At 46.7% G+C, this 104,410-nt stretch overlaps 3 protein-coding genes and 1 long non-coding RNA gene across 6 annotated transcripts; 2 read left to right on the top strand and 2 right to left on the bottom strand.

Moving 5' to 3' along the window:
• The first annotated feature begins 2,823 nt into the window (after positions 1-2,823).
• Positions 2,824-14,842, top strand: CCDC92B (coiled-coil domain containing 92B). The gene is made up of 4 exons (XM_015881155.2): positions 2,824-2,910; positions 7,744-7,897; positions 10,298-10,345; positions 12,585-14,842. Exons 1-4 carry the CDS (start codon positions 2,866-2,868, stop codon positions 13,229-13,231), a joined length of 894 nt encoding a protein of 297 aa, XP_015736641.1. The 5' UTR covers positions 2,824-2,865; the 3' UTR covers positions 13,232-14,842.
• Positions 14,843-16,180: 1,338 nt separating this feature from the next.
• Positions 16,181-48,676, top strand: CLUH (clustered mitochondria homolog). 2 transcript variants are annotated; one of them, XM_015881152.2, is made up of 26 exons: positions 16,181-16,363; positions 25,707-25,903; positions 27,353-27,524; positions 27,668-27,811; positions 28,004-28,131; positions 28,766-28,920; positions 29,575-29,700; positions 30,731-30,878; positions 31,869-31,961; positions 32,705-33,399; positions 34,465-34,682; positions 35,204-35,308; positions 36,399-36,499; positions 37,608-37,760; positions 38,322-38,384; positions 39,052-39,296; positions 39,975-40,059; positions 40,494-40,647; positions 41,023-41,162; positions 41,274-41,354; positions 41,850-41,975; positions 42,519-42,640; positions 43,637-43,730; positions 44,437-44,571; positions 46,192-46,265; positions 46,798-48,676. In XM_015881152.2, the coding sequence occupies exons 1-26, from the start codon at positions 16,246-16,248 to the stop codon at positions 46,964-46,966; spliced, it is 4,041 nt and encodes a 1,346-aa protein (XP_015736638.1). In that variant the 5' UTR covers positions 16,181-16,245; the 3' UTR covers positions 46,967-48,676. The 2 variants fall into 2 exon arrangements, with proteins under 2 accessions (XP_015736638.1, XP_015736637.1); XM_015881151.1 differs by lacking the exon at positions 16,181-16,363 and adding an exon at positions 22,767-23,499.
• An 865-nt stretch (positions 48,677-49,541) lies between these two features.
• Positions 49,542-79,767, bottom strand: PAFAH1B1 (platelet activating factor acetylhydrolase 1b regulatory subunit 1). 2 transcript variants are annotated; one of them, XM_015881153.2, is made up of 11 exons: positions 79,584-79,767; positions 64,788-64,988; positions 62,733-62,817; positions 60,706-60,780; positions 59,464-59,670; positions 58,156-58,324; positions 56,994-57,096; positions 56,087-56,315; positions 54,631-54,732; positions 53,858-54,014; positions 49,542-53,249 (listed from the first exon to the last, which is right to left on the bottom strand). In XM_015881153.2, exons 2-11 carry the CDS (start codon positions 64,817-64,819, stop codon positions 53,176-53,178), a joined length of 1,233 nt encoding a protein of 410 aa, XP_015736639.1. In that variant the 5' UTR covers positions 64,820-64,988; positions 79,584-79,767; the 3' UTR covers positions 49,542-53,175. The 2 variants fall into 2 exon arrangements, with proteins under 2 accessions (XP_015736639.1, XP_015736640.1); XM_015881154.2 differs by lacking the exon at positions 79,584-79,767 and adding an exon at positions 79,369-79,493.
• A 7,941-nt stretch (positions 79,768-87,708) lies between these two features.
• Positions 87,709-94,180, bottom strand: LOC107322732. The gene is made up of 4 exons (XR_004309325.1): positions 94,090-94,180; positions 93,842-93,981; positions 90,827-90,909; positions 87,709-89,747 (listed from the first exon to the last, which is right to left on the bottom strand). It is a non-coding gene; the product is annotated as an uncharacterized LOC107322732 (long non-coding RNA).
• Between the last annotated feature and the right edge of the window lie 10,230 nt (positions 94,181-104,410).

Raw genomic sequence — 104,410 nt, 5'->3', positions numbered from 1 at the left:
AAGCTTCCAGCCCTCCATTGCTTTAAGAAGCTTAGTTTCTCGAAGCAGCTAGCAGGCACACACACACATCGTCCCAATTCAGCTGTAAAGCAGTATGCGAAGGTAAGTTAAACTCGAGTTTTTAAATGAAATACATTCAAAGTTCGCCCAGTAATTTACCGGTGGCTGAGGGCCGGCACTGCGCCGAGCCGCCGGGGGGCAGTGCAGGCACGGAGCTGCGGAGCCGCGCCCCGGACAACGCCCGCAGAGCCCCGCAGCGCCCGCGGGGAGTGGAGCTGTGCTGCGGGCTGCTCCGGACCGGTCGGATAACAGCCAGAGAGGGCGGGGGGCAGCGGGAGGCCGAGTGCGGCCGCACTCCCGTTGGAAGGCGTCTCGGTTCGCCATGGATGGTGGCACCAACCGCCGCTGTGCGGGTCATAAAGCGCCCGGCCCGCAGGAGCAGGAGACCCAGCGTCGGAGCGAGACACAGCTGGAAGGGGCGCGGGGTGACCGCGGGTGGGTGCTGCTGCACTGGGACTCAGCCGAGGAGACCACCCCGGCACATCCCGGCCTTTACACCAGCTCAGTATAGGAGGGTGAGCACGTGGGAGAGCTCATTAGAATTATTAATAGCGTGCATGCATCGTGCATATATCTCGCTGCCTTCTAAACTCGTTGTTCCTTTTCTGGTTCTTCATTTGACCCATATCATCCCATCTTAGTTGAAGGTGTGGCCTCATTATCGAATTATGACTTCAGAAGTGTATTTGAGCACTTACAGTTGCTCCCAGTTCTGTCTTGCCCTTAGACCTTCATTTCTTCCAGTCATAATGTGAACATACTACACTTAATTTTCGTGGTGCTGTTGCCAACTTCCACAACACACTCATCACATCCCCTCGTTTTGTTGTTTCTTCATTTCACAGAGCCACAGAACCAGAGGGGCTCACAGGAACCTCTGGAGACCCCCCAGCCCAACCTCTCCTGTGGGGTAGTGGCTGCAGGGCAGCTGCTTGGCCACACGCCTGCTGGATGCTGAGCGCTGCTGCTGCCCTCACACGCTGGCACGGCTGTGTCCCGGAGCAATGATCTCATTCAGAGGCAGCTGTCTGTCCCCAAACGCCTGACCTTGATTGTCTGCAGGCTCGTGTTTTATTCATTGGAAAATCAATGAAAACTTTACAGATCTGGTGAAACATGATGCACTCCAAAATCACCCTCCCCCATCCTGCCTGTAATTCACTTCTGCTAAAGCAAACACATGAGTTAGGGAAAGCTGCAGGGAGGCACTGAACAGCCCTGCTCCCACACACAGCACAGGGACGGGGATGGGCAAAGGACAGCCTGGCAGTACTGACCCCGTAGTTACAAATGGGTGAGGGATCACCCAGTGAGACAACGTGTCTCTGAATAAGAAAGCCTAATTCACACAAATAGCCCTCACCTCATAACAACTTGTCCTGTCAGGAAGAAGGCATGTTTTAAGAGAGAACAAGTTTAGAGGAGGGCCACACCAGAGTCTGTGTGAACAGGGGAGCATTAGGAGGCACCGAGGTTCTCAATTGCGCTGTCTGTGGTCTCGAGTACCACTGTCCAAATAATTTATTGCAAATCCATCTCCCTCAAAGCATGGGGTGTTACAGATCCACTGTGCAGAACTGTGCCTGCCCACCTGCAGGCAGGATGCAGGACTGCTTCCCATGGCAGAATCCAATTGCTGTGCACAGAGCAGGCATTCACTCAGGGGCTCAGACATCCAGGAAGGAGACAGGACATGGGATGACGAAATGACACCACAAGCTATATCCAGTGGGCTGCCTGACAACACGCTCACGTGCTGTTTGTGAACAGGGGGGCAATACGCTAAAGCCTCCCCTATGCAGAACAGTGCAGCCTTAAGGTGAGGACGGCAGCCCAGCCCCATGAGCGCCTGCTTGGGAACGCTGCGCTGTGCAGCAGCTTTCAGAGCAGGGAGCAGATCAGCAGCCTGTCAGCTGACGGGAGGACTCTACCATCTCTGTATTCCTACAGAGCCATGTGACATGGAATAGGCCACATTTCAGCTTCCCCTGCGGTAAGAGAGACACAATGAATGCAGTTATCTTTGCAAGTGGAGCCCCAGCTGCTCAGGATGACACAAATGAAAGGGCGTGAAGAATTACCAGCTGTATGAGTAAACCTTTTCACATCATCCCTCTGACCACAGATCCAAGGAAGCTCTTTTTTGACAGGGTTTCCCACCGATTTCCTTACTGAAGCCACTGCCACCCCATATTTGACATCCCCGCACATACCCTGTATTGTATTAACACTAACAAGTCGGGGGGAAGCACGAACACCGCAAGTTTTCCATCAGCTCCTCGGCTCCTGGCCTGCTGAGAAACGGCTCCGTGGAGGGGCTGCGGGGAGCGGGGGGCTGCTGCAGGGCACGCTCGAGCCGGGGGTCCCCGCAGAAAGCGCGGGGCAGAGCGCGGGGCGCCGGGAGGGAGCAGTCAGCACCGCGGACAGCGGCAGCGGGAGCGGAGCGGAGCGCGCAGGGGATGAAGCTCCCGGCGCTGGGGCCGACCCCGACAGGCCTCGCCGCGCCCCGCTGCTGCCGGAGCCGCCTCGTCCCGCGGGTGCCCGGCACGGAGCGGCGCAGCTCGGTTCGGTTCGGCGCCGCGCGGTTCGATTTGGTCCCGGCCCTTCCCGACCGCGGCCCGGCGCGGCGCCCCGGCGGAGCTCCCCAGTTCCGGTCACGTTGCCGCCTGTTTACGGCGCGGCTGCCAGCGGGCGGCGGGGCCGGGCCAGGCCGGGCGAGGCGGGGCCGCCGCAGGCAGCGCGGGCAGCGCGGGAGCCCGGCGCGGCCCCGGCCCCGGCCCCGGCCCGGCCTGGCGTGGCCGCTCCATGACGCCCAGCGGGCGCCCCGCGGGGCCCCGGCGCTCCCCCCAGGTAACGCGGCGCGGTGACGGGGCGGGGGCCGGGCGCTGCCCGCGGGCGGTACGGCTGCAGCCGGGGCTCGGCGAGATCCGCTCCTGCGCGACCCGCAGCCGACGGGAGGGCGGGCGGCGGGCGGCTGAGCGCCGCGGGCACCGAGCGGAGCGGCGGAGCCGGGGAGCCGGGCGGCACCGGGCTGTGGAGCGAGGAGGGAGCGTCCCGGAGAGGGCTGCGGGGGGGAACTCCTCCGCCCGAAGTTGCCCGCTGCCCTCTCCGCGTCCGTTCTAGAAGTTGCGCCCCGAGCGCGGCCGGCCGTCGCGTCGATCCTTCAGAGGGCGATTGCCGTAGAAAAGCGGACCGGAGCGCCGCCGGGGTCAGCCCCCTCCGCGGGGTTAAGGCCGTTGGAGGACTCGAGGGTCCCCAAAGCGCTGCTGCGAAATTCTCCAAGTGCGGAATCGAGCAGCAGGGATCGCTCAGTACAGATCGTGATCACTCCCTGCGCTCATTGAGGGCCGCGTACTGCCCCGAGCTGAGCCCCGTCCGCGGCTCCTTCCCTGCGGGCAGCGGCAGAGCTCGGCCTGACCGCCGCCGTCTGCCACCCAGAGACAGCCCCCAGCTCTGGCTGTCAGAGCGGCAGCGGCGTGCAAGGAATTGCTGGAAAGCACAATAATTTATAATCAACGTTCCTCCTATTGATTTTATCTTTGAATAGATACTGTTAGATAATGAATAGCAAACGGGACTCTGAGTGTAATTCTGCACTGCTCAGATCAAGGAAGGCTCCCGCTGACTTTCCCAAGGCCAGGATTTCACCTCTAGTTTCTATTCCTGGCACCGTCTCTGCCTCTGTGACCTTCTCAAGGCTCCCAGATTCCCTTTGCCATAGATTCCCTACATTTAAAGATGCACTTGCTTCATGACATTGCCACAAAGTTCAATGTGCTCAAATTCTTTGTGATCACAAAGAAGAACAGAATGAATTTCTGGTATGTATCAGTGTTTGTTCCTGACCATGTTTTTATGAGATGCTGAGGGGAACCACAGCAGGGGGAATTATCAACCTGTTCCTGCAAACCTTGATTGTGACATCTTACTCCCAAGGTAACTGGCCAAGTGATGACACAAACAGGGACTGGATCTTGGTTTGACACTTCTTGTGCTGGGATATGCAGACATGCAGTATGTACACATCTGCCTTTGAAATGCACCATCAGGAACCAAGACTGTTTCCTTAGGTCAAAGTTCTGGTATCCCAGGTCACAAAACTGACTTCTGTACAGTTTTGCCTCAGAAGCAAATCTGCAGACAAGATGTCCCTATGATGGAAATCAGACTGAGCAGACCTGCAACTAAATCAGTCATTGCAGTTACTGCAAGAAGTTGCTTCAGTCCTTTTCTTTTGCAAGTTCATTGGAGCCGGAGTGCAAGAGCAATCCAGAAACCTCCCATAACACACTGGGTGCTTAAGTCATTTTTAACACTACATGTCTGGTCCCAAGTGCCCTGCAGAAGGCTCTCTGTGGCTCCAAGGAGTCTGGGAGTCCTGTGCTCAAAGCCTTGTGGGGGCAGCATTCCTGGAAGGTGGTCTGTGATGGAATGAAGTCCTTTGGATATCCAGTGATGTTTGAATGCCAAAGTGAAGCACATCTTGTGTGGCACACACCACCTTGAGGTGCTGCAAAACCCAGGAACTCTTGGCTGTCGAGAGCCCTTTGTGCATCCAGGGACTGTCTGAAAAGCACCACCAGCCCTAACCCCGTGAGCTATGCTGCCCTCCTAGCACAGTCGTTCTTGGTGCAGTCCTAGGCACGAGCAGAGCTGATGCCTGTAGCAGAACATGGCATCAATGCAGGCAGAGCTGCAGGAAGGGAGCAGCTCAGGCTGCAGGTGTCCCCTCTGGGAGGGGCACAAACCACCCTCAGTGGGCTGCTGCCTCCTTCCTGGCCCTGTGTGTGTGTGAGCAGCTACCGGCAACAAGGGCACAGAGCATCCTTCAAACTGAAGGGGATATCACTCACCCTTGGCTTTTATGCCACATGACATCACCTCCCAACACTGCATGCTCTCACTCATCTCCCCAGGGCCACACAGTATGTGGTTCTGTGCAATCTTCCACTGCCACTCATGGTGCCAACCTGGGAGTCCGAAATGCAAAGTCACAGCCACAGTGGTGAGGGAGGGATGGGAGCGGGACCTCTTACAGCCCCTCCACTGTTCAGTGCAGACTGGTGCCATCCCCCAGGGCAGCAGCCCTCACCATGCCCTGACTTGTGCCCTGCTCCAGCATGCGGGAGCTGCTCTGCAGCACCTGCTGGGGGCTGTGAAGCCATTGGCACATGCGTATGGGCACTGCTCACTGGAAGGCACAGCGGCACCAGGAGGTGTCATTAAGCCAGCAGCACATCATCCTTATTAGCTCTCAACATCTCCCAAGTGATTTTGCTTTGTGCAGTGACCAAAGAAACTGCTTCAAACTGAACGCTCAAAATGCTGTTGCAATCTCTGCTTAACTTCAAAAGCAATGATGGGAAAATAATGGCTGCCGAGAATTGGATTCAGAAATTCTTTAGGGTAATGTGTGCAGAAACTCCAGCAAGGCAATAGCTCATTCATTCCCTTCTGATAACATTAGAAGTGCTCAAACAGCTTACAGATGCTGTTGAGACTCCATGACATCATTAACAGTGAGTGGCTCTCACATCATTACCTGTTGCAGAGGTGTCAGGGAATCCATGTGCACATACCCCATTGCGGCCCCACGGCTCCTCTCAGCCATCAGAAGAGCAGCATGCAGGTGGCTGCCAGGAGACCCCTGCCCAAGGTGTGGACAGCTCTGTGGGAGCAGAAATCAGTCCCATGGAATGAGGGGCTCAGGACCCACAGTGGCAAACAAAAAACTTTTGTTTGGGTTTTTATGTTTGTTTGTTGGTTTTTGTTTTTGAACACACAGGTCAACTACACAGATCTTTTGTCTTCCAAACCAGACAAAGCAGACATTAACTCCTTAACTCCCCAAAATCTTTTTCTGTTTGTTTGTTTTTAAATCAACTTATTACTTAACTTGACTTTAAGGAGAAAAAAAATCATTGTTACGAAAAGGATAATTTTCCACTTAAAGGAGGGGAGGGAAAGTTCAGCGGCAGAACTCAAGCCATTTTGACTGAGTTCAGCTCAAGCAGATAGAACAAAGTACTTGAAAATAGCAGCACATTTCCTCCGGGGCTCTGCCCAACCTATTTTCTAACCACCCAGAGATGAAGTCTCACCGCTTCCATAAAGGAGCTGCTCCAAAGCCATTCATGGCTCTCCTACTGCCCCTTCCCATCCCCAGAGCTGGGGGATCACCTGCTGCTGCAGCAAGGTGTGCTCCTGGGCTGCAGGCCCCAGGGAACTCCTGCACTGCCCCAGCTGGCTCTGGGCACTCTTTCCATGCCTCATCCACACTCCCCAGCTGGGGGCTTTGCTGCAGCACTGCAGCAGCAGATGGAGCAGCAGCAGATGGAGCAGCAGCACCTGAATGTCCATCCAGCAAGAGTCACAGAACTCCCACAGGCAGAGACTCCCCCACCGTGCAGCACCCCAGAAGCACAGTGTGCTGTGGAGTTTTGTATCAGGGCTGGAAGGAGGGGGCTAATAACTCTCCCTGTCTGTCACAGTTGTTGTAGCTGTGCAGGATGTGCCAGCAGAGCACCTGAATCCACGTCAGGATGGGTCCAGCAGTGGCCCAGTGCTGGGGCTGCGGTGGGGCAATGGCCACAGCAGGAGTGAGCCCCAAGTGTTGGGCACTGGGACCCGAATGCATCCCCTCCTCTTTGTGAAATGCAGAGTATATGGAGCCCCGATTTCAAGGTTTTCACAAATCTGTAGATGCTTTGGCAAGAATAAAGCTTTGAGCCAGAACTGCTGCCAAAATTGCTTACTTTGGAGTCAAGCTTAAATGGAGTTTGATTTGATATAGGTTGTGGGAATTAGCTTAAGATGTCTTGCATTAAAGGGCTGGGCATGCTGTAAACACAAGCTGAACATTTACTTAGTTCTGAAGTTATGCAGAAAGGAATGGAAAATCAGGAGCAAATGAATGTGGAGTGGCTTCCCAGCAGCAGGACAGTGCATGCTGAGCTGTGGCTTTCCTGGCAAAACTCATCCTGACCTCTGCAATGGATTGCTGTCCGTTCCCTCCTGAGCTTGGTGCATGGCATAGGGACAGGTTCCACATCTGCACAGTGATATTTCCGAGATCTAAGGGTCCTTCAGAGGTTTATTTTCCCTTCCCCGTGCAGATAAGCAGCACACAACACTGTGCAGTGCTGAACTTCGTGCCCTGGGGCCGACCCTCCCAGCGTGAGGCAGCGCTGAGCTTCTGCCATGTAATGCTGATCGGGTTGGACAGACCATATTGCATTTTTCATGCTCTGGATCTTCTGCAGTTGCTGCTTTGCAATGTGGAGATCATCGAGCAGCTGAAATCGCCTCTGTACAGCTCCTAGTGGCGATCCTGCCTCAGGTGTAACCCTGCTCAGTGAAGAAACAGATTTCCTAGGGCCAAATTTAAAACAGAAATGAGCCCATTCAATATGAGGGTTCATATGGTGCATTTTCTGTTTTCACAGTGCTGGAGCTCTCAGCCCGAGCCTGCAACAAGAGGCAATGGGGCCAAGCAGGGGCATGGGGTCCTGGAGCCCTGCAGGGGCATGTGTGGAGCTGCTGCACTGCAGCCACATCCCTGTGGAGCACAGGGAGCAGAGTGGGTGCCCAGCACTCTGTGTCCCATGGGGCATGGGGATGGTGCTACTCCTGTGGTAGCCCACCAGGCTGTGCTCTGACTGTGAGCCCTCTCTTCTCCCTCAGGCGTGGGCTGCAGATTCAGTTGCAATGGAGACCGTGTCCCTGGAGCACCAGATCCAGAGTGTGCAGAGGCACATTGCTTTCCTGAAGAAGGAGCAGATGGAGCTGCTCCATGGCCTGCACCTGGAGATCCTCCGCCTGCAGAAGCACTGCTCAGGTAAGCACTAAGGCACAGGGAGCCCAGTATAGCCCATCCTGCCCTCAGAGACAGACCTATTATTGAAACATAGAGCTGGTTCTCCCACAGAATCACAGAATGACCTGGGTTGGAAGGGACCTCAAGGATCATGAAGCTCCAGCCCCCCTGCATGGCAGGGCCACCAAACTTCCACATTTACTAGATCAGGCTGCCCAGGGCCCCATCCAACCTGGCCTTGAACACCTCCAGAGATGTTCTCCCAGATGCCATTTGCGCAAGGGAAGGAAAATGGCTGAACTCCAATGATGACGGGGTGAGCGGGCATGGGACTGCGCTGAGCTCCCTCTCAGAACTGGAGGAATGTGGGTTCATGGCAGGGGCAGATTCCCCCATCCTCCTGCCCACCCCTGGAATCCACCCCAGTGGCTCCCATCAATAATTCAGCCTGGCCAATTACTCGTTGTCTTCCAGCTCCTCCTCATCTCTGATTCCTGGGAAACAGACATGAAGGCATTTATAAAATTGCCCACCTTCCCCCCAATCTTTTCTGTGCTTTTGCTGTTCCATTTCACTGTTCTAATAGCCCTATCTGCAGCCTCTCCAGATATGAGGGGCCAGGGGACCTTCAGGCATAAATCATGCAGGGAGCTTCTGAGCTGCCCCGGCAGCAATGGCCCTGCCCCACTTGCTGTTTGCAACAAACACTGTGCTCCATCCATGAGGCATGCAGCTCTGCTTCTGCAGGGCATGATGGGTCGAAGCTCCAATGTAGCTCTGGGGTGACTTTGGATGTGTTTGTTTGCAGTGCCAGTGCCTGCTGTGCAGTTTGCATGAGGGAGGTAGATGGTTCAGTCAACAGTTCCCTGCCTGGTCCAGGTGTGTAGCTCACTGCTGCACCTGGATGTGCTGCTGTGACCTTGGGTTTTTGCATCATGACCTTGGTGTCTCGGTGGCCTCACTGCCAGCAGCTCCTGTCCTCGTGCAGCTCTGCTCCACAGCTGTGCATTGATGGAGTGCTGGCAGCTGGGGAGGGACTGCAGCACCCGCTGAGCCCCCTGCTGCACCACCAGCACAGGACAGTGGAACAGCAATCCCACAGCCGCACCATGGGGTCAGGGGAAGCCAACCCCAGAAATGCCCTGCAGTGAAACATCCCCGGTTGGAGGCTTTGTGGGAAGATAAATGCAGTGATGCACAGTGCAGTGTGATTCATCTGCTGGAAGGATCCTTGCATTACAGCAGTGCTGGCTCCCCTCCCACTCCCGTTTTATTTGCAAAGTATAAACACAGCAGAAATAGCAATGATTGTTACAGACTCCTCTGTTTCCCCTTTTACTGGAAGATGAGCTCAGCTGCTGTGGCAATAATTAGCACATTCCCAGCATTAGCAGAGCAGTGAGAGGAGAGCCACGCTGCCCAGAGGGGCTGTGGTGACAGAGTGAGGGCTCCACGTGCTGCTGGGCTTTGGGGGTCTGTGCTATGGGGCCCAGCAACGGCCTCTGCTGGAACAACACAGTGCAGTGAGGGCATCACAGCCACTGCTGTGTCTGGCTGCCAATGGGGACACTGGAGCCTGACCCACCCGTAGGAAGGGGGGCACATATGGGGCCAGCCATGGGAGTGGCAAAGGGAGGGATTCAGAGGCATCGGCACCTCGGCACAGAAGCAGGGACTCCATCCTGAGTGTCGCTGTGAAGGCAGCCACAGCTTTAGGTTTCCTTTGGAATCTCTCTGAGACTCAAAATCCATTATTTTAAGTTCAGTAAGGTAACACAGCTGCCACTGATCTTTGCAGGAGCACTGAAAGCTTTCCAGAAACTGCATTACGTTCTCTGTTACTCTGCATTCTCACCACAGATTTGTTTTCCAAGACAGACAGCAGAGCAGCCTCAGCCAAGAGCTCCATTTCAGGGTGGCAGTGATGGGGATTAGAGTCAACACGGAAGCAGATTAAAAGAAAAATGTAGGGCAGAGATTAACCATTTAAATTCACACTCAGAAGAAAAAAAAGCCTCAGGACAACCAAATGCTGCTGTTGTCCCTCTGCTCCCCCTCTGTTTGCTGGTGTTTTGGTGGTATACGAGAAGCTGTGTGGGGTCTGTGGGGTCTGTGGGGTTGTGGTTGCTGTGCGTCTGCTTGCACCACATGCAAAGGCAGAGATTGCTCTGCGGGCAGTAAATGATGAAATACTTCAGGTGGCAGTCTATGCTTTGGTCTATTTTCAGTCCATTGCTCCGTTCTTTGTCCTGGTTTAAGGTGCCAAAAATGGTTCAACAGAGAAAAAGCTGCAGAGCACTCCCAGCGCCGAGCACTGCTGTGCTGCCCGAGCTGCTGCCTGCATTGCTGCTCTGTGGGCACTCACAGTGGCACTGAAGCAGAGCTGTGCTGTGTCTCACTGCTGTCTGGTTTCTCTTGCAGAGCTGACCCATGACCTTGAGATGAAGGAGCTGGAAGCCCGCCAGCAAGGTGAGACATGTCAGCATGCGGGGGGATGGATGCAGTGCTACAAGGGGAGGGGGGGCTCAGCAAGCCGACTTGTCCCTCAGCCTGAAGGATCGCTGGGGCTCCGCACTCAGATCAGACGGCCCCAACTGCCTGTCCTGATGCCCCAGGGAGGGTTTGCATGTGAAAGCAAGCATCCCTCAATTTGCTTTGCTAATCCCCTTACACACAGGGGCACTGCAGACCCCTGGGGAGTGACTCAAAGCTTTCAGACCCCTGAGCCCTGGGAGAAAGCAAACACAAAGGTTGGTGACCCTATGCTCCCCCCAACCCCTGTGCACTGTCCCGGGCAATCAGAGGATGATTCAGAACCTCTCTCAGTGCCACTATGTAACACTACATCCCATGGAAAAACTCTGTGCTCCAAGAAATGGTGCAGAAAGGTCCCGGCAAGCTCAGCATGGCTGCAGGCTGCAGGAATGAAGATGGCACTGAGCCCTCATCCAGTCCCTACCTTGTGTCTGGGCCCAGCACTGCACAGCTGCTGTGCCCAGTAGAGGATGCTGTGGGAGCAGCTCCTCCTCCTCTCTGGGATGAAGCCAAACCCCGTCCTTTTTCTGTTCCAGCATGATGCCATGGCCACATGCCAAGGGCTCAGCTTCTCTCCCTGCCTGCACACTGTCAGCAGTGCAAGTGCTTGGCAGTGACCATTGCCTGCAGAGCACCACCTGCAGGGCGCTGCACATCAGGCTGCCTGAACAGCTCCAAAAGAGCACAATCCCACTTTCTACATTTATGGAGCAACAACCTAAATTAAGATGCCATCAAATGATCACTCTTCAAACACCACTCATGCAATAATTACCGTGTGCAGCTGCCTCCCTTTAGATCTCATTATAAAGCATTTCTCCTTTGCAGAAAGCACTTAAAAGCCGAAGCTGTAAAGCGGTTGCAACTTGTATCACAATGGGCAGAGCTTTCTGCAGGCTGTGGGATCATGCCTGGACACGCTGTGTGCTGTGCATGGCTGTGCATCCACCCCTCCGGCTGTGCTTGAGCAGCCGCCTTCCACCACATCCCCCTGCCCCACATTGATCACATCTCCACACCTCCTCTGATGGCAGAGTGCAGGGAATGCGATGCAGTGCTGTGTCCCTGGAGGCCCTGCACCAACACCATCTTTCCTTGTAGAGCTGAGAATGCTCTTTATTGAAAGGCAGAAGTCTGAGGCCACAACCCCCTGCACCCAGCCCCTCCTGGGGGCTAGTGGGGGCTCAGGCCAATGTGGGGCACTTGGCCTGGTGCTGAGCTCATGCTCATGTTCCACAGGGGGTATCTGCATGTACAGGATGGTGGGATGGGTAGATGGGAGCTGGTGCCATCCTGCGGGCAGCAGGAGCTGCAGTGGAGCAGCCAATGTGGCCCAGGCAGGGCGGTGCAGAATGTGCAGGAGATACATGCAGGGCTTGTGTGAAATCACCTCATCACCCATCACCAAGTGTTGCTGGGTGACTCAGGAGGGCTGGGATAGGGAGAGTACGGTCCCCGCTCCTGGCTGGGAGTCGTGGGGAAGTGCTGCTTGCTGCAGCACCACTGCTTGAACATGTCCTGCCAGGGCCTGTGCCTGGCAGTGACAGCTGCAGTGCAGAAAGAAGCCAAACAGGTTGGGTGTTAGGTGCAGGGAGGCAGCACAGGGAGCACATTGAGGCAGGCAGCGCCTGTGCAGAAGAGCTCAGGTCCCTCCTGCACACTCAGCAAGGAGAGTAGCAAGGAAAGGAGCTGCAGACGTATGGGCTTCGGTGTCTTCATACATATACACACGTGCATATGTGCCCCCGGAAAAACAGCCACACACGTGTACACATTTATGCTGAGGTGCTCAACTGAGCCTGGCCCAACTGCTCAGTAATCCCAGATTAGCATTTTCTGTTCTCTAATCTGGCTTTTCGGTCTCCTGGCAGAAGGGCAGCAACACCCAATGTGCAGGGCTGACAGTGTTAGTGTTGGCTGACAACGTTACTGCTGGACTGGCGGTGTTAGTGCTGGGCTGGCGGTGTTACTGCTGGGCTGTTCTCTTTTCTCCCAGCCTGAAACCGTCCCCATGCAGAGGGGACTATGGGGTACAGGGAGGATCTGTGTATACTGGGAGGGAACCACGACTCCCAGAAGCACACAGCTGGGACGTGCCAACACCCTCCATGGCCACCTCTATGCTGGGAACCACTCACAGAGCAAAGCCCCCCTCACTTCTGCCTCCCCACAGATGCGCTGGACCGAGAACTAGAAGAGAAGTGCCGGGCAATGGAGGCTCAGCTGCAGGAGAAGGAGAAGGACAACCTGGAGCTGCGCAAGGAGCTGCGGCACAAGGAGACGCTGGTGGCCGCGCTGCGCTCCAGCCTCCGCAGCAAAGAGCGGCACTTCCTGGAGGAGCTGAAGCGGCGCAGCCACCGTGTCACCATCCTGGACACGGAGCTGCAGAAGCAGACGGAAGCGGCCGCCTACCTCTCCCTGCAGCTGCACGCCACCGCCCAGCGCCTGCCGGGCCCCCGCAGCAGCGGGCGGCCGCCCCCCGAGCAGCCCCCGGCCGAGGGCAGGTCGCAGCGCCGCGGCCATCGGGTCCATCAGCGGCGCACACCTGGGGTCGGCACCCGGCACAGGGACCCCGTGCGTGAGGAGCACGACGCCATGCCCGACCCGGCCCTCTTCCTCTATACGGCACAGCCGTCCGCCCCGCAGCGCCCGTCACCGCTGGAGTCCCCCGCTGAGCCCCGGGGCACGGGCACGGCCCCCCGGGCACAACGGCTGCCCCAACCGCGGCCACAGGAGCCTACAGCCAGGGCTCGGCCGGCCAAAGGTGAGCCCGGCAAGCAGCCGGGACCTGGGCCCCACGGAGCCCGCGCCCGAGAGTAGGAATTGAGGCGGGCACGGCTGACCCCGAAGCACCGCGGTGAGCACCAGCCGAGGTTGCTGTCCCCGTCCCCCGGGATGGGAAGGGGGCAGCGGGAGGCGGTGCTCTGCTCACAGCCCGGGACTGAGCCCGCGGGGCTGGGCCATGTAGAGCGTGGTGGGGCAGTGCTGCACGAGGCTTCCAAAGGGCAATAAAGGAAGAGGGCTGGGACAAGGCTGTTGCAGGGGGGCCCCAAACTGTAAGCTGCCCGCCTGCAGCACCCAGCGCTGCTCCCTGCACGTTGCTGGAGCACGGCTGTGACAAACATCACCCGCACAGGGTGGGCTCTGTCCATATGCCAGCACGGTGCTCCTCATTGGCACCTACAGCTGTTTTCTCACCACAGACTGAGTCTCATCAGCAAGGCACTGGCAAAGCGGGGTCTGGTGCACTGCTACCCACGGGGCAGAGCTGGCCACGGTGCAGCCCCATGAGGAGCAGAGGCTGCAGATGATGCTTTGCCCACAACGTTTGAACCATTGGAGCCCACCTGCTTCACTCTCAGTTTGAAGCCCTGGGAAAGCATCACCTTCCCTCCAGACCATCACCTGCTTCCAGCCTGCAGAGTGCCCATGTGGCCAGAGGTCTCTATTTTTGTTTATACAGTTTTGTTTATACTCAGTAGCAGTTCCAGGCCAGCTTTCCAGACAGTAAAATCAAACACCAAAGTACTATCAGCTCTGCAGGAGGTGGGCAGCTTTCGTGCTGCCCTTTGGCTGTGATGGGCACCCAATGTCCAACAACAGTGGTAGCCCCCCCTGTGTCCCCAGTGCTGCCCCAGCAGCATCTGGCTGCACTGCCAGGAGGGCACTGCATGGCAGCGGGTGAGGCACAACCTGGCACCCCACAGGTGAAGTCCCTCCCGGCCTTGGGACAGGGCTGCTTTCCCAGGGCTCTGAGTGCTTCTGCTGAGAACACTTCCCAGTGTTCTTTTAATGTGAGAGAGGGTAAAACATCTCTGTGTGTCCCTATGCTGTGATTTGCACAGCACGTTCCCTGTTGTTCCTGGACAATCCTGATACACAGAGTGTGTTGCATTTTTATTATAAAGTTATTGATAAAATCATGTTGTTTATGACTGACCTGAGCATTAGAAAGGGGAGGGTGTGTAAGTACCCTCCTGTTCTCTGTAAATATCTTCCTAACAATCAGCAGTTTTAGTGCCTAGTATGTAAATGAAGCAACCCTGTGGGAGCTGCAAGACCCCTCCACAGCCATCAGCTGCGCCCTGTGCTTGAGGGGCACATCCCACCTCAGTGCCTCGTGGCTTCTGCCTGCCCCATGGCAGCCTGGATGGGCAGGGGGGCAGCAGGGCCATGAGAGTCTGGGGCCAGCCCTGCACTGGGAAGGGCTGGCCTCACACACTGCACTGCGGTCACTGCTGTTCCTGAATAGGGGGAAGCTCTATAGTACAATATATACGCACTTATATATATATATATGTATACACATAATGCACTTGCTTTGAAGGGAAAACACTGTATGATTGTATTAGAAATGATGTTGAAATAAATTATTTTAATCTTTGTATTTATATAAAATGCTCAGTGAGATCTAAATGATCCATAAACCCAGCAAGGCAGCGCTCCTGTGTTTAACCTGTGGGATGCTGCTGGGTGCGCTGGGCCATGGGTGCATGGAGCATCAGGGAGCCCCAGGCAGCACCTGCAGGGCCCACGTGTGCAGGGGGCCCAGCTGCCCCCAGCCCCTGCTGCAGTGCAGAGCAGTGCAGAGCAGTGCCCCATCACTGGGTTGCTCAGAGCTGCTCTGCGTGAGTCAGAGCGGTTAATGTAGCTGTACATTGTGCTGCAGAGCTCTGTATCTGGACACACACAGACTGTCAGGAGTGTAACTGCTGACACCTACGTGCTCTGTGTGGAACAAGCAATGTGTAACGTTGACACATAAAGCTTAATAATTAGACTGGAAATGGATGCGTAGCAATAACGCTCCATTGTTAAACATAACCTGATATATATAAAACACAGCGTGCTGGCAACTCCCGCATGCAGACCAACAGCCAAGCACTGCTCCTGCAATCACTGCTGCTGTTGTGCACTGTGCACAGCCCGGTGGACTTGGAGCACTGGGGCACTGATCATCCTTCCCCCGTGCTGCAGCTCTCGGTGCTCTCCAAGGAGGGAACACACTGTGTTGCACAGACTCACAACAGGCCTATGGCAGATGCAGCCCCACAGTCTGCACAGTGCACCAGGCAGGCTGCTCGGGGAGCTCTCCTTGACGCCATTCACAGCCCCGGGCTCCAGCTCTGACACGGCTTGAAGCCGATGTGCTCGTGCCAACACCCGGCCCTGTCCTCGTGTCCATTTCCACGCCCGTCCCAGGGACGCAGCCGCGGGCCGGCTGAGCTCTGCGCTCCCGGAAGCCCCACAGCTCAGTCCCAGCCCGGTGCCGCTGCTCCCGGCCCGACTCGTAGCGCGGCGTCCAAAGGACACAAACCGAGGGGAACTGGCTTTTGGCCGCTTGCTTTTCAGTGCCGAGGAAGGGGCCGCCCGCGTCCCGGTCCCGCACGTCCGTCACCCCCCGGTGCCTACACGCCGCGCTCCGGCGGCACCGCAGCCCCCGAGTCCCGCGCGGAGCCGGCCGCGACCTTGCGGGCGTCGGGAAGGTCGGCAGCGGCCTAAAGGGCGGCCCAGCGGCGAGGGCCGCTCCGTGCCGCTCCGTGCGGGCTCTCAGGCCCGCTGAGAAGCAGCAGCGCCGGGCAGAGAGGAGCCGCGCCCCCACCCCGGCCCGTCCGGCCCCACCGCCCCGCACCGCGCTCCGACGAGGCCGCCCCGCCGCAGCCCACCCCGCCCCCGGCCTCGCGCGGCGCGGCCCCTTTAAGGCGTTACGGGCGGCGCGGAGGTTGGTCCCGGGCCGCGCGCCGTAGCGGGGTCGCCGCACCACGTGGGCCGGAGCGGCGCTGTCCTTCGCGGCGCGGCGGGACGGGACACGGCGGGCACGGCGCGGGGCGCCCATGGTCAGCAAAGCGGACGAGATGCCGCCGGCCGCCGTGCCGGCCTCCGCGCAGGGCGGAGAGCAGCAGGAGCCGGGACCGCGCGGCAGGAGGGAGGCGGAGGCCGAGCAGCGGCCCGGTAAAGTGGGGGGGGGGCTGCGGCGGGGCCGGTGGGGGCGGCCGGGACGGATCGCGTGCTGCGGGCCGGGTCGCCGCGCGGTGCCGCCGCCTCGAGGCGCGGGGCGGGCGGAGAAGGAGCCGCGGCCCGGCCCGCGTCGGTGCGGGCGCGGAGGCCCCGGGGTCGTCGCGCGCGGTGTCCGCTCTGTCCGCCGCGCTCCGCTCCGCTCCTGGCCCGGCCGTGACGGTCCGAGCCGGGCAGCCCGGGGGGACGCTGCGAAGGCGGCCCGGGGCGGCGGGGCCTCCTCGTACGGCGCCGCGGGGGCTGCGCTCGGGGCCGGAGGGAGCGGCGGAGTCGGGGGGTGCGGTTGGGCCCCGCTCCGGGCGGGAGACGGAGGCCGGGAGCGGCGGGGGCGGCCGGGCGCGTTCCGTCCCGGCGCGGCGGCACGGGGAGCCCCGGCCCCGTGAAGGTCACCTTCAACGGACGCGGCGCGGCGCGCCCGGGGGGGGTGGGAGGCAGCCGGGAGGGGCCCTCGTTCCCCGGACTCGGTCTGCAGGCAGCGGCGCGGGGGTTCCCGGTGCCGTCCGGGCCGGGCGGGGGACAGCGGGGCCTTCCCGGCCATCCCCGGGCAGAGAATCTCGGTGCGGGCCTGGACCGGAGCGCTGGGGAGGCCGCGCCGTGCCGCGCTGGGAGCCGTGCGCTCCGGGCCGGCCCCGCGCAGCCCCGTTCGTGCCCGAGGTCAGCTGCGGGCCGGGACCCTGCGCACGAAGCCTAGTGCCCGTCCCATAGCGCCGGAGCTGTGCGCTGTGTGCAGCCTCGTGTGGCTGTGCCGCGGTCTGTGTCCCATCCTGCTGCCTTGCCTGGCTGGGGTCTGCCTGGGCCCTGCGGGCTGCCATGAGGTCACTGGGTGCTGGTGACCACAGGGTGACTGCAGAGGGATGCGTTTGTGCCTGTAAGCGATAATCTCGTAGAGGAGTTATCTTGGGCCACAAAGGTGCAGTTCGCCTCGTGTGCTCTTCTAAACTGAGTTCTGCTGGGGCTGGTGTCGCAGTGTGGTGGTGTCTGTAACAGGTGAGAGGCAGCTGAACTGCCCTGAAAACATGAACTGCAAGAATGTGTCACTTCATAGAATGCTCAAAAGCAGATATGTGGGATTTCCTGGGAAGAGCAGGTAGCTCGTGAGAGATCTTGGCTGAATGCTGCATGCTTTGACTCTTTAAGGCCCCAACTGCACATAAATGAGGGGGCAGCTCTGCACCCTGATCGGGACACTGCATCAGGGTTTGGGCACCATTGGTCATCCTGTTTCAGGTAGTACCAGGAGCTGAGTGTCCTGGAGACAGGACAAGGGGAAACGGCCAGAAACTGGAGCATAGGGAGTTCTGCATGAATGTGTGCAAGAAGTTCTTTACAGTGAGGGTGTCGGAGCACTGGAACAGGCTGCACAGGGGGTGGTGGAGTCTCCTTCTCTGGAGATATTCAAGACCCTCATGGACACTGAGCTGCACGACCTGGTGTAGGGAACCTGCTTTGGCAGGGGTTTGGACTCTGTGAGCTTTGGAGGTCCCTTCCAACCCCTACCATTCTGTGATTCTGTGAAGTGCTGCTCTGCAGCTTGGCCTGCTGCTCTGCTCTGCTCTGTAACTCACAAGAAGAAAGGTAAAAGCATGGCACTGCGTGGCTGCTCCTTATAGGTCACATTGGCTGAGCAGGGGACTGCTGCTGCCTCTCTTCCCTGTTTGTATGGTGATGAGGTGACTTTTTGAAGTTTGTCACTCAAAGCAAAGTTCACTGGTGTTTGAGGTTGGCAGGAATTCAAGTCTATGGGGGAGAGCCTCCCCCAACCCCCACGCGCCGTTTATTCAAATGGATGCCAAGCGCAGCTCCTGTTAAAAAGTTACAAGGTATGATCCCTGCTCAGCATGAGCTGGACCCTGGGAGAGGTAAAGCTCTCTCCTGTGTCAGCCAGAGGGCTCTGGGCAGCGCAGGGGTATGCTCCATCCCCATGTGCCCTGCACTGCTCATCAGGGTCCTGGCAGCTGCACTGCACAGAGGGGTGGCTGCTGGGGCTGTGCTGGGTATGGGCTCCTGGCTAACAGGGTATAACCTTCTGTTGTGCTAAGAATCAAGACTGGGGGGTTGTTTTCTTTTGCCTCTAAAGTGTCAAGAGAGTTGTGACTGCCCCCTGCACCTCCAAACAGACAAACATGCTGGTCCGCTTCATCCTCCTGGGAGCAGAAATACACAAACACTTTGGGTTCCTGCAGTGATTTTCAGTAAGAGTAGTTATGGGTTAAATTACCTCTCTTGTTAACTAGCGCAAGATCAAAAGACAGCAATTGTGAGCAGCACTTTTGGACTATTTTTGTTACTGCAGCTGTGAGTGCTTCAGAACAGTCTTGTCTCATGTGCAGGTTAGCAGTGTCTACCTGGCATAGTCTTTGTCAGTGCCTTGCCTGGAGATTGGCTTTTTAAAAGGAAAAAAGGCCCTGTCCCTTTTCTTCCAGTCCACATATGTATTCATTTTCCTTCTCTGCTAAAAGAGCATAGAATGAAGATAGTAATGGAGAACTGCTGTGCAGGTAGTGCTGTTGTCTGTTAGCAGCAAAGTCAGAACGCAGGTTCCTAATCGGGGATCTGCCGTCTCTGTCTGTCTGACCTTGGAGGTTTGCTTGTGGTTTGGAAGGGGTGGAACTGCTGACGGCTGGGTTTTCTAATGTGCGGTTGTAACACTTCAGGGGGAGAACTGGACCATCATGCTGTGAGGCAGAGGAAAGGGCTGTGAAAACAGCAACACCTGTGTGATGGGGATGGGACCTGAGCAAGGGGTAGCATTTGGTGCAGCTCTGCTGGGGGTGGCCCTGAGCTCCTTCTGAGAGCCAGAAGCTTTCAGCTCTCCCCCAGCAGCATTGCTCCAGGGTTTCCCAGCTGGAAAGTGGAAGTAGGTCAGGAATATGCACACAGAGAGCTGCGGGCACATGGCTGCCTTCTGCACAGTAAAAACAACTTAGTGTTGCAGAGAACTGTTTGACTTAGCAGTCTGTAAATGACTGAACTTGGCAGCGTCCCGCTTGCTTCTCTGCATCATGCTGCATTAGTTGTACTAGAAAGTTGTTATTTCTAAAAGCTTTAAAGGTCTGAAGTTCATGCATTTCATTATTTGCATTTGAAGAGTAAAACCAGTCCGTGGGGCAGTGTTTGCACACAGCACTGACGCTGCATTGGCTGTTGGGTGGCGGTGGCTTTTGGGCAGGTAGTGGTGCTTTGGAGGCACATCTGCTTTTTGTTTGTTGGTTTGTTTTAACATTTCTGACTCCAAAACGAGAGGTTACCTGGTGTTTTTATGATATATCAGCTTAAATGCACTTTTAGAGGTGATGAACCTTCATCTTGAGTGGGGAAATTGATCCACACTGCAGGAATGAACACCAGAGCAGTCTGAGGGAAAAGGCCAGCGTGGGGCTATTCCTTGTGTCTAAGTAACATTAAAGTAAGGGCATGTTTTAAAAACAGCACTGTTTTTACTTTGTATTTCTCTTTGCTTCAGCTGTAACCTTGCTGTTTCTCTTGGTGTCGATCTTTGCCCTTTGTCTCCAGTCTAGTCTTTGCTCCCAGCCTGTGTTGGTTGAATTGCTGCAGTGATCTGAAGCAATCACCTCACTCCTTTCAGAACAACGTTTCTGAAGTTTTGGCCAGACAAAAAGCTTATTGAGTGGGCTTAAATTTGTTTCAGAGAACCAGTGGGGCAGTACAGGGTGCAAAGCATGCTGTATTCTGGTGGCTTGAAGTGCTGTAGCTGTGAGACCTGTGAATGCCTTGGGGCTGTGAAGCAGTTATTGGTAGAAACACAAAATGCCACAGAGCTTGGAGTCAGTCTGAAGTGTGGCTTAGATTCTGTAGGTCTGTGTGGCCAGGTTTTTATTTGGATGCTCATGCTGAGTGGTTGCCCCTCTTGCTCCCCATGGGCTCTCAGGACAAGCTGTGGCCTTGCCATGCTCCCCATGTCGGGCAAATGTGGTGTGGGGCTGCTGAGATCTAAGGGCAGTGCTTAGAGCTCTTCCCGCAGGTGGGTTAAAGCCGATTGAAGTTTAATGACAGCCAGAGAGCAGCTCTAACCCTTCACTGTGGGCTCTTACAGAAAGCAGTGCTTGTTGTGCTGGGGAAGCACTGCAGGTCTCTGGGAAGCTGTGGCTTCCTCTAGGGGCTGAGGGTGGCTGTGCTGTGTGTTCTGCTACCAAAACATTTCCACTGGGGCTATCTGTGATCCTAGAGGCTATTCATTTAGTCAATTTATTTGGATTCAGTAAGCTATTAATTTTGATTAATTTGTTATTAGGCTAAAACTAAATTTGCATTTGCTAGACCAGCAGGAGCTTTCTCGTGCTAAAGCCATCGTGCAGTGCTCTCACTCTCATTTTGGTTGCAGCAAATCCTCCTGGTGCTCCTGGAGCAGACCTCTTGCCATAAGGAGCTTTGGCCCCTCCTGGGTGAGGCCCATGAAGGAAGCCCCTCTGGGGCCATTACTGCACAGCCCTGCATGGTGCTCCTGCAGTGTCAGCTTGTGGTTGGGTCAGTTCTGCACAGAGCAGGAGGGCGGGAGTGGGAGAGGTGCACATAATCCTATTTGAATATGGGTGGCTTAGTTGTTCTGCAGTGTGCTTTCTGAGCACAAGGAACACTGGCAGTCTTATTTCTACATCATTAAATCCCATTGCATCACTAATACGGGATGGAGTCGTATTGCTTTTCCTTAATGTCTTTTATCTCTGTGGATCTTCCATGTGAGCTATTGCACAGCATCAGCCACTCGTTGGATGTGGCCTCCTCCTCAGAACCAGCGCGTCTTCAGCTGATGGGTGTGAAAGCTGCTCATCATACTGTGTTTACGTGGATATTATGGGGTGAAGTAAGCTCTGCTGAAATGTAATGATGCATTGTCATTAAAGTTAGTGATTTTATTAATTGCAACAAATTGCAGTTCAGGTGATCTGCTTTGAAATGTAACGCTGCACTGAGCTTCTGCCTGTGGCAGCTCAGACCTGCGGGCACCCTGACTGTCCCTGGCCAGGAGAGAGTTGGCACTGTATGTGCATTGAACTCTTTCAAAAATATCGGGAGTACTTTGGGTTGTAGATGCAGATGTAACCTGAGACCTGATGCCAGCTCCCGAGGTCACAGACTTCATGTTGCCGCGATTTCAAGGTTAGCTTCTCTCATGCTGTGGAGTTGTTTGAGGAGAGCAGCTCTTCTTGGAGGAGGACATCGGCCGTAGCTGAGGCTGCCCTGTTGGCTGGGAGGGTAACTCTGAGGGCTTGAAAGGATTTGAGTGGGAAAGATTTTTCCTGATTCCTTTTTCTGTTCTTAAAACAGAGGAAGAGAGGCCAGACAGGGGTTTAATGTGAGAGCCCCGCTCTGCTCTCAGCCAGCCATTGCTCTTCTCAGCATGTTGGTGCTGGAGCACGAGGCACTGCAGGCAGCCTCGGCCTTCCTGGGGCTCTCTGCTGGGGGTCTCCTCCTGGGAGCCAGGGGTTACATGAGCTCTGCACATCTGGTTCCATTCTGGCTTTGGGACCGTGATCGTTGCTGAGGACAGAGCTGTGCTGCTCAGCAGGGGGGGGTGTGGTGTCCCTCCAGAGGGGCCATGTGTGCACAGGTTGCCCCAGCACTCACTGCTTACACAGGGCTCAAGCTCTGTAATCCCAGCGTTGGTTGCTGGGATTTACAGAAGCAGCAGAGAGGAGTGGATGGAGGAGGCCACCAGTGTGTTTGTGTGGCTGGTTTGATATGGCAGAGCAGTGTGAGAGGACAGAAAATGTGTCTGGGAAAACTTGGCTGCTGCTGCCCAGCCCCTTTGTGCTGCCTGCTCAGTATGGGCGGCCGGCCCCAGCCGAGGACCCTGCAGCCATCCTCCTCCTGTAACTCAATGCGTCTCCCTGCCAACAAGTTTGGCACAGCCGGAGCACCCGTCCCATGCTGCATCAGTACAGTGCTTGATACAGCTCTGGTCTATTTATATCGAGCTCACGGAGCGGGGTGATCGGTGGCATCTGCACTTGGAGCACATCCGAAGATCTTGGGGAGACGCAGACACGTACATCCATCTTGTGTGAGCAGAGCCACAGCCCTTGGAGCTGCGGAGCTGCTCTGTGCCTCGTGTGGGACCAGGGCCACGTGTGGTGGGTGAAGGTCGCTGCAGACCTAGAGCAGGGGCAGCAAGGAGGACATGAGTGTGGGGTGCTGCTGGCCCCCCCGCCCTGTGTGAGGATCTTCTTAGGAGTCAGAGTGACCGTGTGGGACAGATCCGGACTGGGGAGGTGAGCTGTGCCGTGTGCCTGCTGGGAACTTCAGTACATGTGTGCAGACGAGACTTGCAGACAGAGCTTGCTGTTCTGACCGGTGCTGTGTGAGCTGGGCTGCTGGAACCATGGGGAACAGCATGGTGGTGAACTGCTGCAGGCGCGTCACTGACCTGCTCCTGCCGGCGCGTGGCTGCAGTCCGCCCGATGAGCGCACACCCCTCTTGCTGGAGGCCCCAGTGAGCGGAGCCAACTCTGTGGATGCACATGGAGCTTTGTGGGGCTCCGTGCCATTCCCCGATGTCATCCCCAGCGCAGCAGCAGGAGGAGGCCTGCAGGAACACATTGGATGTGCCCAGGCCCTGCCCAAGGCCGAGGGCGAAATTGCAGTGGCCGCAGCCTGCAGTAACAGCTGCTTTGGAGCTGGCGGTGCTGCCCCGCTGCCTGCCGTCCTTCCCACCGACCTTGAGGAAGGGCCGCTGGAGCTGCTGGGCTGTGCTGTGCTGCCTGCGGCCTGCCAGGGCCACGTGAAACATGAGGACTGTGGTGTGGCATGCAGTGCGGGGCCTGGGGCAGCCGGTGGGGTTCTGACTTGCAGCCTGCAGCCAGCAGGCCCCGGGCCGGGTGCAGCCTTGCTGTTGGGCAATGAATCACAGCACGCTGCCTCTTCAGAGAGCCCCGGCACAGCCCGGTCAGCGAGGACAGGAAAGGCCCTGCACGGCCACAGCGTGGCTGCACCACCTGCACTTGGCTGGGAGAAGGCCTCTGGGAGGGGGGCTGAGTGCTCCAGGAACTCTAGCCCTGCAGTGCAACTATCCAAGCAGCAGAAGAGGAGGAAGAAGAGGAAGCTCCTTCTGCTAGGTGCTCAGCATGGGGCCCTGCTGTGCTTTGTGTTTCCTGTGTGCAGGGGACTATGTGTGCTCGTGGTGGGGTGGGAGAGTGGAGGCGAGGTTCCATTAGAGTCTGTGGGAGTGAGGATGAGGAGAGTGGTGAGGTACTCCCTGTGCTACCCTCTCCTTGCCCTCGTTAGCAAACATGAGGATGGGTTATGTGGCTGATGACTGGTTGGCTGCAACGTGAACCGACTCCTGCAGCCAGAGCACAAGAAGCAGGAGCTGTTGGATGGAGCTATGGCTGTGCTGCATGCAAAGGAACCTCTGTGACACAGGTTCAGTGCTGTTCTGTGCCTGCTCTTTGCCTGTGGCTGGTGTGTGCACCTGGAGCTCAGCCCTGTGCAGCCAGGAGGGGCTGGGTAGGGACCATATTGCTCAGTGCTGGGAAGAGCATGGCAGGGTTTGTGTGCCACGATGCAACTGGGGCTGGTACCAAGAAACGCTTTCTTAAATTCAGTAATGAAAAAGGGAGCATTTTAGTCTTTGATTTTTGTATTTCCATGTTACTAAATGTAAGGAAGAAGGCTGGAGGCAGTGAATGCCTTTGATACTCGTACTTCCCATACCCTCTAAAGCAGACCAGCTTGCCACAGTACATTTTGACAGGGCCATCAAAAAACTGATGCCTGACTTGGGCTGAGAAGACATGTTTGAATGCTAAAGAATTATTAACTGGAGCTCCCCATGATCTCTCCATCACCATGTGCTCTCAGCAGCGCTCAGACCAGGCAGGAGCTGGGCATTGAGCTGCACACACACACCTGCAGTCTCACTGTAAATAGCACTGGGACTGAAGTAGCGTGGTCACCTTGGGTGCTCACTGTCTGGGAGCAAGGACAAAGCCTAATCCTTTCCCTTGGCCTTTATAGCAGGTACAAAATGCAGGTCACGTGAACACATGTTCAGTACTCCCTACGAGGAGTCTGTGCCACCTCCTCCCTGCTTCAGCATTTGGTTTTGCTGTTTTCCTGTTGCTTTCCCTGCTGTGCAGCTGCAGCTCGTTCCTGCTGTCACCAGGGGCTGTTCCCTGACCTCCAGGCACAGGCTGTGCTTTCTGAGTTGCAGGCACTGTCCTGTGCCTGAGCTTTTCTCCCTCCTGGCGCTCCCAGGAGCTTTTCTTCCTCCTTTCTGGTGTCAATGGAGCTCCCCAGAGCCTTGCCCTGTGCCTGGCTTGCCCGTGGCTTTGTCTGTCAAAGAAATGAACAGCTCAGGCTGGGGACTTACACAAAGTGACAGGAAATGTGAACAGCATCTGCTGATGTGCTGAAGGCAGCAGAAGCTGCTGAAAGTAGCTTTGTTTACTTGTTGCCTCTCACTGAGCTTTCCTGGTGTACTTTCACTCTGTGTCAGTTCAGCTGTGCCAGCCGTCTCTGAGCTGGATTTCTGCTGGCAGCCTTTGGAGCAGTGTGGCAGGAGGTTGCACTCAGTGCTCCAGCAGGGCTCCTTCCTGCATGTGCGGGGGCAGCAGTGCAGCAGTCCCAGCCCAGCCTGGTGGCTGCAGGCTGCTCTGGGTGCTCTGCAGCTTCTGACATCTCCACCTTACTTAAAAAGAAAACAAACCATTGTGGAAACTGGGAGGGAGATACAGAGCTCCCAGTCCCTGTGACGCATCTAAGTGAACACTTGAAGTGTCATCACCTTTTTCTTGAATGCAATGGCTTAGGCAAAGCCTCGCCCCGGCCCTGTGGGGTATCCACAAAACGTTCTGGAAATGTGGAGGGTGGTTTTGCTGTATGCAGGGTGTGGAGCTGCCGGTGCCTGTACAGTATTGCATTCCATGTGACACTGCTTTGCCTGCAGCTGAGCAGCTGTACTGCAGAGGTGTGTTGGAGCTACACAGTGTGTCAATGCAAGGGGACAGCTGCCTCTGGCTGCAGAGCACCCATTCTTTAACGTAAGAGACTTCTGAAGACTAAACTAAACCTGTTGTAAGCTGTGCCATCCCCCTGCTTCCCTCCCTCCCTGCTCCATGCAGGGGTTGTGGAAGGTGCAAACCCTGTAGGCAAGTGGGTCTATGTTGATCCTGCAAAGGGAGGAGAGGGCACTGCTTGGTGCACTTATGTCCAGTAAATAGTAACTGCAGAACAAAATACTGCCTTTATCCCCTGGTTTTAATCCCTGGTTTGGTTGCCATTCTCCCCTCCCCACTATGCTGACCTCTGTCCCTCTCTCCAGAGCACCCGCCTGGCGTGGCACTTGTCAACGGCAGTGGCCCCCACGAGAGCCTGAAGGGTGAAAAGGATGCCAGGCAAAATGGACATGAGGAGGCTGACACAGGGGAAGATGGGAACGACCAGGAGGTCATTGTCATCCAAGACACAGGATTTACTGTCAAGATCTGTGCACCCGGGATAGAGCCCTTCTCCCTGCAGGTACCTCTCTGCCAACTGGGAGGGGACAGGAGTGGGAGCTGGAGAGGCACCCAGGCTGAGGACTAGGCATGGAGTGATGTTCATGATCCTGGTCCTAGTGGACGCAGAGGGCAGAGCATGAGGTTCCTGATTTATTGTTTTCATGATAGGGTTAAGTGGAGAGGGAGACAGCAAAGCATGGAGGGTGCAGGAGATAAGCTGCTAAACCAATGACTTTTAGAGGAAATGAGTAGGTGATGTGAGCACAAAGCTGTCTGGCTTAGGCTGTGCAGGCATTGGGTGGACAGAGGTAGGTGGGAAGTAGAATTAGGCAGGATGTAGTTGCCCCGTGTTCATTTCAGCAGGGCTTGGGGATGGAGTTGAGCCCCAAGGATAGAACTTTCCCATTTCTGGGCTGTCTTAAAGAAGGGATGTGAAAACGTGACCCAAGGGTCTGACAGGAAGGGAAAACCTCTTGCCTGCCCAGAGGTTTTGGCATGTTGCACCTTCTGTCTGAGCTGGGTTTGGCACAGTGACATGTGCCAGAGCTGTCTGGGGAAGGCACACAGTTGCCTGTACATCAAGGGAACGACACAGCTCCCCTTCACTTTCTGCAGAGCTCTGCTGCATGCAGCATTCTGTGTCACAACGGCCACAGCACCTGCTGCCAGACCATGACAGGCGTTTATATGCCCAGCTGATCCTGTGGTTTTGCTTGGCACTTCACCGAAAACCATTTGGATGAAGTGTCTTTAATCTGGGGGGAGGCATTTTGAGTCGGAAGCCTTATCTCCCCAAGACCAGCAGAGAGAGCAGTGAGGTTACATCCCCTGTGGAACTAGCTGTATCTCAGGTAGCTTTTTCTTCCTTTAAATCCTTTTTGCTGTTAGTTTTAATAGGCTAATAATAGCAGGCCACGTTGTTTACAGCGGCTTATGTAAACTACCCTGAGTCCTCGTAGCTTGAGAGCAACGTCAGTGGTGCTGGAGCCAGGGCAGGCAGGCAGGGGAGCAGCCCGGCACCACAGGTTCAGCATGGATCCTGTGTGGCTGGAGCCATGTGTTCACATGCCTGGAGGGGCAGCACCATGCAGTGGGTACCACAGCAGGTGAGTTTAGGAAGTGGCCTTTTCTGTTCTCACATCGTTCTGATCCTCAGCACAGATGTGCAGTGTGGATGGATAAGGGATGAACCCCTGTTTTCCCCTCGCCTTCTGTTTCTTCCCTGCCCTGTGCTCAGCACAGTGCAAGGCTGTGACATTTGTTTGTGCTGACCCTGCCAGAGGTGACACCTTTACGTGTACTCCAGAACAGCTCTTCATGCCTGTTGCCACTGGAGCTTGCTGACATGCTGAGCATTGCTAGGAGAGCAGAGATGTCCCTAATGTGTTTGTTCTCTTGAGTCCTCTTTGGATGCGTGCTTGAGGGTGAACTGGCTAAGAATAACTGGCTGGGTTGTTCTCTTCATAAGGTCTCTCCTCAAGAGATGGTGCAAGAGATCCACCAAGTCTTAATGGACCGTGAGGATACCTGCCACCGGACTTGCTTCTCTCTGCAACTGGATGGCAATGTCCTTGATAATTTTGCTGAGCTGAAAACTATTGAAGGACTGCAGGAGGGCTCGCTGCTGAAAGTGGTGGAAGGCAAGTTACTTTGGGAGAGAATGAGCAAGGAGTGGTTCTGGCAACCTGGCAGCCCTTCCTTGTGGTTTCTTGTTGAGAATGGTGTGCTGAAGCAGTAAGCATCTGTGTAATTCCAGTTTCTTTCCTCCCTTTCTGCTTATCAGAACCATACACAGTGCGAGAGGCCAGGATACATGTGCGTCACATTCGGGACCTTCTGAAGAGTCTTGACCCTTCAGATGCTTTCAATGGTGTGGACTGTAATTCTCTGTCATTCCTGAGTGTCTTCACTGAAGGAGACCTGGGAGGTATGGGGCAAAAAGGCTTATGTGGTGTGGTCACTGTTCTTGTTCCCCTGACTCCCTGCTTCATTAAAGCACAGTGTAACAGTCAGCTGGGCCACCTCACTCAGGAGTGCAGAGAAACACTCTGAGAACTTCTGCTTGGAGGATGGATTGGTACGTTTTTCAGCACTGATTTTCCATCTTTCTCCATTGTAGACAGCGGAAAACGAAAGAAAAAAGGTACTGAAATGGAACAAATTGACTGCACCCCTCCTGAACATATCCTGCCAGGTAGCAAAGAGAGACCCCTGTGTGCCCTTCAGCCCCAGAACAGAGACTGGAAGGTAGAGTTCTCCTGTGCAATTGCAACAGCTGTCAGCATATACCTTGCAGCAAACGTGTTCAGGGATTGAAAAATGCATTGAGGTGGACTTTGGGATTTGCTCTGCTTGGTGCTTAATGAGTGCTGGAATAGCACTGCTTAGCCAAGAGAATAAAGTCCAAAAGCTAGTGTGCAAAATGCTGGATGCAAAGTCTGGACATCTGCAGAGCATAACATTGGCCAGTCTTGCTGGGGAGGGGAAGCAGGGAAGGGAGAGCTGCATTGCTCTAAAAAGTCCTGGAAACAGGATCTGCAGATCAGTACAGATTATCCTTAGGTTTCCCATGCCCTTGCACTTGGATTCCGTTTTTAGAAGCTGCCATTTGAAAACCAGTACAGCAAGAAATGCATGCCTTGTGCAGTCCAGAGTCCCAGAGTGTCTGTTTTTACCTGTGTCGTATGTGTGAAAAGCTGCAAATTGGGGCAGATTAGTGGACTGCAAGGCTATATTCTAGAGACCAATTTTTTGGTAAGCTCTGTTTGTGAAACCAAGCAAAGGCAGCAGGTAAAAGGAGTCTGGCTTGTACATCAAATGGTTCTGTAACTCAGGGGTATTAATTCCTACTGATAGGAACTGCTTCTGTTGTATTCTGTAGCCTTTGCAGTGCCTAAAGGTATTGACAATGAGTGGCTGGAATCCTCCACCTGGTAACAGGAAGATGCATGGAGACCTCATGTATTTATATGTCATCACAGTGGAGGATCGACACGTCAGTATCACTGCATCCACGAGAGGATTTTACTTGAATCAGTGAGTAACCAGCATTCCTTCTGTCCTGCCCTGCAGCAGAGATCTTGTAATACCCAATCGGAAAAGAACATGGAAAGAAACATGCTGCTTGATTTTTTACCTCTGATTGTTTTCTGTGTATGTGTGTGTGTGTGTGTGTGGAAAGCAGCTTATTTCAATTCACTGCTCACATGGGGTTTGTAGGAGTTGTTCTACTGGATTGGGCTGTTTACTTATGCCTGGTACCTCTTCTCTATTGTGGATAAATGCCTGATGCTTAAGGGAAAGTTGAAACGTCCCATAATGACAGCAACTAATGGTAGTATTTTGAGCTGTGGAGGGAATTCCTTCCTGACCATTGCAAATAGCTCGTTTTGCCCTAAAGGAAAAGCGCAGTCTGCCAGTACTTCCTGACCTGGGCACAGGTTTGACTAGGATTGTTTTTCTAAACAGTGCCTGTGAGAGACTGTTAACGTTACTACACAGTGCCCAGGAATATAAGAGTGACTGCACTGAAAAAAGACAAAACTCGAGCATGTTTCTACTTTGTGTCCCATTATGAGTTGGTTGTTCTGTGTTACCCTGACTTGTGGAAAAAAGTAGTTTGTATTCCATGGTTGCCTGTGAAACCATGAGTCTCAGTTATGACAACAGCATGTTTCTTTCCTCTTGCAGGTCTACTGCATACAACTTCAATCCCAAACCTGCAAACCCCAGTTTTCTCAGTCATTCCTTGGTGGAACTACTTAACCAGATCAGCCCTACCTTCAAAAAAAACTTCTCTGCTCTGCAGAAGAAACGGTAGCAGCTCTTCTTCTTCTCTAATCACCTTTGGTGGTATGATGTTGCTTGGTGAGGCTGGGGCACATGGCTGGTTTGTCCTTAGCAGCAGCTGATGCAGAGCAGGGTCAGACCGATAACCTCATCACTTCACTCTGAATACAATAAAACCAAAGCATAAAATATCAGGAACCCTAATATGTGGTGGCTTTAAAAAGGCTTGGAGTGGAGAGAGTGATTAAACATGAATGCGTATTTCTTTTCTCTAATTTCCTTTAGCTCCTGTAATAATAAGGAGCAATAATAGGTTGTTTTATTTTCCTGTCCTTGCTGCAGGGACCATCTATTCTACTCCAGGACAGTGGATCCTTTGCAGAAGCCTGTCATTCTTTAGAGTCCGCTTAATGAACTGCCTCAGCTCAGCAGGATGCAAATTGACAGGCACATGGTGTGGCTTTCAAGAGTTCTGCTTCTGCTCTCATTAGGAAGATGAAAGTGACACCATACAAGGGCTGGAAATTAGCAGTGGCCACACAGCCACCACAGCAACTATCCGGCCATTTAAAAATTATTATACTGCATTGCTTGTTGGGCCAGCAGTAAATACAGATGAGACTCTGGCACCTGCTGAGAGCAGACAGATTACACAGAAGGCCATTAAGGGAAGCTTGCTTTTTCACTTCATTACTGAACGTGTGCTATAGGCTTGTTTATAATGCAGCCCTTACAGACTGCAGCGAAAGCTGAGAGCTAGCCTGACAGAGATGGCTGGGAGTGGTGATCCTCTGCATGTGCCCCTGGTTTGTGCTGAATGGGAAGTGTGCCGGGGAGATACAGCTGAGGACAGGGGAATGAAAAGAGCCCAGTTTGTTCTCTAGATGGTGGCTGAGAGATACTGCCAGCTCAGTCATTAAGGGCCATCACTGCTTGTTTAATGACGTGATCTTGCTATGTTTGCTAGAAATTGGCATTGCAGCAGAGGGAAAATTCTCTTAGAATAGAAAGAAATCTTCCTTTGGAAAATATCTAATTGTTTCCACTCCCTAATTAGGGTTCAGAGACATCCCTTTGAAAGGATAGCAACTCCTTTCCAAGTGTACAGCTGGACAGCTCCACAAGCAGAACATGCCATGGACTGTGTCCGAGCAGAAGATGCATACACTTCCAGGCTGGGCTATGAAGAGCACATACCTGGACAGGTATCAGTCTAACTCTCTCTCAGAACCCTAGCAATAGTTCTGCTGCTCACTGCACTGGGAACCAGTTAACTTTTACCAGCAAGTAAACCTTTGGTATTTGTGAAAGGGTTTTGCGCATCAAGGAAAACTTGCATGAGTCTTTGTTCTCAATGATATCTTTAACTACAGAGGGCTGAGCTACCAAGACTGCAGCTTCCCTGAGTATGTGGGAGTCTGAGCTCAAGTACCTATAAAACTGTGTCCCTGCTTTGACTGGCATGGCTGCTCCTTGCAAACAGCAGTGTTCCTCTGTGCTGGTCAGGCCTGGAAAAGCTCTCGTGTCTCTCAGCATACTCTTCTATGGGTGTCAGTTGCAGCCTCGTAGCGTTAAATGTTCCAGGCTGTGCACTGTGCTAGACTGTCATGGCTGCATGTAGGCAGTGCCTGTGGGGTGACCATGTTGCAGTGTGCTGGCTAACCAGGTCTGCACTGGGTTACTCTGGTGTTGGCAATCTGACATTTCAGATAAACTGTGCTGACTAATGTGGACTAACAAGATCTATCCCATATGGATGTTGAATGAGGTCAACTCATGAGGGGTGATCCTGATGCTAATTTTCTTCCTCTGAACATCATGGCAGCCTGAGTTCTTTCCTTCTTTCCTTCTTTCCTTCTTTCCTTCTTTCCTTCTTTCCTTCTTTCCTGCTTCTTCTTTCCTTCTTTCCTTCTTTCCTTCTTTTTCTCTTCCTTCTTTCCTTCTTTCGCTTCTTTCCTTCTTTCTTACTTTCTCTCTTTCGCTTCTTTCCTTCTTTTCTTCGTTTCCTTCTTTCCTTTTTCCTTTCTTTTCTTCCTCTTTCCTTCTTCCCTTCTTCCCTTCTTCCCTTCTTCCCTTCTTCCCTTCTTCCCTTCTTCCCTTCTTCCCTTCTCCTTTCCCTGGTAAATGAGAAATGCTGGCTTGCCAGCATCCACCTGCAGCACATATTGCTTCCCACAAGGCTTTGACTCTTTCAGACCAGAGACTGGAACGAGGAGCTGCAGACCACACGAGAGCTGCCACGCAAGAACCTGCCTGAAAGGCTGCTGAGAGAACGAGCCATTTTCAAGGTAACTTCGGGATCTGCAGGCAACTCTATTACACAGCCCCTTCCCTGCTGCCCATGTCATACCTAGACATTTCACCCAGGCTTGCACTGTAGAAACTGCAAGATGGGAGTCCCCTTTTGTGAGCTAAGAGGTCTTGTTCTCTCTCACAAATCGTATAATCATCTAGGTTGGAAAAGGCCTTCAGGATCATCACATCCAACCATCAATCTGAGTTAGCAAATCCCACCACTAAACCATATCCCTTAGTGCCATGTCCACATATCTTAAATACCTCCAGGGATGGGGACTCCACCCTAATCAGGACTTCCCTGGGCAACCTGTTCCAGTGCTTGACCAATATTTGCCTTCTGCTCCCAGCTCTGCAGGGAAGAATTGTAGTCCTTGCCCCCATGTCTCCCAGCTGACCATGAGATGGTCTCCTCTTAGTCCTCCACTGTTGTGTTTGATCCAGTCCTCCTTCAAGCGAGTAGGAGGAGCAGCAGCAGGGATATATGATTAAAACTAAACCCTCCTCAGCAGAGAGCTCATGAGACTGAGCCATGGGGATCCCTAATGCTCTGGCTCCTGGAGCTTGTATCCAAGCCACTGGCCAGGCTCACAAGAGCAAAAGCCAGCTGACCTGCCTGCCTGCTGGAGGGCCACGAGGAGGTGAGGAGCAAAGAGATTTTCAGAGAGCTTTGAGGGCGAGGTGTGGGGAGGTTGTTATCCATTTCTTACCTGACTTTCTTTCTGGCTACCTCCAGGTTCATAGTGACTTCACTGCAGCAGCAACAAGAGGTGCCATGGCTGTCATTGATGGCAATGTCATGGCCATCAACCCCAGTGAAGAGACCAAGATGCAGATGTTCATCTGGAACAATATATTCTTCAGTCTGGGCTTTGATGTCCGTGACCACTACAAGGACTTTGGTGGGGATGTTGCTGCTTATGTAGCACCTACCAATGATCTCAATGGTGTGCGGACTTATAACGCTGTGGATGTAGAAGGGCTGTACACCCTGGGGACTGTAGTGGTGGATTATAGAGGTTACAGAGTGACAGCTCAGTCTATTATTCCTGGGATCTTGGAAAGGGAACAGGAACAGAGTGTCATCTATGGGTCAATAGACTTTGGCAAGACAGTTGTCTCACATCCTAAGTACCTGGAGCTGCTAGAGAAGACCAGCAGACCGCTTAAGATTCAGAAGCACAAAGTCCTGAATGACAAGAACGAGGAGGTGGAGCTGTGCTCCTCAGTGGAGTGCAAAGGCATTATTGGCAATGATGGGCGTCACTACATTCTGGACCTGCTTCGCACTTTCCCTCCAGATCTAAACTTCTTACCTGTTGAAGGGGAGGAAATGCCAGAGGAATGTAAGAAAATGGGGTTCCCCAAGCAGCACAGACACAAGCTTTGCTGTCTCCGGCAAGAGCTTGTTGATGCCTTTGTAGAGCACAGGTGAGCTGAGCTCCCCGCGTCTTCCACTTGCAACTGGTGGTGGTCAAAGTCAGAGCTCTTGGGAGCAGGCAACTGATTTACCCATTGCTTGGCCCTGCAGGTGCAATTACAGAGGCTGACTTAATGAGAGGTGGAACAGTAGAGATTCTGACAGGGCTGTAGGGAACTGGGGAAGAAGTGGTTTGCTCTTTAGTCTCCAGATCTGTTTTGATGTTTCATATCCCTTCTCTGCAGATGCTCTGGTCACCTTATATCTGGGGAATGGGAAGGATTTATGCTTGCTTTTTAAGGCTTTCCAGACATCTCAAACACTACATTTTTCACTAAAGGCTGAAAAAAATGACCAGTAGGAACTGCTGTGGGGAGTTCTGTGGTGGAGTGTGTTGGTGTTGGGCTCATACAGTGCAGGAGAGGGAGCTGGAGCTCTGGGAGCAGGCAGTCATGTGGTGCAGATGCACGGGGTAATGCTGCTGCTTCCCATGTCGGGGGCTGCAGGGTGTTCTGCTACCACAGACAGTCAGAGTCTGTGCTCCACTTGCTGGGAAGATGAGCCCTCAGCTCCTGCCAGAGGAGCTCTGCCCACTAAGCAACCAGTTCTGCAGCCAACACCCTGCGCCATCTTGCCCTGTGCCCACAGGCACCTTCACTTCTGCTTGGGAGAGGTTCCAGACCAGCAGGACCATGGCTGGAGGCTGCTGCTGCATGGCCTGCAAAGCTCCCTGTGCTCAGGTTTTGTAGTAAAATTACAGCTGGATTTCATGTGTCAGTTCTGTGTGTTTGGCAGTAAGAGCTACCATGAGCTGTCTGCTGGTATTGCAAGGAGATGAGTTTCCCATTGTGATATGCAATGACAGCTCACTTTGTCTCTTCTGACATGCTAATGGAAGATATTAGAATCATGCACTCTCTGATTTCAGAAAGCTCACTGATAGAGGGTCAGTTGTGCCTTTGCAGAGAGAAACTGGGTGGCCTGTTACCCCAGCTCTGAGCTGTTCCCCTTATAGCAGAATGGTGATCCTCTTGGATTCTCCTGCTGTACTGAATTCCTCTCTTACTTTGCTATAGGTATCTCTTATTCATGAAGCTGGCTGCATTGCAGCTGATGCAACAGAAAGCCAACAAACAGGAGAGCTCAGCTGCACTGGAAAATGGCACCTCTCCGGAGAATGGGACAGCAGAAAGCGAGAAGTCTGAGTCAGATGATGGTAAAACAGATGACAACATGACTGGACTTGATCAGGTTAAAGAGCTGGCTGAGACCATTGCATCTGATGATGGAACAGGTATTTAATCCTCTGCATCAGAAGCAGCTCAGGCCTGCTGCCCTGCTGGTGGCTGTGCCTCTGGTAGGAGCTGTGCCAAACCAGAGGTGCTTATTTGTGGTTAAACAGGACAAGCACTGGCTTCTGCTATTGATAATGTTGTTTTAGCTCTTTGCATAGAGCCATTCAAGCACCAGTCCATTAATCACCCTGACTGCCTGGGGGCAGGTTGTTAGTGTCTCCGAAGCACAAACCTACCAGCTCTGATGCAGGAATGAGAGCCTTGCCAGCAAGCAGCTCTGCAGGGCCAGGGCTGGGAAATGTGCAGTGCTTCAGCACCTTCAGAAATCCCAAAGTATCTGATTTTGCATTTTTGCAGCTATTCTCCTTTCCATATATCTTACAATTGAATGTATTTATAGTGGATTTCTGCAAAATGTGCCATCATTACTGCTTTTAATAACAAAATTTCTCTCTTTAATAGCCAGGTTGTCCTTTTCTGTAACCCACATTCATTTGTTCTCTTCTTCTTCCTTCTCCAGTTGATCCCAAAAGCAGAGAAGTGATTCGAAATGCTTGCAAGGCCGTGGGCTCCATTAGTGACACATCATTTGACATTCGGTTTAACCCAGATATTTTCTCACCAGGTGTGTGTGCATACAGAGCTCTCTCTGGTCCGTTTTCAGGAGATTGCTTTTATGCAGTCAGACAAAATTCTGTTCCAAAGCCTTAACTGATACCACTGGCTTTTGGTGCAGGGTTCCCCATGCAGCCCAAAGATACAGAAAAGAGCTAAAATTGATCTCAGTGTTCGAACTACCCAATGTAGGCAGTGAGCTGCCTCCCACCACTGCACTCAGTGGAGGTTCTCAGGGTGCTGTCAAGAATCTCGAGACTCTCCAGCATCCCACTGCTGGACATGAGAAAAGAGGTGGATGTGGGGGAGACGGGTTACATTTGATCCTGTTTTTTTTCTTCACACACAAAATAATCCACACAGTTGTAGGGGAATGAATGATGTTGGGTTGTCAGTGAAGGGCAGGGTTTATTTTCGTAACATTGTGGTCAGTAGGTCATGGTGCCCTTTAAAATACATGCACTGATCACAGGCATTCAATGTAGCTCTTAGTGGCTGGAATCAGCATGCTGTGTTTGGAAATACAGTAAAGCTATCAAAGTGTTAAGCGGGGCAAATGCAGAGGCTGTGTGTGCAGATTGCAGGGCAATGGCTGCATAGTTGAGTTTGGTGTGGAAAAAATATGTCAGGAGGAGCATGTGTTCTTAAGTCTGGTATTAACTAGTGCTTTGGCACTGACTTTGCAGCTAGAACTTAACTTTGTTTTAATTTTCATGTGCCAAAGCAAAGGCTCTGAGCTTCCATTACTTGAAGTGTACGTTGGCCCGTCTGCTATACATGCTGCTCCAGCCTAGTCTGGTCTCTTTTACTGTCAGTATACGTAGCACTTGTCAATAGGTAGAATGCGATTTGAGCCTTTAGAAGGAAGCTACATTAAAAGGGAATGAATGGGGACAGAGCAGCACAACCAGTATCCAAGAGAAGGAGGTAGTACTCTTCCCATTTAGAATCTGCAGATCAGATGAGTTTTGAAGAAGCATTTTTAATCTGAGGGAGGCAGATCCACTTCAGCTTTTTAGCTGCTATTACTACATGTTTTCTGTACGTGAGTTAGTTTTCCTTTTGAGTTCATGTTTGATGTTTTCCTCTTGCCCTGCTAGGTGTTCGTTTTCCTGAGTCTAGCAAAGAGGAGGTGCAGGATCAGAAGCAGTTACTGAAGGATGCTGCTGCATTCCTGCTCTCATGCCAGATCCCAGGTTTGGTAAGCAGCTAAGGGCCAGCAGAAATCTCTTGGGAAGGTTACTTCAAGCTTGGCCACTCTGAGCAAGCACTGCAGTAGTGGTATGACAACTTCACCTCCCAGGCCAACGCTGCACTCTGCTGCTGGCAGCCAAGTTCTGGCACCAGGGGTTGCAATGTGGTAAATAGTGCCAGCATCTCTGGTGCAAGCACAGGAGGGGTTTTCCATGTCCTGTCTTACAGAACAGTTTTCCCACTCACTCCAACAAAGAATTTTTAGCACTAGCGATCAGTGTTATTGCTGAGAGTTTGAGACAGTAAAGATCACAGAAGTCATCCTCCCAAGCCCTGGGCATCACACACTGCTTTTGTGTATCGGACCTTGATTGTGACTCAGTTGGTGGCTTATAACTTGGAGTGTACTGGGAAGTTGTTCGTGCTCGTATCTAAAAACTCCTCCTGCAGGTTTTACGCATTCTGGGTGCTTCCCCATGTGCCTGGCCCGATAAGAAATACCAGCTGTTTTCTCTAAAGTGACTGCTGTGTTGCAGCTGGCATTATAACAGGGAGGCTGGGTCTGGTCATCTCCTCTGAGAGGTCTTGGGGCTGTTGGTTTTACCTAGGAGGGTATTTTCATTGCTGGAAAACTTATTTTGTGCTGTACCTCCCTATAAATTCCCTGGTTTCTTACTCAGCATAAGCTTTAATGGCTCGCTATTCAGTTTGAAAATAAAAAAAGTAGGAGAAGTGAATCACAAAAGGACATGATGGTGATTGTTGTTTTGCAAGAGCTGTGATACACTGGTACGTAATGTGACATGCTGCACAGGCACTGTCCGCCCTGCTCTGTGTGTTGGAATGTAACTGTGTTACTCCATGATGTGGATTAAATGACTCTTTATCAGCACTGCAACACAACTTGAAATGCAAGTGCCATTTCCCATTATCAGCAAAGTGCCTCACAGTCACCAATTAAAAACATTTCAGTGAACCAATGAAGCTGTACACAAACAGCAGCTCTCCCATGGGCTGGAAGCTGTCCCTGCCCTGTCCTGTACCTCTGCAGGGGAACCGTGGGCTGTGGTCTTCATGTCTGTGCTCCATAACCAACGTTTGAATGTACCCTGCAGGTCAAGGACTGCCTGGATCACACGGTGCTCCCCATGGATGGGGCTACCTTAGCAGAGGCCATGCACCAGAGGGGCATCAACATGCGATACCTAGGCAAAGTGATCCACTTCATCACCAAGACCCCTGGCCATGCTCAGCTGGATCACATCTTTGTAAGCATCAGCCTTAACTTCAGACTGTCAGCTCCAGCTGCCTCTGGCCTAACGTGCCCTGTACAGATTTCAACTTGGCTAATTGCTTTCTCTGTGAAAAAGAACCAGAAGGACCTGTAGGTGGTCGATGTGGGAGTTTTACTCCCAGCTCCTTAATGGCTCTTGCTGTGTTAGGCTGTTTGAGTGTCCTTTGGGATAAAAAAGTTGTTGAGGGATTCCCAGGTGTTGTTACCTGCATTGCGGTTGGATTTCAAGCCATTCATTTTTAAGCCTCTGATATCTGGCAAGGCTTTGGGTCTGACTGGGAGGTGGTGCTGTGAGCATGTCTGTGTGGGGCTGCAGGGTGAGCTCTGCAGTACAAGGGAGCCAGCTCATGGTGACCTGGGGGCCCTTCCCCATCCACAGGAGTGTTATCAAATACAGAACAGTTCTGTGTTGTAGGGTAAGAGAAGAATGAGGTGCCTTGCGTGCATCTTGGTAAAAGCCCACTTAAGGAAAGCGTGTTTTTCATTGTTGTTATTGACTGACTCTTAAGTCTTCGCTTTTTATTCCTTGGGGTAGAAAATTGGCATCAGTGAACTGATCACTCGATCAGCGAAACACATCTTCAAGACGTACCTCCAGGTATGACCTGCAGCCGAACCTCTCGCCTCCTCTGTTCTCTCTAATGATTTTTTTTTTTTGCAAATCGAGTGCTGTTTAGTTTCTTCTCTCATTAGTGTTCACGGGTGTTGCCTAGCAACAGGGAGCACAGGCTCATTAGAGCTAAAATAGGTGTAGGCCTGTGTGCAAGGGAAAACAAGTCCCCACTTGAAGATTGGTTTTCCCAGAGAAGAAATGTTCATGCTTCTCTTTGCCAGATCCTCCTTGCACTGAAGGTTTTTACAAATCACAGCTGGTCTTCCTTGTAACGCCTTTTGTTGCTTTTGCCCTCATAAGGAGCTTTTCTGAATTGAATGAACACTGATGCATCTGTATTCCTGTACATATGTAGCATGGCAATGCACCTGATTTTATTTCAGTGTCAGATCTGCATTATAGTCACTAGTTTCTCTGCCCCAAGTGGCAACCCACAGTAGAACTGTGTATTTGCATGTATGTTGTACCTTTATTTTTTATCTACATAATTCTGTCTGTGCTAGTTGCAAATATTTGCCTTTTTGTTTCTTCTCTCCTTCACCTGGGAGATATTCCTGTTTCTGGGAGGACTGGGTTTGTGCAAGTGTTGGGTCAGAGTAATGCTGTGTGATGGCAGATGTGTTCCACAACTGACTTCTGTGTCTCACTATAGGGTGTGGAGCTGTCAGGTTTATCAGCAGCCATCAGCCACTTCCTCAATTGCTTTCTAAGCTCCTTCCCAAACCCCATTGCCCATCTTCCAGCTGATGAGCTGGCCTCCAAGAAAAAAAATAAGAAAAGGAAAAACAGGAACCTTGGAAATGCTGATAATACAGCGTGGGCCAGCATGACCCCTCAGGAGCTGTGGAAGAACATTTGTTCAGAAGCAAAGAGCTACTTTGATTTTAGTCTTGAATGGTAAGCAAACAAAATTGCCTTTACTTGTGCCTCAACTCTTATTAGCTAACAATAAGAGCTACAGACTGTTATATGACCTTCCTTTTTTGATTTCTGTTTGCATATAAATTTGCATTCTTGAGGAAATCTTGTGGGCATGTAATGGAAAGAAATCAGGCAAAGACCAGCAGAGGGAAGTAGTTGCCATCCACACTGAGATGAAGCCTTTGAGGCAAAGGGGAGAAGGGGCAAAAGATACTTGTCTATAAGAAAGATGATATAGGCTGAAGGCAGCTTGTGTTCCTAAAACAAGGGCAGCTTCTCCTGCATCTGAACCAGATGGTCAGGGATGCTGCTGGCACATGCAAACATTGAATGTTGAACTGAAAGTGGGAGCAAACAGGGCCCCAAGAGAAATGATGATGAGCAGCTGAAGCCAGTGATTGCACCTTCCATGTCAGGGACAGCTCACTGTGTGCCAGGAGCTGAAAGTACTCAGACTTACTCAGACCCTGCAGGGAGCTGTGAAGAGCTCACCGAATTTCAGTGCTACTGTGCAGCTCTGTAAGCACCATTAGCACCCAAGGTATTGTTGCTGGTTTCAGTCAGCACTTAGCTGTAGAGGGAGCCACCACAGAGTAGGGATGTTCTTGAGCAGAAACTTCCTTGGGAGCTCAAGCCTTTGTGTGCTTCTTGCAGTGAGAATGCTGACCAAGCAGCTGAAATGTATAACCTACAGAAAATCACCCTTCTTCGGGAAATCTCCCTCAAAACTGGAGTCCAAGTAAGATCAATATCTGCCCTCCTTCCATCACCTTCGGTACTGACAAGTGTGCAGTGCAAAATGCTTGGCAGGGTCAGCCTTGCAGGCACACGGTGCAAGCCCTGAGAGGCCTCTGAGGAATGGAATACAGGGTCTAATCCCATGAGAAGAGGCTTTAAATCCAGTTCCCTTTAGGGTTAATTGGTCGTGTGTCTCCTGCCCAGCTCTGACAGACCAAACCATCTTGTGCCAGCACAGCTGTGCCTTTGCATGCAGAGCTCCCAGCACACGCTTGTGGTGTTGTACACCTTCACGGGACCCTTAAAAATGCCATCCCTGAGTAGTGATACATGAGCAGTTAGCTGTGACTGATTCCATGTGCAGAATTCCAGGCTCCTTTTGCTCTCCCTCCTGCCCAGTACCTCTGATTGTGACCTTTTTGTTTGTTCCTCCAGATACTGCTGAAGGAGTACAACTTTGACAACAGGCACAAGCCCACCTTCACAGAGGAGGACATTCTTAACATCTTCCCCGTAGTGAAGCATGTAAACCCTAAAGCCTCGGATGCTTTCCACTTCTTCCAGAGCGGGCAAGCAAAGGTTCAGCAAGGTACAGTTCCAGCATGACTCTGCCTCTTGAGGCTGCTGCTGGTGGAAGGAAGAGCAGTGTGTGTCTGGCGTGGCACACCCTCCACCTGCCTTCTGGTAGTTGAGGATTGTGGTCTCTTAAGAGTTGTGGTCTCAGAGGCCACCTGAAACACACATCTGCCATGGAGTCACCTGCTGTGAGGAAGGATGGATGGAGGACAGTGATTTTTCTCCAAGTTTTAGCCCTTGCTCAGGGCAGTGACTTAAAGCTGCACATCTCACCACTGTTTTTGCCAGTCATGTAGAGCTTGCTTCATGTGCATCACTTCTCCCATTCTGTTAGGGGTTATTTAGTATGAGAACATACATGAATACGTGTATATATATTTTTTTTCAGGTTTCTTGAAGGAGGGATGTGAGCTCATCAATGAAGCCTTAAACTTGTTCAACAATGTGTATGGTGCTATGCATGTAGAAATCTGTGCCTGCCTGAGGCTGCTAGCTCGTCTCAATTACATTATGGGAGATTATTCAGAGGTAAGCAGAGGGCTCAGGCAGGGTCCATTTGTTCTCTCATTTGTGTCCTGTGCTTATTTGCTCAAGTGCGTGACACTCTGTGACTTGCTCTGGGCCTTCTGTTCTGTTTAGGCCTTAAGTAATCAGCAGAAAGCGGTGCTAATGAGTGAGAGGGTCCTGGGTATCGAACATCCCAACACGATTCAAGAATATGTAAGTATGGGGTATGGGGAGAGGAGCAGCGCTCCACATGTGCACCTGGAGTCGGAAAGCCATAATTCACACCTCCATTTTGATCACAAGCTTCATGCTTATGATTTTGTAAGCTCTATATAAAAGTGTTTGCATTACAAGCACTGCACATGATCAGTATTTGTCCCTGCTGAGACGATAGGGGTTTTGTCTGCTGAGCGTATCATTAATTCTTCTGGCTTTTACCTTGGGCTTATGCCAAAACCAAGAAATATCAAGAACCCTCAAAGAGCACAACCACAGCTTCTCCGAAATGTAGTTCAATTTTGAAATATGACTTGAGGTTCATAAGAGATTCTGAAGTGAAACATTTCAACAGTTCTTTCTCTGTGCTGTATTTTATGTGCTGTGGGTACCGCAGTGGTGTGCCCAGCTGGGGAAAGGAGCAGAAAGGAGAGATCACTTTGATTTACAAAGTGTTAAAACATTAATGCTGGATTTTGCCTTCTCTTACAGATGCACCTTGCTTTGTACTGCTTTGCAAACAGCCAACTCTCTACAGCATTAAACTTACTGTACCGTGCACGCTACCTCATGCTATTGGTATTTGGGGAGGATCACCCAGAAATGGCACTCTTGGATGTAAGTAATCAGTATCTTTGAGAATCTAATCTCTGAAAGACTTTTTGGACTTAAAACCACGCATACTGCTGGCTGTCTAAACTGTTTGGTTTTTTTATCCCTGAGTTACTATCCATTAATTCCATTAGAGGAAGGGGAAAGGAGTGTGATTGTTTGGCTGGGAAGGCTGGCCTTGTTTCCCTTACATAAAATGGAGAGGGTTCATGGAATCAGGGTGAAGTTCAAAGGGGCCTCTGGGATCCATCTGGTCTGACCTCTCCCTTGCTCAAGCAGGTTGCCCAGGACCATGTCCAGGCAGCTTTTGAATGGTCTAAGGAAGGAGATTCTTTATTTTCCTTCTGTCTGGCTTGTTTGGGCTGAGCTCCCAAGGAAGAAAATGTCATATGTTATGTGCTAGAGAGAGATCTACTGAGGACTTCTGGCTGCAAGAGCCTTTTCAAGCAACAAAGCACCTTGATGGGAACTGGGAAGCAGTAAATGTGTAATTGGAATTGCTTTTTCTGAATGCCTGCTTGACTACCTTTGTGTGATGGATCTGTGCAGAACAACATTGGCTTGGTGCTCCATGGGGTGATGGAGTATGACCTGTCCCTCCGGTTCCTGGAGAATGCACTGGCCATCAGCTCCAAGTATCACGGCTCCAAGTCTTTGAAAGTTGCTCTCAGGTGAGGCAGGGTGGAGCGCTGGGCTGGGTCTCCATCCTGGGAGTGCACTCAGTGCACATCGTGTGGGAGGGCTCTGATCTGCCTGTGTCCAGCTGTGTGCTGTTAAACCAGAGGCTCTGTCTGCTGCCAGCTGCCAGCCCCCTTGGGAGCACTGGGCTGCCTGCAGTCATGGCTGTGCTGCAGCATCTACGTCTGTCTGGAACAGAGATCCCTTGTTCTTAAGGTTAATTGAGGGATCTTCTTAATGACTCAAAAATATGTCAGGATGACCCTGACCCTCCCAGATTCTCAGGCATGTGGCAAGGGAGTGTTGGAGAGCAATGCTCATGTAATTATACCGGGAGACGAGCGTGATATATAAACACTTGAATGTAATTGCGTTGGCCCTCAGGGAGCTACCTTTGAGGAAACATTATTTGCTTCTGTCCTTCACCATTTAAAGCCTTTTATTTCACTAAAATACTGAGCAGCTTTCTGTTTCCAAGGCAGTGCTGTGTGCTCTATCCTTGAATACAGACCTGGCTTACAAACAACCAAATAGTGGTCCATTCCTCATTACTACTAACACCTTGCATCCCATCTGTTCTTCATCACAGTGAAAATAAATCTTATTAAGTGCCCACAAGAGTCTGATTTGTTTTCTAGCAGTTGATAGATGTGTATTCTGCAGAAAGAATCCTTCCTTGCCCTGTAGCATGGGATGCTTGTTGAGATCCATCATTTCCCAGGGAGTATCACTGCCAAAAATAGACATCTTTTTTTGTTCCATTTTGGAGTGGGGAGTAACCACCAAGGTGCAGTACGTGGTGCAGTACGTGGTGCAGTACGTGGTGCAGTACGTGGGGCTGTACGTGGGGCTGTACGTAGTCCTGTATTTGTCACCTTTGACACCACTGTTAAGATTTCTAGGCTAACCTTTCTGCTGCTGGTCATGTTCTGTGTAGCATGAAAATACTTTATCACTGAGATACCTCTAAACCTTTTTTCTTCCCTCAGCCACCACTTGGTAGCTCGAGTGTATGAGAGCAAAGCAGAATTCCGGTCAGCGCTGCAGCATGAGAAGGAAGGCTACACGATCTACAAAAACCAGGTGAGGAGCCGCCGTGCTGCTCGTGTGGCTTTTTCCTGCCAGAAGCAAGGACTGACTGCAGCCAGTGCCAGAACCTGAACCCAGGGAGGCCCTTCTCATAAACAGCTCTACCAAGGAGCCTTCTTTTGAAGGACGGGGCAGAACTGCTGTCCTGTGCAATAGCTTCTGGGGGTGATGCTGAAAGTCTGTGAACTGACTGCTGCGAGTTTGTTCTTGCTGTGCCCGTCATTAGACACAACTTCTGGGTGTGGCTGAGCCCCACGTATTGCAGGGAATGGTCAATTCTTCCCACTGTGCATCACCATCTTGTAACATCAGCCCCAAACTCGCTCGGCCATTGAGCTGCTCTGTGGGCAGTTCCCTCTCCTGCTGGCGCCTTTGCTGATGCACAGTGAAACTTCTGCATCAGCCCGGGTGTGTCCGAACACGTCTGCAGCTGCACGCTGTGATTCAGTGCTGGTGCTGGATGCAGAGCCGGGTGGAGGGAATGCCTCTACCCTGCAGACATGCTCCTACTTGATGGCAAGGTGTACTTTGGACAACAAGGTTCCTACACAAATGATTTTTAGTTTTGTTTTGAAATGCGTGTAGTTCTGGTAACTTTCTGTAAGGATGCTGAGCTATCAAAGACAGGAGGAGTGCATCTACTTGGAATCCTGCTCTGATTTGTAACGCATCTTTTTTTCTCTTCTCCTTTTCTGATTAGCTTGGAGAACACCATGAAAAGACCAAAGAGAGCTCTGAGTACTTGAAATACCTGACTCAGCAAGCTGTCGCTCTTCAACGCACAATGAATGAGATCTACAAGAATGGCTCCAATGCTAACATCATGCCACTCAAGGTAACCTTATGTGATGAGAGCAACTGCAAGTACTTGTGGAGGCGTATTGGTGTTACTGAAGGACGTGAGCGTAAGAATGCAGACTTCTACCTGTGCAGAGCAGGAATAGCTGTGCCAGTTCAGACACTTAGAGCAGGAGGTCACTGCAAAGGCAGAGGGGTCAGACACAATGAAGTGCTGTCAGTGTGGACTATTTGCTTACTCTGTTTCTGCGTACAGCTCTTCTGAGCTCAAGCAAGTGAGCAAAGCTGACTGCTTTGCAAGGGGCACCCAAGGGAATCTGACAGCCCACGCTGGGTGCTGTAGCATGGGAGCCTGGAGCACCTACACCCAAACGTGCCACTGCTCTGACTCACAGGCTGGAGGCAGGTTACTCAATTAAAAAGCACTTTGGTTTCCTCATTCTATTTGCGGGGGGGAGAGGGAAGAAAAAGGCTGTCGTCTTTCCCCAAGTGTATTGTTTTCCTTCCAAGGACATTGTGGTGGGGGGAGGCTGAGCAGCAGAGCAGAGTGGCGGGGGCTGCCTTGCCTTGCCTTGCCTTTCACTCAGCAGGAACTGATTGCTGTTATCTGTATATGCACCTGGCAGGTCCCACCAGCCTGTCTGTGGTGTTTCCTAGGGGAGTGTGCAGTGACTTTTGGAGTGGATGCTCTTCCTGCTGTGCTGCACACGAGTGGCTGCTGGAGCACTGCTGGGCTGAGAGAGAAGCTTCCTGCTGCAGAGTGGTTCCCAGTAGAAAGGGAAAGCAGGATAACTCCCTGTAGGGGTGGTTGGGTTTTCTTCTCACTGCATGAAACTGGGTAGACAAGCGAGGAGTGTATGGCAGGATGATTTGAGCTTAAGTACCCTGAATTGGGTAAATGGTCACATCTAAGTGAGAGTATTTGGGTGGGAGGCTCAAACCCCTTAAACAGGAATGGAGAATTTACACTTGTTGTGATGTTTAGAGGAGGGAAAAAGTAGGAGAGTGGAGTTTGATTTCAGAGTTGATGCAGCACGACAGCCTGAGAAGAAGCGGTGCTACTGAGAGACCATCTATCCTGGAAATTCATTTCTACCCTCATCACAGTATTCAATTGTAGCTTTGTCCCAGGGCTATTTGTGGTTGTACGTGTAGGCGCAGGTGCTCTGTAACCACTAAGTGCTGCGCTGACTTCTGTCCCAAAACCATGGTAAGGGAATTATTCTTTGCCTGGAGCAAGGATAATATATGTGCAGAGAGACATGAGAGGCACTGTTACGAAACCAATGTATCTGAGACTGTCCTCATGATGGACTACCCGCACCGTGAGCTTGTTCCTCTGTTAATGTTCAAGTAAATAAGTCCCTAATGCTACTTGCTGTAAGAGAGCAAGGGGCTCTGAACTCATAGAAGTTGTTACCCTGAGTGGTGGGAATCTATACTTGCCTCTTTTTAACGTGGGGCTGTGAAGAGGTACAGAAATCAGTGTTGTGCCACTCACAACTGTGAGGCTGCCATGTGAGCTGTCTGTATGTACTGCCTGTTCTAGAGGGGGATCCTAGGATGGTTGTTTCTTGGTCCAGATATGCCCAGGAGCTCTGTGTTGTTCTGTCTGAATTTTGACTTTTCACCTTTTTTTTTCTGTCTCACACTGTAGTTCACAGCTCCCAATATGACCAGTGTCCTGGAGCAGCTCAACATTATTAATGGAATTCTCTTCATTCCGCTAAGGTAGAGTGTCCTAACTCACGGCTTTACAACTCAGGCGTTCTTTGTGTGTAGTCATCATTCCTGAGTCAGTATAAACCCAGTGCTCCCCTTTACTTTGGGAGTCATTCTGACCCAAGGTGCACTTTCCAGAAGTGAGTGACCTCTTGCTTCAAGGTGACACAATCTCTTGAAGTTATCTGCTATCATCACACCTCAAATCCAGACCTGCTCTGTGCTTCTTAAGGAAACTGGGCAGACTTCCTTGAAAACTGATGTGCCCATCAGTGGCCAAGACCACGGTGTGCAGCTCTGCCCGTGGGTTGCTCACAGAGCTGGTATCGCCCATCAGAGCTTTTCTCAGCCTGTTTCCCTGGCAGTGAAAGGGTTCTTCTGTTCAGCTCCATTTGAAGAGCAGGAGGTCTTTGCCCATAAGAAATGAAGTGAGTGGCACTGCCAACTGTAGCAAACAGCAGTGGCTGCCTTTGTCCCTGTGCTTCACTCCGTTCCTAAAGCTGGTCTAACATTAGTTCCTATTCCTGGTTTTCCCACTCAGCCAAAAAGACTTGGAGAACCTTAAAGCAGAGGTGCAGAGACGCCAGCAGCTCCAAGAAAATACAAAAAGTGGTGAACAGCTGGAACCAGAGGACAGAGCCGGGGAGGAGAAAGAAGCTGAGCCAAGCATGCCTTCTGCTGCCATCCCCTTAACGCAGAGCCCTGCTTAATGTGTACCTCGCTTAAAAAGTTCAACCACCCTTTTCTGAATCTGAACCAGGGTCTTGGACTCCCCTGGAGCAGCTCCTCTTTGTTTTTTTGTTTTTTGTTTTTTTTTGACAATGTTATTGCACTGGTACAATTAATACACAATGCAAAGAACTAATCTGAGAAATGTAATCTGTCTGACCGAGCTTGTATCTGCCACGCGAAGGGGGCAGGGGGCCAGGATGCAGCAGCATACGAGAGACCCATCCTTGTTGAGCACAGCCAGAGGCTGTTGTGCCTGTGTGTGTGTGTACGTGTGAGTGTGCACATATCATCAGTTATTTCTACTCTGTACATATGAATTCCAAATGAACTGTCTTGAGGTATATAACATTTCTCAGGTCATTTTTATGTTGACTAAGGACACTGCTTTGCTAAAACCAGTACAAAAAAGCCCCCAACCACTGCTCAGCATTCTTTTAAAATGTGGATTCCAAGCCAAGAGATTCATTTTCCCCCAGTCCTTGTCCCACTTTGTGCTAAGGAAAACGAAGCAGCCATATATGTATCGTTGAGATGACTAAAGCCTGTACTGTGAGTAAGCGGGGAAATGTACAGCATTTTCTACATCAGGATATATAGCCATTGGATTCCTTTAACCATTTTTCTACTTTTGGTTGGCAGTTTGGGCAGGTCAGGGGCGTTTTTTTTGTAACATTCATGTTCTAATTGTCAAGATACAGAGATAAATATATATATAAATATATATAAGTATATATATATATATGATACTCACAGTTCCACCTCTGCTCTGCTTGCAGCTGAGTGTCAGGATACTGTACCCAAAGAGTGAGGGCTCGATCTTCATGTTTAAAGCGCACAAACTTCCATTCCAGTGGAAACCCCAGTGCCTGGGAGACTGGTAATGGCAGCACCCGAGGTCTGAGTGAGGAGTTAACAGTGGCCCTATTAACAAGAGGGGAGGAGACGAAAAGTCAGAAATGGGGACTTGGTCTCATCTGAAATAACCATAACTCAGAGCTCATGGCTATTAACCCCACTGCCAAATGTAAGTGAATCCTGAGTGTCACACAACCTGAATTGCCATGCTGTGGGGTGGGGGAGCAGTCTCTCCCGGCACTGAAACCTGTGGCCAATATCTTCATAACTAACGTCTTTGCACACTGGGTTTGAGATTGTTCCCAGGGGAGCTTCCATTGCTGGCAATGGATGTTACTGAAATGACAGAGGCCTTTAAATGAGTATGTCTGTATTTCCCCCTCTCCTACCACATGCACATCCCATCATTATTCTCAATGCAGGCTGCCTGTTCACCTCTGCAGGCCATGGGCCGCCAACAGAGCAGAATGTCCTTTTTTCCCCAACAGATCGAGCTGTAGAGCAACTTGTGGTTGCTGATGCACCCTGCACTGTGCTGACAGAGGAGTCCAGGCTCTCATTCTGTCTGTCATAGCTAAGTACCCCATGCTAATTTGCGTAACTTCTTTTACTGACCTTCTGGAGAAACAAGTGCTGTCACTGTGCTCTGTACCTCGGGTTCCTGTACGGCATGACAGGTATTTGTGAGGGGGGCAAGGCGAGGTGGGCACAGCGCTGAGGCGTTAGGGGTGAAGCAGGAGGCGGCTCCTGCAAAAGAACTTGCTCCTATTGGAAAAATCTGAGTTTGTCGAAAGCAATCAATAAACGACTACAGTGCATCTTTCCTACAAGAATCTTCTTTCACTAGTGTCTTTCAGTCCATTAAAAGCTTTTGAAACTAATCTGAACATTATCAGTTTCTTTCAAATCCCGGTGCTGGATAACAGGCTGCCCTCTGGCAGCAGCAGCCGATTGCAGCACAGCCCTCTCCTGCAATGCATCTTTTTTCTCCTCCTGAACCCCTTTCATACCAAGCGGGAGATAAAGGGAGTGAGGGAATTCTTCCCATCCCTCTGCCCCACAGCGACATGACGGTGATGCTCCTCATGGTGCCCCCTGGGCTGGCACACCTGGGGCTCTGCAGGGCTCCCACCCCCCGTGCTGTCCCTGCATCCCTCAGCTTGCACAGACCGGAGCTGCAGGAGCTTTTGCTCTCCCCGCAGTAAGGTCAGCACATCCTTGTGCTTCCGTCAGTGACGAAATGTGCACTGTCCTTCGTTGCTGTCCATTTATAGACAGCACTGGAGGCAATTATGGCCACGACAGGAAAACCACACACCGGCTGCAGGGCACCAGTAGGGCCACACCGCACACCCCGCCTCACTCCCACAGCTGCCCTCACAGCGCCATTCTGAACAACACCAGCAAGGAAAGCTGCACAGGGCCGGCACTCCTGCACAGGCCCACACTGCTGCAGTGGGGCAGGGAGGAGCAGAACCCGGCTCTGCTCAGCATTAAAGCCAGCAGCGCTCCAGGCCATCTGCAAAAGCAGCTTCTGCCTGCATTCAGCAGCAGAGCCTTGGGACAGCTGCTGTGTGCCCACTGCCCACACCACCTCAGCTGAAGCTGGAGAGCAAAACACCGTGCAGCGACTGCTGCTGGAACAGCACCCGGTGGTTCAACAGTTCTGAGCATTGCATCCAAGGAAACAAGAACACATTAGTTTTATATGCATTTAATAGTTTACCAATTGGTACAATAAGATTTTTTTAATATGCAGAAAACATGAATAAATTTTGTTTTACACAGTCTGAGAGCAACAAATCTTACTGTAAAACACAGAGCAGTATTATATACATTCCTTTACTATTTTTTTGTTTTTTTGTTTTTTTTTTTAAATCGTGTCAATATCTTTAGTTAACTCCTACAATCTGGGAACTGCTTTCTCCAATTGCAACCTCTAACATCATCCTCTTGGAACAAAAAAATCAGCGTTTGCCTTCAGGTCAATGTCAGGATCAGCTCCTACAACTCCAAGGTGTTGCTAACTTATCTTCAGGGTGAGTACGGGGAAGCCTGAGTGCCAGGTGGGACAAAAAGCAGCTACTTACATGACACAGTGGAAAGATAGAAAGGCCAGTTGAGCCCAGGTGTGACTCGGACATCCACCCCAACTTTGCCCACTCCTAACATCTCCATCCCTACCATTTTATGCACATATTCTTTGCTAGAAGATTCTATTGACTTTTTTTTTTTAAATACACTGGACTTCATGTACAGTTGGACAGCAAATAACTCATCCTAAGTGCATTTTTCCTTCACTCAACTTAGTATTTTTTCTTTATATTCAAATCATTAAAAGGATTATCAAGCCACCACTGTCTACAGAAAAGAAAAAAAAAAGAAAAAAAAAAAACCGAACAAACAAAGTCTTTTTCTTTTAAATAGCTTTCATGCGAGCCAAAAGCTATTTAAGAGTGCTAGTGTCAGGCAGCTCACGTAAAGACAGGAGGAGCACAGAGGAGCAGCAGGGTGCTGATGGAAGGAGACGCAGTGAGACGGCAGCCCCAGCTCCCCCAGCACAGCTCACTGCAGCTCCAGCTTCCTCTTTACTGGGTGCCCGGGCACACCATTGGTCACACCACACACAAAAGCAGGACGGTTTTCTTAAGTCTTCTAAAGTGCAAGATGCGATAAAACATCACCTCCAGATCACGTCTGAACCACAATAAATGTTGCACTTTCAATAATACATCTAAGACTTCCTGGGCACATTACATGAGTGGCACTGGAATGTCTGTCTGTTAAGCCAAGCAGCAGTCAGTCTGTATGGTCTGTATGGAGCACGGTTTAGACATGGGTATTTTTTAAGCAATGCTGATTTTAGTACAGAAAGTGACAAAGCAGCAGGGAACCTCTTAAACCCCAACAGTTTGCAATCCAAACCAGTAGCCTCGGCATATCACAGGAAAGGCACAGCATCAGGCAGCTGACAGGACGTTGCCAACAGTAAAAAAGTTCAACACAATGTAACACCAAGGAGCAACACTGCAGAAGAGCCTCACAACCCCCCCACCACCTCCTGCCTTGTGGGTTCAGCTTTTGTTTTTTGTCTAAACAGGGCTTTCACTTTTGATCCCTTCAGGACCATCCCTGAGATTATTCACTGCTCATTAAAGGAGAAAGCTGCAAATTGCATTGCAGAACTACTTGGCAGGGTGCTTCACACCATCAATTTAAATGCTGCTTATGTTCGTTAGTTGTTTCCTCCTGCAAACAGCCCCATGCTACAGTGAAAAACGCAGCAGACAATTTCCACTAAATAGGTACCTTTAGTTTCTCAGTCATGTCTATGAGTTATGTACACAAGTGTGGTTTTCATAGTTTCTGGGCTCTATCGGGAGCTGAACTGACTGACTACTTTACCATTGCAGTGCACTGAGGAATTTTAAGGTGTGCTACTGTGTATCTGGAGTTCCTGAATAGCACAGAGCAGCAAAATTTTCCAGTCCAAGCAGCTAATGAAAATAAAAATGCTTTATTTCCGCATGCCTAAGTGCAGAAACACACACTGGAAATGACATAAGCCACTGGATTCGAGAGGATTGCCTGAATCATACACCGGCTCCAAACTCCACACATCACAGCCCCGTTTCCCCACCACTTCCAGGGGCAGCTCCACCTGCACACAACGGGTCCTCCTGGGGGCAGCTGTAGGAAATGAGCACCGCATCCTGCACACCTCTCAGCCAACACTGCTGGCCAAGGACCGCTATCTTTAAAAGGGACAGTTTTAAAAGCCATGTATTAAACAAAATGAGTAAAAAAGCACGACTTCACCTGTTAAAACATCAGATCGGTATCTCATCATAGCAGAAATTTTAAAGGGGACTCTCTAGAAGATATGGTTAGTTCAATAAGTACTGGAATTTGTCACAAAATGCTGATTAAAATATAAATTAAATTTCCATTCACTTCAGACCAAAATACGTAACTTCAGGGATATGCAAATTAAAAACTGAATCTACCAGACGATGCCAACACCAATAACCAAGCTGGGCTGCTTTTATGGATAGGATTGGGTTTGTAGTTGTTATCATTCCCCCCAGCTGGGCTCTATTTGCTGATGGCATTTTGTTTTTCTTTTAGAAGCCTGTATCAATTTGTATCTGCCAATATAACCTGAAGCTCAAGATATTTACTGCTTTCTTTAAAGCATTTAAACACTATACCCAGAGATATTTCTTTGTACGCAAACCACAGTAAGTTTTTATTGAAGCCACACTGTCTTGTCAAGGCGAATTTAACCTCATATTCAAAAGGGTTCCCAAGGAGGCATTAAAGAAACCAAGACAACTTTGTATATCCCAACCTCCTGCACGTGAATGTAAGGGAAGTGTACTTTGATACTGTTGTGTAATAGGAATTGCACATCTCTAACAAACATTGAAAGCAAACAGCAAGTTGTACCATGGCAGTCATTTGGGAGATTAAGCTCTATTGGAAATCAGATCACTAAATTCTAGTGGGATGGAAAACTCCTCCTGGAAGTTCGTCTAGCATTAAAAAAAGAAGAAAAAAAAACGAAAAAAAAAACCAAAACCTGAAAAATAAACCCCACATTTAAACTTAGTTTAACAGCACAGTTTAACCACTGAATGACCAAATAAAAAATAAATACATTTATCACATCAGCTGCTACTAGGATTTGTTGTCTTATTTCAGGTTTACAGTTAGTTATATAAATATACCAACCCTTGCGTGATAGGAGGCCAAAACAAAGTGTATTCTGTTGATTTGGCAAATGTTTCATGACAAATATTCCAAAGTTTAATTAATTTCCATTAATTACATATAAGGTTCCGAAGATTCTGACTTGCAGCCTTATTATCTAGTACTCTTAGAGAAGATTTATTAAGCACACTTAAGTGATGTTACATAGATACACATTTCTGAAAGAGCCCTACAAAACCTTTCCCAAATGAGGTCACCAATTCAGGCACCAACAGACAGCAGAAAGAAAAACAGGTATAATTATCTGACACAGAACGACACTGTCAACTATTCAGTTAAGTGCCCTATTTCAATCATCCAACTTCTGCCTTCTTAGGTCTGATGTGACCAATGCCAGCCCAAGTTCTTAAACCTATGGTACTTCTAGACAACGTATGTAAATTTACAGTATACAATTTGGATTCACCATGCATGAATACTTTGTGTGTAACATTTAATAAGCTCAATCTACATCCAGAATAATTTACATGAAAGGACAATATTTATTTAAACAGAGCTCAATGGGTAACCATGGTATCTGAGTGCATCCAGAGGAGAAAGGGGTCAAATGTGAAATCAATCAACGGCACTCCCACACTTTTACTGTTTGATCTACACTTCCAGTAACCACATATGGTGCCGTCTTGTGGAAATCTGCGAGGAAAGAAAAGGGTATATTAAGAATGAGTGGAACAGTTTTACTCTCTCTCAGTGAATGACATCACTTCTTCCCCAAAAACAATACCTGCTCAAAGATTAAATTCCAAAGCTCTGCAGGTTTGTAGTTCTGAAGGCAAATTCACTGAACTAAAGTATGAAAATCTATTCTCAGTTCAGTTATAAAAGGTTTTGTAGAAAGGGGGGGGAGGGGGAAGCTAACAGATATCACAATCTGGTAATGCCAACCTACAGTGCCCAGGAATTCAAGTTAAATGCTTTTTCCTGGCTTTTACTTTCTCCTCCTTTTGGCTATAGAGTGTTTGTAGCACAACACTTCCCCAAATCCCTGCACACTCAATAGTGAAAGCTTCCACAACACCCTGGCAGTTAACACCTTCATCTCATACACAACACTATCAAGAAAAGTGGAAAAATCCAGGACACCTGAAATTCTTATCTAACCTTATGCAATTAAAATACAGCACAAAACATGGAGATCCTGGAATGCGAGTGCCCAGCTTGGTCCTCAGCTGGTGAAGACGCAGAAGAACTTGTTTCTCTAGTTCTGTACTTCGAATCTAGTACTGGGGAACAATACATACCCAAAGAGGTAACAAAGTGTTCGTGCGCATTGAGAGTTTTCATGCATCGCTTGTTCTTGAAGTCCCAGACACGTAGAGTCTTGTCATCAGCACAGCTCAAAATAAACTTTCCCCCAGAATGGAACAGAACGCCACGTACCCAGTTATCATGGCCCACCTTATGCACAAGGAGACATCAGTGAGCAGATGCACATTTTAAGGTCAAAGAGACTACAACTTATGCTATGGCAAGCTGAGTAAATCCATGCCCTTTGCTTGTAGTGACAGCATTTAGCATTCTAAAACTACCGGAATTCAAAGTTTATCTTTAGTTTCTATTATTACATCTTTATCAGCACCACCAACAATGTGAGTTCCTGTCCTTGAAGGCAAGCAAACAGGAGTTCCCACATGATCTGGACCGAGTCTGCTCCTCACCCCCCTGCAATAACAGCCAGCTCAGTTTGAGCACAGGGTGGAAAACAGCAGCCTGCAGGACCACCACACTGAAAGAACAACATTATACTGAAGACAAAATTCAGCTGATTACCAGCAATTCCATGGGAAAGCCAAGTTCCTTTCCTAGAAGTAAAACTCCTGCATTTATACTATGTATTTTGAGATTTACTATTTCTTAGAAACAAAAGCTGAACTACAGAAGCCATTAAAACTGTATTTTCAGTGTGTCTCATTTTGCCATCTCCAGCTCCTCTTCAAAACAAACACGTAAGACAGTTCACCATTAAAGCTGGTGTTACACATGCAGCTATCACCAAAGAAAAATACCAACTTACAAGTGTCATAAGGCACATGCCAGTGCTGATGTCCCACATCTTAATGGTCTTGTCTCTGGATCCAGACAGCAGAAAAGGCCCAGGCTTACCACTCTTCTTAGTCTACAGAAAATTAGGTTTTCAGTTACGGCACATTCAGGGGCAGGAGGGGGCGAAACCAGATCCTAAGTGCTGCTACCTCTTAGAAAGATTAGACTGTATGATAACTAACAGCATATAAACACACAATACCAAAGCTGGGATTCACAGGCATTTTGCTACTAGTAGTATGGGGGGAAAAAAGAGGAATTAAAACTATTTAAACAGATTGTTTGTGTTCTGCTGATATAACAAGACAAATAAAATACTCTGAATTCAAAACTTTCCAACTGCAAGATATCTGCTTCAAATATTCCAGTAGATACAGTTCAAGTGGAGTTACACATCTCAGGACAAAAGCATATGAAGTTCAGACATACCTTTGTGTTGTTGCCCTTTATGTAAAGTAATGAAGCAAGTTTAACAGTTTTGATAAGGCCCTACTATGAAGTTATTTCCATTTGTAACCATGCAAAGTAGGAACCAAAGACTCAGTTCCCAGAACCTGAAATCTTTCAATGTGAAGTTAACTTGCTTCTTGCCCAAAGCTTAGTACTATACTGTGATGCATACAGCCATCAGACCAGCAGAGGGCAGGAGATGCACCACTTCAGGTAATTATCACTGCATGAGGAAGTAAACATTTGGAATTTAATTTCATTATTTTTAATAAAAAGATTGTGAGGATCTTTTAAGGATGCAGGTAACATTTGACTGAAATCATCTGTTAAGTCCATGAGTAGACAAGTTCTTGACTTTTTGTTATGTCTTTTTTAAGCTTGAAATTACTTCTACAGTGTCATCCTTAAAAGGAAATAAATCTGTGTAAACCTCTGGTAAGCCTTTCTTCAAGATTTAGTAACCAAGCCGAAGAATGTTCATCCATGACCATACAAATGGAGACTTTTGAGAACGCTTCCTCATGTGATTAACTTTGTACGCTAGGAAACTGAGGTCAAAGGTTAATCTAATTTCAACAGCATTTTGAATTACACCCAAGGAAGATTCATTTCTGCATTTTTAACTTGCTATTCTTCTCCCCACACCTTTCACTGCCAGGTATCCTCACAATGTTCACATTACATTAGCTGAGCTGCCTTTCACATTGTTTCATGGAAGTCTGCCAGCGTGGTCCAACTCTCAGCCTTCTCTGAAACAGAGCCTCTCTCTAAATGTCCCTTTCATCAGTGCATAGGTAGGGCCCTACTGTTAAAAGAAGAGCACAGTGACTACAAAGCCAAGATGGGGGATTAACGGTGCAACAAGTATAAGCAGTGAAAATGAAAAAACAACCACCAACTTCCAAAACACCTGCTATGCCTGCCGAGTGCTTTGAGAACAAAACTCAAAAGTTAAATATTAGCACTGGAAACATTACCTCTGATCCTGTAGCTTCTGATATGGTGGAGTATGAGCTCTCAGGAGCCCAGGAAATGCATTCTACCACATGCTCATGTTCTCGGAGCTCAGCTTTGCATTCCTTTGTTGCTACCACCCAAACACGCACTGTCTGGTCATTAGAACAACTGGCAATTAAGGTGCCATCCTGGTTAGGCCGCACCATGCGCACCCATTCTCTGTGACCCGTGAAAGTCTTCACACAGTAACTATTCAAAACAGAGAAATACAGAATGATATATAAGCACTGCAATAAAGCCACTATGCTTGCATTTGATATGTAAGGACACTTGACCTCCTCTCGAGTTAAACTTTAGCAGGAATATCAGTCCTGACTGATGTGCAAGGCCCTAAAGCAGTTCATGGGGAGGAAGCTTGCATGAAAAAAGGACAAGCAGTTAAGAGCCAGCAAATACTTTTAAAGGGAGAAAAACAGGAGGCTGCTGACACTCTAACTTCCATTACATAGGTATTTTAAAAACATATAGAGATTTACAAATCATTCAGATAGCCTTTACAGTCAACATGGAGTAAATGCATGGGTCGGAGAGACTACTGAATAACAAAGCAGACCACAATGCAAAAAAAAAATCTTCCTGTTTCAAGAAAGATAGCAGATTTCTCCTCCTACTTGTCACAATCCCTCTGAATTTGCTATTAGTCATTAAATTCCTACCTGGTCTTGAGTTACAGCATTATACCTCCACAGCTCCCAGAAAGATAAAACCAGATACATTTAATGAGTGGTGCACACCCTGCACTTAATAACTTGATGCAGAACCCATCCACTTATGACTGTGTTAAGGTGCACATGCTGTATCTCCTATTACAAGTGTTTTTCTGTGGGTTTTCTTTACGTAATGATGTTCACCCAAAACTTCACTCACCCTGTTTGGACTTCCCACATTTTGATAGTTTTATCCCTCGAGGCAGAAACTATATGATCTCCATTGGGCATGATGGCTACCGAAGAAACATTATGATCATGACCTAAAAGGAAAAGCAAACTTTTATTAAGTGGTACTACGATATTGTTTTTACAGAGCATACAGGATCTGCTATTCATTCATCTTGATCAAGTTGCTACAGCAGAAGCCTTTAGCATGCTTTATGGAATAACCACTGAACACAAGCCTGAAGTTTTACAGAAGTCACTTATATTTTTAGAAACCATGAAGTCCAGCTCTTGAGCAACTTTTAGGATTTCAAAAATGTCTTTCAGGTTATTTAAAAACAGACAATCAGCACTAAAAACAACATTTGCTTGGTAACAGTTGCTAAACCCCACAGCTTATGTGTCTGCATTTGAAATCACCAGGTAAGCCTGATTACAGTGTTATGATGCACCACACAGATAATGTTTCAAAGGAAATGAGGTCTTTTTCTTTGGCATATTTATTTTCATAAAAATTCTCAAACATTATTACTGCTTATCACTTCTACAAGACGATATTGAAGTGAGATAAGCAGTATAAAATGTTCTTATATCAAGTTTACAAAACAACAAATTGCTGTCAATAACTGGAATCCATGTGGTGGTTATCTTACTTCCCCATTTTTCCCCCCTATGGCTTTTGAGTCTAATGCAATGGGTACACTCATTTGAAATCTGACAAGTCCGAAACAAAAGACTGTACAGTATACCGAGAACACTTTCCATCCTGTTTACTTCCTGAGTCAGCGCATTCTGCAAACAGAGGGGTGCAGATGAAGACAGCTTTCTAGTGATTTGACAGTATAGTTTTGTTATCATTTTCAGTGCACATCTCCTCTGTATTTGCCATTTCATTTCAGTATCATTATGGGGTGTTTCCCCACAGCATCGCATATAGGTCTGAGATGCTATTTCATTCCACAGACACTGAATATATACTCCATTTTACAGAACAGTTGAAGCATTAAAATAACCCTCTTTGCTTTGAGTAAAACTCTAGTTTATTTCCCCTTGCCACATCTACAGTTTTCCTCATTCATAAAAACCAAACCACCACAAAACAAAACCATACCTCTACTTCACAGACTGTTAAATCCATTTCCTTAAAACCTTACCATGCATAGTTCTGATGCACTCAAAGCCCTGGAAATCCCATAGCTTAATGGTCATATCAGCAGAACAGGAGGCCAACAGTTTGCCAGTGTGGTCAAAGGAAATATCTTGCACAGAGTCTGTATGCCCCTTAAGGGTTCGTTCGAAGTCTCCTGTCTCATAATCCCACACCTGACGAGCAAATAAAATCCGTTATCAGTAATATATTATTACTCACTGTATTCTCCAGCTTTACATTTGCACTCTACAAACTAGTCTGGCACCTTATTCAATAACTGAACATGCAAGAAACAAAGAAAGACCTAGAAAAGCCTAATAACATTGAAAAAAGCACTGTTTTAATGTGATCATTACTCATATATCCTATACATCTTTTTGTACTCTTTCCTCAACTCTGGTACACAGCCTGTTTTCAGCTAGTGGGGGAAGCACCTTCAAAAACTCCCCCTGCTCCTATTTCGTGGTTTCAGAAACTATTCACTGGTTCAGAGTCAAACAGCAAACACTTCGTCTACTGCAGAGCAATAACCAGAAAATACTGGGTTAGGGATGAGAACCCAAACCACAACTAAAATAACCACATTCACTGTCAGAACAATTTACATTTCTAAGCACATTACTTTCAATACCTTTCAACCTTTGTCAGGACTGCATTTTCCCAAATAAGTTTTCAAAGCAACACAGATGGCAATTTCTCTTAAACAGTGACATTCAGAGAGCAACAAAATGCACAATTATATCTTTGCTTGGTGCTAAAATGAGAAACTACTTGCCTACTACAACAAATCTGTTCTTGTCACTGTATACTGCAATAAAGGTGTGTGAAGATTGTTTAGAATTACTGAAAGTCTCTCCTGAAAGTCATAGCAACCTCACGGGACCTGCACATGTCACTTAAAATAAATGGGAAGAACCATTTTTCAGTTAAGAATACAGCTGCATAACCACTCTACTCTAAGACTTAGATGACTTGAGGCCACTGTCTTCTTCCCTCTCATCTCTGTATGCTCCCTATGCCCTCTTACAGAGCAGTCAAAACGTATTCCCCCATTTATTGTTCCAGTCTCCGATCCACAGTAGCTTAAGTATTTCTTCACAAGTCACGGTAAAACATAATTGCAGATACTAACTGGATCAGTATAAAACCAAAATTCATATATTATACCAGAAATCACATTTGAAATAACTGTCCCTAATGAAGCTAAAGCAGAATCTGGAGCAATCTTTCATCACTACAACACACATCCACCATGAAATTCTAATGCTACATTCTTAGCAGCTTCCTTTAATTTTTTCCAGCAAGCACATACCTTTATTGTGGCATCCTCTGAAGCAGAAACCATTACACTGAAAACCGGATGGAAAATTACTCGAGTGACAGGACTCCTATGTCCACTCAAAGCATACTTCTCCGGAGGACGAGGAATCCACTCCTTAGGGTCTCGTTTCTGACCAAGAGGCCCACCTGATGTAAATTCTTCCTTAGCTTCATTCAGCTTCGATTCTAATTCCATTACCTAAGTTTATGGGTTTTAAAGAGACCAGTTATGTATAGCCTTACACCAAGACCTAAATCATCTATAGTCATTAGTACCACCAACAGGCTTCCAAATTCACAATGAAGCACAGACAGCAGAGATCCAAACCAGCTAACATCAAACTATAGAGCTAATATTTCGAAATAAATTAAAATTTAAAATAAAAAAAAAAATCAGACCTAAATCAAAGCACTTAATCTCCTCCAGCTTCCCAAACACTTCTGGCAAGAAAATAAAGTTCCACCAAAACATATCACCTAAATACTGTGCAAAGATGTACAAGCAACTGACTCAAAAGAGATAAGGTTTTTGTGTATGTTTCTTGCTTATCTGGCACTTCTGATGAACTATTGAGGGAGTTTTTGTTAATGAAAACATATCCTACTACTGCAATTTGTTCTTTTGTATCCCTGAGATGGTGTGCATGTTAACCAACAGCAGAGAAACTGAACACGTGATACAATCTTATGTAGACTGACCTCTATAGTAGATAGGCCATTATTGTTGGTACACTTTGATTTTTAAAGCTTTTAATACCCTCCAGACCCACTGAAGCATTACTAAAAAGAGTTTTGTACCATCCATTTGCAGAAGAATCACATGCTGTTGTGCACTGGAGTTAATGGCTTCTTCCCTTTAATGTAATGGCTAAAGACATCAGCAGCATGGGGTACTTCTGAGTTAAGCCTTCTGGAGACAGTTATTCAGTCTTTCCATTCACAAACTGCCTTAGGGCACATCTTTCCTTTTCTGCCTCATACAACCCATAAACTGAAGTAAATAAAGGTTCTTAAAAAACACTAGCACTAAGATGGACAAAGACTTTTTTTTTTTTTTTAACAACACGGACATGCCCATTCTCCCTACTCAAATCAACCAAATTAATCTTTGAGGTATTTTCTAAACCCTGCATTTGTCTGAGAAATAAAAAAAATGTAATATTCTGTTCACTGATGAATGTTCACTCTTGGTTATAACTTCTGATACAAGTAAATCTATCAGATCTCTACTTACCTTCTTTTGCAATCTTATAACTGATGTCCATTTTTTCTCCAGAAGCCCGGCATACTTCTTATCTAACTCTTCATTCTGGGTAGGAGCGTTTAAAGAAATCAGTAAGTTCTATGTCCAAAATGTCTCTACAAGTCTCTCCAAAAGCAACATGAACAGCTCATTTTACACAAAAATCAAACGCAAGACTACAACCAGTCTTACTAATAAAAGGGAACAACCATACTTAAATTTTAATAACTACTGTTTACACACAGGGAAAAAAAGAAACTTTTAAATAAATAAATATTAAAGATAATCAGTAATACAGGTTAACAATGAAAGATTCTGCAAAGACAATCCCAAAAACTAGGACCAGACATCAATATCTGAAAGCTTTTTACTCTTATGTGCTTCACGTATCTGAGGAAATTGTGTTCCATTTTGTTCTTTTTCCTCCTCCTGCACATACTGACAGCAAGGACTGAGGCATACAGGACTGGACATCAGTTTCTCCAAGAGCCTTGTTTTCCATATCCACCAACCAGAGCATCAGGAACTAGTGAACAACCTACATAGCTCAGACTGAGCTCACACAGTACTGTTAGCACAGCACCCTTCCTTCTCAGGGAAAGGCACCTTGTTTGAGAGCAGCAGCCAACATCCAGAGGACAATTTAGCCCAAACTAATTTAGAACTATTTCTGAAAATGTGGTAATAGTTAACTTCAAATAACTACCATAACACTGCACAGGAAAAGAAGATTTAATTAGGTTGATAGATACAAGCAAATAAGTGAACGGTACTAGGAATTTCAACGTTAAATATCCCAATTTGTAATCTCTACTTATTTATTGCATACTTAGAAGCAGACTTTGCTGCTATAAGATATTATACTTCAACAAAGGATTTGGGGGAAAGGACACCACAATAATTCTAACAAAGAGAAGGATCTAGTAAGGATCATCTTTGAGTTTACTACTCAAGGCAGCTATCTCCAGAGAAGCAAGCTGCAGTGAAATGCAAGCCTCTAGTAAACGACAAGTTTAAAATTTAAGCTGTAAGAAATGACTGGTCCATGTCACCAGAATCCCTCCAGCCTGACAGAGAACTGCTTACCAGAGCTGATCAGCTTCTGTTAACTGTTTAACCTTGCCCTCCTACTACATCATTAACCAACTAGTATGCATGCAACAGTCACAGGTAATGGTTTAACTACTTACCCAACTGCAGTCACAATACAGACAAGGTCTTTTCCAAATTCAACAAAACCTTTCACTCAAAGCCAGGTTACCTGGAACTGCTCAGGACACATCCACATACTTATTGAGTATTTCTAGGGACTGACTCTACAACATCTGAGCCTGTTTCACTGCTCAGTCAAAAGGTTTTGTTTTTTAAAGTTCCACACTAAAAATCAGATGGAATTTCTGTGTTTCAGTTTCAGCCCATTGGCTCTTGTTCTGTCACTGAGCAGAGCCTAGTTCTGTTTTATTTACACCATCTCACCAGGTATTTACAAACAACATAAGATCTCCCTTGAGCTTCCTCTTCTCTAGGCTAAACAGCCTCAACTCTTGCAGCCAGTACGGAAGATACTCTGTTCCTTTACTGATCTTCCTTGTCCTTTACTGGACTCACTTCAGTAACTCCATGTCTTTTTTTTATTTTTTAAATACAGACTTTATCATCTTCCTTATACCTTCACATTGCCTTTCATTAACTTTGCTTTCCAGCACCTTTCATCTTGAAGGATCTAGGCCCTCTCAGGGTCACCATGCAAAGGAGTGTTAGCCAGACAGAAAGTAAGATTAAGTCTATGCCTCAGTCATGAGAAGATAAAGAGTTTTACTCAAAACACTTTAAGTCATCTGCTAATTGTGTTCTAATTGTATGGTAAGACAATAAACTATGCATGTGTACCACCTCCAGTTCTATCCGCATGAGCCAATAGGTAGATAACAGGCATACATATTCACAACAGATGCAAATACCATAAAGTGATAAACTCTTTACTTAAAATACACACAACGAATTTTGTTTGAACTCACCACATCTAATTCAGCTTCCTTTTTAAAAACTGAATATGCCTCTTCATAGCCATTAGAGCGAAGGTAATCTGCTATTGCTCGATTTCTAAAAAACACAAAACCAAAAACAGTATCTTTAGCCTGTTAGTTCTGAATAAGAGTACACGGATTGATTCAGGGCTTTTTGTAATTCTGTTGTTTGAATTGTACCACCTCAGATCAATACCCAGGGTGACCAGGTTTCTTACAAGCCCAGGCAAACTCTAAGAATACACTTGGTAAACATATTGTTTCAAGACACAAATAGCAACACTCACTTCTTAGAATACATACTCCTTAGTTTAGATTTGAGAAAGTAAAAGGTTACTTTTTTTACTACCAAACATTGGAGTAGCATGAATATACCTATCAATCTGTATGACACAACCTACAGGAGACATAAGAAGTGATAACTACATGTACGTACTAGTCTGGGGCTTTGTCTCTGAAAGAAGACTGCATTGAGAACAGTCTGCTGTACTTAAGAGCATTCACTGAATTCCACGCTTCAGTAAAACTTGAACACACTGTTTAAAAGAACGAGCCCTAGCTTTGTTTTACAGAACAATATAGTAATTTTAATTAGATTACAGGAAACAATACTCCATATGACCAAAACATACAGTGCTTCCAATCTTACATTTTTGTTCAAAATACTCTTCACTGCGACCAAAAATTATTACTGAACTGATCTGTCTTGGATCTCTCCTTCAAGATAACATGAGTAGGTCTAAACCAAATGCATAACATGAAAGAAAGCTTCAATACTACGCTAAGATTTCAACAAGCAGTCATCATCTGCCAGTTTTTGTTTGTTTTTACAACAAGACTGAAGGAAAGTCTGCCGGCATTGAACAGTCGGCCTCAAGGTCCCGTCCACCCTCAGTTGTTCTGTACACAGGTATACATGTGAACACAGAGTGCACTGCAGTATTTACCAACACACAAACCTCTTAAATACAAAAACAGAATTACATCTATGTAGGGCATTCAATAAAAAAATAAATCTCTTTGGTAGCTGAAGTAAAAAGAAATAATGGCAGTGATTCTGCAGGAATAAACAGGCTACTTTTAATTCCAAATCAAGATTATTTCATTTCATATAACTATGCCATCTGCTTCTGAATTATAGAAAGCAATATCATGCTATGGTGGAAGAGACAGGCCAAGTCCTCAGTGCCTGAAATGCAACCATTCCTTCCCAGTTCCCCAGCAGCCCCACTACAGCTCAGCCCCTCACGTAATGACTTGTCAGCACACTTTATTAACAGTGTGGGACATGTTCCCAGAGGCACTGCTCTGCTCCTGGTTCTCAGCACTACATCCCCCATAACACAACACACACAGAGGAGGGACCTTCCACAGCAGGCAAACCATGGTGCAGGCTCTGTCAGACATCTCAAAATAGGCATTTTACATCTATGTTGAAGCACATAGTAAAGAACATCTGGAAAAGTAGAACACTGTAAAATATTTGGTACATATCATAGTCAGTGCTGCATTGCAATTGATTTTTCTTCTGAGGAAAATTGCTTTTCACTAGAAAATTCTTTCTGGAGCTTTAATCACATTCTTCTTTCTTATCTCCTGCACATATTCAATCTCCACTCATACACTCAACCCTGCGACTTCAAGTAAAAGTTTCCCATTTCTTCCCAGGCACAAAATACATGAAAACACAGTATTACCGCCTTCTACAGGGGCAATAAGATTCTCTATCATTCTCCATTTCTATTTACAAAGCTCACGACAATCTCCCCGTTTACATCTGTACTCTTTGAAGTACAGATAATTCATAAACAATTGTCATCATGAATGTGTTTAAATCCCAGAGCTTACTCAAATAAAAAAGATAACCTTAACTAGCTTAAGTAGCTGTATTCAGACAGAACAAGAGACACAAAAGCTGAATGATACAGGTCCGTATGTTTATGAATGAAATCAAACCACAATCTTTAAGTAAATACAGTTGAAAATGAAAATTATTAGTTCAAGCTTTATAAAAATGAGAGAAACTTAGAAATAACCATTCCTTACAGTTCATCTCGTTGCCTTTGTGAGAGCACCATTGTGGCTGTGATGTCAGGTTAATGTGTGTCAGGTTAATGTCTTCCCAAGATCTGAAGCCTTAGGATCCACTATTCAGTTTGCCACAGTGGCTCAAAGCACAATTGTTTCTCCAGATGGGAAATCCAACAGAAAAATCCGGAGACATTCAACACTGAAGATTCAATCCATCTAGAAGGAAGAGAAAGAGGTATTGTTTATTTATTTTAAATAAGCATTCAGTCACTCTGAGCTGATGAGCAGATTTATGTACCCAGATTACACCACCGCTCCGGACAGAAAAGAACAATTGTATTTGTAATCACTATTTTATTTTGGTTGCCTGGATTCTGTCCTCACAGCCCATTTCCAGTCTGGAGACACTTGTACACATTCTCTATTCCCCCTCTTCCCAAACCTGCTGCTTCAAGAAACAGGGAGCTGAAGGAGTTACCTTCACTGACAGCCCAGTCCCAGGCTACCTGTTGTTCTCACTAGTCCTATCAAAGAGCTACCCCCCTAAATCCTCTATCCTTGTACAAGATTTTTAGTATCTGAAGATCTATAGCTTCACCAAACTGAGCTCAGCAAGGTTTATTTCAGTTAAGTTTCAACACGCTCTCATATCTTCAAGCTTAGCGGTAGAGTTTAAGCAAAAACAAGCATGCTCCCACAGGGGACTAAGGGAAGCACCACTGCACACTTTGCTCATAACCAGCAAAGTCAGCTCTCTGCCTGCTGCTGCAGCCCAGCTGTAGCATTATGTTGGCAGTTCTCAGGGATTCACCCAAACAGTGCCCTTGAAGAATACGGCTATAATTCAGCACAACAACTTTCCAGGGAGATTATTACACATATTAAACAAATTACTTCTTCTATCCTACCAGCACAACCTGAAAGAGTCACAAATAACACCATTCTGAAGAGACAACACCAGCCGCCTTCTTAGTGATGTGCTGACAGTTGAACTCTATATGTTAAATCTAACCTGTATTTGGGGTACATGATATTTGTAAATGGATCTTCAGTGTTAACAGAGCAATGCTATTTCCACAACACCAAGTTCAGAACGAAACAGAAATTAGAGCCTGTCTTTAATTACCTATTTCTCCCCCACACTATATACTACCTTATTCAGTAATAAGCCTAATCTCAACATGAGCTATTACTAGGGACGTTAATTATTCTCAGTGTGCAAATGGCCTCTGCTGGACAGCTGTACCTTAGTTCAGGAGACAGCAATAAACGCATTTGAGCAGCTCTGTCACTTGGCTGCTGCACTGCAGGTACTCTTTCATAAGAAGCACCATTATGAAAAATGCTGAAGTGGGCACTTCGTGCACACTGAACAAGAAGCTGTGTACAACACAATGACCAAAGCTGCTAAGCAAGTTTCACCAACCGACTTTTAGCAATGAGACAGAGTGAATGCAACAGCACACAAAGACTTCAGGAAGAAGTTGGTGGGTCTGTAACCTTCCTGCCAAAAAACACATTTCCGCTTTCCCTCCCTTGCTGTTCCCCATACAGGTAACAGGCCTATTTTAAACTTCAGACTCTTAGATAATAAACAAATAAAATGCTCAGCTTATGTCATTCACGTCTACTTATCCATCGCAGCAGATCAGCAGTTCATTTATAAACCTATCCGGGCTTCATGCTGTTTCAAAACTGCAGCTGAGAGCTGTACGTGCAGCACCTTGCTGCTGGATTCCACACACCAGATGCTGTCCATCACAGTGCTGCACTGTGAGCTGTTAGGACAGCAGCACTCCCTAATTAGCTTAACACCTTCCCTAATAGCTATTTCAGAAACAATTCAGCTGAAAGCCAATAGCACATGTTCCATCCTTTCAGACAAGGGAAGCAAACAGTTCACATATCCTTGTCTCTCATATCACCTCCTGACAGGTAAGAGACAACTGCTCTTCACAGATGCATCTTCTTCACTACAAGGCAGGAGTACAGAATATAAAGTAATGAAACCTCACTTAACCCATGACAATTTTATATATATATGAAATAATACATTGACATGATCAGAAGAAGTGCCCTCTAGAGGGCAATGCTGCAATAAATTTAAGTGCCAGAAAGAAAAAAAGGAGGCTCATAATGGCTGATCTCTGTACTTCAGTACGAACATAGCAACGATGTGATAAACACTACTGAGGAGAGCAGCACAGGCACCGCCTCCCCAGTAGCACACAGCAGGACACAAGGTGTGAGCTGCCAGAAACTGCTCTCAGTATTACAACTGCAGTAAAATCACAGTAGTAAAAACAAAGGGTTCTTGTATTGTGAACTGTGTCTCAGCACCAAACGCAGTAACAATGGCACAATAACTCTGGTAAAAAAAAAATAAATACACCAATATTTTGTCACCGCCTTGAGGGGATGCACCTATAGTACACACCTAACAGCAGCTAGGATGCACTGTAGTCCTGGATCCACCATCCAGCTAACAAATGCATTTCTGTCCTTCAGTAAAGGAACCCTCAACCCTCCCTCCCCAACTGCTGTCCCACTCCAGCTCCCTCTGACAGCAGTCCCTTCCCACGTGCTCCCAACACAAGCTATGCTGCAGCTTTATGGGCTCCTGACAGTGACAGCTCTGCCCACCTTCCCCTGCCCATTACGTCACTCTGGATGCTGAGTGAGAAGCAGCTTCCTAATGCCTGGGCACACTTTCCTCTGCCCACAGCTGCTGTAATTGCACAAGAACTCCAGTGGTCACGCACATTCCTGCAATAGCAATGTGAAGGTATGCTAACATCATCCCACATCTCAGCAGCTAGTCCAGACACAAACAGGCATGGGAATTTGATTTCCAAAGTCTAAAATAATTCAAACAGAGACAGAAGAATTCACGGAGATATGTAGAGGTTGGATTCCTGCTCCTCAGCCCTCACCCTGCCCCATTCACCCACAGGACCACTCAGACACCCCCCCCCCACACACACACACTCTTTGCTGCTCCAGAGAAAAAGGCAAAGTCTGAGTGCTTCACCAACACCTGCACTTCTACAGACCCTGGGGAGCGGTACAGCATTACCAAAGGCTTTCAGAAGTGGGCTCCTCTCATTCTATCTGAGCTACAGACATCCAGTACTTGCAGGAAATCCACCACAAGGTGCCTGCCATTTTTATTCCATCAGTAGCAATGTAAGGTCACAGCACTCAAGGTTTAAGTTCTACGAAATGCCAATAGACCACTGCGCACATCTTTTACCATTCAAAGCTGGCAAGGAACTTGAAGAAAAACTTTCTGAAACACTAGAAAAGCTGTTTTTTGTTTCCCGTTAGTGAATAATATGAACTACCAGCCATGGGAAGCCAAGCTGACATCTGGCTTTCTTCGGAAGCTGAAATGCAGTGACAGTGCTTTAACATTGCTGCCTTGTGAAGGGCTTGTCCTTTTGGTGGTACTGGAACACCCTGACACGGAAAGGGAAATCACCTGGCAGTCAGTGCAACTGAATATTAATACATGCAAAATCTTTTTATGAAAAGTTCCAAATTCCAGCATGCTGTAAATGCAGTAACACGGCCTAGTCACAACTCTGCCAAAGTAACAGTAAGAGGTAAATCAGAGCTTGTTTGCCACCAGGTGAGTTTTATTACCAGCTGGAGCAAACACCTGAAGGCCTCCACCCCCAGATTCACCCCCATACAGCTTCCAAGTGACAGATGCTTCATCTGCTCAACCTCAGAATCCAGAGGAAGTCTTGAATGCAGCATTAATTCACATTTTTTCACCAACTTACTGCTCAATCACAGTATTTCTCTGTAAATTTGAGAGACCAAAGAAAAAACAAACTGCAAAGTCTACTGAACACAATTCAGAAAGCAGTGCATCCTCAGACTTTTTCATCTGAAGGCAAAAGCAGCATATCAAGGTACTGCCATGGGAATGTACTTCTTCCTTGCCTTAGCTGAGCCCTAAGCATGACATGGCTCTGTAGCAGCACAATGATGCAGACTTGATATAAAAATAGATGGTGCTGATATCTGCAAGTACCAGAAGTACACTGTACAAGGAAAGAGATCATACTTATTTTTTCAGAAGTTACCACCTTGATGGAAACGCACCTGCTTCAGAAACAGAGAATGGACAAATGCTGTCCATGTGCACTGCCTCTTCCCTTGGCAGCGAGGGCTCTGTGATGTACGCAACTCAGTGGAGCAACACTAACCAGTCCTTCTCCCCCTAACAAGGGTTGTAGTCACTGCTGTGTTACACACATGCTAACAGCCCTGGTAATGAGGGAAAAAAAACATTCAACAGAGAAATCTTTGGAAAAACCTACTTGCATCTTGCCTGACATCAGTGATTGGTAGCATCAATAATTTGCTGTGAATAAGATGGTGTCAAGACAGAGCCAGATCTTTCTCAAAAGAAAATTTCTTTTTTATTTGTTCTGTATTATTCAGTATAGGGAAAAGAAGACTGAGCCTACTAAAGCTATCCATGGAGTAATAACTACTAATTAAATGCAAAACAGGATGTGCCTCCTATTAATAACCCGACCTGTACTGCAAAAGTTCCACTTCCTAACTTAAGAACCTTTTGATTCCATATTGATAGTCCGTATATAAAAAAAACAAACAAACATTGAGAAAAAAAAACACTTTTAAGCAAAGGATTGTCACAAACCCCTCACTTTGTGACAAATCCAGTCATTAAATAACAAATCGTGGCCTGTAGTATGATCTATTTTACAAAGGCACAAAGACTAAACAGAATTGTTGAAGCAGACCTGAAGACTTCATTTTTTAAATGAAAACCAGTCCAATTCAATTCCTGAAATAGTGTTTCTGGACTTTTACTGACCCCTGCCATTAAATACTGCATAGATTAATTACTTCTCAAGCTGTGTTATTTTCCTTGTTTCACCTAAATACTTTGTTATATTGTTGTTACATCTTTGCTTAGCAATCCTAATAGCTCAGTGCTACATCTTTTATCTAAAGGTCTTTTCAGTGTCACAAGGCACCACTCACTCTCCCAAAGTAAAGCATGCATTTAACTATGACAATACTGGAGTTGCTGGACGGGAGCTTCACTGCCGCTGTGTGCAGGCAGAGGGCTCAGGAAGCCCTTCCATTCCATGCAATTCATAAATGCATTGCATGACACATGTACAGTTATCAAACTGTGAAACTACAACCAATCTTATCATCTTCCTGTTACTGCATCAGCAAGGCCAGTTCAAAGCTCTCCATTGCCTTTCCTTTCCTTCCAGCAACCACAACAAAGCAGTGCAATGCCTCAACTACCTAACAGTGCCCATTTCTGCTCTTCAGAACAATTTATAGTAAAAGTTACTCCATATTGAGATACGATCCACCTACACTACAGGTTAGCAACGAGGAAAAGCAAATGTTTAACTCAGAAACAACAAACATAGCAGTATAAATAATAGATAGGCAAATAGCAAATAACTGCTCTCCAACCCACCTTTTACTCCGGGTGTACACTTGCTTTGCTACACTCAGTGGAGCCTCTGAGGTATGATGAAGACCCAGCCCAATGGTGGGCCCAGCCACCCCACCGGACAGCACAGCTCCCACACAGTGCCAAGCTTTGTGAGATCCCATGCAGACCTTAACTGGTGGCAGACGGGCAGGCAGCAGAAAAGCTAACCCAAGTTCATCCCAAACCAACATTCCTTGCATATATTTGTAACCAGGTTTGTTATAAGACTTCTCAGCATAGCAGCAAAGAGTAACACAGAGAGAAACCTATTATAAGGCCTTTTTAACATTCAGAAGGGCAATTTCACAAGCTCCTGCCATGGCCAAAGTCCCTCTGAGAACCCAGACCAGAGCTCCCACCATCACAACCCCATTCCCACGACAACAGCCAGCCTCAACCCCTGAACTCCAGGCTTAGTGTCCTTACCAGGCTGATAATTCAACTGCCGAAACCCATAAAAATATTGCTTATTAGCTACAAAAAACAATAAGCCTTAACACGTTCATAAACACTTCCATCTCCTGTAATTCCCATGTGCACATTCACCCCTATTGTATGTTATGGATTCTCTCCCATCCACTTCTGAATCTGTCCAAGTCAAAGCATGCAGATCAGTCCCAGCACCGCTTGAGCACCATGCCCCAGCCAGCCTTACTGTTGTCTGCCATACAGCAACAGCCGCTGCTGCCCCTGCTGGGACTGCACATCATGGGACATGTGTCCACAACTTCAAAATAAACTGAATTTCTGTGGCTTTGATGACCACTGCTTAAGCTCTGTGAACAGACTTCCCCACAGAAACACAAGTTATATATACCAAACACATAACTGTAGCTCATTATATCTGAAATTAAAAGAGCTAGATAAAATTAATCACGGAGAGAATGTACCATCAGATACAAAGCAGGCCAACACTTTTCCAACTCACAGCAGTGGCACCACGCACTGCTGGGCCTCACAAACAGATTTCATTTCCCCTGCAGTCTGCAGAATTCTAGTATCCAAACAAGCTCATAGATAGATATCTATCTATATATCTTTAAGCAATCTACACAGATTTCCTCGAGGGAGACAGACCTTCAGTCACACTCCCAGTGTCAGGCTAAGCATGCCACGCAGTAAGCACTGCTGGGCAGGAAGGGCACACAAGTCTCTGTGAACAACCACGTGAGATCATGACTGCATTATGAAATCAATTACAGAGTTTCAGATTATTCCTATTTAAATGATTGCACATTAAAACTTCAACATGGAGCACAAGTCATAACACATGGTAAAACTTCGACCTGCTCTGATGTCCAGTGCCCAGCTCTCATGCCGCCCCTGCTGTCCTCAGGAGGTGTTCTGCTCTATCCCAGAGGAAACGCCTCACCTTTTCTCCTCAGTTTCTTACTGCATCTGAACTGCTGCTTTGTGCCATTCACTTCCTCTCTTTGGGTAATCCTTCAATCCCAGTGAAAGGCAAATCACAGAGGAGCAGTGGAGATCAGAACCACCAAAAGACTAATTTACTTAATATCATCAGATATAGATTCCATTATTCTTCCAAGTTGGGACCACCCCTCTGTGCACGAATGCAGCAGCCACTCTCCTCGCAAAGTCACTTGTTACAGGTCCCACTTCGGATCTCCATATAATTTTTCAACAGTGTATCTTGTTTCAAAACACACTAACCAGAGGTGTTAAGTGCTTATTTGTATTTGCTGGCCATTAGTTACAATCCCTTCAGAGAGTACTGGACTAACAGCAGTTGGATCCCTCCGGATTACAGGGCCGGACTCCATGGAACACAGGCAATTCTTTTTAATCTGGATTAATTCTGACTGATTTTTTTTTTCTAAAACAAAAAAAGCTGCCTCATGGACCCCAGCCACAGAATACTTCCCATGATAAACTCTAGAAACAGATTCCACAGAAGCTGCCATTTAAAGTTGATATAACTGAGAGTGAGGTGATATCCAGACTTCTTGGGCATAAAAATTATGACCTAATAAAGGTTTCTTAGAAGTCTGTCTCCATCTCTTGATAGGAAAGGAAAACAACGTAACACAACAAGCATCCAGTTCCCTTTCTCCCCCATACCTCTCATTCCACCAGTCACAGCAGAACAGCACACATACGGTGCTATCACAGCAACCACAGAGCTGCTCTTCCAGTGTGGCAAACACACCCTATGCAGGAAACATTAGAAGCCAGCAAGGATGAGAGCAGGAAAACAAAAAAAGCAGCTCAGTTATGAGCTGGGTTCATCTTTTCTCTACTTTTCACCCTACATCTGCATGGCTAGTTCAGCATGCCGTGAAAATAATTGTAAGAAATGATTTCACAAAGTTAGGTTTGAGCTCATATTATCCCTCCATTGCAAACCTGGCATGTTGGACAGGGTGGTGATACCACTGTGTGTGCAGTGGGGGGGATGAAGACACAAAGTATTCCAATGGGCAATTCAAGCTGCTCCCAAACTTGTTTGGCTTATCTGGATGACTCCAGCAAGAAGTATTTTTCAAAATGATTTTTGTTTGGTCAAGTGATACAGACACACTTTGGGGTACGAGTACCAGAACACTCTACTGAAGCTGTTTTGTCTTAGCTGCTGAGAGAAGGCTCTACGTGCTTTGAACCACTTACAGAGCAGGCCAGCAATCGTGCACTGGATGTGAATTCTGTTCCTTTCAGTTCTCTCCCTCGCACTTCCATGAGCTACAGAATGAAGTAGCAGTCAGATGGCTCACAGGACCATACCCACATTATTAGCCACTAGTAACCTGCCTCTGATGTTGTAAATCAGGATGTTAACAAACAAATTTAATCAATTCACAAGATGAAGAACAACTAGAAGGAAACCTGAAGGCACACTCACATTAAACCTTCAGAAACAGCAAGCCACAAAATGACAAAACAATCCAAACACTCTGCAAATCACGAGAATGCTCATCCTTCAGTTTGCTGGACAAGCGAAACAAGATTCAAACATTAGTGTCATACGTACATCTTATCTATTAAATGGAAGAGCTTAAATCTGTCACGATGCTGGTGCCAAACATGATGAAAGCAGCATTCTTCTGGAAGGCACCTGATCCTTCTCAGGGCCCATCTCCACCAGGTGCCGCTACCTGCCCCCACTGGCCACACCTGCATGCTGGGAACCCCGCATCACTGCGGCCAGGAGCCACCCCCGCTTGGGTGACATTGCCCCACATCAGCCGCTGCCAGGCTCTGCACAGTTCCTTTCCTGCTGAGACTGATCCCTGTCCCCACACTGAAGCAAAGGCAGATGGACCAGGATAGGTCCTGATCCTGCACCAGGCAGGAAACCACAGGAGCTCACACCCACCCCAGCTGCCATTTTGCTCATGTGTGTTTCTGTAATTGTGATACACTCTGGTACTGGCAAATTATCCACCACTACTGCTCAAAGTCTTCTTAGTGAAACCTATTAGTGAAAGCAAAAGAACAGATCCAAGGTTTAGTTACAAACATGGCCTGCATGATGTCAGAGTTCTGTTCCCAGCCTCATGACCAAGGTGGATCCTGGGCCCATTGCCCCCTCCAAAGCTTTCCTGCTCCAGATTCTGCTTGCTGCCTACAAACCCAGTGCGTGAGAACCCCCATCTACCACCACTGCTGATTTAATAGTCACCATCTGCTTCAAAACATACACTCATGTTAATGACATCATCCTCTTAACACATTGCAAAGAGGCTAGCACTTAAATAAACCAAATTGTTTATCAGATGTTTTCTTGACAGCCCACCAAAAACGTCACAGGTGGATTAAAAACAAGACCAACTGCCAACACCTTCTATAAGGAAGAAACATTCATTTATCTACATGCGAACAGCCTGGATGTTTCCAACCAATATTCCTCTAGACTACAGAGGGATACACGTAACACCTCTGTTTTAGCATTAAACTACCTCCTTGCAGAAAAACAAGGCAACCAATGAAAGCAGAAGCATGCAAGGGTTGGGGGAGGTTAGATTTGTGTAATTAAGCCAACAGAACTTAGATTTGTACAGAACAATTTAAATTGATACAAGAGGGAAGGTCACCTCAGTCATGAAGGCTGCTGCTATCTCAGATGTGAACCAGCACAGCATCACACCACAGAACCTGTTACCTTAGCCCTGCCTGGAAGCAGGCCTGCCAGATGACTCACCAAGCACTGGAGAAGAAGAGGTGCTTCAGAAAAGCCTACCTACAAACTCACTGAACAGGGACCTACTTAACAACAGATCTGAGAAAATTACAGGACAGACTCTGCTGCTGCAGCACCACCTACAAACCACAAGCACAATGGGCTGTCCTGTAACTGGAAATATCTTCTCAAGACTGCAGCAGCTAGTTACTGGTCACAAATACCAGGTGGCTCTTCCAAAACCATTGGAATCACAACCCCAAACATGTATTTATAGTATCTGCTTTAACACAGTTCTAACCTAGAAGTCCATAAGCAGTCAAATCAAACTACCAGGCTTTCTAAGAAACAATACTAATAAGGAAGAAGTGGCTAACACACTTCTCAATCTATCAACTAGCCAGCACCTTAGAAATCATATCTATATACACATAGATATAATATTATATATATATATATATACACACACACACATATATATATAAAACTATGCATGCATAAGTGCACTTGCTACTGTTTAGTATGCCCATGCTGTGCACACACACCTCGCTTTGAAGAGGGCTGTACCCTCACAGTTGTGATGCAAAGGACAAGAGCTTGAGACAAACACACTACTTTGTAGAGAAACATCTCCTTGAAATTTCTGTCACAGCCCATGGCAGCACGAAGTGATACCACAGTCCACCCTCGGGGAAAACAGCCACAAGCAAGGCTAAGTCACATCTGTTTAATTCCCCAGAGTGTACATGAGGTGAATCTGTACAGGCTCAGAGGCCTGCCCCAACAAGCATAAAGAGAAAGTCCTTCTCTAAAAAGCTAAACAAGATGTACACACCTGTAGGAGGTAATCCTGCAGCATCTAGCAAGTACCAAAATAAAACTAGATCTAAGTTACTCCTTTCACAATGAAAACAACCTGCAGGCTAAAAAGCCCTGTTCAGATATACAGCAGAAGGTAAAACAATTCTGCTTCTTTCAAATGCTTCTGGTGCATGATACTCATCAGTGGGTTACTACACATTGCTGGAATGAAGAACACGGTTCTAAGATAGTTATAATGTACATGTACAACAGGCACATAACTTAAGCTATGGGCACCGCAGTAAAGCTGACATAACACAGCTACAGTTCCAGTTCGGCCGCTGCATTTTCAGTAACGGCACAGACCGTTCAGGGACACACACCTGTTAGTTCACACAGCAACTACTGTACGAATGTGGAAGAAATAACCTGATGGACTTAAAACTAGTCAAGTTCCTACCAGTCAATTAGTCAAGATTCCTTATTAGTGTAAATGCCTATTTTTAGAAGCATGAGCTGAGGCATAACCTACTCTGCCAAGCACAGCTCAGAAGTAACATCAGTCATTAATGAACATCTTTGCTCACAATACCCAAAAGCCACCGGGTAAGTTCTTCTGTGATAGGTACAATCTTAAAAAATTAAAAATCAGAAACAGGAGAATAAAGAGACCACTTTTTAGACATGACAGAACTCACCGTGTCTCTATAATAAACCTGACAAGAAATCCAGGAGCATTTTGACTAACACACACGGCTCTGACACATGGAAAGACCTTCAATTGCCATCACAAGTTACGCACTAGGCTGGGAAACAAAAAAACCCACTCTATGTGAAATCCAAAATCGTTATTTGTTGCTAATAACAACTGATTGTTATTGTCACTTGGTTCATGTATTTAGACATAAGCAGCTTTTATTTTCAGGCTAACAACTATTCCAGTGTTCACTTGGAAGAAATTTTAACAGCCCTCCCACAGCCTTTGCCATCTGTTTGGGAGGCTGCTCAGGGGGCCACAGGAGCAGGGGAACCCAAATGAAACAGAACTGGTCGAGGGGGGCCCTCTCTTTGTGCTACAGTAGTTCCAACCTTCCCTGTTCATGAACACCAGAATGAGCCTCAGAGGGCTGTGTACAAACATACACATACAGCACAGTACAGAGCTACAGAGAAGCAGGGGTTCTACAGCTCCTTTCCCATAATACTTTACAAGAGGGTACAAATTACAATTAGCCCCAGAGGAAGCTTGTTACAGAGGTCTTGAACAAAGACAAAGTTTGGGTACCGGGTATGACAGTCAGCAGAATAATTCAGTAATAGCCCCCATTGCTGGTGAGATGGATAGGCATAAAACTAGACAGCAGGTAAAGAACACAACCCAAGCGCTGAAGGTTGGGTGGAGCATAGGAAGCAGCACAGGGAACAGACTCAGCCATCCAAGACAGACCTTGCATAGAGTCATACAGGTATGCATTAATGCCATCTTCTTTTGTAGAAGAGAAATTAACATGTTACTGCCATATGAGACAGTAACTTCAATCATTTCAAGGACAAAAATCAGCCAAAGTTATAAGCAGGTAAGAGTTCTATTGGATTTTTCATTATTCTTACCTTGGCTTCATTCGTAGACGCAGGCATTTAATGAACACATACGTTAACTTCTGTAACATATTCTCCTCTAAGTAAATGAACTTAAAAAAGCAACTATACAATAATTTTTTTATTTTGAGCAAATTAATACACAGAGCAGTGTTATCTGCAGCCCCTACCATCAAGAACTGACAGACCCAAGAAAAACAAAATCTCAACTTGCTTCATAATCATTTGTTCTCAGCGCTGTACTTGCTCCAAACAACACTGAATTCAGAAGCAAACACCAATAGTTATATCTCAAATAGCAGGAACTTAGAAAGCGGGCACCTTTCTAGGTGCTTCATCTGTTCCCTTTTGTATTCCCCAAATCCTTTTGTTCTAATGCCTTTCCTACACAACTTTAAGTCTCAGCATTACTACCTCCCTCATGATGCAGAAGCATGCACACAGTAAGGCTCTTACAAAGCCATCTCACTGAAAAGGGCTTCAAAAATCTTGAGTTGTTATTTTCTACGAACTTGGGACATGACAAAGGGAAAGGCAGCATAATTACATCTGTATGCTAATAGGAGTTGCCTGCCCTACTATGTGCAGCAAAGCAAGCAGGGATGCTTCATTTTTGCTTCCACCCAAGACCCAACCCACCTAAGAAGTTATACGAATAATAGCACTAAGCAACACAGGGGTTCTCCATAACTCCTGGAATCTTCTGTGTAAAATATCCATGCCAAACTTATAGCTCTGATCTAAAACAAAATAAAATAAATTCAACAAGTGAACATCTAAGTTGATCTACTGAAGTGGATAACAGACAAAACAACTGGTTTTGAAACGGTGACTGGTCACTTCTCACTGTCACATACATCAAGATCCACCCTGCAGAAAAATCAGCCTCCAAACAGAATGTGAGGTTTGTGTTGCTGCATTGTTAGATTCTTCCCTAAAGAAGAAACCTCATTGTTCCATCCATTAGTATTCGTCCACCCCAGCAAAACGCAAGAGAAAAAAAAAAATAAAATCAAAAAGCCATGAAAGGGTAATCGAGCCATTTCGCAGCTCTGCCTCCTTACTCCACCCAGTCTCTCCTCAGCTCAATGGCTGCACACAGCATCCATAAACACGCTCAAATTAGAAGAAACACACAAAAACGAGAACCCTGAGAACAAGAAAAATTTGCAACACGCCTGTTTGAAGATATTTTCTTTGTTTAGCTCCCTAACGTAATTTCTCTATTTAATAAAATGACTGGAAGGACAGATAGCATTGCGATAGCAGACCCTCCCTCTTCCAAAATCCAGCTGAATGCTGCACAGTCTTTTATGAAATGATTATCACTGAACGTAGACTCTTTAGCACCCCCCCCTCCCCACCTCCTAGTACTGTATGAACAATACTGTCACACAACCATATCCTTAAAGGGGTCTCCACATAAAAACAGAATTCAGCCAGGTCCATACACCCGAACATTTACTTAGAATAAAATAGTGCCTATTCAAGATTTTTTATATAGCATCAGTAACCTTCCCCCATCCCCTGCTTGGGGAATTAACTGTGAATTGACCTGCAAGGACCAAGCCCTCTGCTGCAGCACTGCCAGCAGGGAAACATTACCAGTGAGACTATCGCAAAGAAAGGGGAGGTAACACACTGCTACCGCTATTAAAGGTCAAGATGAAATGCATCCACCTTTAAGGAAAAAAAAAAGTCAATTAAAAACCTCACACCCCCCTTAGAACGGAGTAACCCTGAACTTCATAAGGCACCACTCCCACCCCAGAGCCGCCAGCAGCCCGGTATATAACCTCCTGCCCGAACAAAAACTGGAAAGGGGTGACAAACGGAGCCATGGAGCAAAACCGACCGCCAGGAAAAGGCTTCGGAGGAACCGCACGTCCCTGGGCAGCGGTGTGACCCCAGGAAGGAGAGACCGGCCTTCCCTCCCCCCGTTCTGCTGCAGCTGGCACCGAAGGGCTGAACCACCTCCTGCCGACGCTTCCCGCTCCGTCGCCGCAGGGAAACGGTGGATACGAAGGATTCCTACGGCAGCGCTGCCCCTGCCCTGCGCCCCGGCCCTGTTTTGTCCCCGTGCCGTAGCCGGGGCCGCCTCCCAACAGCGCCTGTTTTGCCCTCCACAGGGACGGGAGGCGGAACGGGACGAAAGCCACCGGCAACGTTGCAGAGGCCGCTCCGCATCCCCCGGCGCACACGCACCGGGCTCCCCGCCCCAGAGCGTCCGCCCGAGATTCCGCCGGGCCCGCCGCCCCTCCTGGGATCCTGCTAAGTCACCGGGAACAACGGAGCGGCCTAGAGGCGGACAGAACGCCGGGCCCGCCGCTCCAATCCGCTGCCCCCGCCCCACCCGCGCCGCGTTGCGGCCCTCCCGCCCCTCCCCGCGTTCCTGCTAAGTCACCGGCGGAGGGGAACGCCGGGCCGAGCGGCGGAGAGCGGCGGGGCGAGAGGCTAAAACGAAGCAGAGGAGCCGCTCCCGGCCCAGAGCCCCACCGCGGAGAAGCGACCACCGCCCGCCACCTCCCGGCCCACCGCCTCCCCTGGTCCCTCCTCACCAACGGGCGCGGCCGCCATTTTGAGAACGAGCTGGAGAGAAGGAGGGAGGGGGCAGCGAGGGAGAGGAGGGCGGGGAGGAGGGGAGCGGCCGCGCGGCCGCCGGGCCTGCACCGCTCGGGACGGCCTCCGCGGGGCGGCAGCGACGGGCGGACACACGGATGAAGGAAGGGAGGGAGGAAGAGAGAACGGAGAAGAGCCGCAGCCCCGGCCTTACCCGAGCCGCCGCTGCCGCCGTTTCGCTGTGCTCCGTGAGGCCGGCACCGCCCGCCTCTCCCATCCACGGGCGCAGCGCGGCGGAGGGGTCCCAGAGGCGCTGGGCGCTGCTCCGTTCCGCTCCACGCTCTGTCAGTGCCGCCCGGCCGCCAGGAGAGAGGGAGGGAGCGGCGCGGCCCGCCGCGCTACTGCGCATGTGCGGGGCGGGGGGCGGGGACAGCAGCCCGCCGCCATCTTGGAAAGCTGAAGTGCAGGACGCAAGTCCCGGCGTGCTCCGCGCGAACCGGTTCCCGGCGTGCTCCGCGCGCGCCCCGCTGCGGCCCGTGCCGGGGTGGGACCGGGGGGGGGGGGAAGGGCCCGTCCGCGTCCCAGCACCCGGCGAGAGCCGTGATTCCTCTGAGCGTTTGCTGTTGTGCTTCACACACTGTAGCTGCTCATCAGCCCGCCATCCCTCACACCTCTCACCACAGATACTGCAGATCTTCGTCTGTATCTCAACAGAGGGTAAAAACGTGTTAGCCTTCAAAATAACGCCACAAATGTCAATGAAGAGAGTAAGGCAGCTGGTAGGGCTAGGAAGGGAAAGAAGACGTGGAGAAGATTGTGTATCGTGTGTATCCTTACTCCCAGGAGGGGAGTAAACTCTTGGAAAGGGCTGACAATAGCAGGACATGGGAAATGGTTTTAAGTTAAAAGAGGGAAGATTTAGTTTGGATGTTAGGGGGAAGTTCTTCACTAGGAGAGTGGTGAGGCCCTGGAACAGGCTGCCCAGGGAGGTTGTGGATGCCCCGTCCTTGGAGGTGTTCAAGGCCAGGTTGGACGGGGCCATGGGCAACCTGATCTAGTAAAGGTGTATGTTTGGTGGCCCTGCCAGGCAGGGGGGTTGGAACTACATGATCCTTGAGGTCCCTTCCAACCCGGGTCATTCTGTGATTCTGTGTGTATGTGTGAACATGGTGTGGCACCCTGTGGCACAGTGCAGCTCTGTGCTGACCCACCTGTGGGGCTGCTGAGGACAGGCCTGCACTGAGCTGCTGCTGGTGTCTGTGTCTGTGTCTGTGTCTGTGTCTGTGCCGTAGCGCCGTGCTGTGCAGCACAGCCATGGCATGTCCTGGCCTGTGTAGCATCTCCTGAGACAGCGATGTTTTCAGTGAGTAACCCAGCCCCACAGCCTGGAGTTCCAGGCTGGAAGGAAGTGTGCATGTCTTTGATGGCCTTTACCTCCGTGTGAGTGCAGATCTGGCAGCTGACAGAAGAGGTACAGAACCCCAGAGGAATCACCTGCCACCTCCCTCAATTGCTACTCACCAGTACAGAGTTACACAGCTGTGTGTATCACAAACCAAATTCTACTCCCAGTTTTTTGATTATGCAGACCTTATGGTCTAAAGTGTTTTGTCTGTCTAATAGTGAGAACTGTCCCTCACTTTGCAAAATGTCCTGTGTTTGGTGAATGAGAGGTGAGCTGGCAATAGACCCAACGAGTAGAACTGCTTAATTGCAGTAAATCCAGGTGCAAAACAAAAAGAACTCTGCTGTTACAGGAAATTGTTACATATGCATCGCTATCAAAGACCAGTGACCAAAGTCACCTCTAATGTTGGGTGGCAAAGCAATGTAATACAAGATTTAATATGGGCCATAAAGTTTTCTGAAGTGCCTATTTAGGAAAATGAGAATTTTAACATACAAATTATCCAACTAGTGAAAAAAAAACATATATATATAGAGAGAGAGAGAGAGAGAGATAGATATATATATATATCCCAAAACTTCAGGAAACTTCAAGGGAAATTTTCATTTAAAAAAGCTGCTTCTCTTGCAAGTAACAACTGAGATTATGAATGTGGATGAATCTTTGCAGACTAGGGTGCTGGAAAATGCTTTGCCAGCTTTGTTGTTGACCTGCAGCATGTGGTCAGTCACTTTCATTTATGTTGCTACTTTACAGCAATAGGCTACAGAAACCCAGTGCATAGTGTGGAACTGCAGATGCACCCAGGACCAAGTTTGACTAGGAAACATGGGAAACGCAGTTTATAAGAACTGTAATTCCATGATCCTTACTATCTCTCAAGTAAATGGGGAAAATATTATGTCCAATTGAAAATCATTATTCCTCGTATTCTGAATCCTAAGGATTATTATTAGTCATTGTTCAATTGTAACCACTTAAATTGTTCTCAGGCAATTAAAATACTTTTCATTTTTAAATGTGCTAAGTAAATTTTCTTATCTCTTAAGGGGTAAGTGGTGTATGGTCATTGGCTCATTTTTTTGACATATGATTGTAAGTGGAAATTACTGAGAGCCTTCCACTCATGCTGTATGGTGACGTATTAGTGTTTTTCACATTCAAGTTAATAATCATAGAATCATAGAAAGTTTTGGGTTGGACAGGACCTTTAAGATCATCCAGTTCCAACCCCCTGCTATGTGCAGAGACACTTCCCTCTAGACCAGGTTGCTCACAGCCTCATCCAGCCTGGCCCTGAAAGCTTCCAGGGAGGGGCATCCACAATCTCACTGGGTGACCTGTTCCAATAATGTATGAACATCTTCTCATTTATGTTCTTGTACATCTAACTTGCATCCTAGAGTCCTGTGGACCGCTGCTCACAGCCCCCCAGGGCCCCGCAGTTCATCCTTTTTTCCATTCCTGTTTGCTAGCACTTTGGCTATCATAATATGCTGGGAGGCCATGAAGAAGCCTTGCTGAAGTCAAAATAAGCATCATGCAGGGCTCTTGCCATGTCCATAGGGTTGGTTGTCATGCTGCAGAGCATTGGGCTGTGCAGGTGCATTAAGTGCACCGTGCCCTGGGTGCTCCCAGCCATCTCCTTGTTCTGTGTACCTGAGTGTGGCCTCCAGGAGGTTTTGTTCCAGAGCCTTCCAGGAACTGAGATATTGCCCAGCTAGTTTGTAGCTCTCTAGAAGTGGCCATCAACTGCAGCCAGTGAGCAGGATATCTGCAAAAACAGCCTGAAATTTAGGGTAAGACTTTGAAATAGTATGCCAGAATTATATTTGTGTTATTTCAGTCTGTTCGCAAAGCAAGCTAAACTGCCTTGAAATTTCCCAAAATTATAATGTATCAGGTATTTTGGGATGCATATTCTAGGTGATAATTAGTATTTACTCATGAAATTTAATTAATTTTACAGACTGATGAATTTTCCCAGTGCTTTTAGGAAATAGATATTTTTTTCTCTTCTACAGCTGCCCTCCCCTGTACTACCATCACTTGATATTGGGATGAAAAAAATCCCAGCTCTCAGGACAGCTAAACTATATAGTCTCAGAGCAGAAATGTTCTTGATAATTTCCTTGATTGCTACAGTGCGTCTTGGTGATGGAAAGGATGCACTCTCAGATCCCTCATCAGGGATGTGTAGATCCGAACTGTGTTGCTCATCCCGATGCCTGCTTCAAATTTTCCTGCAGAATATTCCTGAAGTAAATGTTTTCATCTTGTGCAGAGGGACTTCAGAGCAAGCGCACCTCCTGCAGTGGATGTTGTACTGCAAGGACTGTGGTGATGGTGTATTTCAAGAAGTTGCATCAAACCCCAGAGAGGCATTGTTGTACTAACCACAGAGTATTTCATTCATTGATAATCCACGTTGTCTATGAGTGAAAGTTGTGATTAATATTCTGCCTGTGTAGATATTCGTGTAGGAAAACATCTGCAGTGATTATACTACTGTAATGAACTAATTTACACGTTGCAAGTTCTTCTCTGTACCTGACCTACAATTGATGCTATTACAAAAGATCTATTACAACTACAGAGCAATGGAAGGAAGTAGCCCAAAATTTTTGTACACATTGGACAGAAAGTTTGTCCCAGCTTTAGGATGGGAACAAATTCTGGTGACACAAATATGTTCATGACGAGGTGTGTAAGCGTATACCAAAGGAGAATTAACTTCGAGTTATGTCTTGCCATTCCATTTAATGACTCATGTCTACCTGTGTAGTTAACCCCATCACTGGAACAAGTCACAAGGAGTATTTTTTCACCTTTTTGTTCATTAGTAAATAGTGACTTCTTTGTGGCTCAAGGCACAACTTCTTTCTTTCAAAGTTTTCCTCTTTCTTATTTCTATGGGTAGAACAACGTGCAGAAGTTTTTGTCATTCTATTTTTTGATTTTAATACTTCTTGGGAAATGACAGAAGATACTGAGAGCAATTGTTTTTGCAACAGAAATAGAGAGAAAATACCTACGTGTGGGAAACTGTTTGTGTTCCCAGTGTAAAGCATGGTATAAAGTATTCACATTCATCTCTAACGTATATCCACATTTTATGAAACATTTCTCCAGTACTCGTGTGAACTTATTCATATGTTGTTAACATAAGGAAGAGGACAGTCTATATGGCATCCCTCTCTACCTGACCTTATGATAGCATTAAAAACAAGATAAGTAAGTCCAGGCTCTAATGTGTTTCCGTGCTGAGAACCTTGATCTGTTGCAAAGTCTACACCCATTGCAGCAGATTATTTTTTTGCTGAAGCTGGGCCTCTTTTCACATTTATCCCAAAGAATGTGTTGTGATGAATGTTTTATTTCTACAATTTGATTTTTACCTGTTTGTATTTATTCTCTTTTGCTTATTAACTGAACTGGTCATCACACACAGGTTATACAGCATTATCTTTCTACACTTTGATTCATTAGTCTCTATTTCTGCAGATACTGTTTTCATGCTTATTTTTGAATGCTCACACATCAGTTCCTCATCTCCTTTTCCTAGAGCCCAAAGTGAAAGTCCAGGCACAAGCAACACATCATCAGTGTATTGGTTTTATGTTCTGTGGCTGTGTCACAGCAGAGGACCTTGCATTAGCTTTATTGTTTACCTTTGAAGTACAACTTTATCTAACATGTAAACATGACTCATTTGTTAAGTCATTATTTATTTGTGGTTCTTGTGCATTTTAGTGGCTATATGATCCATTTCTGCTGTGCACAACATTTCAACCACGTCCACTGCAATACAGTGTGGTGTCATTTTGTGATGCTGTGAGAATAAGTATTGCATATAACGACCCCGACAAAGCTTTTAATGTTATATAATAACACTGCATGTATTTCTTGTCACAAATGTTTCCAATATATATATATATTGGAATGTTGTGTATATATATATATATATGGGAATAAATGTATATAAATTACACTTATTCAAAGGATAAATATACTTAATTTTTAAACTTATATTTTTAGCAAAGGATTCCTTATCTCTTCAAAATGTTTTCTGAATTAAAGCGAAGGCTTTATCAATCACATGTAAATTCCAATTAAAAGTATTGTAAAGCAATGCAGAGATAGTAGCAGATGTACTTCTAAATCTATTTGGGTGTGCGCTTTTTTATGCGAAAGATGTGCACAGCTGCCATGCAGATGTAGAGCTGCACTATAGCTGAACATGTAGATCAGGCCATCATGTAGCTAACTGGAAAAATGTGGGTGCATAAGTACCTGATTTGCACAGGAAACTGCTGCAAAAGTACATAAAGATATTTTAAATCAGATAAATCATTTGTCAATCATATAGATGTGTTCCTAAGCATATTGCAAATGGAAGTAAGCTAAATTTGACACTCTCTTTGCAAGCTTTTGTTGTATTTCAGCATCCCTTTTTCATTCATACTTACAGCCTTCACAAACTGTGCTTTGAAATAAAATGAAAGAAAGTCAGCATGCAGACTATTAGAGGAACTGATATAAGAATACTTCACAAATTTGTTCATCAAAGTGAAAAAAGCAACTACAACATAAAAGTTTATCAGTGTAAAGGCTGGGAAAAGTAGTCCAAGACATATTAGTATGAGGTAGCAGTATTACAGGAGGGGAGCACAAACTGACAGCAATGTATTCTTAATCCACACTTATCCCAGATTTAGATTAAACTGCCTTCTGGAGGTTTTTTAAGGCCCTTTTTATATTTGGGTATTTACCTTTGGTCGCGGTGTTTCTCCCTGTTAATGAGTTTATATTTGAAAAAAGACCAAGAAATCCTTTCTGGTGAGGATATCAGGGGAGCTGCTGCTGAGTTAAAATCACAGTTAAAGCGAAACAAATTGTTGCTTTTATAATTCTTTAAATTCCTTTGCTAATTATAGTCACGTGTAAACAGGTGTGCTATTACTGCTGACACTATCCAATACCCCTTCTAAGTTCTCTTCACTTTATTCCTTTTCACTTAAAATAATAAAGAACTGCTAGCAACACTGCATGACATTGCTCGCATTCTTTGTGATCATATCCATTGAGGCTAGTTGCACTGCACTCAGCCTAATACTAAAAGATGTTCTGATGTTATTTTTTCACACTTCTGTAATTTTACTGTTAATATATAGTCCACAGAAACCTAGTATTTGCATCTAAGTTAAGAGTTTCTTTCCATCACTTTCATCCATACACCTTTGTTGTCTATTGCAGAATCACAAAAAGTTCTCTAAAGTTCAGCTTTTACAGAAGAAATCTTTTGCTCAAGATCTGTAAAACACCAGGGAAATATTCCCTCTGTCCTGCCTATGCTGCAGCATTCTGAACAGCTTTAATGTTAAGTAAGATACAAGTGCCTTCATGTTCCATTTTCACGGTTCTATGAAAATTCAAGTCCCTGTGTAGTTTTCATTAGAGATAAAGGAAAAGAGAAAACCGTGTGCAGACTATAGTTTATGGCTGTTATAACAAAAATGTATCAACAATTACTGAGTTTGTAATCACTGCATATACCGCTGACATAACATGTTTTTGTTCCTAACAGGTGCAACAGTAAGCTGTCAGACTGCCTTGCTTCTTCTCCAGAAGGATCGTAAACTTTACAACTGAAATTACTGGGAAGCTGATGGGGATTTGTAATACATATGCTAAGGTACGTGAGAATCCTGGTTGGTAGGTGCATGGAAGACAGTTTTTAATTGTATGTGTTTTCTAAGCAAAAATATCTTCCCAAACAGAAGTATTTAAATCTTCAAAGAAAATGAATGCCCCTGCCCTGACTATCTATTTAACTAACAGATCTGCTCCAGTCTTTAATAAAATGACAGTCTATTACCCTATTAATATCAGCAGTGTTTAAAAAAAAATAGAGCTATGTTGAAGCCGATGCTTTGGCAAAACATAATCGTAAGTGCCACAGTGATGCCTATTTCTTAAAGTTTAGGAGATTAGGAGTTTTTAAACTATTATTCCTTAGTAACATCATGAATGTTACTGGTTTAACTAGAATGCTAAGGAATTAAAACAGATGTGTGCTGGACTTGCTGGCAGCTTTTAAGAAAGTGGTTCAGATAGACAATCTTTCTTTCTAATAGGAAGGAATACTGAAGCTTCCCAACAGCCAGGAGGTATGTCATTCATAATGCCTTATGACTCACATGCATAGGAATGTACCATGATCAATCCATGCACAGATACTCACACACCCTAAAGAAATTATATGTTTGACGTACTCTTAAAATGAAACTTTCTGAATGCAATTATACTTATTAGTCGTGCTGTGATTCAGTTTTATGCTAGCTAGGGATGGAATGCTTCAGTGGAATTTGACTGTTCTTCGTAGCATATCTCATGAGGAAACAGTGACCTTAGCTGGCCTTTTTACCACCTTTCTTCCTCCAGAGGTCAGCCATAATTAATATAATGTTACATATAAGGGATGGTAAATAAGGTAAATAGTTAGAGACATTGGCTATCATAGTAGGTATTTTCCAGTAAATGCACTGAAAATTGTAAGTGGAAGAAAAAAAAAAAACTTTGGTGAAGAGCAAACATAGAGAAGACAGCATGGTGGGGTGCTACACTACTAAGATGAGAAAGAGGATGATTAACAAGAAATAAAAGGCTGCAGAGGCAAATAAAGTTGTCTGCCTGGTAGAAGGTGGGATAAAGATAAAGCAGGACTTTGGTGTATTGGAGAAGGGAAATTCTTAGCTTATGTTTACTGTAATTCCACTTCTTCCAGAAATATTTCCCAGAATTCTTTAAGTACAAATGAGGGTAGAAAACAACAAAAAAGTTGTTTTTTTTTGATTGCATTCATCTGAATTTGAAAATCTAGATAAAGGAGAAATGTTTTTCTAATAGGGTAAATTGCCTGACATTTTATTGAAAATGGGACCGTCGTTTGATAGCACTGTGAAGAAAGTGAGGTTTACTCCCTTAGTACATCACTGAGCCAGAAAGATGCTGTAGATATTTCTATAGATAACATAATTTTACTAGTCTATTAAGTGATCATTACATAGAGTGTAAAACAGCACATACTTTTCCCATGTGGACATTCAACATTGAAATCTCTAAATGACAGAGGCAGTAAAACAATTCAGTTTGTAGTATTTCATTCTGAAGTTCTTTAGTTAATCTTTTCTAGTCAGATCTGTAATTATCAACAGTGAAGAAATCTGTAGACAGAAAGAACATCTCTTCATTTTTGGAAAATCTACAAATGGTTAACACTGACCTGCAGTGATGTTGTCCTGTGCTTTATTCTGTCAGTGATGCATCTTCTTTTGAACAAACCATTTACCTTCTTCTGGAATTTTTTTTCAAACATTTATAGCAGCTGCATTATTAACTCCTGTTTTTGAAATTTGTTTGTATTTATTCTTTAGTAGATGACGGTATTGTCATTAGAAAAAGGTGGATTTCAGCTCATGGCATTTCTTGGCCAGGTTAGGGGGAAAAAAAAAAAAAAAAAGCTTTGGAAAGTCTGCATTTTCTGTGTAAATTATTGTGTGATTGAAGAAACATGGGACGTAGTGGTCTCAGGAGATGACAAAACATGATTTCTGTAGTCTTCACCATTTATTTTACTTAAGCTTGGCTCATCCAGTAGTGACATACAAGTTTAATTGGGAACAAAGTGTGAGACTGTAGTTATAAAAATTGTGAGGTTCTGTTTGTAAACATTTTAATGTGTGATTAGAAATTGATAATCCTTATTTGGGATTGGGAAGAATTTCTAATGGAGACTGATATACTACATCTTAAAAAAATGGGAATGAACACTTCTCTGATTCATTTACAGAATCCCAGTAGATTTCCATTTGGCCTGGAGAGTTTTCTGTCCCCGTTTTCAGACTTCACTGTGTCGTCTGTATTCATTTCTTTATCTCATATGGCAGCCTTTTCATTATTAAGCAGGCTCAGTGAAGGATACACTAACTTCGAACATTTCTGTCCGTTTACAGCATAAGACAGCACAAGGTCTCTCCTAAGCTTTTTGTTGTACTGATACAGCAGATTTATGCAAGCTGTATCTAACATCTAATCTATAGTTATCTCCTGAAATGCTACATTTTCAGAGCTACTCGTACTTTTCAGTAGTAAAGAAACAACTTATCTCTGTTAAGAATTTCTTCAGGCGGATGTAACAGCCCAAGTTCCTGAGAAGTCAGCAGAGACTGACTTGAGTAAGGATCATAAGGAGTTTGAGTTACAGAGTTGTTTCTTGCCATAGCAATTTTACTTATGATCCTTTATATCTCAAGACTTGTCAGGCTAATTTGGAAATGTAACCTTACACATCAAAAATGGGGAGGGTAGAGGGATGGGCAAGTGCTTGATGTGTTATGCCAGAGTAATTAACTTAGATATGGCTGCTAAAAATTGAATCTTGGTAAGGCAGAAATAACTAGCATGGGAGTCTGGACTTTCAAACAGCTGTAGCAGATTGATAGACTTTCTGTAAAACTCACCTTTCTGTATGCAACCACAGATCTGCATGAGCAGGCATTTACAGCTGATAAATACCCATACAAGAGCTCAATTCTGAAGCACATATAAATGCAGTTGCCATCAAGCACTTAACACAGAAGCCACTGCAGTAGCAAGCAGGAAAAAGTTAAGCACCGCAGAGACTACCAAAATTACTTCAGTGAGCTGGAAAGTAAAATGAAGTGTGAAGAAAAACGTGACTCAGTTGGGAAAAGCGATTTGATTTTTGGAAGGCCTGATGTCCTTGAGCAGCCTTCTGATCTCTCCATCTCTACCTTCTCTTTCACCTGATGCGGTGGATATTTTCATCTTTTATTTTATTGTGTACAGAACTGGGCTTTATGTGCTAGCATAGCTTTCAAAAACATTCTTTGAATGTAGAGAAAGGTCCTTAGGCAATTCCAGCAACATAGATTTTATTTTCATTTTCTGGAGAGAAAAAGAGAAAGCACTGAATGCAGAGATTATCACATTTTCCTATATTAAAATTAAAAAATAAAAAGCATGTAATGTATTTTAAATGGCTAAGAACAAACATTCAAGGAAAACCAAAAATCTTTTCGCCTTGAATCTCAGACATCAGTCTTTGGATCTGTAACCTGCCAGTTGCCTTCATGTTCACAAGCAGGTACTTTTTCCGACTGCCATTTTTAATTCCAGTTGTTTTTCCCGCAAGGGAATCCTTCCATGCTCCAAGTTAATTATGTTTCTCTCCTCTCAAGTTTCTTTACTACCTAGAAATTTAAGCTAATGCAGTCTATTTTAGGTTTTTAAAAGTGCTCAGTGCATAGATTATATGAATCAGGGGAGATAAGAGGCCGGCCAGGGATCATCCTAAGGCATGGTATATTTTGGCTGGCTTGAACGGTTGTTTCAAAGTAGCACTGCATTGTGTTATGTAGAATGTGTACATCTTAATGTGATGAATTAATCCCTATATTCTTGGAAAAGAATTTGATAGTGTTATCTGACTTTACTTACAGCAGTCTTTGTGTTAGAGTGCACAGAGCTATTCTTGGTCTGCCAGACCAGCTGAAGAAAAACAGCCTCTAACGGGCAACTACAATTTAATTTCTTACAAGCTACTAATCAGTCACTGCAGTGAGTGTCAGAAACAAGCAATGACTGCTGCATTTGCTGAAGGCACTGAAAAGAAGCACAATGGAAAAACTGGTAAGGTCTTAAGGAAGAACTCACTAGTGCTTTCAAGTTGCAGAGTCTCAATAGCACTCAGTTCCAGCTTGGGTCAGTATTAGCAGTGACATCCAATTAACAGAAAGTTAGCTGCACACATTACTAAGATAATGCCAAATGTCAAAGTTTTCTAAAGAATCCCTTGCCCTGCAGTTGCTATCATCCTTGTCCATAGCACAGGTCTTCAAAGTTTGTTAGCTGACAGCAACAGGTATCTCACTGACCGCTTGGAGATGATAGTTGTAGTCATTCCGCAGCCCTTTTTCCAGGTGAACTCTCGGATTTCATTTTCAAAATAATTATGTTGGACTTACAGGGAAAGTCTGTAGCTTTGGGAGCAGCAGGAACTCCTGCTTGAATCTGGGCATGTAATAACTGCAGGTTATCAGTATTCTTACTGGAAGACAGACAGAGATTTTGACATTAGAAGAGCATTATAGCTGGCTTTGGCACCAGAGAAATCCTCAAGAATTTCCTGGATTTTATTTATTTGTATTTTCAGTATACAATTCAAAAAAGAACCACAAAACTAACTTTCATTGCCTTGTAGAACATTTCCCATTATTCAGAATAGGTGAGAATTTACCTACACATCTTTGGTAAGAGAGCTGGAAAATATGAACAGAATGTATCTGAGGATCTTAACATTTCAATACTTGTATACTTTTAAGATTTTGAAGTAATTAATTTTCATGGCTTAGCATGCAGCACTTTACTGTTTGACTCTAGCAGTACTCTAGAACCCTTTATTGATGTATTTTTGTTCACTTCAGATTTCTTTTTCATTACTGCTTGTGGAGTAATTTACATATATGCAAAACGAAGGGAAAATAGTAAAAATTGTGGCCTTCCTCACTGAAGTTTTGCAAGTGCTGATAATAATGCAAGAATCCAATTTCAAACAATTCTCATCCTGTCCTTGTTTTGATATTATGCTTAAATTATATCAGATCTTTTATCACAAATTAAAAATTACGCAACAAACTACCAGTCAAAAATCACTGTGAAAGTCATTGACTAATATAAATATTTATCTGTAGTACTGAGAATGATAGTGAGAAGCAAGACAGGATGGAATGGGAGTAAGGAGCTTGGAATAATGTCAAGAAATTGGAGGAGAAGGATAGAAGCTCATTTCCATTTAGCAATTAAGGAAAGGGTCTGTCTTTATCTATTGCAGCAGACAGAGGAAAGAAAAGACAGAAGGGGGTGATGAGCTGGGTGTTTCTTTGTGAGCATACAAGTTGTGGGCAGAAGGATCAGTGGAGGAATAATGGGAAGTAGCTGTCGATATCCACAATAAAAAATGTCTTAGCAGGCTGGCAATCAGCTCGTCAGAGATTCTGTAGCCCTCGTATTAGCCAGGTGGCCAGTTCCCCACTTAGCCTGCCAAGTGAGTTGATCATCATCTAGGAGCCAGACAGTGCCAGGTGGCCAGATCCATCACTCAGCATCCAATTAACAAGGACACTGGTTCCAAGCCAAATGGGAAGGCAGCTCTGAGATGGAGAGGGAGCATTGCTGCACCACCAGTCCTGACCCTATGTCAGGTTCAGCTGCCTTGAATTTTTACAGAAAGCTTTTTTTTTATTATTTGATTCTTTAAGGGCTTTGTGGTTGTTTTTTGTTGGTGGTGGTTGCTTGGGTTGGATTTTTTTTGCTTGTTTTTGAGCAGTAAAGCTGTATAAATCTTCTCAATCTCACCACTGTTTTTCTTTTATGGTGCTTCTGTGTTTAAGAGCAGATGTGCCACACTATACATAGTCTGTCTGTACTGGAAAGAAACTACCCAGGTCATTTACCTTCTGAGCTACACTGTAGTTCTAACCTCATTAGGTGAACGCTAACCCTTGTCTGGTGCTGGATGTCATGGCACAGGTGGATCTTGCCTGGTTTATTCTTAGTATGAATTACTTAGCAAGAAAGGATCTTTCACCCATACTTCATCACAATCCTTAGATATAGGGGTAGTTTTTGAACTCTGTTTTTCATACTGTTTCAACCTTTGATAATGGCAAGTGAATTTCAAAGGCTTTTTCATTTCAGTAGATTTTGTAAAAGAAGTCCCTACCATCCCACCTGGAAATCAGTTACAATTTTTCTATAAGTTTAAATGGAAATATGGAATTTATTTGTATTTTATGATGATGTGGATATAATCATGCACCGACTAGAAAGCCCTGGAAAATAGTCAGAATTTGGGAGATAGACCAATTAATCTGATAGTTTAAATACTCCTATGTTTATTAGGATTCCTTGTTATCCACACTGATGACTGTACTGCATGAAGCAGTCTTCTATTGGGGTCTGCTGCCAGAGTGAAGCAAAAACTGAAGGTGTTTCCAGTGTTCTCTACTCCCTAGAAATCAGGTAGAGACACAAAAGTTGAGAACATTTAGGCAGTTTTGTGAGCACGTTGTGAATAAACAGAGGTCTTCAGTTTGTAATACTTTGCATCATATTTAAAGAATGGGAGAAGGAGAATACTCAAAAATGCAGCTCTGTTTGGGCCCCTCTCATGGTCCGGAAATAGTATTCCACCTTTGGGCTGGCAGTTAGGGCAAGATAAACAGTTATGAATGAAGCATGCCGACTGGTGAGAAGTGAGATAATAGTTTATAGGAATAGAGCTATATATAGCTTGAAGGATGCAGCAGTTTGAGCTGCAGCATCCAGTGACTCATGGTGCACTCAGGATAAAGCCTAGTCTGAAATCTCTGCACTGCCACTGTCGTTAGCGCCAACATAACACGCTGATGGAGAACACACGTTGGGAGTTTGTGATTGTACCTGGACAGCTACAATTAATAACATTTCAAACAGTTTTACAGGCCAGCTGGGGGGTTTGTCATGTCTAACCGCTTCACTGTGTATTAGTACAAGAGACTGCATTTAGGAGCATGGAACTGCATGGAACAGAGACACCATCTTGTTTAAAGAGATGTTGGTTACCTCACCTGGCAATGATACAGAAAAGATCAGCATTCGTTGTGAGCTCCCAAAGACTTCCTTTGGTTAAGTCACGTAATACTTCCCTTTAGATTTCTTAGTGATAGGACAGGAGTGGTGGTTTTGATGCATAACTCCTTGAAATTAACAAAACCTCCCAACATTTTGGGGTGAAAGAGTCCATGACTGGTGTGTTACAATCTGGGGTCTGCTCAGAGTAGCCCCGTGACCTTGCATTAGTCTCTCACCAGTTTCCATAGATGCAAAATGGAGCTAACAGTGCTTAATTATCCCCTTTATCTACTAAGTAGGGTTAAGGCTGGGGACATTGTGACCATTTAATTACTCTTTGTAATGAGCTCTGAAAATAAGTGACTTACAGCCAGTATGGGTATGAATCAGGCTGCTGCCGGCCGCGCTGGGAGGTGCTCCTCGCCGCGGCCGAAGGGCGCAGCCCGACCGTGGTGCAGCCAAGTGCCTTGCATCATCCATCCGCTCGCCTCCCCCTTGCCGCACGCAGCTGTGACAGTAATAATTATGCTGGGAGGAGTGCCTCTATCTGTGGCATTTCCACCCATTTGATCCCTTTCAGACAATCACAAGGAGGTGGGGTTTCTGTCTTGCTTACGTGTCTGTGTTTTCAAATGAGCCTCTTGTGTTGCTGCTCTGCAGTCAGCATACCGCCAGGCTGTTCCGTGCTGCGTACAGCGCAGTGTCTCCACCAGCTGACAGCAACCTGTGGCTTGCCAGCTGCAGGCAGCTCTGTGCCAGCACCGCCCATAGGGATGGGACGAGGCACCCTGCTCACCCCGGGGCACCCCACTGCCCTTCGGCTGCACGCAGTGGGGGAAGTGTGCTTTGTGTGAGGAGAGAGAATAGGCTGCGTTGGATCGAGCTGTTGCTGATCAGTGGTGGGATGCAGCCTCTTCAAGGGCTTGATAATTACTGCGCTGGTGCTGCTTGCCTCTGCCACCAAGTGCAGAGCCCCACAGTGTACATCAGGTTTGCCTTTGCCCAGTGCGTGCTTACACAGCTTGGTCAGCAGACCTGCAGGCAGCCAACAGCTCTGATTGTAGTTCCTGAAATGTATTTATTTTATAAACAAGTTAACAAGCATTTCATGCTGCCTGGGTCCAGAAATGAGGCACTGTCTGCCTTTTTGGCTTTTTTATTTATTATTATTATTATTATTATTATTATTATTATTATTATTATTATTATTATTATTATTATTATTTGTGAAACATAAGGAAATGATGATTCTGTCCCCTTATTTTGTATTTTGATGTAACTGCTTTTAGACTGCTTCCACCAGAAGGTGTTTTCCTGACGGCTTCCTAAGGGCAGTTAACGCAGCAATGTTCATTGATGAAGGCAGAGAAAGGAGTGGTCAACTTTATGATTTCAAATGAAAAGCCCAGGAGAGGTTCTCCCCCAGAGATTTTTTTTTTTTTGCCATTTTAATTAAGCATTCAGACTACGCTGATGGCTTTTACCAGCATGTCATGTTGTTTTTCCAGGTAGTATTTGAATTCTAGAGTGTTGGTGAACAACACAGGAAAGAGCCCAACCAAAATGAGTTCAAAGATAGTATTGCTTTGTCATTAACTTAGTTTGAAGTGTTTTAATCAACAGTCTCACATTCTGAAATGCCAGTAACAAGGCTGTTGAGGGGATGTGCATTGGGAATGGACCATCTGTACTGAAGCCCAGTCAGCTGCCATCACAGGGGAGTCCATAATCCTGATCCTCAGTGTCTGTAACAGGGTTGTTCTCTTTGTTTTGGTTTTTCATTACCAGAAGATGAGTTTTCTCCAGGTTGGAAAAGCCTCTTTCAAGCCTCTGTCCTTCAGTTGTCAGAAACACTGACTGCGGATGGGTGACTCCTGCATGGGCAGCAGGGAGTGTTTTACAAGACATTGAAGGGCAAAGCTATTTGTTTCAATTAGAGTGGCTTTCACTGGCAGAAGTACTAACTTCATGTTAATTTCAGTGTGTGTCACACACTATGCCCTATACCTTTCTCAATGTGTAGGCAGCAATTTTGTCAGTCTTCTGCTTCTCTCTTATAGCACCCATCCGTTATCTGCCAGCGTGGCTGTACTGGAGCATGTGTGAGCAGTAATGCAGCCAGCACAGCTCTTCAGGCCTGGCAGTGCTCATAAAAGGCTTGATGAAATGCAGAAAGCCCCTGCCAGTCACTGTAAACAGTGCTGCCCCAAGGAAATGAAAAATTGCCTGCCTATTTTACACCCATGTGCTTTACAGATTAGAATGTGGCTTTAGGTATTTAGGTGCTGTAAGCCTGAATGTAAGATTTATTTTGCCCATAATAATGAAGTGGAACTAAATGATCTATTTCCCAGTATGCCACAAGGCTGATTAAATAGGAGACTGAAAAAGGAGTTTTAGAGACAACATTTAGCTTTGGGTCTTCTTTTGTTTGTTTGTTATTTTTTAACAGTGGATTGGAGGAGATTACAAAGCCTGAAATTAATATAAGCAGTTTTATGGTAAAAAAAAAATAAAGAAATATGAAGCAGAAGGGGACTTAATTCCAACCTTGCCCCCAGGAGCAGGTGGCTCAGAGGTGCAATGAGTATTCCTTACCAAAAGAAAATTAAACTCTGCTGGATGGTGTTGTTTCAAGATGTTCATCTAGCCCAGCTGTTTGTTACGCTGTTACTAACATATTTATCCTAGGAATTAGGAAACTATCATTTACAATTGCAGTACTTTCATGTCTCGTCTCAGCTTCAGAACACTTTGTTAGCATCAAGTAAATTTTTTTAGCAGCACTCCTGAAATGGAAGAGTAATCCTTATAACCCGAGCAATCTTCTGGGAAATGTGAGCAAATGCTTTGGCCCATCACACCTGGGACATGGCAGCCTCACTGCCCAGTCAGGAGCATCGTGTGGCAGCACACAGAAGCTTGTAGACAGGCACGCTCTCATCTCCAGGTCCTCGCAGCACAGAGTCCTGGTCTTGTGACTGCTCTTCAGCACTCCCACACCCTCCAGGATTCCCATTGACTCTGCTCAGTTCTTCACTGAGTTGCGTGAGTTGCATGAGTCAACTATGGAGCCATGTGCCGCAAAGTTACATAGAGAATACATGAATACATTAGGGGAGAGAAAAAAAAAAAGAAGGAAAAAAAGGGGAAAAAAAAAAGAAAAAAGAAAAAGAAAGAAAAATGAAGGTATGTGAGAGTCCAGCTGTTAGCAGGGTAAGGCAGCCCGCTGTTTCCTTGCTCCTGTGGCATAACCTCTGGGAAGCACTTTCCATTCTTTCTAACTCACAGTTTTTTTCTGAAGAAATCTGGTGAGGGATCAGGCAAAGCATAATGGAAAAGCCATTGCACGCTGCAAGTGACAAACCCCAAAGCAGTTTACATTTATTTTTGCTGCATTTGGAGGCACAGACTGCATAATCTGTCTTTTTTGTTTTATCTTTTATTATTTCTAGCAAGATTGTTTAGTGAGCGTGCCACCTTTAGGCATTATTAATAAAAAACATTAGAAAATGGGAACTTCAGCAGGCTGCTTCTGAGATATAGAAAAGCCCAGGCAATGCTTACAGCATTGTAACGTAGAGCTCCATTCCCAGCTCATGCCCATGGCTGGGCTGTGTTCCCTACTGAGCTGTGTGTGCTTGAGAGCGCAGCCCACTGAAGTTGTGTTGAAGGTGTGTGGAGTGTCTTAATGTGAGGTTTCATGTTGGAACACAGGTGGTGTGAAATACAATAAAGCTGTCTGGAAATATGGAAATAGCATACCTTTGCTTATCTCTATTTGGTTATTCGGTTATGTTCCTATTTACATCTGCACTGCATCTGATATTTGTTAATTAAGAAGCAAAAAATATCCAATGTTTCTGCCTAATTCATTGGGAATTATTGAGGTTTTCTGGGACCACTAATTAATATAGAATCTTCATCTATTGAGAACAAGGACGAAAGTGGACTTAGCAAAGAATGCCCTGAAGTTGGTGGTTTTGCTTCATCTCTTTAGTGACTGCCACACAAAAAGCTTTCAGCTCTTACTGTAGTTTGCCATCTCTGCTATGGAGGATACACAATTATGTATATATGAGTATATATTCATTTAAATATATGTACACTTAAATCTGGTTTTAGAGCACTTAGGGGAAGATGGGGATAACTCTGACCTAATTTCTCACTGAATTGATTAGTAGTTCTGTGTGCCTCAAAGTGAAACACATTAAAAGGTGGCATCTTGTTAAAGTTTCATCTCTGGTGGTTAAGTTTCTTTGAGAAGGCTGTAGTTAACCACTCAAAAATAGATGTGGTAGCAGTCACTAAGTAATTTCTGAATATTTAGGTCAATCATTCTCTTTTCCAGTTTTCACTGTTGAGACAGGACCTGGTGCAGGTAGTTACCTGGTTTGAAATCACCTCAGCTTCCACTAAAGTGTGAATTTTGCCATGAAACTCCATGGACAGAAGTATTCTTGAAGGCCTCCTCTATGGCTATTGTACAAAGCAGTCTGCTTCCCCTGATCTGGTGTCAGTGTCTGCAGGACAGGGAGTTTCCTGTGGGGTCAGCGTTCTGAGCTGCAGCTCACACTCCAGTTGGTGCCCAGGCTCTCAGCCTCGCTGTGCCCCCAGGTATCCTGCGAGATCTCAGTGTCAGCAAGGCACAGCTGAGTGAAGTGTGCTACGATTCCTACAGAGAGATCAGTGCAGGGCTGACAATCGGATTTGGAGCACCTAACTGTCCCGTGAAGCTCTTGCACTGCCATGGCCTACCATGCAAACACTAGTTTGCTTTTTATTTTTCACTTGCATTAGGACATAGAGAGAATCAAATATAGACACTGGATTGTCAGGTTAGAGGTGACTGCAGCTTTCCTTTTTGAAGTGAAATATCGCCATTGGCTTTACAAGCTGCTGCTACCTGGTGTTCAGTGGGCTGGGAACCCCACAGCAGAGCTGGGAACCCCACAGAGGGGCTGGAAATAGTTTTGATTTCATTTGCCCAGAATATCCGTGTCCATGTAAACCCAACATGTTCCATGTTTCCAACTGTAACTTCTCTCCCTCCCTTTTGTCAGCCATGCCTGGGTTGGGGGTTTGCTCAGCTTCAGCTACCCCATTATAATTAAAGCAATACACTTTGCCTGTAGACAAGCTCTTAATGTCATTTGCAGTGATTATACCTGTATTAGAATTACAGCACTTGTTTCAAAATAATTGTAAAACAAGTGACTCGTCCTTTTTAAGAAAATTGTTTCAAATATCTTCGGATACATTTCTTCTTCTCTTCAATGTATAGATATTACAAGACCAATGTTCTGCCTCACTGGTGACCAGGGATGGGTTTCTATGCGTGTGCTCTGAGCGTGCTTCACCTGGGTGTGAGCAGTGCATTTTTCTGCATTTTCCATTTTGATTTCTCTCTTGTGGTCCTTGGCTCATATACTCCATTACCTTGCTCCTCATTCAGTGATCTGACGCTTACTCTATCCAGCTGGAGGGTACTAACTATACTGCCCATGCAGCTTTCCTCACCCTTCGTGAAACCAGGTCATCTGGCTTGTAAACCCACACGGCAGTTGAGCTTGGTTTCCCTTCCTTCGATACTTGATGCTTGTTTCTAGAGAAACAGAAGCTTCTCTTTCTCCTCTTGTAGTTCGCTGCTGTACCTGGATGGCTCCTGAATTCGGGGCATTTTGTGTAGCTGTGATTTTGGACGCATTGGATTGGTCTGAATGGAATTTAACATTGAAGACTCAATCAGCTCTGGGTCTCCTCAGTTCGGGCTGTCCCTGGGAGGGGCACCCACTGCGCTGAGCACTGCACAGCACCTCGCATCCAAGCGGTGGAAGCTCAGCAGTGCTCTGCAGGATGCTGGATTCTGTGTGCTGGTTCTCCATGGAATCACACAGTAAGGGACGTGAACTCACTGTCAGGAGGGCAGTGAAATCCAAGTGGTTATCAGATTTGTACGTGAATAACCCCAAATAAGAATATTGAATCAGGCACTTATACCACGTCCTTGAAACAAATGTGAGATGTGAGCAAATGCTTTCTGCGTCTTTGAGTATCGTTGCTGTTTATTGTGCTCAGATTCATCCTGTCCTTAAACATTTTCTAATGACAAACAAATGCTATTTGGGTTTATGTATTTAGACTGATAGTGACATCCAGTGGTTGATCAATCCAACCACAGGAATAATAACAGTAATATCAAATGGAGCATCCAAAAATGAAGAGGGGACATTGATTTAGAGCAGATGAAGTCTGTAGCAGATCTATGTCACATGCTGCCTTCCAGGCTTCTGTGACCAGGAGAAACTTGGCAGCTTTGTGCTTCTTATTCTGGGATGATGGCAGTGAAATTACACAAGTATCCAGGGGAGGAATTGCTTTATATTCACATGTGGTGGTGGGTAGCTTTTGGCACAATTCAACACCTGGCTTAAAATCTTATTGTGCTGTTTTGTTAAGTTACTTGAGAGCTGATTGGTATTTTCTGCAAGTTAAAGGAGATTTTAATGATGTGACATTCACGGGGCTTTAGGACAATAATTTTAATAGCAGTACTGCATTCCAGGACCCAATCAGGATACTGCAAAAAATCTCTCACAAACAGTGCAATGTCTCCCAGAAGTCTTCTGATATTAAGCACACAAAAAGAGTGCAATAGAATAAATGGCTGCTTCCAGCATGAACAGAGCTAATTTTAGACGGCAGTGCTTAATGTGCCTGTCAGAACTACAGAATGAATGATTAAAGATAAAAATAGGTTTATTGTATTGTTGCTGGACAGCCTCAGATCTGCAGGAAATACAGTATCTACTGCTGAAAACACCCATGCAGGGCTGCCCTGATGTATTCTGGAAGTGATTTCCCGGTGTCTGTTCAGCACAACTAATTGCATTGTCACAGCAGCCAATGTACCAAGTCCTGGTTACAATTACAAAAAGTGCGGGGTAAATTTGTTTTGACTTCAGTGTCTCCGGGTTAACTTAGTGGTGTCTGGCGATGTAAGTCACGCTTCGTGGTGTGCTTCTTTTCTTCCAAGAGACTGCCAGGAAACTGCAGGCACAGTGGGAGATCTGTTCTGTGGGACTGGCACAGACATCGGTGCTCCCCTTGCTGGAAGCATTGTGCCCATGGAGCTGTGGGACTCTGACAGCCCCCCACACCCACCCCCAGCTCTGAGCCCCTGCTGCCCTTGGATCACTGCAGCAATTCCGCATTGCTGCCACTGTGTTGTGGAATCCCAGGTGGGGAGGCAGCACCAAAGGCACCTACAGTGTGTGTGGTGTGTCCTCGTGTTCCATCAGCACCCAGCTGGCTGCAGGCACTGCTTGCACCTGCCAGGCATGAGCACCTCAGCAGCGCGGGCTTGCACTGCTCTAGTGAGTTGAAACTAGGTGAGAGAAGGATGCATGAGGTGCATGTTTCAGAAGTACCTATTAATGAACATAAAAGAAGGAAATAGTTTCCCCCCCCCTCCCCCCCCCCCCCCCCCCCCCCCCCCCCCAGTATCATAGAATTGTAGAATGGCTTGGGTTGGAGCCATCAAGATGTACAACCCGAGGTGGACCATCGAGGTCAAACCCCAGCCACTAGTTGAAGTGCTAGGTCAGTTCAGATTAGATTTTTCCCCTCAAACTCCTTTTTTAATTATTATTATTATTATTTTAGCTGTATATATTAATTCATGATGGCTATTCATTTAGCAAACAAATTTCCTCTAAAATAACAATTTCACTTGCCTCTGTCTCATGCTTTAATTTCTAAAATAGATTACCAGGAATAGAAAGATTTTTTTTCATAGTAGCAGTAGTACAAAACCATTGCCAGAATAGTATTGGAAGCCATAAACATGTGTTTGTAAATGAAGAACTCTTCCCAAGGCTGAAATGTGCCTGCAGAAACTCCACCATGAGCATCCCCGGCTTAGCAAGTCTCTTGTAAAGTACCTGGGGAAGGGGTATGTCCATAGCATATACTTCAATGATTTCACTCTATTTATAGACATATAATTTATCCAGAGAGCACGAAAGAGTTAACAGCTTGTAGTTAAGTGCTTAATTAGCAACTGAAGAGTAAAGTCAGAAAAATTCAGTTCATTATTTGTCATGGATACAGAGTACTTTCACTTTGCCATGTAGGGTAATACATTGATATTAAGACTTTACACATTGGTGGTTCACAGGTCAAGATTAATCAGTTCTGACCTTGGAACACAACTCTTTATGAAGTAAAAGCTGAGTAAGGGAATCTGAAAGGAGAGTCCATATATTTCTGTAGAGCTCAGTCTGTTCGAATGGTTAAGATGTAATTGAACGGCAAAAATAACATTCCCTTTCAGAGGAAGAGTTAGAGCCTGTCGGAAAAAAGAGTAGTCAAATACAAGTCATTTTTCAGCGCAAGTAGCAGTAAGAATTCATCTCTAGCATCAGTGAGGTTGTTATAATTTTCTTTCTACTACAGCAGTTTCTCCTGCTTCAGATGTTCAGTATTTTATTTGAAAAAGGTACAAATAGCAAAATCTAAAATTGCCACATTTTATTTACTGCCAAACAGAACACAACATTTGTTTCTGCACAATATCTTTGTTTACAGAAACTTTTTTTTTTTTTTTTAAATCTACTTCATATGTTTTTTAGTAGCAAAATAGAGCATAACTTTATAATGGGTTGCTGCAGTCACCCTCACAGCGTTAATCAGCAAACAAAGGAGCCTAAAGGTAAGGAGTGGTTTCTCTGTGTCTGAAGTGAGCCCTGTTTGGACTTCACAAGCAAGGTCATTAGAAAGCTGTCTCAGCTTTGTAGCTCTCAGTTTACAGATGTGTGTGTTAAAGCTGAAGAAGAACATCTTTGGTTTATGCCCTGACAGTGGCTGTTTGGTATTTCATTTATGTAGACGAGCTCTCTTTCAAGCTCCCATTTTCTTTATACCCATCTGAGCATCCTGTGCCTCTGCCCTACTGCTCCAACACAGCTTTCCTTCACAAGGGGAATTCCTCACTCACTACTTGTGGCTGATATCAGGTAATTTCATGCTGCTTGTTGGGCCTGGCACACCAGAGATTCTTAACTTGACAGTTCAGATAGTTTCTAGTTGTGAATCTGGAAACAATTACCGTGTAGAGTTCCATGCATTGTACTGGCGTGAGTGTGTGCTCCCTGGGTCCCTAGTGATGCTATTCACATTGTTGCACTCAGTCTTTATAATCATTTCAAAATTGTCCACAGTTTAGCCAATATTCACCTATTTCCACAGGTGTAGAAGCAGTTTAAAAAAAAAAAAATTACAAAAAATCCTGATTCATGGCTTTGGAATTGCAAGACTGTATCTAAGCTACTTCTCATTCTCTCTGTTATTTTATATTGATGCTCCAGTCTAGAGAAGGGAGTCAGGAAGTGATGCCCCTCCTGGTTGCTGGCAGCCCTAGAGCATCCCAGCTGTGTGCCCTCCAGCAGCAGGCAGGATTTGCTCACAGGCACTGCAGGTCTCCAAGTTGCCCCAGCATGTAGTGAAGCTGGCAGCACCTGCACGGCCAAGGATGGTGTTCAGAGAAGTCTCCAGCATAGCTGCATCAATTTCAGTTTCATTCCTTATGCCTTTACAGGTTGCTTTGCATTTTTTACCCTGACAAGTACTGCTTAAGCCCAAACTAGTATTCCTATTGTCCTTTTGTAAATCCACTGGATCATTTGTGTTTGTGTGTGCTTATAACCTTGTGTTTGGAAAAGGAGCGCTGACCTTTGGCCTATGTCATTTGCTAGACTTCCTCTAAGCTTTGCCACAAGGTATTACATTAATGAGGTGGAACAATTTATTAATCTGTCATCTCTGAGCAAATGAGTTGCATTTGTTTTGAAGCCTTAATGTAGTGGTCATAGGTTAACTATCCTAGAAAGTCCCTTAGGCTTTTCTTTTTGGGGAGGAATAAACTATAGGGTCTTGCAGATTTACCATACATCATGGAAAAGAATGGGTAAAATCTATAATTAGTTTCAAAACTTTGTGAATTTTCCATAGGGTCCATAATTTACTGACGGTTTCTGTGCTGCAATGCATTGCACCTGCAGAGCTCTGTTCAGACCTCAGAGGAGATCCATCCAGTGCCACAGTTAGCAGGTCCATGATATATAGAGAAAATAGCTCCAGCAGATATAGATACCCAGATTGGAAAAGACCTCAAAGATCATCAAGTCCAACCACAGCCTAACCATAGTACCCTAACTCTTAACAACCCTCTGCTAAATCCTATCTCTGAGCACCACATCCAAACAGCTCTTAAACACATCCAGGGACGGTGACTCAACCACCTCCTTGGGGAGCCTATTCCAGTGCTTAACTACCCTTTCTGTAAAGAAGTGTTTCCTAACATCCAACCTAAACTTACCTTGGCACAACTTGAGGCCATTTCCCCTCGTCCTGTCACTTGTCACCAATGAGAAGAGACTTGCTCCGCTCTCACTGTAAGCACCCTTCAGATACTGGAAGAGAACAATAACGTCTCCCCTCAGCCTCCTTTTCCCCAGACTAAACAGCCCCAGCTTCCTCAACCTCTCCTCATAGGGTTGATTTTCCAAGCCCTTCTCGAGCCCCATTGCCCTTCTCTGGACCTGCTCCAGTACCTCTATGTCTTTTTTGTACTGAAGTGCCCAAAACTGAACACAGTACTTGAGGTGAGGCCTCGCCAATGCCGAGTACAGGGGCAGGACGACTTCCCTAGTCCTGCTCACCACACCATTCCTGAAACAAGCCAGGATGCCATTGGCCTTCTTGGCCACCTGGGGCACACTGCTGGCTCATATTCAGCCCACTGTCCATCAGCACACCAAGGTCCCTTTCCATCAGGCAGCTTTCCAGCCACACCTCCCCAAGCCTGTAGGATTGCCTGGGGTTGTTGTGACCAAAATGCAGGACCCAACACTTGGCCCTATTGAAACTCATGCCAT

This window comes from Coturnix japonica, chromosome 19 (genome assembly GCF_001577835.2).
Source record: "Coturnix japonica isolate 7356 chromosome 19, Coturnix japonica 2.1, whole genome shotgun sequence".
Lineage (NCBI taxonomy): Eukaryota > Metazoa > Chordata > Aves > Galliformes > Phasianidae > Coturnix > Coturnix japonica.
This window is presented reverse-complemented; position numbering and strand designations above follow the sequence as displayed.

Coding starts and splice junctions, on each gene's coding strand:
- CCDC92B (XM_015881155.2), top strand. CDS start 2,866: ATGACGCCCAGCGGGCGCCCCGCGGGGCCCCGGCGCTCCCCCCAG. Junction 7,898..10,297: donor CCTGCAGAAGCACTGCTCAG/GTAAGCACTAAG, acceptor TTTCTCTTGCAG/AGCTGACCCATGACCTTGAG. Junction 10,346..12,584: donor GCTGGAAGCCCGCCAGCAAG/GTGAGACATGTC, acceptor GCCTCCCCACAG/ATGCGCTGGACCGAGAACTA.
- CLUH (XM_015881151.1), top strand. CDS start 22,767: ATGGGGAACAGCATGGTGGTGAACTGCTGCAGGCGCGTCACTGACCTG. Junction 28,921..29,574: donor AGAGGATTTTACTTGAATCA/GTGAGTAACCAG, acceptor TTCCTCTTGCAG/GTCTACTGCATACAACTTCA. Junction 40,060..40,493: donor CCCTCAAAACTGGAGTCCAA/GTAAGATCAATA, acceptor TTGTTCCTCCAG/ATACTGCTGAAGGAGTACAA.
- PAFAH1B1 (XM_015881153.2), bottom strand. CDS start 64,819: ATGGTGCTCTCACAAAGGCAACGAGATGAACT. Junction 58,325..59,463: donor CAGAGGATGCCACAATAAAG/GTATGTGCTTGC, acceptor TTTGCTCGTCAG/GTGTGGGATTATGAGACAGG. Junction 56,316..56,993: donor ATGTGGGAAGTCCAAACAGG/GTGAGTGAAGTT, acceptor TGTTTTGAATAG/TTACTGTGTGAAGACTTTCA.